The sequence below is a fragment of the Echeneis naucrates genome, chromosome 15 (assembly GCF_900963305.1).
Source record: "Echeneis naucrates chromosome 15, fEcheNa1.1, whole genome shotgun sequence".
Taxonomy (NCBI): domain Eukaryota; kingdom Metazoa; phylum Chordata; class Actinopteri; order Carangiformes; family Echeneidae; genus Echeneis; species Echeneis naucrates.
In genome coordinates, this window is record NC_042525.1 from 711,364 (window position 1) to 853,849 (window position 142,486).

A 142,486-nucleotide genomic window follows, 5' to 3' on the forward strand; every position below is an offset into this window, starting at 1 on the left:
ATAACAAACAGTGAAAACAGCTCTGTCCGGGCTAAATGGGATGAAACTGGTGTCAGTAATCGCGCTGTATTGTTGTTGTCATGGGCGGATTGAAGCATCTTCCCATTCTCTCTCCTGCCAGAAGAGTCTCTCAGCGTCACTGGGGCTCCCTTAGGTGTTCGGGGTGGGGGCGCGGTGTCGCTAAGAGAGAGAGAGAATTGCATTGTGGTACTCTGAGTGTGACGCTTCGCCTTCACAGACAAATCGATTAGAGACAGTTCAGCAGCGTGGATGCTCAAGGCGTTCCACATAAAGAAAGAAAGAGATGGGGCGAGGAGGAGGAGGGGAGGGAGGAAGCTGCCCCCTCCCCCAGCTCTTTTTTAAGGGACAGGGACTGAATGTGGCAGTGATGCGTGGCTCGTTGTGCTGATGTGATGAAGCGCCGGCTTCTCTGGGAAAAGTTTTAGGACTTTCAGAAAACGTTTACACTAAATTACTCTCAGCCTTCACATTCATATCGTGTTCATTTCCAACATCTCAAGTATCCTAAGACAGAAAAGTGAACTTGACTTCAGGAAAATGTTTATTTCCCATAGACTTCAACACAACCTGGAAGAAGGTTGAGGTTCAGAATATGTTTCCTCAGACAATGAGGGCAGTCTGACTTCTTCAGCTGATACAGACAAGAATTGTCCAAATGTCTGTTTTTGGACGGTAACTCCTGAAGAAGATCATGAGATCTGACTGAAAGCTCTCTGAGGATTAATTATCTTTTGGTCTGGTCATTTTGTCCATCAGACGAACTGTGGCAGTAAACATGAAGCCGTTTCCTTTTGCTAATGAGGCTCATCTGCAGTGCATTGTGGTCTTTGGAGGCTGCTGGCTGCTGTAGTCCACCGTGATTTATGAAGCGTCTGACTGCATGATGGGATCAGAACGGGAACGTGAAACGTGACACGGACGGCTCGGATGTTACGTGAAGTGATGATCGTCTTAATAAACACTGTGCTTGTTGTGTTTCTGTGAAAATCAAAGATGATGTCTCACAACAAATTTAATAACCTGTTTCTCCATCCCAACCAAACACACACAGACACACACAGACACACACAGACACCCCCCCCACTTTGCCCCGTCTGGGCTGAAAGGTCACTGTGTGTCTGGGAAAGCCATACTGGGACCCCTGATCCCCTCAACTAATTAAATGTCACTTGTATTCGCAGCACACACACACACACACACACACCTCTGTATACACACAGGTACGCAGCAGATTTCAGGACACACAGTGAAGTAATAATACGGTTTAGTGATGAAGCAGCAATAATATGATGAACAGCTCTTCCTCTTAATCAATTATAATCTCCTGCTGTTAATGTAGAGAGGCGGCATCAGCATCATTCCCTCTCCCTCCGCCGAACGCCGGTCATAATGCGAAATGATTTCAAAAACAAGAATATGTAGTCATAAAAACTAAGTGTAGGCCTGCGTGGTAATGTATGCACGCCGCAGCCTCCCTCCTGTAAAGAGTCCTTGATTTAGCTGATTGCAGACCAGAGGCCAGAGCTGTGCTAGTTGATTACGATAATGGCCGACTGTGTTAACAAGAGGCCAGATCTGGAGTCAGAGAAGGAACCGCCGTTATCCAAAACCTGACCCCCGTTTAGCATAACAATGGAATCAAGGTCTTCTCTTGTTGGACTTTTTCTCTTCCTGTCTTTTCATCCTCTGCTCCTCATTTGTCTGCAGCTGGAAGCGAAGCAGGAAAACAATTAAAGTCATATATTATGTATCTGTTGGACAGCTTCACTTTGAGAAGTGAAGAGAGCGTTGATCACAGTCATCTTCTCCTCATTAGCTGTTTCATGATGCTTTCCAGCAGCTTTGTGTTGTTTGGTGTTACTTCTGCCGGCCGACCTTTGATACCGCCATCACACACCCGTCTGTGAGTCTGGGTTCTTAAACCGGCAGAAAAATAAGTAGGGAAGGTGGATGTGACCTGCTCTGTTCTCTCTCCTGATTGGTTGCTTCAGCATCATCTAAAAACATAACAGACTGAGACCATAAACTCATCATGAAAACATTTACTTTCCCATAGACTTCAACACAGTGTGACTGCTCTGAGGGCTCTTCAGCGTTGGTGGAACTATTTAACAGCAGTTTTGTAAAAGAGAATAAAAGCAAAGCAATAACTTTTGTGCTGCTCAGTTTAGACTTCCTGAGTTAAATCTGGTGACAGAAAAAAAATAAAATAAATACATTTGAATTATGTCCAAAGTTTTTATAAAGATTTTGGACATAATTCAAAATGGTGCTTGGGCCTCTAAATACTGTGAGTTTTATCTGCTCTATAAAACACACATATGGGATGCTGTGACAGCGAACGCCCCGAAGCCGCGATAATAATCCATCTTTTACAAATTTATTTATATTTTCTTTACCTTAAATCACCGTCGCACACATACATGAGCACTAACACAGACCATAACACTCCACTGTCTGGAGATTATTCGAATAATTATGAATAATACATGAGTGTCTCCCCTCCCTCTGGCTCCCACCGCTGCCTCTTATTGGCTTTGGCACACCGCCACTCATTCACCGCTGCCTGCCAGTCTGTCTGTCTGAGTAGCTGTAGGACCTCAACACAAGACGCACCCCCAACAATCAGAGCTCATTTTCCCTCATAAAGAGGAGATCAGCGCGGGCCCATGACCACAGCAATCACATTAGCCGAGCCCTTTCTTATGGAAACAGGCCAGCTTTAAGGAGAAGGGGGACATTTTTGGGGGGAGCGGACGAAAACAGAAACACAAAGTTTTTGTTCTGAGGCTTTGGGCCGAGTTAAAATAGATTTTTTCGTTTTGGAACTTGTCATTTGTGTTTTATTTACAACTTATGGTCGGATTGGTGACGGAAAGTCATCATTCAAGTTTGATCCTCGTGTGATTTGCTCATGTTGTGATTCTGAATATATTTTTGATTAAAGTAGTCTTTTGAGCAGCCAGAGTTGAAGGGAAACGAAAATACGACGCTGCTGCATCTGTCGTCTGCGACTGTCACATCTGGAGAACGGGAGGAACCTGAAAACGTCTCCAGACCAAATACTGACGTTTTAGAAACTCAGTAGAGCTCCATATCAGAGCCTGCAATACATTCCATACTTAAAAAAAAGGGGTGGATTGTATTGAAATCTATGGGAAAATTAACTCACACGTTGTGACTTTTCTGTTTTATATGTGAATTTACTTGTGTCATTGAGTTTCATCATAAACTCACAACTTCAGACCGGTGGATGTTTTCATGTTATTTCGAGCCACGAATCAAAAAGCACATTTGAAATTATATTTACATTAAAATAAGAGGAAGGAGTGTGTCGGCACATAAATAACAAATCGGTGTCTCTCATGATTCTTTGCCTGATTTCTTAATTCAAATGCCATTTCTGTGCGAAGAGTGAAGCTTTTATTTAGTTTTTTCTTTCATTGAACAGTTTTACTCTTTTGTTGTCTAAAATTTCATACTTTCTTAAATGGACTTGAATTGAGGATGACGACATGGCATTCAGACAGAACAGCACTTTTCAGATGGGTTGTAAAAGATTATCATTATTTTTGTCAGGAAAAATATGTGATGTGTGTGTGATCTACTGTCCATGTTCCAAACAGGCAGGAAGGATGAGAGGTTGGAGGGGAAATCAATATCTCCTCTGAGCTCGCTGCCTGACACAACCTTGTCAGACCAAGGCAAGGATACTGGGACAATGAAGAGGGAGGGGACCGGCTGGAAAATGGGAATTAAAATACATTATATCCATTTCTGATTCGGTCAGCTGATTCTGTCTGATCAGTTCAGACTCAGAATGTTTCCGAAGTTCCTCTCATGTGTTTGGGTTGTCTACAGCTGATCTGAAGCTTGTATCTTTCATCAGAAATGCATTTGAGCATTCGATGAAGGGGATTTATCTGACTTATCTATTCGGAGTCTCCTTTATAAAGACTACATTACCCATAATCCCTGCCGTGTTCCCATGAAGAACGTGAACGCCCTCCTGGTTGACTGTGGAACACGCTAGCACAATCTTGGCTACACAAAAGTGTGTGTCCTTTGTCCCGGTGTGTATCTGAGCTCCCAGAGCTGACCGATAATCTACAGGACGTCACACAAACACGCACAAACACACAATGACCACAGTGGTCAAGGAGCTGCTGCCACTCAGCGGCCGTTCGTGCCACGAAGGGGATTTGGACCAAAATCTCCATCAGGGTGGAAGGTGAGTCGGGGTCATCACACCGTCTTTGCGTGTCATGTGTTTGTTGTGTGTCTGTTGCTGCATTGACAGAACAAGCTTGAATCCGGGTGTGCGCTCTCTGGGAAGGTTAACTCAAAGGCTTTAGAAGGCAAATCGGGTCGACCGTGTGACCGGAGGACAAGCTGCAGTCTGGTGTCTGAAACACGCACACACACACACGTCTGTGTTTGTGAGGACACGCCCTGTAATCTCCACCTTAACTCGAGTCTTAACTCTGAACCGTCTCCTTTAAAGTTGTCGGACTGGCCAAAAAGATCTAACCCTCTGTGGCACACACAGCAGCTCATTTCTTCTTTATACCTACTCTACCTTCTACGAGGACATCATTACGCTGCAGGATCAATCTTCTGCGTCGACAGGACCATGCAAAATACATGGCGCTTGTCTTGGCTTAACATATTGCTATGGAAGCAGAGGAGACCAGCCTAATGACCACACGGCTTCGTTACTTCAAATATTAATGCAGTTTCACTCCCTTTGTGTCTCCTTCGCACTGTACAGCAGACCGCCATCATGGCCGACATTAAAGCAGCAGAGTTTGCTCAGAAAGCAGGAACCAACTCCAAACACAATCTTTCCTTCTTTTCCTGATAAAAACTGTGGAAAGCAGAATAACCAAAGAAACGTTGAACACAAAAGAGTCCAGAGACTTTGACAGCTCAGCCTCTGATTGGCTGTGACATCACCCACCGGAGCCAATAGGAGAGTCCGACGTAGAGACACTTGGACTGGAACCTGCAGCTGAGGTGAGTCCAGGTCCAGGATCCAAAGATGGCGGCCAGGCCAATCACTGAATTCATTCTTTTCTTTTGTTTGTTTCTTTACTGTGTCATTTATGTTTAGTTTTATGTTGAAATGTGCCAAAATAAACATTCATTCATTCATTCATTCATTCATTCATCCACTGCAGACACTATTGTGACTTTTCCTCTCCTTCCCGGTTCCTTTCTCTGTTCGTCTGGTCAGTTTCACCCAATGAACTCCTCGTTTCTGTTCTTCCTCCCCATCCTGTCGTATCTCCCCTCCTCCTCCTCCTCCTCCTCCTCCTCCTCCTCCTCCTCCTGTCCTTCCTCACCTCGTGACCTTCTGCCATTTTTCTTTTTCTCCTCATTTCCTTTTCCTCGCCGGAGAATCAATTTTTGCCCCAGGCACAGGCCGACGCCCCCTTCACTGCCTCACACACACACACACACACTTTTCCACACTTGAACGCAAATAAGCATATGAAACACACAAACACACACAGTCATATGCACTCAGACACACACGCGCTCATGCAAACACAAGCACACACACACACCATCCCCTGGTCGTGGTCAGGCGACTGGGGCTGACCTTTTCACTGATTCCCGTTATTAGAGAAACTGACATTCAAACCTCCCCAGCCCTCAGGACACTGAGACCACTCCTACACACTCCTACACACAGACACACAAACACACAGCACTTTTTCTGGTCCTTCAAAATTCATCCCTCTGCTGCCTACCTGGACAGGAAGTCAGGTGAGCAGAGCCAATCTGTGCTGCGTTCGCTGCCACAAGGGAAGTCTTGGAAAAAGTTTATCTTGGAACGGTTGATGTGAAGCGAATGTTTTATAGACGGTTTCTCTCTTTTCTTGTCATTTTATTCCTTTGTCTTTTTGACAGTTTAGAGTGACTGGAAATGTCACAGCTTTTCCATAAAGTACAGTTTCTGTCGGTTAAAAAACAAAACAAGATGGCCGATGGGCAAATTCCAAACTGGATGTTTTAAAATGGCAGCTGACCTTCTGGAAGAAGGCTGCAGGACTAATTATGGTTTCATTTATGAACTCAGACATGGAGTTATGTTTACGTACTAAAATTTAAAAGGTGCAAATGTAGAGAGACCAGCAGAGTAAATAAGTGAACAGTAGAAGGCATTTGGATTTTCCAAAGCTTAGTTGGTTTTTAAACTGTTAAAACCTCTCAGCTGATAAACCTTTAATAAATTCTGCCCCATCAGACGCTGGTACAGACCTTTCTGACTGATCAGCACTTTTGATGGTTGAGCCACTTTTAATTCGGAAAGAACATGTTTTTTTCTTCCATTGTGATTTTTGCAAAATGCCATCAGTGTGAAAAAATAAACACCATCGAGATTTATGAACGTGAATTGTTTCAGATTTGCTGCTAAAGGGAAAAAACTCAACACTTTCAACTTGAAATGACTGCTGCTGAAATATCAACACATGTGAACAGTGGAAAATGTGCTGCGTGCTTGACTCTCGCACTGATTACAACCATGTTTGGTTTTTTCACGCTGGATCGGCCAAAACTGCTTTTATTTCATTTATTTACTTTTATTTGATTCTGTTAAAAATCCAAACACGAGACAAACACAGGAAAGTGCAGCAACAGCACATGTAAAGTTTTATCTGTTCTTTGTATTTAAATTATTGCCTGAGCATAACTCATTTAGTTATTTCATTTCTTTCAAAGGGAAACTCCCTCAATTTAACACATAAGGTTCAAGGTCAAGTTTCTACTCATCAGGAGTTTTAGTTCTCCTCAGCCAGTAAAAACAGTCCTGTAATGACTTATGAGGGGAAGAAGGGAAACTTTGTCAGTTCTGAGAACGCAGCAGGGTTATCTCAGTTCAGAGTCCGTGAATCAGCTGAATATATGCAGTTTGAGCAGATTAACACAATTAATATGCTGCTTTGATTGTGACTGAGTTTTTTCTCTTATTTTTAATTGACCTTTATTAAAATAAGAAAGCCAGTTTGAGAGATTAAGGCATCTGCCACTGAAGGACCTTCAAACTGCATCAAGATGAGAAACCTGAGTGAAGTTTGGGCGTCCTGTTATAAAGTGCAGAGGACAAACAGAAATCATCTCTAAAAATATCATTCATCCAAACATGTGACACAAACCAGCTCCAAACATACAAATACAGGAGCTGCTGTCTTCGTTTGTGAAGAAATCCAGATTCAACTCAACACATCTGGGATTTTATCTGAGCAGGATCTGACCAACAACAGTAATCAGGCAACATCAACACGCAAATGAGTGTAACTGCTTTGTGTTATTTCAGTCAAATGGTCCTTAGTATGGCGGCGCAGCCACACACACACACACACACACACACAGATGAGAATAAACACAATCAGTCTATCATTTCTTTGTTACTGTGTTTTAATGGCTGATGGATGGAAAGAGTGTGTGTCTGTGTGTGTGTAGACAAAGAGCCCTCCACTGTCCCTGTTGTGTTACTCAACACGTTGCTCACCTGTGGGTGTGGTTGATAACAGGTGTGTGTGTGTGTGTGTGGATGGGCCAGTAGAACAGGTGAATCATATGACCGCTGCTCGGGGGCACAGCGTGTGTACATGTGTGTCTTTGTGTCTTTGTGTCAGTTTTCCAGGAACACACAAACATGAGCAGTTATGAAAGTGACCATCAGGGGGCGGTCCCTGGCTGTAGAAGAAGTCAGGTTGTATTGAAGTCTATGGGAAAATGTCCCTCCTCCTCCCTGATTTATGTGGTGTGCAGCTGTTAGCCAATCTGCTGTGTTTGTGTTTTCTGAACTGCTGACTGAGAGTCGACCAGTTTTGAGATCTTATTTGGGGTCAACATTGTGTACGTGTATGTGAGGTGTTCTAATGTGTGTGTGTTGTTGGTGTCCACTGTGAGTCTGAACTAGACACAACATACCAAACACACCCCCCACCCCACGGAGGTTTAGTCTTCTCCCTGCGGCGAGCAACAAAGGTGTTCACTCATGTGAAACTCAACACTCAAATCCACAGGTTGACCTTTGACCTTTCACACACACAGATATGAACTGTGAAGGAAAAGGAGTAGAGATTAAAAGAGAGCAGTGTGTGTGTAGTGACAGCCCTGCAGACATGCAGGAGGGTCACAGAAACACGTATACACAGCGGCCCCAGACATAACAATCTGACTCACAATGCGCCCCTACCTACTCACACACCAGGACATCTTTCCAGCGAAGGTGACCCCCCACCCCCTCCACTTTAACCTGCATAGCCACTGTGTGTGTATTTATCCTGAACTCAGTTACACAAGTTCAGGCAGGAGTCTCCAGGGCATGTCATCACTCACACTCACACACACACACACACACACACACACACATGCACACTGATAATCCATGCCTTTCCTGGTCATCCTTTTATCCAGCTCAGGCCTCAGGGATTTTCCATTGGCCCAGCCAGAGAGGCCTCTATCTGGGGTCAGAGATCAGAGAGAGGCCCTCCATGACCCCGAGGAGCCGCCTGCCACAGCGGAGAGCGTCAGAGCTGATCCAGAGCTGGAGACGCCGCTCCAAACATCATCCATCAGCTGATGAGCTGCTTTGTTCAGAGTAAAGAGGCCGTTAATAATTCAGCACATCGCAGCTTCATGTCGTGTTCCTGAAGTCCTACAGTTCCCTGATCGTTGTTGGAATTTATGTACAAACGTAAATGAAGCTTCAATTATTTTCATGTTGAAAAAATCCAATAAACATTTGGGTTTTCAATCTGAACTTGAAATCAAAATGTAATTTTCCTTCATGAAAACAACAAACACAGACCTCGCCTATTTGACACGTGTTGCTCCATTCCCTCCTTGACCCCCCCGCCCCGTCCCAGCCCCCTCTTCCATTCACATTCACCCTGACAGTGTATTTGAACTTCAGGCCGAGTCCAGAGCAGAGCCAAAGGATGAAAGGAGAAGAAAAGGAGGGGAGGGGGGGGCGCTTTCTTTCTTCCTCTTACCCTCCACCCTGACCTTTGACCCCTCACAGGCCCAGATGGGCCCCTCCCTACTTCGCTGTCTCCTCTCCTGGTTTCCTCTGCTCTTCACTTCCTCAGTTACCAAACTGCCAGTTTCCAGTTTTAAATACGGATTGGGAGGTGAATGGCGGATAAATCAGCTCCAACAAACAGACTCTGACCTCTGACCTCTGATGCCTCAGCTGAAAGGCCAAAGGCTGCATAACTGCGTCTCCTTCATATTGGTTCAAACAGCTCTGATATTATCGTAATGGATTCTGTATGAATTTAAAAGTTTCTCAGTGGAGTTACTGATAAAAGTTTTCCAATACATTTTCATGTCAGAAGAGTCAGAGAGTCTCAACAACAGGTTAAATAACTTCATTGGCTTTTTTGAATAGTCTAAACAGATCATGTGGCTGCAACATGACATAACATCAGCAAGGTCAGATAAAACAGAAAAGACGGAGACTCTGACCTTTTACCTCCTGACAGCTCAGTCAGCAGCTCTGACTGCGACGATAACACACAGCAACCTCCCCGAGTGCTTCTGCAGCATTTAACCTGTTTTCAAGCTTACCAAACATAAAAATCCTCCAGTTAAATCAATACTCATCAGAACAAAGCCTGCAGTCTGAGCCTGACTTGAAGGAACCGGCACCGCCGGGGGCCGTGAATTTGGCCATTGTTGTCTGCCGGGGCGGTGTGATGTAAGCTGCTCTTCATACCGCCGGCCTGGTTTCGTTTGTCAGTCACCTGATGACAAACAGCTCTGGAATTTGGTGATTTGTCACACGAAGCAGTTTATACTTACACACTTCAGTTTTATCTGAGATTATCACTCTATATCAACTGTGTCTGTGTCTTCGGCATTAAAGGTCCAAAGGTTTAAAGGTAGAACTCCACGTGGTCTCTGATTCTAAATCAGGTCCAGGTTCTATATTAGTCCTCACTCTGGATTCAGAGGCTGAACCTTAAAACCAGCGTCGGGACTTCTGGAACTTTATGATGTCACAACTGAGCAGACCCCGCCCACCATCATCCAGCTGGAGTCTGCCGTATTTTATCGGCTTCGTCTGTGTTTTGGTGCCTGATTGGTTCAAACTCGTGGGTCTTTTCCAAAATACCAAAATGTCCGACCGCTCAGTTAGCCAAACTCATCTCACCTCACTAAGCTGTCCTTTTGTTTACCGCCGGTGTGACTGTGCAGTCCGGCGCTGCTTTTGTCACCGTGTTCCTGGATGTCAGCAGTTACTGTGACGAGAACAAGGTCATCGTGCCCGACAAACACGGCGCCCAGCGGCACAAAAAGAAGAGAGGAAACATCCTTGAAGGAACATGCACAGCTTCCAAAAAGAAGTTTGACTCTTTTTCCTTTGTGTGTGTGCACAGCGTTGTGGTCCTTGTGTAGTAAACAACACAAAGCCCGTTCAGGTCCAGTGATGTCACCACAGTGAATCGGGTCAAGGTCACGGGTCCGCTTTGTTTCTTTCTGCAGTTTTCAAGTCTGCGTCTAAACTGTGAACTCTCACGCAGTCTGAAAACGTTTCAGCTGCGTCTTTTTACATCATACGAGTTCAATAACTGTCCATTACATTAAGAGGCATTTACTCTGCAGGCCCTTCCTGCAGACCACAGCGGTCAGTGTCTATGAAACCATTCAGCTGCTGTCCTAAACAAAATTCTGCACACACCAAAATACGCTCAGCGGGAAGATCGACAGACAAAACACCAACTCTCCCAACACACACACCGATATATTATTCTGCTTTATCTGGATTCTATTGGAACAGTGTTGTGCCAAGGCCGCACAGTGACAAAAGCAATGTGAAAACATGGAGAATGTCTTATTGGTGGAGCCCTGCAGGCCGGAGACAAATCCGGGCCGTTTATGGGGGACTGCAGGTCATGGTTGTATAGATTTTATAATGGTGACAAATGCATTATGCTTTTCACATAAAGCAACACAGCAGAGCCCCCAGTAAAGCAGAAAGGCCTGAATGCTTCGTGAGTTTATAACACAATGAATTTATCGCAGAGAGAGAAAGAGGGAAGAGAGACACAAAAAATATGGTGCTGATTTGTTTTACTTGCCTGGGCAGCGCTGCCGGTGGCTGCTCGCTGTGTTTAACAGGGAGTAAAAAGGAAGCTGCCGCCACTTGTGGGTCCTGAGGTGGGAAATAAAGTCTTACAGGGGGCGGGGCATCACGGTGGACTTCGTAACCTTCTCCAGCCTTTATTCGACAGGCCCGCTCTTTCTCTCTCAGCACGCAGCTTCAGTAAACCAAACCGTCCAGCGGCTCCGGTTCGATTCCCTGGTCAGCATCAGGAAATCAGCAAACCAAAGGAAACTCTAAGCAGACAAACTGCAACCGGTTGATGAGAATTTGGGTTTGTTCTGTTATTCCAAAGCTGTGGACCCATTTTCACTCCTGGCTCACCTGGTTGGGCCGGAGAGCCAACCTTCACTCTAACGTGGAGCCAAACGGGCCAGGGCCCCTTAACCCCAGATCAGATTTCTGGATCAGACTAATGAGGCCTGGATAAATAAGTGACTGAATGCTAACTGTCGGTCATGAAGAAGATGACTGAGCGTGAGCCGAACTGATGCTGCTGATTGATCCTGACAGCTTTATGAGGCTTTGTGAAAACCGAGCACACAGAAGGACCCAATGATGTTTACTTAAGTCCACTCTGTGAGAGCGGAGGAACAGTTATTATCAGCAGCAGATATGGTTCTTCAGCACAGCGTGTGAAATGACATGAATACTACACACACGTGCCCTGCAGATAACAAACTGAAGGGAATGACACACACACACACACACACACACACACAGGCTCCAATTTACAGGTGAGGCGATAATTGCAAACACAAAGGAGCGGTGACTTCTTTGAAGTTCATGCATATGAACCTCCTCAGCACTCTGACCCTCCCTGGGCACGACAGCTCACACACACAGACACACACAGACACACACAGACACACACAGTCAGAAATAAAGTACAAAACATTACAAGGCCCAAGGCTTGGGTGAGGTCGGGTTCAGTGAGTTCAAGAGACAGCAAGAAAAAGTATGTTACCTGTACAGGTCACCACCAACACACACACACACACATTTATGAGGGAAAGGCTTTGGACATGTTATCTACATGCCTGTAAATTCTGATGCTTCCATTTGTTATAAAAGTTTGAAGCTGAAAAGGCAAGCAGTAAAGCTGCAAGTAACATACAAACACGCACGCACGCACACACACACACACACACACACACACAGTGGAGATAAGCGACAAGTTGCTGTTATACTTTCATTTTTTTTTATTAATCGTTTTTCGATAAAGGGACAAAATGGGTGTGTGAACAGGATTATGCAGACATCTGCCAGAAAACACAGACAGTGGTTTTCCCAGAACAACTGAACAGAGACCCCTAACGAGTACATCAGAAATCAAAGACCTAGGATTATCAAATGACCGTCGGCCATCATTACAAAAGAAAACAAAAATTAAAAATTATATTATAGCCAAAAATAAAAAACAAAAAGAAAACAAAAAATAAGGATCCATCCCATGTCTCTGTTTTGAACAGAGCATGGAGGTAATAATAAATAGTAACTCCCATAGTAAAAGATAAAGTTCAAGTTCAAGTTACAACAAACAGCTCTCGGAACAGGAATAGAAAAGGCTGATAACAAAATATTCCGCATTGCCATTTACAAAAAAGTCTCAACTCAAGCAGGCTTCTCCACGTCCCCCAGGTCATTTTTAAATATGCTTTGCATATGAAAGTATACCCAATCTAAATATAAAGCACCATTTAGTATTTGGCAATGAAAAAAAACAAACAAACAAACAAACAAACTGCAAAACGTTTAATTTCTTTTTTAAATGTATTTATTTTGACGCTTTTTTGTAATCCATGTACTGCATATGAAGTTTTTTTTTGTTTTATTTTTTAAATCTTCTTTCTCTCTTCTGGATGTTGGAATGTAGTCAGGTGGGAGGGGTGAGGGAGAGACAGAAGCACACAACAGAACAGGCTGACGTCAGCTTGCATTACTGCATACAAGAATGGCAGCAGGTCGGGGGGCGGGGGACGGGGGCAGGGGGGGTCCAAACCCAAAAAAAAAAAAAAAAAACCCAAAGAAGATATGTACAACCACCTCTGTGGACAGGAAACAGAGCAGCAGCCATCTGATGGCCCGACCACATACTTTTAGCTGCTTTTTTATGGGCTTTTTTTTTTTTTTTTTTGTTCTTTTATGTCTTTAAACATACAAATAATTCGCACTATATTATCCTGCCAAATTAAAAAAATATACTGTGGCAGCCTGGGATTTTTTTTTCCACTACCAAAAGAAGGTATGGTAAATACCTTTAGAGAGCACAAGCAACAGTTAAAAATACGAGCCTCAATATAAATACTATAGTGCCTATTCTAAGTGAACATTGAATTCAAATACAGTTCTAGAAATACAGAAAAAGTAGACCATAAATGTGTTTAAGCATAGGAATTGACATGAATGTGCATTTTCCTATATTTTAAGTTCTTTATTATATATTCATATATAATCTTAATCCTTTCCCCAATGCAAATTGTATTTCAACCTGAAGAGTTGTGAAGAGCCAAGGCAAAATAAAATACAAAACCATCACAGATTTTTTTTTAGTTTGTTTGTTTTTTTCATCTTTTTTTTTTCCCATCATTTCATATATACTGTGATCGGAGTCTTGAACACCACCAAGACGCTGAGGAAAAAGAGAAACGACAACAAAACTTAAATACAGTTTCCCCTAAACGATAGTGAAGTGTTATTCACAAAAAGCTTTTATTTTCATAACTAGAATTTAAAGGAAGATTTATACAACTAAAAAAAAAAAAAAATGAAACAAAACAAACATAAACAAACAAACAAAAAAAAAAGATCCTCGCACTTGGAGCAATAGGATTTGAGTGTTTTGCTGTCCGGCCGTCAGAAAGGTCTGTAGATTCTTCAGGTGGCGTCACAGCAAACCGTTTTAATCTACAGAGCTTTGCTGATCGGGGGAATCCTCAGCCCGGGCGGCACACCGGGGGCTTTTTAGGGGCTGACAAATTGACTAAATGGTCAAAGGTGAAACGGCAAGGGCACAAAGGTCAAGGGTCATGAGGCTTGAGCTGCTTTTTCACAAACGGGACCCTCGTTATCTGACAGCATTTCAACATTTTGTTAATTTAATTTTCTTTCCCCTTCAGCATAAAGTTGTAAACTGGGAAAATTGAAACAGTGCACTTCATGTCCTATAAATGATAATCTGTCTTCTGGACCTAAACCATGTACCGACATCGCATCAGTGTGGGACAATGACAGAGAGACGTCCGTTCTGACAGGTGCTTCAAACAGCATGTGTGAAACTCAACAAGGAAAAAACGAAAAACTCTCCTTTGTGGGTTCGAAAGCAACAGCAAACAAAAACATTGTGCCCTGCATTAGCCTATGCATACTGATTAAAATCTTCACTTCTTTCAAGAGCCCTGGAGAACAGATATATTATTATTTTTCTTATTTTTTTTTTTTTTTTGCAATTCTTTCTAGAAATGTAAGTGAAAGAGTGAAAGAGATTGCCGCTGATCCCTGTAATATGTACGTAGCTTCCAGTTCTGTGTAGCTTTCTGTCCTCGATGCGCTCAGTGTGAAGTCGGCCTCACGCTGAGCTCATGTTCGAGCGTATGCATTGTTCCACACACTGACGTTTCAGAGCAGCGTCGTAGGTTTGTGCTAACGCAGATACATGACGTGTCTCAGCCATGCGCTGTATCCCTCAAGTTCAGGATTGTACATTACAGATTACCTTTATCTCAAAAAGTACCTCCTTACCAGAAACAAAACTACAAATAATTCAGATATACACAATACTGCTTGTACCATGCTGTTCCATGAAATCCACAGAATAAAAGAGCCTACTGAACATGTAATAGGTAGCTAAATGATGATTGACGAGAACTCTCTGATCTTCATCGTGAGTTGTCACAGTCCGTTCGAGCAGTCAGGTGCTTGATGCAAGGACCTTCCCTGGGTGGCTTCGACCTTTTAGCTTTTTCTAGTGTGACCCCAAACTTATACCAGATAAGATTTCGGCCAATGCAGTCTCCAGATATCAAAGGCACTCTTTCTTATTCAACCAAATGATAGTACAAATTGAATTCCTTGCACACCCTTTTTGTCTTTTTGAAAGAAATTTGAAGGCTGTCATTACTTTAGATTTAATCATCAAGCAGATGCATGATTCATCCGTTTGTTTGTGTTTTTTTAACCCTGTGTGTCTTTTAGAAAGATCAGGATAAGTGCATTTCCAGGGTTGTAAAGAGGAGGGTAAAGACTGTTCACTTTCCATGTTACAAAACAAAGCTGTACATGATATGTGTTACAGAATGTATGCAGCATGGACGTATCTTTCTTGTCTTTTCTCTTTTTGAAGAATAAAAAGAAAAACAGAACAAGAGGAAAAAACAGCAACACATTTACTCAACAATTAACCAACCAGGGACAAGTTCTGTTCTTTTTTCTTTTTTTTTTTGATTAGCAAAAACATACTATGCATGCTGACTAATTCTTAAAAATGGAAAAGGAAAACTCAAAAAAAGAAAAAAATTGTACACAACATGTAAATTATTGCACAAGAGAAAGGCTCGAAGTTTTGCGTCAATGCAAGAGTATTGCCCCGATACAGATCATGCATTCAATGGGTAATGGAGACGGGGTGTGCTGGTGCAGAGCACATGGTCTTAGGCTTCCACCAGACTGGCGAAAGTGGAGTGTTGGGGTTGGGGCAAATCTACAAGGAGCTGGGAATAAACAGGGGACTAATGGCGGACATAGCTGTTGGGGGGAGGTGGGGGGGGGTCCCATAGTTCGGCCTTCTACTCTGACTTTATTTCGGTACTCAACGGACGGTCACTGTGCCATTTTTTCATGTGTTTCTCCAAGGTGCTGTAGACGCTGAAGGGCATCTGACAAATTTCACACTTGTACACGTCTTTGCCCACCTGACCGTGGGTCTTCATATGGCGCGTAAGTTTGGAACTCTGGGCACAAGCGTAATTGCACAGCTCACATTTGTACGGTCTCTCTCCTGTGTGGCTGCGCCGGTGCACTGTCAGATTACTGCAGTTCTTGAACACCTTGCCACAAAACTCACAGGTATCACTCCTGCGGCCGTCCTTGGAGCTGGGCCGCCCAGGACCCCCCAGGTGCGGCGTGCTGCCCCCGCTGCCTGTACCGCTGCGGCCCGACATCCCACCATCCAGTTCCCCCGGAGGAGTCGAGAAACGCAGACTGCCATTCTCTGAAGAGTGCTCGGACGAAGAGGCGAACGGCGATTGTCTGGAATCCCCAAAGTTCAGAAAAGGGTCCTTGAGTTGTCGGGACGCAGCGTAGCCGGCCAGCCACTGGGAGTAGACGTTCTCCGTGTTAGGGATTGTGGGGGTGGGCAGGTCGAATTCCTTCTCCAGCTTGATGCGTTTGGAGAAAGGGCTGAGCGGACTGGGGCTGCCCAGAAGCAGTTTCTTAGAGAGGCCGACCGAGGCGTTTTCATTGGGGGAGGCTCCGCGCCCGTTCACCGCCGACACAGAGCCTTCCTCCACACGATCCGTTTCCAGCACTGAGTCGCCATCGCACATCTCTCGATTGCGGTGGTGGTGGTCTCGGTTGAGGTGGTGGTGCAGATGGTTCTCCTGGGCCATGGCGTTCCGTTTGTGTGCGTTCAGGGCTTCGCTGAAGTGCTGCATGCTGGCGGCGAGGCCCATCCCCTGCATCACCTCGGGCAGCGACCGCGGGATGGAGCCCTCGTCAGCCAGACCGCCCAGTCGGCCTCCGATGCCTCCGTTGTTTTCATGCTGATGCGCCGTTTCGAGGTTCAGACCAAAGTGATAGCTGTTGTTGTTCCTTCTGGCTGCCCTGTCTGGGTTTTGGTCTTCTTCCTCCTCTCCCTCCTCCTCTTCCTCCTCCTCCTCCTCTTCTTCCTCCTCTTCCTCTTCCTCTTCCTCCTCTTCTTCCTCCTCCTCCTCACCATTCTCACGTGGCATGCGGTCATTCTCACTTTTCAGCTTGGCCACCACTGACTTCAGAGCGTTGCTCGCGCTGCCCAAGTGCTCGCTGGTCCCGGGCTCCGGAGAGGAAGCTGTCGAGAGCCCGTCTTCTGATTTTCCTGTGTTTGGCGAGGAGGATTTGTGCATGTGCGTCTTCATGTGACGCTTCAGTTTGCTCGCCTGCGTGCAAGCGTGATCACACAGGTGACATTTGTACGGTTTCTCACCCGTGTGGCTACGCCGGTGGACTATTAGGTTACTCTGAAACTTGAAGGCCTTGCCACAAAACTCACAACACTTTGATTTCATCGGGGTGGTGGAGGAGGGCGGTGCCCCAGCAGAGGGCAGAGGGGTAGTGGGCGTGGTCTGAGAGCCCACAGGTGACTGCATGGAGCCCGGGAGAGGGGGAGGGGTAGCAAGATATGGAGGTTTGCTGCCCCCTGTGCCCCCCGTCCCTGCACCTCCTCCTCCTGGCTGGAATGGCTGGAGCAAGCGCTGCATGGGGCTGGGCCGGCTGGGGGAGAGCGGGGGAGTGGACCCTGAGGTGTTGCCCGCCAGCTCCCGTAGCCGCCGTGAGAAGTCCATTGTCGGAGGGGGGTCCAGGGGCAGAGGAGGATTGAGGCGCAGCACCCTGTCAAAGGCACTCGGGTGGTGGGCTGCCAGCGCCAGCTCCTCTGGGCTAAGGTGATGGGGGTCCAAGTGGTTCCTCGCTGGGGGGCTAAACAGGGGTGGCGTGGGAGGGAAACGCTGATGATGGCCTGCAACGACGGGGCCGGCGTGGCCAACCCCACCCCCTGCTCCCACACTGTCCCGTCCACCTGAGCCCGAGCTGGGGATACGGAGGAGGTTGAAGGGGCTGGCATCGGGAGGCAAATGGAGGCCATGGAGGGGAGGCTGAGAGGGGCAGTCTGCCCCCCCACCCAGTGAGGAAGGTCCACCCATGCGTGGCGTGAGAGGGCTGCCATGTTCACTCTCTAGGTAGATGCGGAAGCCGTGGGTGTTCTGAGCATGCTGCAGCAGGAACCAAGCGCTCCCGTACGACTGTTTACATGTAGTGCAGGTGTAGGTTGTCGGCTCCTCCTTACCTGCAGTGACAGAAAAGAAAGAGTCGGGTCAGGAGGAGTCGGAACGACCTTTAACATCCCACAGAATTCATACTACACGCTGCTGAATGAATATCAGCGTCTGTTCATCCGCAAAGACTGAATTTCTGATTTTCTATTCATCTGGAAGCAACACAATTGCACATAAACAGCTCTGTGTACACACTGAAGCCCATGAAGGACAACTCTGTTTAACTCCACTGAACCAGTCTTTTATTTGAACCTCAGGTCGGAGTCTTGCAGCTTTAAGAAGTGGTCGGCACATGGTGTTGAGGGCTTTGCAAATAAAACGGTAGCTCTTATTGAGGTCATGCCCCACGTGAGCAGCATGTGAGGACGAGTGCGTGTGTGGATGCATTTGTTCTTCTCCCAGACTGCTCTGGGACATAATTTCTCCCTTTAGACTGACTGTGAGTCCTCCATTGTCAGCAGGAGAACAAAGAAACAGGGCCGTCCCAGCGGACCGCTGCTTCCCACTGATCTACCAAAACAAGAGGTTTGCTGACAAACACACACACACACACAGTGGTAGCATGGAAGAATCCTTCAGACCTTCAAATTACATCTTCCTCATTTCTGTAGCTGAAGCATAAATACACAAAAATATCAGGAAACGTGTTCCTAAAATACCTGCTGACGATTTAACCCAATCAGTGAATCCCCGTCAGGAGATCCTTCAGGTTTCGACAACAAATAAATACAAATCAAATATATGCAAGTTTATTCATGCACACTGTATCCTGGAGTCAAATCCTCTTATGCTCCACACACACTGATCACGCCACACACACACACACACACACACACACACACACTCGTTTTCTCATACACACCAAACAGAAGCAGCACAGCCGCCTGAGGAAACTAAAACAGTGGGAGTGTAAAAACATTTAGGCTCCAACAGGAGAGGAAAAATAACCCCTTCTTCTTCCCTCAGTCAAGCATGCAGAGTCACTTTGAGATGGCGACAAGAGGAACATTTAAAACAATAATTGCCTTTGAATGGGCTCGGCGATGATGACCCGTGGTGGGACCTGGAATGCATGTGTAATCTCATTAGAGGGACCGAACGGACGGCCATCGGCTCGTTTACAAGATTAGATGACAACCGAAGCCCCGTTGCTGCCGTTCAGTCCTCCACTATTAAGCACAGTGCAGCATGGACGCATTTGACACGGACAAGCTGAGATTCACTCATCGACTCACAAACAAACACACAAACGACACGCAAAACCGGAGTTTAGACGTTTTCTGTCACCATCACCGGGAACACAGAATGTTGTAAAAAACATTTTATTCAACAGCAAATAAAATGATGTTCACGTGCTTGGGACACATTTTCCAGCATGTGAAGATTAATATGTGAAAATTATTGTTAAAAAAAAAAAAAAAACAACAACCCAAATAGCAGGAAGTAAAAAGACTTTATATGTTTAAATAAACCTGAAGATATGAATGAAATATACAGTTAATATTTATAATGTGGGAAACACATTATTCCAATTTAAAACTGATGCTAAAGAGTCTTTTAATATATGAAAATACTCAAATCTTACATGTGGGGTCACTTGACATATATATGAATTTAACCTACCAATATTCTATTCCCATTTTTCCATTCAACACAAAGAAATGTTGTGTTGGTTTGTTGCCAAAATAAAACATTTGAAAAAGTTTTATTTTTTTAAATTCGGGATCAAAATGCAAAGAGACTTTTTAGGCTCAGAAATAGAGCTATTTATGTAAGAACAACCGCAGTGATTATATCAACCTCCGACAAGTGTCGTGAGTTGGAGTCTATAATAAATTGAAAAATGCTGTAATATTATTGCAAAAGCAAATAAACAGGTGTCATTCTGGGGGTCATGGTATTGATGATAATTATCCCGGTTGATTTTTCTTTGGTTCTTTTTTTTTTTTTTGGTTAAAAGCTATTTTTCCGTAACGTGTCATGAACAATAAATTAGAAAAACATCTCATTAATATGCAAACAGTTGAGGTGGTTTGTAAAAAAAATACACAAAATTGGGACATATCACCTGCTAATTACTGACAGAATGACTGCGACAAATTAGCAGCGATACTGAAAGAATGTCACGGTTTAGCTTGGAAGCTTTTATACGTCGCACTCTGCAATTTACCTCTAATAGCCAGAAAGAGAGAGTCAGAGAGGTTGTGGGGGAAAAATGACATCAAAACATATTTGCAAAGGCAACATTTGTGTGTGCGTTTGTGTGTGTACATGAGAGTATATGTGTGTTTCTATAAAAGATGTAATTTTCCTCACACTATGGGGCTTCAGTTCACAACGTACATAAACACAAACAATAATTTGAATTGACAAAAGATACATTTTTATTCACAAAGCTGATACTAAAGTGTGCCTTCCAAACCTCGGCACGTAGCTGCTTCATTGTGTGTCTGTGTCTTCATTTTACTGCTTGGTGGGAGATTCTCCTGCTTTCTTTTTTTTGTCTTGGCTGCCGCTCCCTCTCTCTCTCCTACTGTACACACAAACACACTTATTTTATGTGACCAGTAGTTTGGAAAGCCAGCTAAATTATGGATCATTAAAATCGGCACAAATTACCACTAATTGTGGCCACCTGCATCGGATCTAACCTGTGAATATCATTTGCATTATCAGGAACGTGGATGCTTTAATTATTTATTCATCCTTTTTTCCCTCCGGTTGACACGCTCTAATCCTCAACACCGACAATACACGTGCACTTTTCTCCACTTCAGTCCGAATCAGGGGAGATGTTGTATATTTTCCTCTTTGAACAGATCGAAACTCCTTTTTGCTTTGGTCACATCTCCAGATAGTAAAATGTCTTTTCAGCACGGAGGCAGCCTGAGACAAAGTCAAGTATAGACTGGAGGGTTTAACCTCAACGCATGAACAGTACAAGTAAGAGTCTATTTTTACTGCGCAGTAATTGCACAATTTTACCTTCTAAACTTATTCTTGTAATTTAATTCTGTAGAGGAACAGAACGTGGCTGTTGAACCGTTGGAGAAGAACTGGTAGGTGGAATAATCAGATAAATGACAACAGAAGACGAAAGCGAGGATATTATAGCTGTTGTTGTATGAATAATTAGTTGAACGCCTCTCAGGAGCCCCCCCCTTTTCAAACAAAGGCCAACAAAGGCCTCAGTCCTCGGAACAGACTGACTGACAGCTAGGTCTGAATTTGGGTCACAGAACCGAGCCCAAAAAATCCCAGATTTATTTTATAGGTGAAATCAAAGTGGAGTCTCAAGATTATTAACCGGACGTGTTAATGAGAAATTATCTTTTTTCACTCCAGCTCGCCTCTGATCCTTGATCATTCATTCAATTTTAAAATGTTTCCAAAGTGATATAGTGTTGATGCTGATGTTGAACTATAGCTGCTGGGAAATAAGCCCCCCCCCAAAAAAAACAAAAAACAACAACAACAACAACAACGCAGGCCTCAACACAACAAGCTGGATGTGGTAAGCGGTACACAGTTAGCGGCCTCCGACCTCGTCCACTGTACCAGAGCTGAAATAAGGCCGGTCCGGTTGTGTTTGAATGCAACACTGCGACAGAACGGTGACAACAGTGAAAGAAGGACGGCTGTTTTAAGCGAAAGGCGGGCAAAACAAGCACGAGGCACAATAGTGTACTCTTAAGCTAATACGCTCCTCTTTGACTCGCAGCTCAGACTTGTCTGCACGCTGATTGAAACTGTAAGGTTAATGGATTTTAGAGTCGGCGACCGCTCCACTCTGTCTCTCTGTAATATACTCCCATCAGCCACTTCATTAGGCAAACTCTCCACCACTCTGAGGTAGAAAAATTAAGTGAGAAAGCCGAATGGAGAACGGGCAGATGAAGACAGATAAGAGCCGGAGAAAGAGAGCTAAAGAGAAAGGAGACGTAATCCCTCCTAGTTAGCCCACAAACCCAGGCTGCAACTGTGAGCTTTGGACGAGGCAGGTAGGACGGATGAGGGTAAATAATCACATCCAGGTCTTTACCTGGGGTAAATGTCAAAGCCACACGGCCACTAGTGAGACTCCAGAGAACACACACACACTCAGCAGCAGCCATGCTGCACTGACAAGCACAGACATTAGGTCCTATTAAGCCAAGGGCAATGCCCGGACACTGATGGGGGTGCTAGATGGAAGAGAGAGGCAGTAAGGCAGCTTGACTCATGTTTCATGACTCCTTTGTGTATGTGGGGCAGTGTGACGCTCGATCAGCCCTCTTTAAAGGATGTGTGGCCTCCTGCTGTTTCACCAGTGGCCGTTTAATAAAGCCAAACTAGTCACACTGCACCTGAAGTGTTCAACATTTATTTTCTTTCTGGAATTTTGGATTTAATTAATCAACACCTTGATGTCTCGTGGTCTGAAAGTTACAGGCAGGGCAGATATTTGTCTGCGTGGGTCCTCAAACGTCACATCTACAGTGCATTTAAGATGACAGCACAGAAATCCAATTTGCATTTGAAAATTCTTGAATCCACCTCAGAAAGTGTCAGCCTGTGAAACCTAGTCCTCCGCCAGTCATGCTGTCCTGTAAATGAGCTGGATTGCCACCATTATATCCGTCTCCGACCAGCTGGGAAACAAAAATGGATGCCAGGTCTTGGCTACCGGCTCAAACAGACCAACCAGTGTTTTACAGGAATCTCTACACACATCGGCAGTTTGACTCCTTTAATTATGTGAGCGTTTCTCTCTGCAGTACAACTTCTCTTTATCCTCCTCCTCATTTCCATCCCGTCTCGTTCCCAGACCGGACTCTCTCCTGCTCGTCCTCCATCCTCTCCTCTCTCTTTCCACCCATCAGCGGCTCTCCGGTGGTGTCCTTGGCAGAGCCCACCTCTGGGTGAGATGATAGTAATTGAGGTAATGGAACATCGCCGAAACAGGATTAGGTACGCATACAGGGAGTCAGAGACAATGTCCCTTAATACAATTTGGGATTTCTATCTGAGCCTCAGGCTTTCAGGATCTGCTGCTGATATTTACATCTGGGCATCAGCGCTCACCCCCGAACACCTCCTGCTTTACCTGAAAGGGAAACCTCAACACTTTCACTTTACTTTCATTAGTATTGCTCTTCACCAGGCGTTTGTTGTAATATCTGGAGGAATATGTTAATTTATCAGTGTAAGTGAAGCTTGCAGTGATATGCTACGCAATAACGTGACCTCTGACCTCTTAAGACAGCAAATAATAACCCTTCATATGTGAAGCAACAGAACACAAATAGGAAATAAAACTATAAACAGTTTCAAGGTAATTTTTCTTTTTTATTCCAGGCAGCAGTTCTCACAGATTTTAATGAACAGGCACTTAAAGGACGGATTAAAGGACTTTTTTTTTTTGCCTGGTCGCAGATATAAACTCTAAATAAAGGTGGAAGACACTTAAAGCAACATGCCATCAAATATTGACAAGTCTTGACTAATCTCAGCAGAATTTTTGTTATATTCCTTTAAATGTCATATCTACGACGTGGAATATTTACATCATACTCATATCTGACAGTAATTATAATGGAGGAATTGGTGAAACAATCCGAATATAGTAATTGTGTGATAATGAGCACTGTCGATGTCTCTTTTAGCCCCCCCCACCCCTCCCCTCCATGTTAATCCATGACAGACAGTGTGGAACTGCATCAGGTCTCATGACTCCGACTGTACATCTGCGGTGTAACTGATCCCCCCGCCTTCGGAGTCGGAGCAAACTGTACCGGAGAAAATGACTTTCAAATGGTTTCTGCAGGACGTGGACATTATTGACTCCATCGTCAGAACCCATCCTCCCCCCAGCTCCTTCTCTCGCTCCGTCTCCCCCCACTAAAGTGCAACAGTTGTGGCTTTCTGCTTCTATTCCAACAGTCAGCTATGCTGCCCAAAAGCACTTAACCATATCATTGTTGTCATGTGAAAATTGTGTTGCCCCAATTATGGCTCTGTTTTATATTTTAATTCCAGAGCTGAGTGTTGCTCTTGTTCGAGCAGGGGAGGTTCAGTGACCCCCCCCCCCCCCTCCGGCTGATATATGAAACTGCCTGAAAACCCTGTTGGTTAAAGCGGAAAAAACATGTTGGTGGAGTTCAAATGAAGGCCGTTATGAAACTCACAAAAAGATTCTTTAGTGGCATCCTTTTAAACTGTCACAAATTGCTATTTTGGCTTCACAAACTGGGCTAAATCCTGCAGAAAGTTCCAGTGTGGTCCAGAAAAAAGATCTGCACAATCCTTCCTTTTCCACCTCCAAATTATTTCCCCCTCTGTGCAAAAGCTTTCTCACGAACTGGACGGCGAGCAATTGGAATGCAAACAGTGGCAGCTGGTGTCCTGTCTGCTCACTGACGAGAATGACGCAGTCAAATAACAACATGACTGCAATTGCTCAAAAAGGCAGTGTTCTGCTTGGAAGGAGATCAGCCCGCGTTACTGGCTGCGAGTCGGCGGCCGATCAAAGAAACTTCCTGAAGCACAGCAGTTACAAAAGTCTTGGCCCGACGTGAAGAATATCTATGTGGTCGTTAAAGGGGAGGACGGACTGCATGAAGGACCTCACAACACGTGGATGAGGAGCGGGGTCGGGCTCGCTGAGGGTCGCCCACCTTCCCACACGACACACAGACTCCACTTCTTACAAAGACCTGAGCGTTCAGGTCTAACAGGTTTAACAGCATCTATGAGCTGTTCTTCAGCAGCTCCTTCATGTGGCGCGTCCACAAAAATCGATTACCCGACAAATGTGTATATTCTGAACTGTAACTCTGAAGGTGGGCGACGGACGGGAGCAGTTATTTGAGAGAAACAATAAAAAAAAAAATAAAAACATATCAAAATCTGCAATTGCAACAAGACGACAAAGAGACTCCTGAGACACACAACCAGGCCATAAAACAAGCATCCTGTCTTTGTTTGAAACACACCGGACCACTGAGCTTCATTCATGAATGTTTTCCCACCAAAAACAAGCAGTTTTCTTCAGATTTCAGATTTCAGATTTATTCTAGTGATCCACGTCAGCTCAGATCCTGGTCCGGTTTCCTTGGACACAGTTTCATCAGTGAGTCACCTGAGCGACCGATTTCCTCTCCACCTTTTATGACTAAAATCCAACGATGCTGTTTACTGAATCTGTTTTCAAGCTGCGGCTGTGAAGATATTTTAAATTCAGCTGCAACTTAAAATAGCTCCCAACTACTTTTGCCTGATAGAATAGAAGCCAGCAGGCCTGACAGTAATGATCTGGGCTTTTATTTTTCTTTACTTTTTTTTTTAAATGGAAGAAAGAACTATGAAGGCATTTGAATTATCAAAAACAACAATGGATTATTGAGCCTGTCTGATTACATGCTGTGTGTGTGTGCGTGTGTGTGCATACATGTGTGCAAGAGTGTGTGTATCTGTGTGATCCTGCAGAACAGCCATACACTCAAGGCTGATGAGGAAAAATATCAATACCGTCTGTCCCTGTGTGTCTGTGTGTGTGTGTGTGTGTCTGTGTGTGTGTGTGAGATATATCAATACCTTCTGTCTCTGTGTGTGGAATCCCTGCTGGGCTCCAGACTGAGCTATCTGCAACTCCCTCACCAGCAATCTACTTGTGTGTGTGTGTGTGTGTGTGTGTCCATCCAACCACTCACTGTATCTGCCAAGTGACAAAGTTTCCTTTTCTTTCCCTTCTTCACACACACACACACACACAAACACAAAACACAGCCAAAGCCTCTCTTACACACTCGCACACAGTTATGTATCTCATAAAGTCAGCTCTAATGACACAGCCGGGCCCTTAAACTGTGTTTATAAATGTAATTAAATGGACTGGCCTTTGTAGAAGCATCCAAGCGCAATGTAGCAATGATCCAGTGTGTGTGCGATTGTGTGTATGGGTGAGTGTGTGTGTCCATTTGGAAGAGCAGTACTCATGATGGTAGGGACAGCCTCCACTTAACCCTAAACCACCATGGTGAAATTACAGAGCATCCAAATTACAGCACTTATGTGAGCAGAGAGAGAGAGAGGGACAGAATGTAAGGTCTGAAAGAGGAAACTTGGTGCTAACACACACACACACACACACACACACACAATACTCAGTGACTCAGCTTGCGGACTTGAAGCCCAGGAAGCAGAAACTCCTAATCTGTTGCAGATCGGTGACCTCACTCAGATTTGATGTTCGGTTGGTTTTTGACGTTTCATCAGCTCCCTCCGCTGATCATCAGACTCTCAGTTCAGCGACGGAGCAGAAGTCATTTTGGATCTGGAGCCTGAATTAAAGATCAAACTGAGCAGAAGAAAACTCCCCGATGTTCAGAGAGCTCTGGCCATAAAACTGCTGTCGGAGTCGGCCGATCCCATCGAGTCACAGGTGTTCCAACTCACGACTCTCTGCAGCTCATCAGACATGGATGGAAATGTCTCTTTAACCATAAAGGATCCGTCTAAAGTTCCCGTGTACATGTCGTCTGTTTATAATAATAATAATAATAATAATTTGATTAAAAAGCTTAATCGATGCAAACGAAGGTTTCGTACAAAACAATCTGAGTTATCAGTCAGCTGGAAACACTTCAGCATCCACTCCAGAACCTAAACGCACAAAATCATGAAGATTTAAAAAAGAAATAATCAGTGAAGGAAAAAAGGTTCAAGCTTCATAATGAGCTTCAGTCCAGATCAGATTCTCACTCACTCACACACACACACACACACACACCTTATATGAGCAAACTGATTTTCTTTAGTGCCCTAAGTACGAGGTCAGTGGTCACTGAAGACACACACAGACACACAAAGCCAGTCTGGTATTGAGTGATCTGCAGGGATCTGCAACAGCTGCCAAGCAGGACAATTCAGTTATCAGTGTGTGTGTGTTTTTGTGTGTGTTTGTGTGTGCGTGTGTGTGTTTGTCTTGCAGTGACCACAGTGGGAAATCACTCTGAGCCGAGCAAACACCTCAGCTGGCCGGAGGCCCACTCACTCACACAGACACACACACACACACACACACACACACACACACTGGGTGCTTTGCTTCCTCTCCTCATCTAATCCCTCCTCCGTTCAGCTGGTTTCATCCCTCCATCTGTCCATCAGTGTTGCATACAGGTGGCTGTCCTCTCTCTGCCCGTCCCTCTCTTTCTCTTCCACACCTTCTACCTCCCACACATTTCACTGCCTCTTTTCTTCTTGATTATTTGGCACAATCACAACACCAACAGCGAAGGGGGCGGGAGTGATGGAAGTCAGACGAGGGGGGTTAAAAAGAAACTTGTACTTTTACAGCAACATGTGGACAAGTCCACCAAAGACACAACACAGCTGCTGAAATAATAATAATGATAATAAAAAAACCTTTCCCTCGTTCATCCATCTCTCCCTCCCACTTTTCCTCATTGTTTTCCTCCCTCTATTCTTCTCTCCATCCACCCACCCCCTCCCTCTTTTAATCCTTCCATCATCCCCTCCCAGGTGGGAAGCACTCAGCGCCGTCTCTTTAATTGTATTCATCCGACAAGGCCAATCGATAGAGGACATATTTAATACAAATTTATGACTATTAGCCATCAGCGATAAAAAGCCTTTTTTTCCTAGATAGCTCTTGCTTGCGGTGAGATAGAGAACGAGGAGGAGGACTGAGAGGAAACACAAGCCGTCCTGCTTTTAACACAAACAGCCTCCCACCGTCTCACAGTCCAGCCTCGGAGAGATCCAGTTTAAGCTGCAGCACAAACACACACATTTGGGTTTTTTTGTTGTTTTGTTTCTTTCTTTCTTTCCATCTTTGCAGGGAAGGCTTCAGCTTCAAATGGATCTCAAGTGCATTTGGGAATATTTTTTTCCAGGTGTTTGGTTTTAGTGCACAGTTCACAAAAGGATTTCAGGACTGACTCGCAAATAGCAGCAGGTTTTTGGCAAACATAATAAATAATAATATCAACTGGTTATTTTCAAACTTGACTGATGGACTGGTGAGAACAAGAAAAACTGAGGCTGACAGTGCCAGAAGCTACACAAACACACACACACACACACACAAACACACTCGGGGTTGAATCGTTTCCATTTTAAAAGACAAGCTTGGACTCCGTTTTATGCCACTTCTAGTCGTCTCCTGCAAATCATTTTCCTGCCAAAAGGCAGAAGGTGAAATATGTGAGAGGGTTAATATTAAATTTCCTATCAAAGATCCCAGATTCGGTCACCGTTCTGTTTCTCAGAGAGGAGGATAAAAAAAAAGAAGAAAAAGACACAGCAAAGGGAGTGCTGCGATGAGATAAAGCATGAAGACAAACTCCCCTCCAGCAGTCCTTCACAAGCATGTCTGCTTAACAAACACTGTAGGCTTGATTCATTAGAGCTGCAGTCACTACACCCTGAGAGCCCGTATCGATCCCCAAGACGTTTTCTGCAGGCCGCGGACAGAAAAAAAGAAAATGCAGAGGAAGAGGAGGGAGAGACGGGGCTAAATATATGGCTCCGTTAATACGAAGCGAGCAGCAGTTTACCTGCCTCTTTAAATTCATTCTAGTGTGGAAGGCAGCTGTGACGGCGCCCGGTGAGAAAAGCCCCCCCCACCACCAGCCGCTCGTCGCCAAAGGAAATCATTCGCCCTCCAAGAGAAACATAGTGTGCATCGGCTGGAACCAAAGTCAGATGATGGAGAGACCCCCCCGCCCTTTTTTTTTTTTTCTTAGGAGTGAAACCTCCAGATCCATTTACTGAAACAGTGAGAGCTCACATCTGGAGTCTTCCTCCGTGTGACGAAGATTCAACCGACTCATCTGTTTTATCACAGCTAACGCTCCGGCTCCCTTCTGTATAAACAGATTCCTCCCTGGCAACAAATACGTTTGTGCTGTTAAGTTCTTTATTCTCTATATGCTAATCGGCCTTGGCTTTTATTTCCTGGTTTCTCGATCATTGCTTTTGGTCTTAGCTTCATATTTTTTGCACCTTTTGGCCTTTATAAACAAACCAACAGAGTGCGACAGCGACGTGGCTGCTCCTCCTGTATTTAAGAGTCCATTCACTCAGGTTTACTACTGTCACTGTAACACAACACTGACACACTGAAGGTCGAAAGCACAACCCACGACACACATCACAACACTAAATGGACTGCAGTAAGACCTAAAAAAGACACACAAAAGGGTTAACGCAACATCTACACAGTGTTTCCTCTGTGGTTTCAGCTCAGAGGTAACTCTCTGCACCGAGAGTGGTACGGAGGTGGTATTCATTTCCCCACACACACACACACACACACACACACACACACACAGACTGTAGACTGACATATGCCTGAGGCCCGGCCACCAGCAGCGGACAAAAAGGCCCGTAAATAATTGAGAAGTGTGAAAAGCAACAGAGAGAGAGAGGGAGAGAGAGGGATGTGGTTGGTGGGACCACATTGCATGCAGTTTTTTTTTTTTTTTTGTGGAGGAGTGTGTGGTTGTGTGTCTGCCTGCATGTGACAACATTGTGTGTGTGTGTGTGTGTGTGTGTGTGTGTGTGTGAGCCTAAAGATGCTCCATTAGTGATTTGGAAAGTGGTGTGGGGGGGCCTGGCATTCCCATCAGGCCCAGTATGGCCTAAGTGCTGCACCACACACCATCCCAAACCCAAACCATCCCCACCCTCGTGGGCACAGCTCTGGATGCCCCACCCCTTCACCACCCTCGGACGACCTAGTAGCGCCTGTCAGCCTGGTCCAAAAACACCACACACACACACACACACACACGGTCCACTAATGACCAAACCCAAACAGCTCCCAAACAACTCAGAGAAGCTATTAGGAGAGGGCCTTTTGTTGGGGAAGTGATTTTTTTATATGCCATTAAAAGCCATGGATAAAATGGGCATTCGCGTAAACACAGCCACAGGTCGGAAGGGGGTAGCCAAACAGGGATAATTGAGAAACCATACGTCCCCCCTGAGATGAAGGTAGAGGAGTGTCCACATGTTGCTCTCTGTCAAAGTGAAGAGTGTCTGCAGAGAGACTCCTCACTTTCCCGCTCTCTTTTCCAAAGTCTGACTCACGTTTTGGGTCATTGTCCTGTTTTTTTTTTTTTTTTTTTTTAATGCCAGGGGGCATGTGGGTAATAACCTTTGACCTTTTCTTCGCTGCACTCCTTCCATGTCTCATATTTAAGGTTTTCATCGTCACTTCAAATGTAAAAATGTACCACAAGCGTCACCTTTTTATAGTTCTACTCAGGTTTTACTTCACTGATTACTCCTGCGCAGTAAGTTTGTGTTTGCAGTCGAGTTGTGTAAAGGAGTGAGTTTCAGAACACAGATCCACCTTCACTTTGGGAGAACGTCCAATACACATACACATTATATATTATATATTTTAGAAATATATACATGACCATTTTTGGATAAATCTTTGCTTTGGGAAGTTCTCAGCAGCTTTCAGGTGCAAAACCTCAAACGTATACTTTCAAAATAAGTGTCTCTCTGTCAGATGTAAATAATGTGAGCTCAGTAATCACCGCTCTAATTAGAGGGTGAAAAATCCAACACTCGCACTCTGGATAGGATCAAAATTACTGTCCAGCACATGAAACCTGAGACTCGCACCACCTCCCCAGGAGGATTAGATCCTGTGAACACACACACACACCTGTGCTTCTACACGCCACCCGTGTCTCTGAGCCGTTTTTTGGACGTATGGTGCTTTCTTTCAAATAGACCTTCAACATCTGCTGGCGATTTCTGCTGGTTTGCACACACAGCTTTTCGGTTTTGGGCCGTCTTGTGTCGGAGTAATAACTCCTGGCATGCGAAACGTTGAATCCTGCAGCGGCTCCTTCAGGGGGGAAAGTGACACGGTTCATGCTTAACGTGTCCTCTGCGGTGATCAGCAGCTCAGGTCCAGACACGACTTCCAGCAGAAGACACACTGATGCAACTTTTTCCTAGAGGGTGATGGCAGGCTTGGCATACCTGTTTGTTTCCAGGCCTCCGCCTCTTTCTCGCTCTCCGCCCTTTTTTTTTCACTATTCAGTCTTTTTTTGGTCACCCTTGTCTCCATGACAGAAAGACGAGGAAGACAAAACATCACTCATCATTGAGCAAACACACCTACACACAGACACACACACGGCTCAGTCTTATTCAGCATCAGCAGGTCTTTCAGCAGCTCTGCACTTTTTCAAAGGCCTCACCATAAAAGAACGTGAAGGTGCACAAGTGAGAACAAGGAAAACACACACACACAGTTCACAGAGCAGTCTGGTCTCTGTTGAATCCAGGAGGCTCCCATCAGCTCGTTCTTACTACAGGACGGTGTCTGAATTCAGAGAAGCAGAAATAAATAAATGAGTATAATAAAATTGGCGATGGAGTTTCCTCAAGGTGGTTCAGGTGGATTGTGTGTCCAGAGAGAGTCCAGGAAGGTGTTGAGACTATTTTAGTATTTACAAACGTCCTGCTGTCCCTCATCGTAGGACACAGAACTGACATCCTGTCTCTGTGAAACAGTCATCAAACACAAATCTGCTGGTGTGCTGCACAGGTTCTTTGGTCAGGAAGTCATGAGGTGATGAGTGATGAAGCTGTGCGTTACTGGAACTCATGAAACAGCTGATTGAACTGAACGAGAAAATGTCCTCTATGTAGTTTTTAAATATCTTTCCGTCTCATCTATAACATCAGATCTGAGTGAGACTGAGATAAATAGATTTCCGTATATCCAGAATATTTCTGCGAGTTCTCTGGTTCGAATAAATATAAACCCAAACCTGTCTGTGTGGCTGGGGGGGGGGGGGTGTAGACATATAGATGTTCAGCAGGGTGTCACGTACATGCTTCCTGCTTCCAGACTGTAAAGTTCTGCACCACTTCTGTTTAAAACAGTTATATAATCACTATATTTCTCCTTTTCATACCTGTAAACTATATTTCTTCTCCACCCCCTCCCCATTCCTCACAGCTCAGCCCTGTAAATCAAGTTGAAACATAGCTCTGCCTGTGTGTGTGTGTGTGTGTGTGTGTATGTGTGTGTGTGTACTGTATGTTGCCGACTAGCTGCTGCCAAAAAATGTCAGCCCCCCCCCCAAAAAAAAAAAAAAACCTTCCTATAGGTCTGTCTATAGGAGGAGGAAGAGTCAGAGCGGACGGAGGCGTCGACATCCGAGTGTGAGTGGGATTAAGTCAGCACTATCAGTCAGGATCACATGAGCTGAGAGAGCATACGCTCATCTGAGGAGGAGGGAGGAACACCAGGAGGCAAGGAAGGAAGCAGGAAAGGAAAGACGGGAGGACAGAGGCGTTTCCTCATGACGTTCACAGTGAAGTTAAATCGAATTCTCACCTTGTCGAGTGTTTGTGGATTAACTGACAGGTTTAGAAACACAAATCCGCCTGAATCTACCGAAACATCATCAGTTCCATCAAAGTTTCATAGATAAAAACATCAGGCCTGGAGCTGAGGAGGTCCAGATTGTCTCTTTGATTTGTTCTTGGTGTCAGCTGTTTCCCAATAATTCTGTAAATAAGTTTGGGTTTAAGCTGGTGACGCCTCCACGCCACAGGCTCCTCCTCCTCCACCGGAGCCCTTTGAATCTGAGGTCATGTAACCAGAACCAGGTTGTGTTGAGCTTTTATTACACAACTGGACAATGTTGTGACCAAAAATGGTCCTCCACATATTGTGCTTTGGTTATTAGAGTTGCATTAATCATAGGTTGGTAATAACACTGTCACGGGTCTCATTTTATGTCTCAGGCAACAGGAGGGAGTGAGAGGCTCCATAAATGTTCCTGTTACTGTAATTCAACATTAATTTATGGTTCGGAGCTAAAGACGACGTGAGCTTGTTATTCGAGCTCTGCTGTCACAGCTTTTATGTTAAAACCCGTTAAAAACAACCAGAGACCAATTTAACCCAACACTTGTGTTAGTGACTCCATGTAGGCCATTCAGAGGGAGTGTGTGTGTGTGTGTGTGTGGAGAAAGTGTCAAAAGCATGCCATATTTAGGCAAGACTGGCACACAGCGAAGATACAGGCTGACTGTTGCTTTTCACACGTTGCTCCGGCTCGTCTTACCATCTGCCCTCCGTCTTTGTCTCAGTGTGTGTCTCTCTTTTCCTCTCCATCCTTCTGATTCAGACTCGACTACAACCTCCCACTACCGTCTTTATTCCTCTCCTTTCTATCTGAACACCTCAAGATCTCAACGAGCAGCGGTGCATTTCAACCAAAAAAAGGAAAGGAAAAGAAAAAGCCCCTGACGGCCATCACAGATCTGTACGTGCAGATCAAGGCCTTAAAATGGCTCCGGTTCGTGTCTTTTCCCCCCACAAGAGGCGTAATATCAGAAGTGAAAGGCGGCGACCGAGTGGTGAGATGTGTCAGAGGCCTGGTGGTCACAAACAGGGAATCTTTCTCATGGTCCACTGGTATATTTAGACGAGACGACCAGAGCGCTCAACACAAACCACCGTGACTCACACATACAGAGCAGATTAGAGACACACACACTCATTCATGCACAAATCATACTAAAATCGATCCCATCGCAGGCGGACACGTTTCACCACAACAGCCCTTCACTTTTTTTTCACTGCTGGTTTCAGTCAGGCCTGCAGCCAGATGCAGTGTGAACGTGAAAGAGGAAGTGACCCACATGCGTGATGATAGCAGGCAGGTGTCGGCAGTCTGGGCCGGCCGGACTGTCTGCTGATCTGTAACTCCGGCCTGATGGGTTCAACTGACTCAGAAAAAAACAGCCTCAATTTGGGATAAAAAAAACAACAACAACATTTTATGGTAGAGAGAGTTCAGACTGTGACGCCATGCACTGCTGACTGCTGAGGAGTGTATTTATAATATGTAAATCTGCTGCTGGTATAAATAGTTCACACAGCAGAGAGTCAAGACTTAGTTAAAAAGTGCTGGACTGCCTTAATAGGAATTACACAATATATTTTGGTTGGTAAGACATTTGAAAAAACATTTTAAAAAAATGAAACGATAATCCCTCATATTGGGTGACCAAAAGTGGTAGAAATGCAGCAGTAGATACAAATCTCCTGTTGCAGTAAATTAAACCTGTCAATGAACTGTATCATCAATTCTCTGAAATAGTTGTCCTGTTATTATCAGACAAAATGTCCATTTAAATATAAATGTTGTCCCTTTAACAAGACAAAACAAAAACAAAACTAAAACTAAAAAAACAACAACAGTGAGTCCCCTGTTTTCAGGAAACTCCATCTGTTGTTGCTGACCATGCTAATAATGCTAATATTGCTAATGATGCTAATGAGCAAAAGAGATTATTTATTTATTTTTTTCAAACTACAGTTTCTACGGTAAAGAATAAGGTGAGATTAGAAAAATAACTCTGTTGTGATAAAAGTTAATAGCTGTAGTAAACGTTAAATTAACTATGCCAGTCTAAATTATGAATGTGACATTATTTTTATGGTTCCTGTAGCATGTCACCAATTACTGATTAATGGTTATGGATTAATTATTATTGGGGCCTTTGTGTTATTATAGCGTGAGAGTCGGCCGACTCATCACCTGTAAACTGTGCACTTCAAAGTTTAGATGTAGCTCATTAGCACTAGCAGGTCAAACCTGCTAGTGCTAAAAACATTAGCATTCGTCACATAAACGTGTAGCGCTCCTCTGACCCACCGCTGGAGACCGCCGCCCCGCCGCTGTGGCCGGGGTCGGGGGCCATGTTGAGCTAATTAACCCTGTTACTCTAAATGGGTGGGGGGTCAGTGTGTGTGTGTACACGTGTGTGGCTATAACTGGCTAGCCCCAGCAGATGAGCATTCACCCCAGTCACAGCCCCCTTTTTTGCTGGCAGCCTGCCGTCTGACTTGGCAGACACACAATCGCGAGAGGTCTGGTGTGCATGTGTGTGTGTTGTGTGTGTGTGCCTGTGCATGCATGCTTCCATGTGTGTTTTGCGCCTGTGTGTGATTGCACAGGGGAGGGAGGATTATAGATGTTGAACATACTCACGCAAATGAGCACAGGGCCCAACTGGTCTGCATGGTTTGTGCGTCTGTGTTGTAATAAAGCCAGCAATGTTTTACTGGCCCGCTGACACAGTGCATAAAAAGATCAGTGGGCCAAATCCATTAGTGCTATAATTGCATTACATGGTAAATATTCCTAAAAGGTCAATATCTCCATTTGAAACATCACCATCATCACAGAGTGCTGCAATAGAATCAGGAATTCTGTTTTGGTTTTTTTTAAATGGAGGCAGAAAACATCATTTCCAGGCATCTGATTATAAGATCTGTCCTGCTGCACGGATTTTCTATCTCAGGATGAGTCGGCGCTGGCGTTTGGAGTCACGTGTGAGTTTGAGCTGTTTCTTTGACCGTGACGGTCAGTCGTGCCGAGTCCTGTCCTGATGGCAACACATCGGTTCACAGTAAAAGAAGAAGAAAAAACATCATAGTTAAATTCCCTCTTTCAGATCAGCAGGAGCGTCCGGCACGCAGGTCAAACTCTGAGCAGCCCCCTCGAGCATTACGGGCAGAGAGGGCGGTTTAAACAGTGTGATGGTTGTACAGAACCAAAAGGGAGATAAAGAGATGCAGCAGAACAGACAGTGAGAGGGCAGTGAGTGGGCGAGCACGAGTCAGCCAGCGTGTGAGCACAACTTCATTTGGTGCTTATGTAAAGTAATCCAGCTGTGTAGCATCGACGTATCAGACAGACTTCAGTCTGACCCGACTCACAATGAGGAAGTGTGGCTGGAAATGACATCTGTGACACGTGGAGGAAAAAAGCCTCACTCTTTAACGGCAATGCACTTAGTGTGTGATGAGGACAGACACTATGACACTTTTTGAATTTAAAACAATCGATGAGCAATACAGATGTCAGTGAAAGTATCAAAGGTCTCCTAAAAGACTTCAGTCACCCTCCAACCTTGTCCCATAGCCCCGCCCACCCGGCCCTCCATCCAGGCAGGATTTGGTTTCTCTCGCCGTTTTACCTGAAATCTATTTTTACAGGCTCACTGAGTAAAACCGTCAGCCAATCAGGAGAGAGGATCACATTCTGCGGTGATTCTTTGACCCGCTGTTACTTACTGAAGTGTAAAATACAGCAGCGTTAGAGAAAAAGGTGGAGGCTGAGAGTGTGGAGGCAGACGGGGAAGAACAACACAACACGGGAACACAACAAACATACAAAGGCAGCAAAGGAGTCAACATGTACTGTACAGCATGTACGCACAAAAGCACACTCACACAGCCTCCAGGCTATTGTCCTCCACATTTAGGTCAGGCCGAAACCAATGGCGCCACACACACACACACACACAGACAGACACACAAACACACACACAAACGCAAGAGAATCTCCTCACCTGTAAAGAGGCCAGTATGGACACTGTGTCAAAGAGTATACCTGTGTTTTATCTCAGAGAGGGGGACAGTGTGTGTCTGTGTGTGTTCACCAGATCCTTTAAACCAGAGGGCAGAGGGTCACTGGAGAATACCCTTTATACACACACACACACACACACACACACACACACACACACACACACACACACACACACACACACACACACACACACACACACACACTTGCCCTTCCCTGTGTGCGCGGTCAACTAGAAAGGTGGATCTGTGTCAGGTGGCAAGGGTATTTACTGTTACTGAGACAAGGAGGCCAACACACACACAGACACACACAGAGTAACACACATATGGGGACACGCACACAGAAATAGAGAGACTGAAAGAAAAGAAGCTGGGACAAAAACCAAGAGGTGGAGGAGGAAAAGGACGAGGAGCGATGCTATGACGGCCTCAGTGGTCAACAAGACGCAGCCATGTGCAACGTCAGACACACACAGACACACACAGACACACACAGACAGAGAGAGAGAACTGGGCATGTGTTAAAAGGGCAGAAACAGAGCTGACAAGTTATTTTTGCAAACCACAAATCAGACATCAGGCCTCTGTACACTGCAGATACGTCATACACACAGACACACAAACACACACTGGCCTGCGTCTTAGCGGGGATACGATGGGAAAAATAGGTCAGAGTTGGTTCAGATTCAAAAGACACAAATGTAAAACGTCTTGTGTCCAAGTGCAAGTGTGTGAGTCTCCACCAGAGATGAACTGAAGTGTGACCCAAAAAGTCCTGATCTGCTCACAGTCCTGACAGCTCCACTATAATAACAGCCACCGCACACACTCATCCATCATCCCACACCAGCTCATCACATCCAAACCAGTAAAAAATGCTTTTTCCACCAGTTTGGATCCTGGAGGGAACCCGAGTCCACGTCCAACACACACAACAGAGATCAAACTGGTTAGAAATGTTTTGTGTCTACGAGCGAGTCCATTATCTCAACCTGTATCTGATCATCTTCATTTAGCGGCTAAACGATAACCCCTCTAATCGTTTCTTTTTTCTGCAGACACACAACTTCATGAGCCGTTGACAAACACATTTAAGAAGGAGCTGCTTTGTCTCTTTTTCTTCTATTTAGATTATTTTAAAGTGAAGATCTTTAGGTGTCAGCCAATATGAGCAATTTAGGACCAATCAATAATGTAAACTAATATCTGCACTGAAGGCTGGCTTCACTTTAAATGTGTTGAGTGTAAAAGGAAAAGCTCGGCGGGTCAGAGGTGGAAACAGCTGCCGGATAACAAAACAAAAAAATGAAAAACCAGAAAGAGAGGTAGCACTTCCTGAATGAGCCCTGGAGACAAATAAAGAAGCCCCGCCCCTAAGAGGTCGTTTTGTTTATCTCTCACTTGTTTATTTATTTCTTTCTGCTGCTCTCCTTCCGCACGGCCGGGGGAGCGAGGGACCACAGGTGCTCGGGTGAATCCGATGGACATCCGCAATTTATCATTCATACACCGGTGACGGCAGGCCGGGCCAAAATATGGCAAGGTAAACACAAACCATAGATCATTCACAGACAAAGATACACACAGACAGCCGGGGCGGGCTGATAAACACACACACAGACACAATATCTTTGAAGACAGATGCTTTTATGTGCACACGGAGCTGGTCATGGGTCACATCACAACATGCCTCTTTCAGTGTGCTGTAGATATCTCTTTCTCTTCTTTATTCCACTTTGTCTTTGTCTCTCTTTGGGACACTTAAAACTGGAGTGATGCCCCCCCCCGCCACACTTCTCCCCTCATTCATGAAAAAATGAAAAAAAGTAGATGTGGTTTCTTCAGTCCTGTGAAGTGCAAACATTTATTTCTCCTTTTTCTTCAGACTTGGATTCAAACCAACTTATGAACTTACTTCAATCTGTCTGCTCTTTCTTCACAGGTATAAATACAGATGGAGATGACAGCCCCCCCCCATTCCCTTTCCCTTCCCAAACACCCCATCCCTCCAAACTTTTTTAATCCGGGTTTAGAGCGGTATATCACAGTGGGACATCACTGCTGGCCTGCATCTGCCAGAGTAAGCTGGGAACTGATTTCTGTGTTTACATAAGATTAGAGCGAGGCAGCAAAGAAGGTGGCCGATGTGGTAGCTCCGAGCCAAGCAGCCCTCATTTTTAATGCAGCAAAACTGCCACAAACAGCCTGCGGAGGGGGAGGGGGGGGAAGGGGGGTTTAGCCAAAGGTGTGAACAGTAAGTTACTCCATTTAATAGCCTTCAGGGTGTAGGTTTGTGTTTGTGTGTATGTGTGTGTGTGTGTGTGCGCGTCAGAGATCTTAACCACCAACATGAACACAAAGCTCATCAGTTGCAGGTTTCACATGTTTGATTTAAAAGCTGAAACACGTCGACAGATCAGAACCTCAGCCGCAGTTTTTAGGACGTTTCTTTGGTGACGCGATCGACTCGGACTCACCAAAGTCAGAACCAACAGCTGCCATTTCCTTTGCTAGAAAAATCTGACGTGAGCAAAACTGCGGCAGCAAATAATGACAAATACCAGATGTAAAAACAAAGGTGGACCAACAACAAGCCTCCCGTCTGCTGGTTAGTTAGCTGGTCAGCCTGCAGACACACTCAGCAGCACAATGAATCAATAAAATACTGACATGAGTAAAGAGAAGACGGACAGATGTTGACAGAGAATCTGAGTTTTAGCATCTTTTCGCTCCGACCTGCTCTAAATATCCTCCAGTCGAAAATTCAAATTATATCTTGGTCTCATTCTACTCATCTAGGTTATATCACAACAGTTTCCATTGACCTTAAACCTTCTCTGGGTGTGAAATCTGAGGACCATCGTGGCCACACAGACGGCGTCACTTCCGCTGGATGGATCATTAGATGTGTGTGTAAGGAGGAGACGTTACATAAGCTGAGCGTGCAGCATGTGTTCCAGTCTGAACTTAAAGGTGTCCAGTTCACAGTTCGTGTTGCATGTATAATATGTGCCGACTCTGCAAACACAAACTGCACATACCACCCTGATCATGTGGCGCACACACACACACACACACACACACACTGACCCTTGATAAATGACATAACCAAAGTGCCAAGTGACTGTGTCCGCACTTTTCCACGTTACACCTGCCTACCGCACAAATAATGCTAACGGCCATCTCTGTCTGTCGTCCAGCTTTTATTGTGAAAGTCTAATGAAGCTCTGAACTGACCACAATGTCCGACACAAAGGCACAAATATATACAAAGACACACAACGGCCCTGAGGTGTCCTGTGGAGCATCAGGCCAGTTTCAAACTGTCACACAACCACAGCACAACGCATCTATACAACTCCCAACAAAAGATATCTGTGTGTTTTCTGTCTGATAATATTTTTCTATATTGTTCACTTTATTTAATAATTTCTCAGTTTATAGAGAAATTATTGTTAATGTTAATGCATTCAGCGCTTCCTTTGTCTTCCTCCTCTCTGACACCACAGCTGTATGTTCACAGTCACACAACTCACAAAGCAACCTTCGACACCAGGTTCACAGACATGAAGAGCACAGGCTTCATCGTGCAGGTGGAAAGATCACACAGAGCTGAAAGAGCTCCAAGTTTGAGTCAGCAGAAAATCCCAACATCAGTCATCTAATTATTATCTCAACAAACCAGTTCGACGCCAACAAAAACATGTTTAAATGATAGAGCCAACGAATAACACACAGAAGACAAACAAATTGCAGCAACACCTCAACTAAAAAAAAACCCAAGTGTAGATGGTGTCACGGGAGCAGGAGCTGCATCTTCCAAGTTAGGGCAGAACTCAAATGCACTTTCCCACCAGGCTGCAACCAGCTACCACTGACACGCAGTGCCCTTAAGCAAGGCATCAAACCCACTGAACCTGCTAGGCAGCAGCAGCTTGGCAGTGAGAATTTACAGTGTGTGTTCCCCTCCTTCCTTCTTGCTGCACCTCCTGACCCCGGCTGCTGCTGTAAATATAAATGCGCTCCTGCTCTGTCACCTCACTCAGTTACACAAGCAACAGTTCCACGAAGGTTAAGAATATGTATATTTCACTTCCTCCTGGTCGATCCGTCTTTCTCCATGTGTGTGTGTGTTTTTCCTTCCCTTCGTTCTATCTCTCCACCTCTTGAAGCGGGGGGCTCGGCGGGTCAGCGGCATTAGTGGAAATCTGCTGCAATTTTTTTTTTCTTTTTCTTTTTCAGAGAAGGTTTGAACTTCTTTTTCTTTTCTGTTTTTTTTTGCTGCTTCTCATTTTTCTACTTTCCTTCTCGAGCCCTGCGTGGCACACGTTCCATGCCAGCAAACCAGTCTGAACTGGTCCTGTTGAACTGTGTGTGCGACAGAGGGCGTGTGTGCAGGTAGACAAAAACGGGAATGAGTGTGTACAGTGTATGTGTTAATATGCAGAGCCAGAGGAAAGGTAGTGTGTGTGTGTGTGTGTGTGTGTGTGTAGATGGATGGGTGGGGCCTACACACACACACACACACACACACACACACACAGCCTACGACATCCATGCCATCAAACAGTTGGATATTGGCCAAGTTCATCCGTTAATGGACGACTACCACCATGTCCCAGTCTTTCCTGCCTCGCTCTACCCTCTCCCTCTCTCGCCCATACCCCGAGGGGGATCTGCCCCATAACCCCCCCGAATCATTTCTTTCACCACATCTCTCAGATCGGGGCCTGCATTTCCCTTGAACACCGAAGATAAACAGTGTGTATACACGCATGTGAGTGTGTGTTACTATTGTTTGTCCGTCGGTGCTCGGGGTGTGTAACATGCACACACGCCAACACAAACATACACACACACACACACACATATATTTGTTTTAGGAGGCTTTTGAACTTCTTCCATCCGCTCCAAAGTCAAATATCTTTAAAGATGTGTTCCAATAAATGAAATAAAGGAGTGAGTGTGTGTCTGTGAAAGTGTTTGTGTGTGTGTTTAATACAGTCAGAGCGTGTTGAGACACATCTATCTAACAGCAGCAAACTGCAGCAGCAGCACAGGAGAAAGAAAGTGAAGGAAAAAAGGAGCTTGGTGAGCAGAGGAAGAATGAAAGTGATTCATAAAGAGCAGGTGGAGGCGCTTTTTTTAATCTACACTTTAAAAACACAATCGCACAAAAGGCCTTCCTGGTTTGTTTGCCACAGAACAAGAGTTCAAGGAAGAACGCTCTCTTTCACCATGAGATACTTATTTAACAAGATGAGGTGATGTCTTTATTTTTACCTGAATGGGTTTTTTTCCTCAGGTTGAGGTGTAATTTTGAAGGCAATTTCTGTTTGTCCATTTATCTTCAGTTAAATAATCACATGGTTCCTCTCACACGTTGGAAAAATTTGAATATTGCCGAACCCTCAAACGCTCTTGAATCCTTTTAAACTTGGTTTTCTGATGCAGGAATTAAACTTCGACCTCAGCGTTAAATACAAGGCTGTTCCTGGAGAGCACACATTTCTATTTCCTTCAGAACATTTCTGCTCAGATTAGAAATCGTGTTGAATTTACCTGAAAAAAATCTCATGTGAATTGTGGCTTTTCTGACCAAACACACCTGTATCATTATCATACTGCCACATGTGCGCACACACACACACACACACACACACACACACACACACACAGAAACACAAAAAGTACATTTTAGCCATTCTTGATCCATTTTGCGTAGATAAATTATCCATTAGATTTCATCATATCTTACTGGGGCAATTACATCAAGAAAATGATAGCGGGCACAGGATCAATTATGTATGCCCTTGGCCAAAGACCAAGCATTGGGCAGAAGGAGAGGGCATGTACACACACACACACACACACACACAGGTGGATGAGGATCTCATACATGTGGCCCATCAGTTCATCTTACTGCCTAAAAAGTTCATACACTTAATAATTTAGCTGTGCTCTGGATACAGTTTCCCAGTTGAATATTAACAACTTTGAAGTGAGTAACAGCAGCCAGAGGTATATAGAGTGTGTGTGTGTTTGTGTGTTTGTAGGGGGGCTAAAAGAGACCTCAGGAAACAGGCCTGTGAGTCCCACCGGAGACAACCCCTCAAAACACACACACACACACACACACACACACACACACACACACACACACACACACACACCCTCCTTCCACTCGGCTGCGTCCATTACTCCGCCATTTTTAACATTGCTCATTTCTGGGCAATTAAGAATTCCTTTTCATCGCTATGTAGGTTCACATATCACCCTCACAGCGCTTGTACACAAACCGGGAAGATGTGAGGAGTAAGAGTGTGTGTGTGTCTGTGTGTGTCTGTGTGTGTGGCTTTGGGGGGTAGAAAGGGAGGGTGAAGAGGAAAAAAAAAGCAACAAAGGGAAGTGAAGAAGAAAACATGAAGATTGGTGCTTGTGCACCAGTTGTTCCTGTTTGTTGTTGCCGTCTTTGTACTCACTTCCTTAATTGTCCGTCCTCATTATTAGATGAAAATTTATTTATTTTATTGCCTCTCTTCTTCTTCTGCCTCTTGCTCTCAGACGGCGGTGTCGGAGCCCTCCTTCTGAGCACAAAAGAGGCGGAAGGTGTGCGTTTGTGTTGCGTTGTTTACGCACAGGTGCCTATTTTTCTTGTGTGTATGCAACACACACAGAGAGCGCCGCATTTTTCTGCAGAGGACAGAACAATGGAATTCATTTTCTCTCTCTCTCTTTTGTTTTCTGAGTTTTCGTCCATGTTTACAGACAAACTCACTTAGGAAGACGAATCACTGTCTTCAAAATGGCAGCCTTAGATAGAGTTAGGGAGGGACAGGGAGAGAGAAAAGAGAGGTATCTGACATCTGTTTGTTCAAGGAGAAAGAGAAAATGGAGGGGGGGGCAGTAAAAAATGAATAGGCTGACAGGGAGAGAGAGAGGGAGAGAGATGGGCATTGAGAAATCATTCTACATGTCAAAACCGACACGTACAGGAGAGAGCCAGATGGTTTGCATTTGGTATATTCTTTCTATGTGTGTGTGTGTGTGTGTGTGTTTTGTGTGAGAGACAAGCAGTGTAATGAGGGAACAGACAAGACATCATGTAAATTAAATATGTCCAATCTCTGCCTCAGCTCTCAGTCTTCACACAATTAAAAAAAAAAGATGCAACTTTCATTTATATTAGCCTAAAAAACAAAAAACAAAAAACAAAAAAAAAAAAAACACACACACACACACACACATTTCTTACCCAAAGCACAAATTAGAAAACACACACACACACACACCCCTTGACATGCCGGCTCTGACAAGCGTAGCTGATGTGCGCCGCGAATGTGCATGGTAATAGGCCAATCAAAAATGCAAAACAATTGGCAATTACTGTGAGGGCCTAATGGTCATTAGAATTTACAACTAGGTAATGAACTAAAGTCTGCCCACTGCATGAATATTCATAAAGCTGTTTGAGCTTTGAAGATTAAAGTAGCGCTTAAAATTCAAATGAGACTCCGCAAATTATCAGGAAAAGTCAGTCAGAGCTGCTGCTGCTCGGGGGGGTGGATGTTTGGGTGAGTGATGGGGGGGTTCTGTTTATTCGCATGATTTTTCCTGAAGATTTCTTAAACGGTGTGTTCATCAACATCAGAGTGATGTCATCAGAGGCAGCAAATTCTTTTTATTTCATCAGAAAATCTGTTTTTTAAGTGTTTGCAGGAAGTGAAGTCATCAGAATGGAGATGATAATAAAAATAATGGTTTATGAATATTATGGGTTTTTGTAGAGTGGTGGACCCAAATTCTCTGAGCTTTTCTCCATCATCATCATCATCATGTGTCACGTGTGTTCATTAGCTGGGAGACCCTTTTTTTTTTTTTTTTTTTTTTTTTTTTTTTTTTTTTTAAATCGGTCTCAAAATGAAAACTTTTCCACCAAAAAAAATTGGTGGAAAAGAAAAACTGATTTTTTTTTTCTGTCATCTGTGGCTCAAAGAATTTGTCATGTGGGTGAATTTTTGTACACTTTGTGTTTTGTGACCGATGGGACGGGATATATTGACAGTGTCACAAACGAAAAAATTACTGCACTTAAATTAAAAAAAATTAAGTTAGTTAGATTTCACTTTCAATCAGCTATGAGAAAAAAAGAGATTTAGATTTTTAGAGATGACCCGGATGGTTGTAAATTGACTGATTTAATGTTTTGGTCTGTTTGATCTCAGAAAAAGAAAACCAACAAATATTCACATTAGATCAGCTGGAAATGTGAATTTTTGGCTTTTTAGTTAACGAGCCTCGTCTGTCAATCACTTCAGCCTTCGTTTTTCTAAAATGCAGAACCCTATTTTTAATAATCCCGTTAGAACTGGTTGTGTTTGGAGGATTTCCTGGTTTCCCTTAAAGAACCATCGGGATCTGCGGATGTCTCATGTCGACAAAAAAGGAAAGAGTGCGCCTGAGATAACAGGAATTACATATGTTTTTCCTGCTATGAAAATGAATTCTACTTTATTTGGCACCGAAGGAGCTTTTAATTTGGTGAGGAGAAGGAAGCGGTGGGAGTGAGAGGAGGATTCAGACTCACAATGCCAGAACCAAAGATTTAGACCCACTCGTCCTCATAGAGCTGTACACACACACACACACACACAACGTGCTCTACTTAACAACACGTACAGTCACAGAGCGGCAGCGTGTGTGAGTGCTGCTCTGCTGCAGTTGTAGTAGTAGTTCAGCCAAATGGGAAACATGAAACCAGAGTGAGAAGCCAGGCCCTTCCACACACACACACAGACACACACAGACTCACACACACACTGCCAGCTCAGAGCCTGGCACACTTAACCAGGGGATGTCCTGCATCAACAGTGCCAGCTCACACACACACACACACACACGTAAGGATGCTGGATATGAAATGGCAGGTAGATACTAAGAGAAGGACTGAATGTGCACATATCTGGTGTGTGTTAGTGCGTGTGTAGTTGTGTGTGTTTGTGTGTAGCCAGTCTGTAATCCAATGGCCTATATAAATAAGCTTTGTAGTGTATAAACAGTTTTATGAACAGGCCTTCAACATAATAAGAGAGTTGAGTTACATGTGTGCAGCCCCTGAGCAGACCAAGAGGAGTGTGTGTGTGTGTGTGTGTGCGCAGGAACAAACACACACTGGAGGCAGCGTGTGAGCCAAAAACAGCAGCTTTCCCTCTCACCACGGAGGAATAAATGTACCATGGATGTCGAATCACTCACATAAACACAAAGAGCCAGATCAATAAACAATCCTCCATCACTGAGTGCGTACAGTAGTCCGCCCGACGTCACGCACGTCGCTGACGCGCTGTCACCGCCAGAAATAGTGCACGCTGGGAAATAACGTTGGTCTCTTTAATGTCCCATTGCTCTCAGCTGTTGTCATTGTTTTGGGACGGTTTTTCTTACTGACCACGTTGATCTGGGAGATCTGTCTGCATCTTCAGTCATCGCTGCGGCCGCGGTGAGACTTCGCTGTGCTTCCCAGGGACCAACTGTCAAAGTGTGTGGGCAGTGTGATGTCTCTCCCCTTGGATTTTTTCCTACCCTTTGATGATGATGATGATGTTGTTGTTGTTGTTGTCTGTTCGTCTGTGGTGATTACCGATCCTGCCTTTCTCTTCTATTTATTCTGAAACCTGCCAAACATGTGAAACGCATCACTTCCTGCAGAAGGCTCATCTCATCGGACGCTCCTGGAGAAGAATCATTCACCCCAAGCTGAATCTCCACAACTTGCTATTGACGTCAGACGACTGATCCCCAAAACTACTGAGGTCAGGTGACCATATGATGACATCACAGGGGGAAGTCAGGTGACGCAGCACATGAAGGGCAAAAGTGTGTTCCAGTTTAACCCGAGTACCGTGCATGCACCCTAAACTATTTTTTTATCGTTACTTTGACGACAAAGGTGTGGCACACCAAAATGCTGGTAACGCACACAGGGGTTGTATTCTTGTTACCATGACAACGAGCGCTCAGTACCACCTGCTGGCGTTTCCCTCCAAACGACACACGTGATCATTTACGGTTTTCGGAATCTTTCCTGTATACGCCACAGAGAGGTCAAAGGTCACATTCTCCAAAGCACTTCAGCAAGTCGTTTACATTAATTGACGGCACAGTAATTGGCATGAGGAGGCAGTTGCATTGTGGGAAATGTAGGCTCAAGTGTTTCTGTAGGAAACGGCAGTTTCTGCTGCTTCAATTCTTTTTTATCCTTCTTGCCACTCAAAGTGTGGGTTTAAAATTCTGCAGGACCAGACCAGATTCAGCTCTGCGGCCCTAATGCCTTCTTATGTAATAAACGAGGGGCGTGTGTCTGTGAGCATTACATTACCAAACAGGACGGAGGATTAAATCGGTTCACGGTCTGGACTTCCTCAGCTACCGTTGGAGGCCAAGCCAGTTACAGTTGTTTTCTTTTACAAGCAATACAAACATATTTTTTTGTATCGTTGTTCAGTTCCTGTTCTGTCGGGGGGGTCGGCTCCCTGCATCTGGACTGCAGGCACACACAGTGACAGAAAGCAGTTTAAGGAGGAGTTGTTTCTTGTGTTAGTTTGTTTGTGAGAACACAATATTACACACAACAACAAAATCCAGTAGTCTTGGAGGTGGATCATTAACGGCTCCGGTGCTGCGTGTGTCTGCACCGTGTTTACATTCACTATAGACCGTCAGCGGACTGTGCATGGGAGTTTAAACGCTGCACTTGAGTCCACTAAACAAAATCTTATGTTGAAAAGAAAGACAGCGAGAGAGAGACAGACACACAGAGTGAGAGAGAGAGAGGGAGGGAGGGAGGGAACACCAACAGATTAGTAATGGCAGGCAGCGTGTGAAATCTCTTTGTAGGCTGGTCGGGATGTGCTGCAGCATGAAACACACACATACCAAACATACTGTAATTGACCCGGTATCAATTGGCTGTTCCAGATTTGCATTGACTGAACGTTTGCAAAAAGAGAGACAGAGAAAGAGAGAGAGAGACAGATGCATGAGCCAAAAGAGAAAATACAAAAAAAAGAGGAGGAGGAGGAGGGAGAGAATAGAGACGAGATACAGAGCGAGATTTGACACCGAGCCAGACAATGAATGGGTGTTAAAATCGCTCTAATGTGTATTGAGGTGCGCAGCATTAGCTGGTGATGATAAGCTAATTGCTAATCACCAGATCATACAGTAACGACTCCCACGTTACCAAGCCACAAACCAGAGCTGATGTGACCACAGCGAGGGGCTGAAGGACACCGCCAAAAAGTCTAACTGATAAAAGAAGAAATTTTCTGAATTTATCGTCATCCTGTACAAGTTTGGATAAAATCTCCTCTAACGAGCTAATATTGATAGGCTAATAGATTTTATCTCAAATCAGTGGTCAGCATGATGAAGAATTCTCTGCAATGGTCACGTATCAATTCCGGCTCATTAACACACATATTAACACAGATTTTCCATAGAGGACAGGATTAAATTCTCGATGCTAATTATGAGAAATCAACTGGCAAATAACCGGACAGAAGGAAAATTGTATTTACTCCAGAAATAATCCACGAGAGAATTCGTCCTACATTTCAATTTTTTCAGGCCAGGAATTTTTGAGCAAATCACAACCACATTTCATTTAAAAGGGGAGGAAAGAAAAAAAAGAAAGGGAAAGGAAAGACATGGCCATTCACACACACACACACACACACACACACACACACCCCTCTCTTTTGAGACATACATTAGTGATGCTGTTTCTGAATGAGGGGCGCCTCGGGGATTATAATCAGAATTTTCATCTCAGTCAGGGATTAATAGAATAAATGGGCAAGAGAGAGAGAGCACTAACTGTTAGTGTGTGTGTGCATGTGTGTGCGTGCGGGTATACTGCCTTTTTGCATGGCCGATCGGCATTTTGCCTGCATGATCCTCTTTCTCTCTCTCTCTCTCTCTCTCTCACACACACACACACACACACACACACACTCTCAGGTAATGTCTCGGCTCTCCTTGATCGGAGCTGTTTGATATGTAAATAGCAGCGTTCCGGCACAAGTCCGACGCTTTGTGCTCCCTCTGAGCTTCGCAGCAGCCACAGCAGCTCTGACCATAAACGCTGATACAAGCTGTCGTCACAATATATAGGCAGGAAAAAAAAACAGGCTGCATTTGTAGTAATAAAAGAAAAGATGTCCTGACATCCTGCAACAAGGGAGGAAAATTATTCCCGAGAAGTCAGATGGAATTATTATCACTATCATTACTATAATTATATGAGTGAATCCCTGAAAAATACAAAAAGAAATTTTTACTTATAGAAATCACTGCAGGTTAACTAAAAGCTGATCCCAACAGAAAATAAAATTAGTGAGGTCAATCACAATTATTAAACTGCCACAGCTCATGAGGTAGAAAAAAAATAAGGTGGTGTTTTATTATTGTTATTTTTTTGGGAGATGCTTGTGTCTTCCTGGCTGAACGGAGGCCTCACGCTGTAATGAAAAACTACGAGACACAGTGGAAGTCCAAAGCCAAGCCAAACACACACACCTCCTTTTTCTGACAGTAAAAAAAGCTCCTGGACAGTTTAAATCACAGCAGAAATTCCAGTAGATAGTTTGTTGTTTTTTTTTGTATCTGTCTTTCACATATTTACTTCCTGGTGACAGTTTGGGGTCAATTAGGATGAAAGCTGGGGTCGGGGGAGGAAAAGTGCTGGCTCTAATTATCAGCTCTCAGGATGACTGTGGTGTGTAAATTCAGCGAGGTGCTGGTGTGCGTCCAGTGGCTGCGACATCATCGATTCGAGAGGACAGGCATTAAATAAAATGATGAAATCCTCGTGCAGATGGACGAGTTTTAAAATCTTTTTAAACCCCCAAACAGAGGAGGTTTAATAACGGCAGGCCTGTCTGCTGCTCAGCCTGACACCAACATCAGAGAAGATATATAACGCTGCTGTCCTGTTTTCTTCTCCTGTCTGAGTGTACAGCTGTTCCTACCAGGACGTTCCCACACACAACGCTATTGAAGCGGCCAGACGCCTGTATTATGATGTAAATCGCTCTAATAACCCAGTTTAGCTGGTGAGTGTGTGTGTGTGTTTAAACATACAGTCGTTGCAAACACACAAGGTTTGACTTAAAGCGCAGACACACACGCTCTCATGTTGCATGAAGTCCTTACAGCTGACGTACGGTAGGTAGATCGGCAGCCCAAGAGACAGAGGTCAAAGGTCAAAAACTTATTTTATTGCTGAGCAATTTTCTTCATTTTAACTTCCTGTAACAGTAAATTATGAGACCAGACATGATCAGCGATGTCTCCAGCAGCTTATTTCTTCACACACACAAAAACACAGAGAGAGAGACACAACACTTCAGATTCCTGAGCTGCGTTCAACGAGCAAAGTGATAAATAGTGCATTTTGCTTCTGTGTGCTTCTGCTACTCCATTTCATATTCACCCCCTTTTCCTCTCTCTGTAACAGCTAATTTAGAACAGGCAGCCCGCCACTAAAAACTACTGCTAATTAAAATTCACAAGGAAGAAAAAAAGAATGGCGCAGCAACAAATAATTAGTGGTGTTAAGAAGCTTTAAATAAATGACTTTCCCTCCACGAGCAAGACTAAAACTTGCTTCTCCCATTTGATTGCTGCGCTGGGGAGACGGCGACGGAGGAATGGAACTGGAGGTGAACGTCCAGCTCTCCTGTGAAGTTCAGTATGAAGGTGAACGACTCAGAGAGCTGAGCTGCTTTTAGTCGGGAGAAACCACACCGAGAGCAGCACACATCACATCTGCCAGGGCCACAGGAGAGTCTCACAAACGCACACCTACTCCCAGAACGAGGCTGAAAATCACACTACAACCAGTTCAACCAATGATATCCCATGGCACGCACAAACACACACAAACAACACAATGCGCTGACCAGTGGTACCACAAAGTCAAAGTCAGCCATGTGTCTTTGCCTGTGGGGTTTGGTCACCATGGCCAGAATGGGCAAACTGAAAACACACACACACACACACACACAAATACAATTCTGCAGTGAACTCAGTGGATCAGTGGAAGGACAGCTGGTCAGACTTGGTATGATAAGATCCATTTCATTGTCTTACACTCCTTCTCACACACAGACACACACTGCTCTCTTCTACACTACGAACAAAAGAGAAGACACACACACACACACATGTACAGAAACCATCTTAAATCAAACCAGTGTGTGCGCTTTTGTGTCATGTGTTCCAGAGAACAGAGGCTCTTTCTGGTGGGCTTCCTCCCCACCTGTGACGTCCCTCTGTTGTTGTTTTCTGACAGCACCCCCCCCAGACACACACGCACAGATCTTAGCACAGATCAGATTACTTGCCATAACCACTACTGGCATAACTGCCACCCCCCAAAAAAAGAAAAATAAAGAACCTCATGCTCAGACCGCGACAGCCCCCGTGAGGTTTGGCGTTATGGTGGAAAATTCAGACGAAACGTGCAGGTTTCACTGCACACTACAACTACACAATCAGGAAGACACAACCTACAGCCATCCAGCATTACACATAAATATACACAACTGAGATCACAATGGGCCAATCACAGGAAAGGAGCAGGGACCCTGAAAGCTGCCGACCTTCTACCTTCACAGGTGAGGCTTCAGAAAACATTTTTTTTGTTGTGTCTAATCTGACCCCCCCCCCTTCAGATACACATCTTAGACAGATGATCTGGCTGCTGCCTCTTTGTTTCACTCCAGAGCTCTGCAGCAGCTGAGTTGGAGGTGACGTGTGTGTTGGTCAGCTGCTGTGAACGGCGTGCGGTTACCTGGGAGGGGCTCCTGTTTGGGGCAGATCCCCCGGGGCGACGAGAGCCGGTCATCGTCGTCATCTGCCAGCGTGGCCTGGACGCCCACTTCCACAGGCCTTCGACTGCGCAGGGCCCCCATGGCGGGGGACGGGGTGAGAGCCAGGCCCGGGGAGGGCGAGGGTGGCTTGTCCAGCCCCCGGCCCACAGCCAGGCATGGGGGCCCGTGGCATCGCTTCCTCTTGTGCTCGATGAAGAGCAGGATGTCCGCCAGGGGGAAGGTGGCCTGGCACTGGCCGCAGGTCAGGAGGTCCTGCTCCAGGGAGGGGTGTACATCGTGACCCAGCCGGGACAGCCGACCCACGGCGGAGCCCGGGTGGTGCCCGTTGAGGCTGCCACTCTCCTCCGAGTGCTCCGAGCAGCGCTCCGACAGCTCCTCCGACGAGACAACGGCCGTGGAGAGGGGCTCAGCTGCTGGCGAGGAAAAGGGGGGGAACACGCAGAGAGAAAGAGGGGAGAAGAAGATGGGAGGGTGGGAGGAAAGAGGGAGAATGAGCAGAAAGGAGTAAATTAGAAGGTGACACTTTCAGCAAAAAAAAAAAAAAAAAAAAACTGAAACAGAAACAGCCACATTTATATTTTTCTCTCTTGTAATTTGATCCTATTGATACAAATATTTGTGGGAATTGATGACAAAGAGGAGTCGACACAATCTCTCTGGTCCTGTCACAGAGAAGATCAGAGTCACACAAGCTAAGCTAAATAAAAGTCTGCCATGTGGTGCACACAATAAGGGGGTGAGAAAATGTGCCTTGTAATGATAGAAATGCATGTAATGCAGGAAAAATGATTACAATGCAAGTTGATCTGGATCACACATCACAAGAATAAATGGTGGGAAATAATATCCTGAGATCTCAAATCAGATTCCTCAAAGACAACAATTCCATAGCCAATGACAGGGGAAACTTAGAAAATGATGGTTACACGCAGCATTCACCAAAAACTAAATATATGGATGAGTTTCACTTCGCTGACCTTGTTTGTACAGGGTTTGATCCTGTAATCAGCAGCAGAGAAAACTGTCACAAACACGTCCAACGCACCGAGCGAGCCGAGGCAGAGGCAGAGGGAAGGCAGGCGGCGTTCAGAGAGCGAGTGTCAGCGAGAAGAAAAACTCTCCCCTCGCTCTCCGTTACAGCCGCCTGACTCACAGTTCTTAGATACCGGCTGCTCGTACGGCAGGAAATCACCCCCAAAAATGAGCTGTTCAGCCCGATTCCTCACCCCTCCGAGGCCGGATTAACTCCTGACTAGTTTTTTTAAGAAGCCTTTTGTTGAGCTCAGTGGAGGGAGATGAGTGTGAACAGAGTGGCCCGCTGAATTAGAGGAGTGAAACGGGAGAACATAATTCACTGTCCCTCTTTTAAAAGGAAATCTTCCAGTCCAAGGTGAAGAGTCTGACTCTGTGCTAGCCGCCTAATGCATGTTGACCTTCTTTACTCAGCAGCCAATTTCACATTTTAATGAACTTAAAACCACTGAGAATCAAAAAATAGATTTTAATTTTCACTGTCTGGGTGATTGGTACAGATTTTGTCTGATAAAAAGGGATGGGGTTCCTGTGCATGCATGAGTAACAAAGTGTGTATGGGAATGTACAAGTGTGTGTGTGTGTGTGTGTGTGTGTGTGTGTAAATGAGAGTGGGGAGAGGGGGAGAGAGAGGGAGAGAGGGAGAGAGAGAGACACAGGGTCTGAATTTGGACGGCACCCCCTAAAGGAAATATCATTTGAACACTGCAATCCTCTGCAACATCTGTGCACGAACTGGGACATCAAGATAACGTGATAAATTCCTGGCTTGGACCAACACACACACACACACACACACAAAAACACCCCCACTCGAGCCTTCTCCTCTCTGATTTAACTTCAGGTTAACACAACGCCACAAATGAGGCATTACATTCACAGGATAAAATAAAAAAAATAAATAAATAAATAAAAAATCAAGAAAGAAATTAATGAAAGCTGCATAAGCCCCTCACTTCTAAAGCTGACCTCCGGAGTGGAGATCCAGTGGCTTGAAAAAACATTTAGTTGGATTTAATGGAGCGTGAGTTGGACGGGTGACAAAAAGTTTTCATAAAAAAAAAAAAAGCAGGTTCAAATAAAAAAAATTAACTAAACAAAAACAAGAGCTCACAAATTCCCTCATTTGAATCTAATCGCAGAGCAGCGACTTTAAAGATTCACATGTCAGAGCAATCATATCAAATTTCCTGAAGGAGCAAAAAACGGCAGTAAATAAGCTGTACATTAAAAACCACTGGACCAAAATGTTATTTAAAGGTTCCACCTATAAAATAAATACATCCAAAAAATTGAAACTAAAAAGGTTTTCTTCCAAAGACACTAAAATAAGACATTATTTTAAATCTTTGGAAAAAATATGAGTGGAAATTACAGATGATAAAATTTAATCTGAAGCAGAAGGAAGTGTGTAGTTTAACACTTTACTATTTTACTATTCATATCCATTCCACATCACGCTGTTAAAAAGCAAACACTGCACGTGTGGAATATGAGAAATAATTTCATACAACTGTAAGAAACGTGGAGCTCAAAACAAAATGTTGGTGCTAAAAAAAACAGAAGCAATAATCCAAGTTGGTTGTTTGTTCAGGCCAAGATCTGAGCTGCTCTGCTAACAAATATGCAAAATGAAGTGAGTGTGTGAGAGAGAGTGTGTGTGTGTGTGTGTGTGTGTGTGTAATGTCTTGGGTGGGGGGGTTGCGGGGTAAAAGCCAACGTCTGCAGGCACATTACGGTGTAGCTGCATATGCTGATTGCAGCCTGTAAGTAAAATGTGATGAACAGGAAAAGGGAGAGAAAGTGGAGAGGTGATGAAGAGGAAGGTGCCCCCCCTCCCCAACACACACAACCCCCTCCCTCACGTCTTGTATACTCTCCCTTTATTCTAAAAGATCGTCAAATAGTAGCCCGTCAAGGTGGGGGGGGGGGGTGTTGCGGTGAAACTGATCAGGTTCAAGTTCAGCTCTGGATTTTCTGATCGCGCTCTGCCTCCTAGCGACGGCGCATGGCCATGGTGACTGCGCTGTCACCCCCCCCCCCCCCCCCCCCACACACACACACACACACACACACACACACACTACAAACCAACTGAACGACGGGATATCGACACACACAAACACACACTAACGCAGCGGCGCGTAAACATGCCCAAACGTCTTCCTGTTTTCAGCTCGCAGGTCTCCGGCGAAACCGCGCTGTGGCACATGGTGTGGTGAGCAACGGGACTTTAGAAACGAGCCTCCCCCACCCCCGGCCCAGTCTCCCCAAAACAGTCCTCTGCCCCCCCCCACCATGAATCCACCTGGTGAAGTTAAAAACACAAACTGAAGCTCTGATCTTTGTGCGTAAAGACGGACTCAAACCGGCTGGACTCCGGGTCCTGCCCCCCCCCGTATCTGTCCCTCTGTATCTGAACATGAATTTTAAGTTGTTGGGTTTTTTATTTTATTTTATCTCTCCAAATGTGTGTGCATTAGCAGAGAGCAGTCCGTCCTGTTGCTGTGTCTAACTCTGTTTCAGGAAGAAATCATCTAAACATCAGTGAACTCTCAACCTGAGAGCCAGCGGAGCTTTTCCTCCACCAAAGTGTGTGAAATAAATCGATCAGTGCTGTCTGAGAGCTGCTGATGGACGGAGGCAGTTGTAAACACTCGGGCACGAGATTTCTCCCCTTCGATCCAAACATCCACCTCCAAGTTCTTTTTTTTTTTTTTTTGTTGTTGTTTTTGTTTTTTTTGTTTTGTTTTTTTTCTGAAATAATCCAAAAATAGAAGCAGAGAACAGATGAAACCCGCCTGCAGAACTATCACACAGCCGTATTCCGGGTGCTGCTTTCTCCACGAAGCTCCGGAGAGGACGCGCTCTGCTACCGAGAGCCCTGCGCGTTTCCACTGACCGGAGCGAGCGGTGAAGGGGCAGGAGGGGTGGGGGGGCATCGGAGCCACGGCGTGTGCATTTAACAGCCCCGTGAATGTACACTGTGGCCGTGAAACGGAGAGGACAGCGGCCGGTAGACACCGACACACAAAAGTTTTTGCTGTCTCTTTCGGGCTTCGGGAGAAAATCCGAGCGGCTTTTACGCACGAAGGCTGCGAAGTCCAGCTGACCGAAGGTCCGAGCGCTGCGTCCGGTGTCCACAAGCTCCTGCTCCGCTGCCCCCCTCCTCCACACCCCTCCCTCCCTCCTTCCCCGTTTGCTGAATGAATTGAAAGGGAGCCAGAAATGACATTTTTTTCTTTCTGTCTGTTTCATCTCTACTTACGCGAAAAATCCCGTTTGCTTAAGTGCTGGGGTTTGCCCTGCTTGCGGCGAGACATGGTGGCTGGCGGCGGCGGCGTTCAGCGCGGATCACATCGGGGAGAGCCGGGGTTAGAGAGGAGACTCCGGTGGGGCAAAAAATATCTTCATCCAACGCCTTTGACATCCACAAGGAAGGGGGGGTAAAAAATAAAAATTAATTAGAAATAACACAAAGATGGCGCGGAGGCGAAGATGGATCGCGGGATCGCCGTCATGGCTTTTTTGAGAAAGGAGAGCTGAGAAAAAAGAGAGAGAGTGAGAGAGAGGTGGATGGAGAGAGAGAGAGAGAAGGGGAGAGGGATGGAAAAAATGGCAAAAGCCCCCCCCCCCCACCACCACCACCATCACCACCCCTCCCCTCACCCCCCACCCCACCCCCCCCCCCCTCCGAGCTGTGCAAGTTCAAGTGCACGGACGTGACGTTCCGGGCGAACTTGAACGTCAGGCGGTGGACGAACACCCGACATACAAAAACATGGGCAGGGCCGAGGAACCCGAGTGGGAGTGGGAGTGGGAGGGGGGACGGACGGGACGAGCAATAACAACACCAATGGACGGTCATTAGAGAGGAGGGGGGGCCTGGACATGAGAAATAGACACGGTGGAAGCCAATGGACACAGAGATCAGGGGGGCCGGACAAGAGGCACTTTGGAGGGGGGAGGAGTGTGTGTGAGGGGGGTGGGGGGGTGGGGGGGTGAGAGAGAGCGAGAGAGAGAGGCATGGTTGGCTAATGAAAGCAATATGCAGAGAGAGGGAGAGAGAGAGGGAGAGAGAGGTGGACGTAAAACAGGGCAGGAGAAGCCGCGGACAGGAGCTCACTGGAGGGGGGCGGATATACCGCTGCATGTGTGCGTGTGTGCGTGCGTGCGTGCGTGCGTGTGTGTGTGTGTGTGTGTGTGTTCCTTTCAGACTGAGAGAAGCGCATAAAGCTGAACACAAGCTCACCTGGAGGCGCGCGTGTGTGTGTGTGTGTGCGCGCGCGAACATCCCGTGTCTTTCTGCCCTTAATGCGCGTGCACGTAAAGGAAAGAGAGAGATGCACTTGTTTAGGTGTGAGGGAGCGAACAGGACGGACAGGTTGGACCAGAAACAGAGACAGAGACTAAAACTGGGAGGTTACACACATGAATCACACACAGACACACACAGACACACAAAGAGACTCCGTACGCTCTTTACATGATAACACAATCACTCATTTTAAAAAATCTAAATAATACTAATGAGACTGCTGATGCAGCTTTCTTTCACATGAATGTTTCTGCTCGGTCGGATCAGGAGGAGCTGAACTTTGACGTGCCGAGAACAAACTTCAGGGTCAGGAGTGTTTCCTGCGGGCTGACGGGAACTGACCGGAACTGACCGGAACTGACCGGAAGGAGAAATCTGGCAGTTGGTATGGGGCATTAAAGCCCCCCCCCCCCCCCCCCCCCCACCCGGCTGTATCTGGCTGTGTCAAACCCAAGGTGCAGACTGCGGGAACGCGCACCGGTCCATACGCGCTCCGTGTAATAACTTTCAGATGCGCCTCAGGTTCGAGCTCCATACAGTAAGGGGGGGGGCACAGGAGCGATGGGGGGGGGTGGAGAGGAAGAGAAGGAGGAGGGAGAAGAAGAGGAGGAGGAGGAGGAGGGGGAAGAGAGTGTAAATACTCTTGTAATAAAGGGGGTTTGGTAATCTAAGAAGCGAGGCTTAAAACCGCGAAGGCGCAGCGGAGCTGACACGATCCGGGTCTGAGAACACGGAACCGGGACGACCAGACCACCGGGGCTGGAGGACCAGGTGAGGGGGCGGGGAGGGAGGACAGGACCGGGAGACTAGCCCGAACAGGCAGGAGGAGGAGGAGGAGGAGGCGGCAGCTCCGCAGCCGGAGCCCGGAGAAGGAGCGGCGACTCCGGCGGTGCTTCGGAGACTGACCGGAGAGGACGAGCACTAAATACCGGGGGGGGGTAGGAGCGTTTGTGTGTGTGTGTGTGTGTGTTTGGGGGGGGGGGGATAGGAGCGTTTGTGTGTCTGTGTGTGTGTGTGTGGGGGGGGGGGGGGGGTAGCGGCTAAGACAAGGAGAGAGCGAGAGGAGGAGGAGGTTCAACGTCAAGGAGGAAAAATGCGAGAGAGAAATATTTTACAGGTTCAAACTCGCTGCATGTTTTATTAGACAGAGCGAGTGTGAGTGTGTGTGTGTGTGTGTGTGTGTGTGTGTGTGTGTGTGTGTGTGTGTGTGTGAGAGAGAGAGAGAGATGTCAAAGTTCAGGCAGCTTTTAAAGCTCGATGCGTTTGATGTGATAACAATAATAAAATAACTGCCTGGGGGTTATTTTTAATCATAAAGCTGATTCTGACTCAAATCGCGGATTGTTCCGACCTAAAGATTTGATCTCTTCTGGACTTCGGGTCCAGCAGCCTGAAGAGGAAAAAGGAGCAGCTGAACTTTCAGCGCTGATCTTCAGATCCACAGCTGGATATAAACTGAAGTGAAGGAGGCCGAGCTGAGCTCATCCGACAGGAGAAGGTTTCGGGTGTCCGGGCGGCTTGTCGCTGTCTGGATGGCAGCAGCCGGCCACCGTAGCTGTTAAACCTGATCCAGTAACAGTAGAAGCCGACCTGCCCCCCCCCCTCCCCCGTTCAGTAGACTGATAGAAAATATGTTTCTGACCCTGATCCGGTTCAGAACCTCAGATAGAACCAGGGCCCCTTCTGGGGTCCAGACCAGAGAGGGCCCCCTCAGTTCAAGGGGCCTCCGTTTACACACCCCACTCACACTAACGTTGACCTCCAAACACAAACACAAACACAAACACAAACACACTGCTCCATCTGCTGACAACAAACAATGTCTTCCCCTTTCTCCTCCTGCAACACACACACACAAATGAAGGCAGGACATTGATCAGAGCGCGTGGTGCAGATCGGAATCGGGAGCGCGCACGGGAGGGGGGGGGGAGTTCGTCCCCGGTTCCATCATGAGGAGCAGGAGCACTGCGCGTGCACATGTATCACTGACGGACTCACGCACGTGATCTTTCACTTCATGTCAAGAATGAAGAGCAGAAACGTCCAGAATTGAATGTAGAGGCCTCTCAGGTTCAGCTGCAGGTGGACACGGAGCGGGGCAGTGTGTGTGTGTGTGTGTGTGTGGGGGGGGGGGGGTAATAATGCTTCAGAAAAGCTTTCGAAGGAGCGTGAAAAGAGCGGGAGGGACCAGGAGGCATCATGGTCACACGCGCGCCTTCCCTGCACGCACGAGAGCTCCGGGGAAATTGAGTGACTGGCGGCGCATTTCAATATATGGAAATAACCCGGGGGGGGGGGCTCCTGAGATAAATCAGCTCCACAGCCGCAGAATCCCCCATCGTCATCGGAAACACACACACACACACACACACACACACACACACACACACACACATTAACCCCCCCCCCCCCCCACACCTTTGGTTCCTTTTGTCCCCGTTCTCCAAACTCGTGCGTAAAGACGCGCAGCGTCTCCGGATGTTTCTGTTTCAGGATCAGAATTATTTCTGGCTCTTGACATTTGAAAGGATCAGATTTAAAATCACACCAGCTGCTGAAATTCACACACAAAGAATGACGTTTTCATTTGTTTATTTGTTCATTTGTTTTGCGCCACTTCACACCGAAAGCGGAACCAAAACTTTATTTTTACCTCCATTTAATTTCACCGACTCAAAAAGATCCGGCTGCTGCCGAAAGACTTCCTGTTCAGAGTTTGGCCTGTAAAATACACCGACCCGCACCAGTTTCTATCATTTATACTGTACAAGCAGACTGTGGAATAATAATGACAATAAAATAATAACGATAATAAAATAATAATCTAAAAATTAACTGAACAAAATGACCGGTGCTTCGGAAATAAATTCATTTTTCTATGTTTGTGGTTTTCATATGCACACACACACGTACGCACACACACACACACACACACACACACACACACACACACACACACACACACACACACACACACACACACACACACACACACACACACACACACACACACACACACACACACACACACACACACACCACCCCAATCCTTCCATCCCAAAAGCTTTGGGAAAACTGGAGCTGTCTGGATTTCACATCGCACTATTATCACACCGGGGGATGTGCGCGCACGATGCGTCGGACCGGTGGATCAAACGGGATTACACGGCTATAGAGCAAATTATCAACCCCCCCCCCCGCCCCCGCCCCCCCCAACACACACCCACCTCATCACCACCACACACACTTCTATACACAGTGTCCATAAATGATAAAATACATCTCATCTTACACCCATGACCCCACAGGCAGGATCCTGTAATCCGTAGCTACAGTGACCAATAGACAGGACATGGGGGGGTCGTTTTGGGTCTGGGGGGCCTGCATTAGCTGCAGCTGTTGAGATTCGCTTGAACACAGTTTGGATTTAAAATTCTGTTGATTTCAGGGATTTAAATCCAGAGCAGTTGAGGAGCAGAACTGGGATTATTTTGCTGCACCGGACTCACCTCAGATCTGGAGGCCTCTGGAACAGCTGAAGCCTCCCGGATGTAGCTCCTGTGGGCCCGGTCCCGGCTGCACACACGGACTCCAGCTCCACCTAGTGGCCAAAAACGGGAAGTGAGCGAGAGCCGGAAGAGCAGAGGCCTCAAAAACACTCCAAAATAATTTAAAGGAAAATAAAATCAGATTTTAGATTTCAATTTGATCTGAAATCTTCTTTTAAATTAGTAAAGAAACAGATGAGGAGGAAGAGGAGTTCATTTATCTGGAGAGAAGGATGAAGATGAGACGGGGCAAATGCAGGTTTAAGGACGAGCTGCCGACCTGCCTATCAGCTTTAATACCTTCAAAATAAAAGTCAAAGAGGCTTCAAAACAAAAAAATTCAGGCATTGCATCCTTTAAAAAAATAAAAAAATAAAAAAATAATCTGACTTTTGATTCTCTTCGCTGGAGATGTAAAAACAGTAAAACACAAACATCGCTGAGTGTTGTGATATTGAGAATAAAATAAAAGGAACTGTGAATTGTAACTAAACCAGGAAGAAGGTGGATCTGACCAGCTCTGGACTCATTCCTGATTGGATGGTACAGGCTGCCAGTCAAACAGTAGCCCCGCCCCTACCCCCTCCCCTTTCCCTCTAAAATGGAGCTTCATCTAAAAAATTAACATTATGTTTTATTTCAGACTGAGACCAGAAACTCATCAGGGAAAAGTTTACTGAGGAGGAGGGACATTCCCCCATAGACTTCAAAACTATCTGACACCTTTTAAGTCCAGTGAAGTCGCCCCCCCCCCCCATCTCAGCAGTGGGTGATAAAACTTAGATTTTAGGGATCGTTTAGTTTCTTTAAAAATTTCTTTGAAAATATTGTGCAATGACGTCAATTTTTACTTTCCAGATAATAAATTTCCAAACTGACACTTCATTGTCATTAAAAGTGACAATTTTCTTGCCAAGAAAGTCGACATGTCCCCACAACTGTTCACCGGAGACAACAATCACTCCGAGAGGACATTAAACCTCCTGACTGGAACAGAGAGCCGTCCAATTCATTCTCCTGCCAGGATTCCCAGATTGATGAGGAGGAATCTTCCTCGTTTCAGAGGCGGGAGACGCTGATCGGCTGATAAAAAGCCAATACGGGCCTGAGCTCGGATCAATACGACTTTAGATAATAAATGAAGACACTTCAACTCATCTGCTGAGCACCAGAACAACATGATTCCAAGTGAATTTAATAAAAACCAGTTTCAGTTCACTGAGATGAACCTGAAGGTTCTTTTCAGGAAAATATACTACCAATACCACTAATACTACTAAGACCACTAATACTAATAATACCAATAATACTACTAATACCACTAATACTAATAATACCAATAATACTACCAATACCACTAATACTACTAATACTACTAATACTACTAATACCACTAATACCACTAATACTAATAATACCAATAATACTAATAATACCACTAATACTACTAATACCACTAATACTAATAATACTACTAATACCACTAATACTAATAATACCACTAATACTACTAATACCACTAATACTAATAATACCAATAATACTACTAATACCACTAATACTAATAATACTACTAATACCACTAATACTAATAATACCACTAATACTACTAATACCACTAATACTAATAATACCAATAATACTACTAATACCACTAATACTAATAATACCAATAATACTACCAATACCACTTATACTAATAATACCACTAATACCACTAATACTAATAATACTACCAATACCACTTATACTAATAATACCACTAATACTAATAATACTAACAATACTACCAATACCACTAATACCACTAATACTAATAATACTACCAATACTACTAATACCACTAATACTAGTAACACTAATAATTGTATTTATGTAACAAGTTGCATCAACGTCAGAAAAACCTCATAATCTTTTTGTTTTTCCGTCTCCAGATTTTTTCTCAGTAAATTCATATCGATGACTTTCACACTTGAACAAAGACACACTAATACACATCCCAATTTATACACATGGGAAGTAAATAAAGTACAACAACAGGAAGTGGGGAAATGCTAAAGATAAAAAGTGTGATAGAGAAAGAAAATTCGAGCAAATATTAAAGTTGATTCATATCCGAATTCAAATGAAGTTAAATGGACATTTCCATCGAACTGTGAGACGATCGGAGCAGAATAAACTGAAATAAAAGTGAATTATAAATAAGCAGATAAAGGTCCAGACCGGAGCTAAAGGATTTTAACTGATGTGACGACGACGACGACAACAACAACAACAACAGCAGCAGCAAACAAACAAACACTTGACGGACCGTGACGCACCTTTGATGACGTCAGGAGCAGCAGTGTGCGGACTTCCTGTCTGGAGGTTGGAGGATTCTTCTTCTTCGCTGACATGAAATTTATCAAAAGACGAATTCTTTCGCGCCATCACAACTGTTTACCGGGAACAAAATAATTCGCGCCACTTCCGCCCCGAAGGAAATGGCTTACCTGACGCACGCGCAGAACAAGCTTCCGGGAGTAAGTCCCGGATGTGAAGTCTTTTCCCGCTTCGGATAAAAATAATAAAATAATAATAATATAAATATAATAAAAATATCTAATATACGATTTAATTTTTTGTGTAACGTTACACACATTAAACTCAATTTAAATTATTTTCCGTTAATTTGGGATTGTAAACAGTTTGTTTTGTTCTTTGTTCAAAGAACATATAAACAGTTAAAATGGGCGGACTGTGAACTTTAACCCCCCGTGACGTCACATTTCGGTTTGTGAGCCGAAGTTTTACATCTTTTTCTGAAACCAGAAGAAACTTTCACTTTTCAGACTAAACCGGTGTTACCTATGTTACCTACCTGAAGAGGAGGACTGTGAGAGAGCCGATTTATCTCTGGATTTAAATATTATATTAAATATAATTATTCTGTGAAGTATCTGTGGTCTTATCCTGCTTCATCAGCTGGTGGCTAAATAAGAAATTACACAGTAAAACCAAACAGGCTTCATGTCCTTCATGCTTCACTTCAGTAAATACAATATGAAATATTTAATATTTACATGAATAATTTAAATATGAGGGAATGAAACTTGTAAACAAACCAATAAAACGTTGTTCTAAAATACCACCACAGGGGGGCAGTAGCAGCCTGGGAGGGGGCAAAAAGCCAGTGAATTAAAACGTGTTAATTTTTTTGCACTCTTGAGTTTTTACAACATTAAATTATCAGCAGTTAAGACTTCCAGAGGAGTTTCTGACCAACATCATGTTATTCTCCATGATGAAACATTTTTAAAGTGTTTCCATCCTGAAAAAACAGAACAGACAGACAACTATTGTTCCTCAAAATAACTTTATTATCCGACATCCTGTGGAACTGACTTCTGGACACTTTCTCCAAAGGATTTTAACCATTTTGTTTCTGTCGTATAAAGGCAGACATTCATGTGTTAAATGGGGTCGTTTCAGTTTCAATATAATTTTGAAAACTCTCCATTGAATGGACAGACTCAAACAGAACAAGACCTGCAGATTCACAATGACCCTGAAAATCAAAGTCTAATAGAGTCGTTTCTCTAATTAAAGGTGATCACTCAGCAAATGAGCTAAAGTCTCCTGTTGGATGTTTGTCAGACTGTCAAAGTTTAGGGAAATGTTTTCTTTTATATATTAAATGAACTCATGCTGTCAGTTAAAGGTCCATTTGCTCTAAATGTAGACGTTAAAGTCTTAGCACCTTCATATTCTTCGTCTGAGGAAGCACCATTCTTACCTTTGGTCGTAATGTGAGGATCCAAGGAAAATCTGGAAAAATCTTAATCTATATATATACCGTGGTAAAGTGATCGTGTGTGTTATTTTATGCATCGGTGACAAAAGGCCCCGCCCACATTCAGCAGGTTAAATAAGGCTCCACAAGAACTGGAGATGAGTCAGTTTGAAAAAGCCATGATCTTCTTCCACACAGTCTTTTATTTGTAAATAATAAAAATGAACTCTTGAATATAAAACATACACATCAGTAGAGCCACATCTGTTATACAAACAAGAACTGTTGCAGTGAATACTTTGTCTTTTGTCTGGAATCGTGGTTTGGGAGTGGGGAGCCACGGGCTGTAAACAATCAGTATCCCTGGAGTAATACTGACAAAGGAAAGGGCAGTCGGCCACACCGCCAAGGGCTTCAACGGAAACATCTGCAAAATATGTCTGCTCGGCTTCAGAAGTCCAGTCCAAACCAACGGTAATAAAACGGGGACGGGGGGATTCGAGGAGAAGAAAGTAAACTTTGTTCTAATTGCTTCTTGCTAATTTTCTTCAGCTGGGACAAAAATAAAGGCCTTTTGGCGCCCACTTGTGGCTCAGAGCCGCTCAGCAGCCCGAACGCAGCAACAGGACGCAAAATCCCATCAACAAGACCAGGAATGTTTGTGTGTCAGCGATGTGTTATCTTTTTTCTTCGTTAGTTCGCATCTTAAGTTTAAGCCGCTCATCCTGATTTGTATGTACAAGGTGTGCATGTGTGTGTTGGTGATGGGTGTGCAGTCAAATACACTCTTTTATATTCATATATCTATATCTTTATCATTTCCGTCAAACTCATAATGATACTTCATATGCATTTAGCTGTTATACACACATTCTCTATCTCTGTCTCTAGCCCCGACTGTCGTAAACTACAGTTTAGACTCCTAATCCTCAGAAACACCGGGGGGAGGGTGGGGGGGTGGGGGGAGGCTGGGGGTGGGGGGCTCCAGTTTGCTCAGAACTACAGAACAGCACTGTTGTTCAAAATGTTCAAAGAAAAACAGAAACAAAACAACTTCTTTTTCCGGAGACTTCCTAGAATGGATATTTAAACCCAGAGTGGAAGGCGTGGCCTGGGTGGAGTCGACCCCTCCCCCATTGGTCCACTCCTCGTTAGGGGGCGGGGATGGCTTGGCTTTTCTCGGTTTGTATTCATATTCAGTACGAGCAAACTGTACAAGAACATGCAACATACAAGCTGGCCTAAAAGTATGTGGAACTAACACACACAGTCTACTCTTTTTTTCTGTTGTTTTTTGAGAATTGTTTGTTAATTTGTCTCGTCTTCGATTTTACAAAAAAGTAGAGAACAAAACGAAAAAACAAAACAAACAGAACAAAAGAAACGTGCATGCAGCTTGGGGCCGGGGCGGGGCATCCCCGAGTCATGCTGCTCCCTCCTGCAGGGGGCGTTAGAGGGTCTGGGAACGGGGAGAGGCGGGGGGGAGGGGGTGAGGATCTGGTGAGGCGTTCGTGCGAATGTGACCCAACTGTTATCGTCGGCACCGTCGTTCGAAAACCAAACGTACATGTACACAGAGGGAGTCTGCACCTGAAGGTACCGCCCGGAACTCTAAACGAAGACGGAAAAAAGGATCCCAAAGAACAATTCAAAAAAGCAAATCATTAATTTTGGCCTCATGTTCGTCCCACCAAAGGGACCGAGCTCTTCTTGTGCTTTCGTGTCTCACGACAATGTGCACGTACGAACCGCTGCTCCTCGTGCTCATCTACGACCTCACTGTCACCATGGCAACAGCAAGCCTTTACCCGACAGTACAGCTAACGCCCACTCATTGATTAGACCACTCCTCCGCGTGACCTTGCAGTGAGCTCTACTCTGATTGGCTGGGGGGAGGGGGGCGGGGCTTGGATCAAGTGCTCTGATTGGGGCTGAACAAAACAAACAGACAGAAGGGAGAGGCAGCAGAGAGAAGAGAAGGATGCTGGACAGAAAGCTCTACTGCCGAAAAACAAAGAAAGCAAAGCTCTGAAAACAGAAAATGGATAGGAGGAGGAAGAGGGAAGGCGTGAGACGTGATTGTCAGACTCCAGCTAAGCTTTGATTGGCTAGTTCTGTCTCTCCCTCTCTCTCTTTCTCTCTCTCATTCCCTGTCCCTCCATCTGGCTTTTCATTGGTTGACCGAGGGGTTGTTGGTGTCGATCCCGGGGCAGGCCTTTCTCCTTCCCTCTGCTCAGCTGAGGTCCAGTAGCTGTGGTCCATTACTTTGTCATTTAAGGAATTTTAGGGAGGGGGGAGGGGTTTGCGGTCGCCATCCGGTCACTAGGACCGAACGCCTGGCGGCGGTCCTGAGCTGTCCAATGACGTCTGAGATGCCAGTCGCGTGAGTGGAGCTAATGTAGGGTCCACCAATGAGGATGGTGGGAACAGTTTGTACCAGCCAATCACTGTACTTGAGAGGTCCAGGTCTTCCAATAGGATCTGTGCTACACCCATAAAACATTTGTGGTCCAGTCGTCCGTAGTCGCCCCACACGATCACCTGGAGGAGGAAACGGGACAGTCAGCCGACGGTGACGATGGAGAAACAGAAACCTTTAACGGTCTTTATGGAGACCAACTCTGACAACTCTTCAGTCCATTTATATCAAGTCACAAAGAGACTGTGGTCCTCCGCACAATCTCTGTTTGAGATTAGAGTGTCAGGTATGCACACTTCACATCCACAGACACACACAGTGTTACCTGAAGCACCTTGCCCTGTGGACTCTCCTCAAACAGCAGGTGCTGCTGGTACAGCGGCTCCAGAGTCTTTCGTGCAATCTTGGTTTTCTTTTTGGCTTTACAAGTTCCGTTGTCCAGCAGGTACACCTTGACGTAGGGGGCTGGGGTCGGAAAGATATGAAGGGATGTGTGGGGGGGGGAGTGAACCTGAGTGAGTTCAGCTCCAATTAGGCAGAATTTTCATGTCAGTGTGTTCTACTACCTACCTGGGAGGGATTTGGAGCCTGGTTTGGGGGTAAGGCCTCGTGCCCTGATCACCTCCACCTCCAGCTGGCCTTTCTTATCCATCAAACCAATCTGGACATCACCTGTACAAAACGGAGACAACGCAAATTCACAAAAAAGATTAGAAACAGGACACAGTGACAGAGCTGTCATTTTAGTTCTTTCTGTGTACGGATAAAGAAAAAGTGAAGTCACCCATGGCAGGCGTTGCCAACGTTTGCCGGCCCACCAGCTGACCAGGTCCCAGACCATCCAGGAAGTCACTGAACTGACTGTCTGCACCCAAACGCATCCCTGAGAAGATCAGACTGAAACACAGAAACACTTATTTTTTTCCATGAAAGCCATTTTATCAAACAGGAAGGAGTTAACAAAAAACACTAACTCAGTTGGATTATGGGAAATGTAGGATTCTGTGGCATTTGAAAAATATGAAACTGTGAAACTTTGAATATCTCTCACGAAGATAAGTGATTATGTGCACGATTTAATCAACTTAAAGTTTCATAAGTTTCATTCGGCTGCTCAGTTTAACAGCAGCTGATGCTGATTAAAGTCTCAGAGAAGACAACATCAATCTGTAGTTGGCGTTTTCTTTGTGTGCACATACTTCCCCTCAGAGCTGTAACTGTTCATGCTGCCATCCGTGGACTCTCTGCTGGCCTGTCGGTTCATGGCCGACCCTCCCCGCGGATACTCCACCGCCATGCCCGTCTCCACGCTCCTCTGGATGCTGCTGCTGCCGCCTTTACCCGCCTTCTTACCCGCCAACGTCTCTGTGGACACAGAAATCAGCCGTTTGGTCTGGGACATCCAAAGCTGGACTGTCATCAGTTATCAGGCGGAATTTGAAATCAAAGACTAGGTTACAGCTTTTAAGAAGACTCGAGGCCGTCCCATGCAGACTAATCTCAGAATGACCTCACCAGCCTCTTCAAACATCTGAGCAAACACCCGCAACTTCAGGTTTCTAGGAACTTAAATCACTTTGAGGTGGTAATTAGTGATTTCAGGAGGTGAGGAAGAACATCGATTAGTCGAACTGTCAGAAATTTAACGTGCGGAGAAAACAAAGGCGTAGCTCAGCTCTGCAGAAGAGCCGGCTGTTTTCAGTCTGTGCAGAAGATACAGCCGAGCTTCCTCTAGAACTGAACCCGCCGTTAAACATGGAGGTGATGGAAGGGGGCGGAGTCAGGAAGATGCTGCTCTACTCTGTCTGAATCTGTCTGAAGAGTGTTGATTAAATAACTTATTCTATATAAATGTACTATAGAATAAGTTATTTCATAAAACCCTTCTGAGAATTCACATCTAACATATGACATTGTGTACATCATGTACGACATCATCATATTTGACGCTGTTTATGATTATTGTGCATCTCTTTTCTTCTGACAATCAGCTCATTAATTAATGTTTCCTAAAATTTACTTTTTGTTCAAACTGTCTGTCTGACTATCGGTTTACCTTTCTGTCTGTCCACCGCCTTACCCGCCGCTTCTGAAATAACACACAACAACAATAAAGCCCATAAACAACAACATCAGAGGTACAACAGTAACACTGTGAGTGTGTAGCTGTGTTTGTAACTTTATTATCTGAGCTGAAGTGTCTCTGTACAGTATGTGTGTGGATGAGTGACGTCTAATATTGAAGATTTCTGCTGAGCTTTGTGGAAAGGAGACACTGCACCACCAAACAATACAACATACACGACAGTAAGACAAGAACCAAAGTCAGTAAAGTGGCGTCACAGGCAGCTGGGTTTGGCTCTGAGAACAGATAACAGATCATTTATACTGGTCTGGACGTTTGTGTGTCTGCCTAATAGTTTGTGTTGTGTGTTTCTGTGGCGATGGCGCTCAGTCGGCTCTCTGACCTGTCTGGCTGAGTTGTGAGGTGCTCCGGCTGCGTCTGGATGGTAGTATGGCGACAACACGTTGGCTGAAGCTCGAGCGCCGCTTCTTGATGCCACTTCCGAGGCTCCCGAGCGCCGTGTCTGATTGGCTGCCGTCAGCGTGCTCCATGCCGTAGATCTCACCGCTCACGCTGGTACTCATCATCATGTGACGGCCGGTTGCACGTATGGCCCGGCTGATCAGAGGCGGTTTAGAAAATCAGTCTCATGATGTGCGGGCCGCACACGAGCGTGAAATAGGTGCATGTGCGTTTGTACCTGAAGCGTCCTCGGGGTCTCTCTGACTGGATGGACATGTAGCTGGTGCTACTGATGCGAGAGGCACTGCTGGTTCGAGAGATGGCTGACACATCGCTGACATCACTGTCTGAGGACTTGTGGGAAACATTTTCACTGCTCCTCCTCTGATCCTTGTAGAGCTGCAAGAAAAAACAAACACCAAGTAGATGAATCAATTAATCATCAAACAAAAGTGTTTTAGTCCTGTTAAGAAAATCTGAACTTTAGAGCATTATTGCTCCTCAATGTTTTTTTCTACTTAAACTAGAGAAGAAGAAGTTGGTGTGAGTTTATTGTGTTGACAGAATAAAGACAGTCCGATATTTGGAGCTGATTTTTCTTCATTAATGAGCAGAATTCCTGATCAGATAAAGACAGAAACGACCCAAACACATGAGAGGAACATTTCTTTGGAAGAGAAGGAGACATTCAGAGTCAGAGATATGTGGAGTGTTCCTGAGAGGAAGCATGTTGATCCTTTCTGGCTGAAACTCTTTATTTTCCTGATGACTTTGTTTTTAAAGGAACAGTTAATATAAACTAAAAAAATTAAATAATAAATCACGTCCTACCTCCCGTTTGTTCTTCAGCACCCGGTCCAGGTCCTGTTGGCTGGAGGTGGTGGCAGCTGACACCCGGTTGGAGTGAACCCTCATCTGGAGCTGACGGACACACTCCTCTGCTACCAGGGCTTATGATAAAAGAAAGAGTCCCCGTGGTCATGTATCTACTCAGGTTTTAACCTCATATCAGGCTCTGCAGAGTTTATCACTACTGTGGCTGAGAAGTCCAGGCTTCTGAAACTGTATCACATCAGAACACCTTGAATGATCTTTGTCACGCTGGCTCATCACGGTGGATGCTTGTTTTTATTAGCTATCTCTTTCCCAGGCTGCAGAGAGCAGAAGCACAGACACACACCGTACCTTGTTCTACAGTGCTGCTCTTGGGGGGAAGCCGCGGGAGCTGCCTCACTCTGCGCGCTGAGGAGGACGTCACTGAGGAAAGAGATGCACCACCTTGGAGGTGGTCCCTAACACAAAATAACATGAAAGTGAAGCAGACAGAGAAGAACACAAGCAGTGGGACGGAGGGTTGAAGAGGAGAGAGGGAAGGAGAACAAACAGAAAACAACGATGAAGAGAATGGGAATAGGAAGGAGAGAAAACGGCATTAAGAGTCAATATGGCTGAAGTTCAGGGGGCGCCACGCAGCGGCGCGCTCGTCCAACTCACGCCGTTTTATTTTAACATTCCAAAGTTCATCAGTTAATCTGAAGACACAAAAAGCGAGCAGTTAAGCAGCGGAACCTGCTGCTGTTTAACATTTCATCAGTGAAGACGAGTGAAGTCAAAAATAAAGCTGCAGAAAAAACAAACAGAATGTAGAAAAGTATCCAAAACAATATTTAATATCAGAGGCAACAACGTGTTGACAAAGAGCAGCTGGTTCAGGGTTTGGTAGTCAGGAACCCCGGGGCCAAAAACGAACAAGCAAACAAAAACAGCAAAATCAGATTTAGAGGAAGAAGTTTAGAGCACCAGTTAACATCCATCCACTCTGATTCTGTATCTGTAGAAACTATTCAGCCATAACATTATGACCACCTGTCTGATGTCCTGCTCACCTGAGAGACCCCACCCACTGACAGGTATCCATGGTAACCAGGTAGTGGTGATAATGTTATGGCTGATTGGCGGACGTCACGAACAGTGACAAAGCCTGAAAATATCCAATTTACAGTCAGTTAATTCCACTGAGTGCTAACAAGACGGACTAATCTACAAACTGCAACGTCTTTATCCCCTTCAACACAAAACAGGCAAAAATCTTAACACAACACTCAAATAACACTGATAAACAACAACCAACAACACGTGACCGCACAACTACAAACTACAAACACAAACACACAACGTGGTCACAGCAGCTGCCTGTGTCTGAGGGACCCGGGGGGGCATCACTCAGGGGCCCTCACTGAGGGCCTTCTTTCCTCTGGAGCCCCGTCATATGGAGGTGGGAGTGATTCTGGTTCATACACACATATCCAGTCACATCCAGTCACGTGAAGTTTCATACAAACCCGAAGCAACAAAATGTGAGCAGACGCATGCAAGAAGAAGAGAAGGAAGATGGGGGGTTGGAAAAATGGAGGAGGAAGGAAAAAGCAGAATAAACTGAATAAACAAATATCATACATGTTTTATAATTGAGTTTCTGCAGTGTCCACCAAAGGTGCTGATATTTAGTGTTGATGATAAGAACAAATAATCATCTAGATGTAGTTTTACATCCTTCCTGATACAGAACGTCGGCCACATGGAGGTCCACCTTTAAACCGTAGGAGCCTTAAACATCAACCTTTAGGCTGTATGGCCCTTTACAGCCAATGAAAAATATCTGAACATCAAACTGTTTCTTTTAAAGAATTAGATCTTACACATTTGGCAAAACAAATTTAGGAGAAAAGGTTGAATCTTTTTTCCAAACTATGACTGAATTTATTTTACTAAGAACTAAATTCTTCTGCTAATTCATACAGTTTGTGGTTTGTGTAATAGAAAAAAGAGACGGCTTCGTCCAAACTGAGGAGCTTTCCAGCTCTCCCTGTCAGCGAGCCGGTCCGCCCCCATGTGACATGAGCTACGCCTACAGAAAAACGCCTTACCTGCCACCGTCAGACAGCTTCCTGTCAAGAGTCTGACTCTCTGATGTGTCCGGGGTCCGAGGCGTTCTGGAGGATGGTGAATGGGCAAAGAGAGCAATACAAATCAGAAGAAAAAAAAAAGATTGATGGGCGGATGAGAGGATGGAAGAGAGGATGATGGGAGAATAAATCATTTAGATTTAGAAGAATCTGACTCTGTCGGGCTGTCAGGGGCCTTATAAGTTTATGATCTGGAAAACAGGGAATGGGAGGCAGGATGTGATGCATGGCATGATGGTGATATGAATAAGGGGTGTCAGATAGTCATGCTTCATCTGAGCGGGCCTGTGTGTGTGTGTCTGTGTGTGTGTGAGCACAAGTGTCTGTACCTCTTCTTTGTACTGAGGTGAATTAAGGTCTCTTGGGTGGGAAGTATCATCCATATTCTCCATTCACCGACATGAGGATGACAAAAATGACACATACACGCACACACATAGTCACACTTATGACAGGAATTTCTTGGTCGCTGCTCAGTGCGGAGCCTCGAGGTGAGCGCACACAAGCCGCAGAAACAAAGTTGCCCCCAACGAAAGGTGGACTTGGAAAAACCGCAGGAAGCAAACGCAACGGCATTTCACACCAAAACACCAAAAGAGCAAAAACTGGAGACCACAAAGGAAGGAGGAAGAAAGGCAACAAGACGAAGCTGCTACAACAACAACACCAACCAGAATCGGTCTGTGGCTGAAAGTCTTCCAAACTAAACACAAAATAAAAGCCACACAAAGAACCGGCTACACAATGAGAGTGACAAAGTGGGAAACAAAGTAGAACTTGTCCACATCGGTTCCACTTTATTCCAGCCACTCTCACTGTGTCCAGGTCCGTCAGTCAACAGCAGGGAGCTAAACTGCAGAAAGTTATGATTCTATCTTGTATTTAATGCAAAGTGAAGCGAAATGCTGCCGTGGCCAAAAGAACAGCCACGGCTTCCAGGAACAAAACAAGTTAAAGCAACATTTTGGGAAAAACTCTTTGGATGATACCAGCCAGCGAACCTGGCTCTGTGTTAACTGACAAATATGGCCTCCCATCAGATCCGATGTGTTTTCACCTCCCGCTTTAATAAGACAGGCTTTATAAATCTTTATAGACTCACAGAGCACTTTATTGGGAACACTGTACTAATACAAATGAGCAGCTCTTCCTGTAAAAGAGCTCCAGTCTGAGACTTTGTCTTTGTGACACTGAGACTGAGGGACTCCGACCAGGACTGACTGGATTTACACCATTGGGCCGCAGCAACTGGGTCCATGGACTCATGTTGTTCACACCAAATGCATTAGCCCAGACTGAGTGTTTGTGGTTTCCTGAGGAGTCGTACCAGCATCCCAGGAGATCCTGAGACCCAGAAACACTCCAACCAACCTGGCTGATCGCAGCGATCATGTCACAGTCGGTAAATAACCGGAGTGCCTTTTGAGAGCGTTTCACTGACTGATACTGAAGCCTTTTTCCCAAGTTGTTGAACATTTGCTGAGCGTGTGATGTGATACAAGATAAAGTCACAGACTACTTTTATCAGGGTAGAGCTGGAAAGGTATAGGTTGCAAGCTCACTACCAGCTACTCACAAAAAAATCAGCACTCTGGAAAAAGATCGGTGTTAGCTGCAAATACAAGGTAGAGCTTGACATCTGCCCGGACCCAATGAGACCCAACTGAAGCCATCAGGTGGGATGAGTAATGAGTGATGAGTAAAAAGGGAACTTGGGAATCTCTCTCCTCCTAATTCAGTAAAGCGACTGGAGGATTTTACAGTAATGGCAGCAGATTTTAAGGCTCCTGTCAAGCTCTAGAAGGAGAAAGCAGTTGGGGGTCTACAAAAGGATACCTGTCATCTTCAGGGGAAGCATGTTGGATAAGAATCCTGGGACTTGCCGGGCGTCTCCGGGGCAGGGAATGTGACAAAGATTGTCTATGTGTACACATACAAAATATATCACCCATATGACCAAATCAGCAAGCCATCATAAAACCTCTAAAGCCATGCTACTCCACTATTAGGCATGCAGTGAGTGAAATGCTGCCTGCCAATGGGCGGGGCTATTTTTGACCAGTGGTGGTGGGGGGGGGCAGTGAAACGAGCTGTAACACTGACATATTATCAACTGTCCAGTTCCTCATCTAACACACAAAAACTGGACTCCAACTGTGGGAGATAAATATTGGGGTTAACTGGACAAACACACGTTTGGTCCAGAATTCTTTAGTTTAAGTCTGACAATAACCAATCAGTAACTGCTTCATGAAGGACATTACATCACCAAAATACAATCTGCCGTTCGCTCCGTTTTGGTCTTCACCAAACCCTGAGGGAAACGTCTGGGTGGGAATCTTCCAAAATTTTCTTGTTCTTGGTCATAATTATAGTTTTGTTGCCAGAACACATTTCTGCACATTTGTACCTGAACTAACGTTAAATAAAATGACACACAACAAATTAAATCAGGTTCAAGATTAGAAACAGCATCCGAACGCCCTTCAGTCCCTAATTAGCGTGGTCCTTCCCGTTCTGATTTCCTTAGCGTGTTAATTTAGATAAAATCAAAAGGTTTTTTAGTTTATGGGCATTAAACTGAGGATAAAATTCTCGTGTCTTTATAGTTCACGTCTGTGACACTGAGTTGGTTCTTACATGCTGCCAGTTAGCTCAGTTATCATATTAAGACGGACTGCAGCACAGTCCCGTTGGTCTCTGACATTTTAATCAAAATAATCCCTGTAATGTTTATACTAATGGACACATTTAATATATCCATCAATACTTGAGATGTTATTACATTTTGAAATATTGAAAAATCGTTACACTTTCACATACAAATTGAGGATCGTGGCAAAGCAGAAGAACTGCGAGGTGGAGCAGCAAATTGGAGGAGTGTAAAGCGGGGGAGTGGGTGGGGTGGGGGGGTGAGGAGGGGGAAGCTTAGTTATCAGCCCGTGTAGGAACATTCAGAGAACGAAACCTACAAAGACCAGGGAAGGTAGAGAACAGGAGGACTACGGGAGGACTAGGCAGAGGCTGGTACCTTTCAGTCTCTGGTGAGGGGGCATGATTGTCTGGAGTCAGACAGTTGGCGCTAGAACTCCTAACCCTGTCCAGAGAAGGCTGGAGATCACTAGAGGCCCCACAGCACAACATGCCATCCAATGGAGGAAGAGAAGGCAGAAACAAACAACGAGAAACACAATGGAAAGACAGAAAAATACATTTTTAAAGAAAGTCTGCTTAGATCCCCAAAACTGTAACGCTAGTCTGAGACCTGATGGGCTGGAGTTACAAAGGAGATGCGTCATGGCTGTCACGGAGATGGAGCACTCTCTGCACTTGTCTCCCAACACTCACATGTTTAATCACCAGTAATTATCTGTACACACGTCTGTGTGTGTGTGTGTGTCTTACCTAACTGTCACCTCATCTGTGAACATCACAACACGGTGTGTGATGGAGCGGCATGTTGCCATGACTACTTGTGATCCCGGGACAGAGCTCGTCTTTCGACGTGCAGGTGGCATGCAGCTAGTCGCACAATTATGATGAAAAGAAAACAACAACAACAAGCACAACAGCATGCGTTTGTATATAAAACCAAAATGAAATAAAGCTGCAGCAGGAAATACTCACATCAGTCTCCATCTATACTAAGGTGTGCTACTCTGCAGATATTCTAGCTCTAATAATAAAACTTTCCATACATTCCTCAATACATCTCAAACAAAGATTGGTCCAACTTGGACAGAGACTTTTACTATCTGAAGACCTTAAATTAAATTAAATTAAATTAAATGAACTTTTTAGTCTCAGCTAGCTTCTTCTTGACTTGCTCATGTTGAGCTTTAGCATTTTGTTGGTAAATCCTGTCCAGTTAAAACATTAAATTAGAAGAAATGATCAGAGATTGTTTTTCTTCATGTTGGTAAAAAAAAAAAAAGTCCCAGCTTTAAAGCTGAACCTTTCATTGTTAGAATATTTCCACACTTCATTTCAAATGACTGAACCTTCATGTGTGGACTTACCCATTCATGTGTGTGTTACTGTTGAACAAAAGTGGCATCTTAGGTGGCAGAGTGTTACTGTGCCTCCTGATGTTAGCATGCACGCAGCAAACAGAAGCAGGGAAATGGGTGGAATTAAAATAAATTAAATTAAATAAAAAAAGGTCTTTGGGGGTGTGGGAGCATTTGGATGGAACAAAAGAAGAAGGGGCCACTTACCCAGTAATTCAATTTTATACTGTGTAGTTATTATTTGGCTTAAACGTCCTTTTTTTGTGAAGTGCTCGTTTCCATTAGAAGATATATGTGTGGTTTAAGGAACCAAAAACCATCTCCGTGTAGTTTTACATCTCCGCTTTTCATGGAGCGCGATTTAGTTTGGGTCATCACATGATTTAATTTCTCTTTGTATTTATTGTCCCACCAAAATGGAACAAGTTTCATGTTTCGGTTATTCCTCCAAAACAGCTGTACTGTCGTTCCTAAATATCAATAACTATATTTTCTTTCAAAATTGCTGGGTAAGCTTCAGGTTTTTGCAGCGTGAGCAGAAATGCCGCACCACATGACAGGTATACAAGCATCTCAGCTGATGCTTAAATACACCGTCGTCCTTTTAAAAAACGTCTGTGTGTGGGTGTTTCTCCCACAGAGCTGCGGCTGAATGAGGAGAAGGTTTTATCTGCCTCTAATGACACACACAGATGTGCTCTCAGGAGTGTCGTTTACCTGTCAGCCAAAGGACCAAGTGGAGACCACTACAGTCCATGTAATAAACAAATGTGAATTCTGTCAGGATACGGGAGCAGAGTGCAGAGAGAAGACGTCTCAGCCAGTTTAATTAGGAGACAACTTTGGGTTTTTTCTATCTTGCCCTCTTGTTTGTAGAATAACAGACTGGTGAGCACGGTCCTGTACTGTCCTCTGGTGGACAAGAGGGAGTAGTACAACGGGCGTTTACAATATTCAGAATGCAGGAAGTGTGTTTCAATTTACCTGAAATCATTGCTGGAATTGCTTGACTTTGAGTGAACTATCTCTGAAGAACAAATATAAACCAAAACATACACAAGGACTGACTGTGTAATCTTTCATGGCTGAAAATTTCCCCTGACAATGAGTCATTTTCTCTTCAGCTGTTTAAAGATTACCAAGTCGTCCAAGTTCAGTCAAATAATCAGTCAAAATGAGCCGGAGCTCAACCGTTAAAGTTAAACAGAAAACTACAGCTGATCTAGAAACCAAAATCCAGAACGAAAATGCAAAGAAGACGTGATGATTGGCTGCTTTACCTGGTGTGGAGGCACTCAGCACTTTTGCCTCGCATTGACTGGTGGATCATGATGATCTCACTGTCGTTACCATGGGGATGGATGACACATGAGGAAATTAACAACAGCCAAAAAACCAGAAGAGCAGAGGGAGAAGAGGGTGAATAGGAAAGAGGTTGTCGCTGATCGTTATACACACACACACGCGCACAAACAAACTAAACGCCGCTAAAGATTTTTGCAACCAAAGCCTTTTTTTTCTAAACGTGGCCCTAAAAATCACTTTCACGATCAATGCACCAAAATCTAGGCCCAAAGAAAACTGAAATCTGGAGAAAGCAATGGAAAACAACCTGTTTGATATAATAAAGTTTAGTTAGCGTCACAGCCATCATTCACACTAAATGACATTGATTCTAATTACACATCACATCGGAGACACACACCTGTCATCCAGGTACTCTTCCTCATGGTGGCGACCTCGGGCAGCGTCGTAGTAGCGGGTTGGAGAACGAGAACGACGAGAATGAGGAAGCTCATCATCCAAACTCCTGAAAGGAAGGAAGGAAGAGGTGAGGTTTGTCTTGGCGAGGCTCCTTTGGCTCAGCCGGTAAAAGCAGAGCTGGCAGGACTGAGCGTTCTGCATCACACCGTTCCACCAGCCATGATGCCTGAACCTCTTCAAAGTGACCAATACTTTCTCCTCAGGTCGTCATCAAAGATCAAAACCAGCAGGTATACCCGTTACAAAAGCCAGGTGAGTTTTCCTTTCTTGGACACACACACAGATTCATCGGTCGACAGTTTAATATCAGAAATGATCAGCTGACGTTAATTATCTCGTATTATCTCGTAAATATGACTATGAAAAGTCAAATTATGGTCACCCCTGTATGGGATCAGCAGGTCACATTTACATATTCACATTATGGAATGTCTCATTTGGACCTCCCACCTCTGAGCGGGAACGTTGGGTGGCCGTGACCGGATGCGCTCTTCGCGGTGTGGGGAGACAGAGCGGGATCGTCCGTGATGGGCAGGCGTCCTCTGCTGGTCTGGCACCTCCAGCGTAGACGTGGACTCCCGTTGCCTCTCCCTGCCACGTCCATCTGCTGCTTGGTGGGAGGGGCCATGCACACACAGACTCGTTAGAAAAGGTGAATGAGTGCAGATAAAAAGACAGTCTAAGGTGGTTCAGAAAAGTATCCTTAAATCTGAACAACACAGATCTAAACTTTTCCCTGTCAGGCTCCAGGCTTTTATTCCAGTTAGTTTAAGTGGCATCAGGAAAATGTGCAGTCAGCCATCAGGCGGCAAAGACTCAATCCATGTGTCTGAAGACAGACCTGGGTGGCATCTGATTTTTGTACACACAAATAAAAACTTATTTTAAATTGCAAATCAACACAACAAACCCCATTCATTGTAAATCATTGTTGTTGTTGTATATAGTATGTTGTTTTTTATAATCTGTCAAGGATCAAAAACAGCCAGCAAAAGTAATAAACATTGTGTGAAGACTCATATTTCAATTCAACATTAATTAATTAATTAGGGCAGAAAATGTATTCTGCACAGTTAATAAACTTTGCATGTGTCATCAGAAAGTTTAGCACTCTGCATGCTAACATGTTAGCTACCTGTCTTTGATACCACGAGAAAAAAAACTATTTAACTACAACGGAACAATCTGTTAATCGTTGGTGCTGCATTTTTAAAAACAGAAAAATCTCTAAAGATTCAAAAATATAAAAATAGAGGCTACTCAGCCTTGAAGGGGTCTGTGTGAGCCTTTATTGTGATACCAAGGACGTTGGCTTCATTTCCCGCTCAGTGTGGACCTTTAACTTCACTTTAGAAAGTCACAGTCAGGTTTCTATTTTATTCACACGTGTAAACTATCATCTTCTCATCCCTCCTGTCTCACTTTTAAACTGCTGAGATTTTTGATGAATACAGATTCAGAATATTCCGTATGCTTGATTTCCACTAAGTGAATGCCATAAAAGAAATTTGTTTTCATGCCAGCGTACAAAGTGTTCATAATATCCAGTACAAAGCATTCTGTCACTTATATTTTAACATATATACATATTATATTTTTCACTTTAATATTGTTGGAATAAAAGATATTCAATGTGAAACTGCATTTAAACCATGAAAACTGATACTTAACCACTGACATGAGTAATAATTTTTTGTCCCATATTTGAACGTAAGATAATTAAGTCAGATTAAAGTTTCTCATTGGAGGAATGTATAATCCGATTCTTGTACTAGCCCAGATATGTTGATAAATCTACACTTACCACAGTCAAACCTTGACATACAAGCACAAAGACACACAAATAACAGACTTTCAGTTTCTAGATTTAAACGGATGAGCACAGAAAGAACAAACTGAATGTTTCACACAAGCCGGCCCTTTACCTCTGACTCGTATTAATATCTTTCACAAAATTTAAATGTCTGGCTGAAGCACGGAGCTGTCGGGGCTTCAACCTCAACGCCCCCCGACTTTGATTCATTTGCTGTCCGTTTCTGTTTCAGCTCACATGAAAGAACATGCAGGTTCTGTTGCAAATGTTGGTCATATGTTAATACAATAGCAGTAGTCATTAATAAAAGTTTTCACATCATCATCATGGTCAGAATAATTTTAACTAAAAGATAAATGTTTAAACATGTATAGAAATGTTGATGTTTGTTGACAGTTTTTTCTGTTTCAGTGATTAGTTTAGTGTTTAATTAATTACACTTAATGGATAATGTAATGGTGACCAGATGAACTGATCCAGAGATCGAAAATCTGCCATGTCACAAGTGTATTAACAACATTTTAAAAAGCAATAACTCAAAACTCAAATCAAACACATTCACTTCATAATTTTGCTGCTAATTAAGGCAGAAACTCGTTCCAGCGAAGCACCACAAACAAAAACACAAGCTCTGGGACACACTCCCCACCCACCTTTAGACACTACTGCTGTGCCCTCATCAAACTCAGGCTCTGTTACACGCTGAGAACCTAAACAGTCACAGACACACACAGATACACACGTGTATGTATGACGCACACACATGTATTTGCATGTATGCATCCAGGCACAAAGACAGAGTTAAAAAGAGACGTTTACATACGTGCTGCACATTTGTACTCGTACAGTGGAGCATGCAAGAGCGTTTACAGAAATAAAACACTCTGACACTTACGCTGCAGCTTCTTGCCGGGGGTGTCTGTGGTCCGACGGGGCAAGTATGGGGAGGGACGGGGCAGCGGGATGGATGAGACATCGTGGGTTTGGAGTGGATACCAGTGAGGCTTTTCGTCCAGTAAGGCAGTCTCCAGCTCGATCAGGATCTGTTCACACAGTAAAGGGACATTTACAGCATTAGAACGGTGTTCCTAATAAAGGTCTTGGCCAACGTACAGGATGTGTGTGTCTGTGTGCGGTACCTCCCCCATGAAGGTGCTGTCCTCCTCTGGTGACCTGGGCTGGTCCCACACCGTCAGCTCCAGCATGTGGTTGCGGAAATCCCTGCGATGGACGTGAGTGTAGACGAAGGTCTGGTTCCACTTGGGCTCGCAGGTCTTCTTCACTGCTTTTGTCCTTCGTTTACTCTTGTCGCTGCATAAAACAACAGAAAGCACTCAGTCAGCCAAGTGCCACTTTTACTGTCTGTCCCGTGGTTAAAATAAAGAAGCACAACTTTGTAGGAGCTGGATCAGAAGCCTGTGGGAGCCCGAGTCATCTAAATGTGCCCTGTGAGAGCAGGGCTGTATTTACAGGAGACCTGAAGTTACAGCTTTTATATTTAGAGATGCTGCGACCTGCAGTTCCTCAAACGGCCATAAGATGCTGCTTCTCACTAAACTAAATTCAACAATATGCAGATGCTGCTGCAAATGTTGGTAATTTATCAATATAAAAAGCAGTAAATATAATAAGGAATATAGCAGTGATTGTGGTGAGATTCATTTGAATGAAATTACTTTGTCACTGCATTACTGTGGCCAAAAGAATTCACAATTAAGTAGGAAGATTTACAAATATGCTGAGGAAAGTTTAATGTTGTTTTTTGTGTTTTGTTGTCTGTTCTCTGGTAAATAAATTAAGACTCAAATAGGTGGAGAGAGTAATCTTACTTTACTTACAACAGAGCAGAAAAAGAACAATTACACTTAACGGACAGTGAAAAGTGACTGGATGAACAGGTGAAGGATCCAGAGGTCTCACACCTGCCACCATGATTTTATCATCTATGGAGTCCCAGTGAAGTACCTGCGGTCGGGGAGGAAGTACATTTTGACGTAGGGGCTCCTGGGTCGCCCGTCAGACCGGAGCGGGAGCTCCACAGCCTGCAGCACGTTGACTATGAGCTGGTGACCCACTTTGTCGTACCACAGCTTCACCTGAAAGGGAAATACACACATAACAGCTGTGACGCTGCATCTTCTCTTTAACACGCAAACACCGTCAACGGAGTGAAAACTCACGGAGAGCTGGCCCGGCATTAACTGAGGAGCATCTTGGAGCATCCCGGGACTGGAGGGAGATAGGACATTTAGGGACGGTCTCTCCATCTTCTGTGACTCAAAAGAACTGGAACCTGCTATGAAGAATAAAGAAACAAAAAAACATACATACACAGTTTACAAAGAAGAACGTCACTATTATTTCAGCAGTGACAAAAAAAGTCAAGTCAGGAGACGAGTCAAAGAAAAAAGAGCAACGTTTGTAATCTGGTCCAACTCTAATGAGAAAAGTGAGTTCATAGTTACACGTCATGTCACATCACATAAAATGAGCACAAACTATTCCGCAGCTAAACTGTCAGGATGATAAATTACCAAGTTTCTGTCCTACTTTGTGTCCAGTAGGCTTTTTGTTTAGAAACACTGAGGCCAAACAGACTACATGTCTCTGCTGATGTTTTTTCCCAACAGACTCTGGTGAGCTGTGTCCTTAATAAAGGATAAAATATTTTCATGCATCACGTGTGTTAAATTTCTGCATTTGACTGGTATAAAGCCCCACAAATATGAATGCAAATAAACCACACACAAAGAGCCAGAGGGAAATACAGACAGACAGACGTACAGATGTCCAGCATCCTGTAGGAGATACCTACTAGATTCTAACGGAGGGTGGGACGTGTCGGGGATTCTTGGGATATCACTGAAAAAGAAGCAGTAAGGACAGATGTCAGCGCTTCTCTTACCAACATCTCGCTGGATTAAATAATAAAATTAGTGGTGTTCTGGATGCACAGGCCAACATGCATATTAACGTCGCAGCAGTTTGCGAGAAGAAAGAAGCACCATAATTCAAGTTTGTGAGACTGAAATGTTACGTTGTCAAAAAGAAGCAAAAGGGAGGATGTGAATAGAGCCAAGCTTGTTTCAGTTTGTCCCAGACCCTTTTAGGGACCTCACTTAAGCCAATAATCATCTGAAATGGATGAGCACCAATCGTGCCGCTTAGGTCTGTCCACACCACGTGTAAGGATCCCACAGAAAACACCAGAATCCATTTGTACCAGCTTCATGTGATATAAAGAAAGCATGTGAATCTATGTAACTCTTATCAGTGTACTTTCTTAATTTAAAGTTGGATTTTAAAAAGTGGAAAAATTCAGTATTTTAACTTAGCAGCCCCCCCACAGAGATTTTGGAGGGTGTTGGTTTGTTAGCACGTGAGGAGAAATTCATCAGTCGCTCGCATCAATAGTTCAACATCTATAATCAACACTAACACACTTTCTCTCTGAGAGTTGGATGTGTTAAGCACAAAGCTGTAGCCGGGACGTGGCTAGCCTAGCTTAGCATAAACACCAAATAACTGACTGTTCTCAGAAAAAAAGCAAAATGTTGAACTATTTCAACTTTTGCTTTAAACTCCTGATTTTGCAGTGAAGCATTAAACTGATAAGTGTTTCATGGACCCTCGGCTGCCTTGGAGCGCATTCCAAAATAAAAGTGAAATAAAAGAAATTGAGCTCGTTCCATGAATCCCAATGTCCCAAGTTTCAAACCAAGAGATTACAAAAAGAAGAGCAATTTTTATTTCACACTGCTGGATTTCACTTTGGGATCCTCAGACTTTACCAGGAGGAAAAAAGAGGAATCTCAGCCGCAGCTTAAAAGTTTTGCAAAAGCTCGATGGACGTTTCCCGTTGGCCATTTTGCATCTGCTCAAGTCAACTTTCTGTTGAATCTAATTGGAGGAAGACAAATTTCAGCTGCATTCACAAATGTAACATGTGAATCAATTGGCATCCCGACTGAACAGGATTCAGTTGGGCTCTATTATGGAGATGCGAAATGGCACCAGGAAAACCAAAACTGGATTAACGGGTCCTCATAAAATGTTTGGATTACTTACTGATATTTTATACACACCCTTCGCGAGTGTTTGGAGAGAAATTAATACATTCAATGTCTTTTCATCAAAGAGCAAATGAGATTAAAAGCTGCAATACCTTCAGGTCAAAGTGAGTGTTCTATTTTATATATTATAGTAAATGCATCTCTGATGATCTTATCTTTTCAACAAATTAACTCATAACCTGACCAGCATTAATTTGAGTCACAGAACTTTCAGCCGGTGCAGCGCTGCTCAGATAAACAGGAAACTAAAAGACCTCATAATGGATTAATATTTACTTTTTAATGACCTTGTCCGTGTTTGCATTTCATTTTTACCAAACCACAATAAAAATAACAATATCTGCTCTTGAAGCAAGGTAAGATTAATGTAAGTACACTGATAGTACTTATAGTACTTAGAAGTCCTAATAAATAAGAAATAAAAATTATAAACAAACAAACAAACCCACATCACAATTCAGTAAATTCAGTAAATAAAGTCCTAAAATATGACTGTGACCGTAAATACAAATATGAACTCTGAGTTCAGGGAACTCAGTGACGGCCAGCTAAACTAAAAAAACAAAACAAAACAATCAATAAATTACGAGGCAGTAAATCTGCATGAACTGAAGTTCTCTGTTTGGACTGAATGATGAATATCTTCCTTCAACAGCCACACTGAAATATCTGCAGCTTACAGAACACATCCATGGTGTCACTCTATAATCAGGCGTGATGTGGAATTTTCCTTTAAAAATCAGAACAACTGTAGGGAAAGAAATTTAAAAGTATTCTTTAAAAATAGCAGTGTCACTCCACTTTCTACTGCTAACAAATATATTGTATGTGTGACACAACGGCGTTCTGCCTTTTACAGCTGATTTTATTTGGTCAATAATAATTCACCTTAAAGCATCCTACAATAAAACTGTAGTGTTCAGGGCAGCCTCCAGCAGCAGGTAATGTCTGGAGCTTGTTAATATTTTGGAGTCACAATCTTCTGACTTATTTGAGCTCAGCTGATTCATTGCGATGCTCAGCCTGTTTAAATAAGGAGCGAAATCCGCTCCTACATGCGGACTGATTCAAAAGACATATTATCACCGGGCGCACTCTGTGGTGTCGTGAGTGTGTTTCATTCCTGCCTTACCCAATAGGCCTGGATACCACCAGCTCCACTTGAGGCTCGGCTTGAGACTCGAGGATGATGTTGTAAACTTCCTTCATGGTCGCTCCTGGCAGCAGCTTCCCATTCCATTGCAAAACCTCATCCCCTAAAAGCAGACACACATTTGCAGGGCAGTTGTCAGAGGTAATGCTTTTATATCCAGGAGTGGGAGGGTTGGACACGTGTCCAGGTCTTCAGCCAGTGTTCAAAGGATAAATTAAAGTGAGCTGCTGCCATTACTCTACACATTTATGATGAAATATTTCATGTCCAGACAAGAACCAACCGTTATAAAATTATTACAATGCATATATGTGTGATTTCATGGATGCAGACAATATTTATATTAAATCATGAGTGTACACACACTCATTTCCAACAATCATAAAAGTATGTAACGTAGTCAGCTTTACGCTTAAAAGACCTTTTATTGAGCACCATTGTGAAAAAAGATCAATTAGGGTAAACTATAGGAAGCCAATTATAGATGCGACATTAGAAAGCCTCTAAGATTAAAGGCCTCTGTTACCTGCTCTCAGGTGTCCCACCACGTCAGCCAGACTGCCCTTCTTGACTTTAGTGATGAAGGCACCTAATCTCCCTGACTCAGTTACTCTGCCTCCCACCACCTACAGAAAGAGACGTTAGCATCCCGTCCGTCGTTCCACAGGTAGACACAAGTGACTGAAAACTGTAAAATCAGCCCCTCTCTGACCTTTAACCCCAAAAGAGCCCCGGCCTCTTTAGGCATTGCAGCGCTCCTCTTGCTGAGAGTGATTCGTCCAATCAGGTGGTCTCCCTCCTTGGACGGCTGCCAGGTTAGGGGATGCTACGACAGGAGAAGGTGAGAGGTGAGTGATGCTCAGCCTGACATTCAGGACACCTGCACAAATACGGATGGAAATTTAAATAATGGGAAGAATTTTAAAATGTTGGACCAGAAAATCCACAAAAGCCCCAAACCTACTCCAGTTGTTCTCAAAGAATCAGTTTGTGTTGAAGTCTATGGGAAAATGCCCAATCAGGAGAGAGTCCAGAGCACTGCACTGCATTGCAATGCACGTCTGAGTCGCAAGTTAATGCATCATCGGTGCATTTACATCTGAATTCAGTCTCATTAAAACAGGATTACACAGGGTGCAAGGTTGCAACAGCCTGCAGCATTTTCAGAGGGATAAATTAGCTAAAGGTTGATCCCCAACTGATTTAACACAACAGCCACCTAACATTCATTTTATAAACGCCTTTTCACTTGATGCCTTAAACAACTTTTCCCAAGGAAAGTTTTCTAGCACACAAGAAGTCGAATGTTTAATATTTATAGACTATTTTGATTAAATTAAAGAGAACTCTCAAATCCACAAAAGATGCAAGAGGGATACAGGACGTAACGCAAACAGCACTAAAGGCAGTCACACACATTTAAACGCTTCATACGCACAAAAATGTTGACAAACAGACTATTTCCTGTTAGACTTTAAATAGTGACTTACGTGCCACACAGCGGGGTCATGGGGATAGCACTCCCAGTCACCTGCAAGAGAGGAGAGACCGGCTCAGAAACTGGCAAAAACGATGACTTCCTTCATGGTCCCGTCATCCACACACACACTCAAAGTGCATACAGCAGAAAGTGTATACACAGCACATACCAGCCTGAGTCCTCCTATACACAGCTCAGCCAAATTTGGGGACTCTTCAGAAGGTATTTGTTTACAGTGAAGAGGGTTAAGTTTATTGAATATTCAGGCCTGGGCTAGAATTAGAAATTTATCACCGCCGCAGCAGCACTCAGGCTCAGAATAGTCCACCGAGGCAGCCATGATACCAAAGGACAGTTAAGCCTTTAGAAATGCTATAAATCCCTCTCAGATATTTTACAGATTAGATGTTGTGGAATTACTCCAGGGGTAATGCAGTGATGTACGGCTACACAGGGAAACTAAATGATGACCTCATACTGGTGATTATTGTGGAGCAAAAACCAAAAATCTATTAGAGAAGCAGCGAAGCTATAGAACTGTATACATTTTCTTTGATCCCTTATCTATCTGTGTATTTTTTTATACGCACATCAGTACAGAGGGTGGAGTGACAAGATCAATAGAACCATTTATAAACCTGGATGTAGATACAGTGAAGGACGTTAAACCTTCATTCTATCCAAGAAATGTCCCTCCTCTTCTCTGATGAGTTTATGGTCTCATGATGCTCATTTTTTAAATGAAGCTCCATTTAGAGGGAAACAGACCAGGCAGGAGGGGAGGGGTTGGAGGCGGGGCTACTGTGTGACTGACAGACAGAACCAACCAATTAGGTAAACAGCTGGCAAGTGGATTTTGAGTAGAAATATTTTTCCGAATATTCGTAGCTAAGCTGCAAAATGGAACAGATTCTTTTTGCATTGAATCAGCAGGAGCTTGTAGTAAAGACGGTATCAACTGTCCAGAGATTTTTCTCACGTCCTGCTGAATCTTTAAAACATTTGGATTATTATCAATGGTTCAGGCCTATTTATTACTTCAGTCCAAAACAGTCCGCAGGGCAGCATTGAAATGTGTGCAGGACTTCAACGACACTGTTATGACACAGAGTAAAACAGAGCCAAGCGTTCCTAGGAGCCAGGAGGCAATGAGGTTAATGAATTGTGACAACTTATAGTGACATTATGTAATCTTAAAGCAAACGCTCTGACGATAGACAACCGACTTCTCAGTTTCATAACTCAAGCGTGAACATGATTCTGTGTGGTGGGTGGGCCACACGGGTGAGTGTGTGTTCTTGTGTTGTCTGCACATACAAAAACCTGAAATAAAAAATACAGAGGAGAAAAAGTTAAGCAGCAAATGGAAAACTTTACATTTAAAACCAAAAGAGAAGCTGTGGCAGCTTAGACCAGTTTTCCATTAATAAACACATAATGGAAGTAAGTATGTAAGTTATAAAAAGAAATAAAAAGGGTTAAATGTTCAGACAAAAAAGGGGGAGTTGTTGCTCAAAGTCCATACGTGTGTGCTAATTGTGTTTTTTCTTACTGTCCTGCCCTCAGAGGATGCCTTTGTTGTGTGTTTGTGTGTAGTAGGACACTTGTACTGATCATAATAGGATCTACTATACTGTAACTGACTGCATATTTGTGTGTGTGTGTTTTGCTGCGCTGATCGTACGATGATTTACATGCCTGGATGCGTCTCGGCTGCCAGAAACCAAATCTCTGAGCTAACCTGGCTTCAGTCTCAAGCTAAAAAAGGAAGCAGTGTCTCGCTGCCACAGCAGCGTGTTTAAAACCTGGCTCAACAGGACACTCTCATACTAAACCTCCGCTTGATTGATGTCTCAGTGTCTGGTGCTGCCTGAAGCCTCCTCCACGCCGAGTGCTCCATCAGCTCCGTCAGTGACAGTGACGCTGCATTGTGTTTGTTAAGTACCATCAACTTTAAAATGACAGGAAGTGTCTAAAAAGTCAGTAAATGATAACTATTAGGGCTATTTTTACAAAAAGGATTCATCCTATTTTTAATTTGCATTGATATTAATAGAATTTAGGTAACTTTGCTGTCTTGACAAACATCACAGGCCTGTTAGCTGTGACTTTAACCCCAAACTGGATTTAGGCAGGTTCCTTTTCGATCATATTTAAGTTGTTTAGGATGAATTTAAACAGTGTGATGTCATTATTGCTCTGGACATAGATACCATGATGAGTCTTAGCTGTCCGGTTGGAGAACTCAGAAATGTTTATAGCTCACATACGGTGGAGGTCACTCACTAATATGGACCAACATTACTTTAAAACCAGTTAAATGCTGAAATCCTCATACGTTGTTATTTTAAACAGCCTCTTTAATAAATATCAAAACTAAACACTATTTTTCATGATAACCTTGTTACCAGCATTCAGGTCTATGAGGTTATGATAAATTCACACGACATATCTCGTCTCTTCAGTAACTGTAACAGGATTAGACCGGTGGTGAGAAACTGTTACCAACTGCAGAGTTGAAGAACGGCAGGATATTCCTTCAGTACATGGCAGTGAGCCGAGTGCCTGGGAACTGTTAATAGTAAAGTGACTTAACCCAGCTTGGACATGACAAGGTTAGAGTGGAAACAGCAGTGTGTTCTCAGGCTTGGGGACATAGTTGCTGATGTAAGGCCACACAAGGTCAACGCTGGGATCAGCTGGGGTCAAACTGCCCCATTACGGACACACAAACCCACACACAGCGCACGACTGTCCCCCTAAGGGGCCAAGCTGAGAACAATGCAATATGACACAAAGGCAAACATTCAGATGCACACACACTGGTTAATATGCACGCTGGTGTAGCGGCTCACTTTGACAGCCAGACTGCCGGCGATGGCCCGATGCAGCCGCTGTGCACAAAGTTAAAACATGTGGCAGGAGGGTCAGTGATCCCAGGCACCCTGCAACATGACAAATATCAAAGGCTGCATTCAGAGAGTTGGTAGGATGATCACGTGTTTGACACACGGCAGGAACATGCCGTCCAGAATCAGCAGGTCGGACGGAGCCGTCTTACCTGTTGTGATCACAGAGTTAAAGCAGCGTCTCCACCTCACATCCCATGATGCAACGTGTTCACAAACACACAATGAAAACGCAATGTCTCATATTTGGGGTCAACAAATATGCTGTTTTCAGAGCTGATACTGATCGAATAATAATAATAATAATAATAATGAGAAGGGACATGCAGAATGTCCACAAATGTCCACAAACACAAATGCATCAGACTGAAAATATGAAGTGAACTCAAAAAGTCAGTACGCAGACTAAAAAGCCTCTTGATTTATGAGTGTGCTTGTGCATTGTGGGACGCGATTGTGTTTGTGACTATTTGTGACTATTGCAACGGCTCCGTCCGACCTGCTGATTCTGGACAGCACTGCATGTTCCTGCCGTGTGTCAAACACGTCAAACACGCAGCTCATTCATTTCTTTTGTTCGATGCATTGTGGGACAATAGTGTCCAACAAAAGAAATGAATGAGCTGCGAAGTAATTCCATTTACACAGACACATGTATGTCAGAATTCATCCTTGGGCATCTCGATTGTCTCACTGCTAATTCAGAATAGAACTGCATACAGAACACACTGTATACAAACAGTATATGGAATTATTTTGGTCAATTTCATTTCTGGAAGCAAAATATCAATTTCTTTAATTAAGTTCTGTGAGAGCAAGAACAGAGTACGGGGTATGCACCTGAGTGGAATCAGAGGAATCAGTTTGAGATACAGTATGGCCTAAAGGACTTCACCACAAAGCGAGGAACTACAACTACACCAACCGATACCGAGGACTGACACTGTCTCTTACCTTTCTCGCTGACACTTTCAATCTCAGCGTCTTCACAGCTGCTGTACTCAGGCGTCGTCCCTCCTTCCTCCTCTGAACTGCTGACGCTGGTTTGTCTCTTCCCTCCGGCCCCCAGCCCTCGCTTCGACTTGTAGGGCCTCGGCGGTGGTGGACGCAGAGATTCTGATTGGTCAGAGCTTAGTGAATCGTTGCGCAGCATGCTCTCGGCCTTTTCCCGTTTGGTCCGCCTTCCTACAGGTCCCTGGCCTGGGGCCGATCCGGGTCCTGAACTGGGAGGCTCTCTGAGTTCAGGGGGAGGAACTTGCTGAGTGACGGTGTGTTCATGCGGCCCGCTAACCCCACCCACCGTCCTCTGACCGGGCCGAACACCATCCCCAAGCTCCCCTACAACGCCCATGCCACGGCCCTGTGCAGGGTGTCCTCGGCCTCCAGGAGGGCCCAGCCCCGGTTGGCATAGGGCAGCACCGTTGTGGTCCCTGTGGCGGTAGCCTCCCTCCTCTGTCCGTCTTACTCCACCACCTCCACCCACTGGATCGTGCTCCAGAGAGCGTCCCTTTGTCAGCCGCCGGCTCTCCCTTCGCTCCCTGGACTCCCCTCGGAGGTCCCGGTCCATGGAGACCTGGGTCTGCAGCTGGGGCTGGCCACGCCGCCGCTCTCCCCGGCCAGCTCCTCCACCTCCCCGCCCATTTCTCCTGGGGGACAATCAATAGAGGGTCAAAGAGGGAAAGACTTAGTGAAAAGCCAGGTATTGTATTGCAGGCACATAGATCTTTGGATACTGTGTTTACACACTTGGACAATTGTTGTGTAAGATTATGTTTCAGGGATAAAGCCACCATTGACCTTTTTAAGACATCTTCCTTACTTTTCCACAGATTATAGCAATGTGGCTGATATCCTTTTTAAAAACCAACCCGTGTTTCTAATGCTGAGGCTGAGTTTCCAGTCTTTTCTTCCAGTTTCAGACGGGCAGCAATCACACCATACACCAATGTTCTTTGGATTTATTTAAATTCACGGATGTCTATATTGATCTATCAAACCATCTCTTACATGTTTAATAAAGTTACCATTACACTCACTTTCAGTTTTATATCATACAAACTGAAGTTTGTGGTGCTTTCACTGCACCAACAAACAAAACGGATAAAGCTGCCATCAAAATATGACCATAAACAAACCAACCGTTGAGACAACCCTCACGCACCCACAACAATAGTACTGATAAAACTACTACTGATGATAATAACGGTGTTAATAAAATGAAGAGTCTGACGCCAGCTCATGTGTAAACTGTCGGCCTGCTCTCATGTTCATCAGGCAAAAAGCTGTCAAAAAATGATCTCATAAAAATCAGAAAGGAACAAACAAATAAAGCTTTTACTTGTAGTTTCTATTGCCACAATTTTTTAAAACACCACTTGTAGTATACCAAAGGGGAACTAAATAATTTAGCTAATGTGGCCCTGTGATCGATTCTGTGAGAGAACCTGCTGTATTCGACTGCTTTAAGCTTCTGCTGCTCCTTTAGCTGCAGCAAGAAACAGGTAAAGATGAGATCTGCTCCATTGTTAACATTAGTGTGCACCAATGAAAACACATTCTGCTATCCAGTAGGATGGAAATGACTGCATTGTTCCATTACACTCAGGAAACAGCAACACAGGCAGCTTTTCTGAAGAACAATAATCCACCACTGAGAGTGAGAAGCAAATGTTAACATATTTGATACGAGCTGCCGTTTCGCTGCTGGCTGAGAGGACGCAGGTCACAGTTAGTACTGCTCCTCTTAAGAGAACGGTTCCTTTAGTAAGAGTGGAAAATGTGCAACAATCAGAAATCCTTGTTCTATAACTAAAAAGGATAAATAGCAGTTATGATACTGAGAAGTCGGGAGACATTGACATACAAGTAGGTTACTTGGTATCTATCTGTGTTATTATTAGTTATTATTATTATAATTATTGATAAGAATAAGAAGACTGCAGCACCCAACCACAATATTTATAGGACCAGCTCACTATCCTTATAATTTCAGCTTCATGCCAAATGCATCAATAACGAGACAGAAAACCACCATACGGTGAAAATAATTCCAAAGGATCTCTGTTCTGTTGGACATTTGTCTAAAGATGATACAACAGAAGCATTTATTAAGGCGTTCAGTGTGAGATGAGGGAACAAACATCTCCCATTCAGGCTTCTCTGGCAAAAGAAGTTTTCAACTCGAATCAGTGGTGCTGTGACAAAATAGAAAATATGACTTCTTTGGTATCTTTACCTTTAAAACCATCCCACTTCCTGCCTAGCACACTCCACCATATCTCCCTCTTTGCTGGGATCACAGCCCAAATGCTGTATGTGCCTATAGCGTGTCGCTCCATCAGAGAAGCTTCCACAGTACTGCTCCATCTTACGTGTCTCGAGGTGGTTCACTACGTGACCGTGCGTCGGTGCCAGGGGGGGTCCCAAGCACACCGGTTCGGTTGGCGTCTTGGATCGCGGTGGTGGAGCCCGAGGGTGCTTGGGAGCGGGATCGGAGCTTATCCCTGGGCGTTTGGCACACAGACGGCTCACTGATGGCTGATCCCAGGCCAGCGGGCTTTCCAGGCGGACTGGTGAACCACTCGCCCGGCTTGGTGAGGATCTCCTGCTGCTTCCGGCAGTTATTACACACCCAGATCACCTGAGACAGAAGGAGCATGGTTACGGATTACAATAGCAGTCTGGATGTTCAACACTCAGCGTCATCGGCTGATTTGCGAGCAGGTTGTCATGATGAGGATTTCTGTAGAAACAGATCAGACAATATATTTAAATAACACTGCAGAAAAATGTGATGCCACTGACACACATAACATCACTATAATGTGTCTGAGAGGAAGCAGCTATTCATTACAGCAGTCTCTGAAATCCATCTCAGCCCAAGTACTTTGCCAGCCACTAATCTGAGGCCCGGCTTCACCCATAGTGACTGTCAAACAGGAAATGGAACAATGCACTTCCTAAAGAGCAGCACCACTGCCAACAAGTTGTCCAGAAAAAAAGCTCTTATGGAGGCTTTTAAGATCAACATCAGAGCAGTTATACCAGGGAGCAGCTTGGCTTCCACTGTGGGCTGCTTTTGGCCTCCAAATGGAGAAGGCAAAGCCAACTGAATAATGAAAGGATATTTAACTCACTGCCAACATAATATCTCCGGTCCTTGGTCTGTCTGTTTGTCCCGTCGCACATATGCACACCGACTATACATTGGCTGGCTTCTCACACTACAGAATGTCTGTATTCAGAATTTCTCCTCTCACATGACACACTTCAGGTTTGGGCACGTAATGCACACAGTATGATGTCACAGTCAAAACAACAGTGACAACCAATTCAAGTGCAAGCTGGAGCTTTGTTCATTTAGTTCCTGAAAACTCTGACTGAGTAAATAATTCAGTTTCTCAAGTTGTCCACCTTAGTTACACAAACATCTGACTAAAGGACACAGACTAAATGGACAGATTGTGTGAAACAGTCTATGGTTGATACCTGATAATAATGATGAACACATGAATGAGACTGGCTATGACTTGGTATAAATCCGGACAATGTATGTGTGTGAGAAACCTTCAACAAAAAAAACAGTCTTCGTTTCAGGACCGCGGACAGCGTCACTGAAGACGCATCACAAAATCTATAAACGCCAAAATCCAACAGGAAGTACCGTCAAAATAAGACGCAAAAACATGCTGTCAACATAAAAAATACACACTACCGCAACAGGAGGGTGAGTGCTGACAGTGAAGTCCATTTCTGATTTTGATAAAAACGAAAACACTTTAGAAATGGAGGGTTTCTTTCCAAGGAAACACTACGGGGCTTTAATTTGTGCTGAGGTTGTGCAGAATGCACATTTTAAAATTCAGAGGTGGCGCCTCAGTGAAGGGTTAGGGGTTAGCCTGATGATGTAACAGAACCCACTGCCTGAGCAGATCCATGAGGTGGATTTGAAGTCTCCAGGAAAAGATGGTGAACCCTGAGTGAAGCCTGTCGGTTCATCTGGAGGGTTATTACTGGCACCATAACATCAAGTTCTTCTCCTTTTAGTGTTTTTGGGAGATTTGTCCATGTGGTCAGGAACACTGTCACCATTTCTGAATTATTATTATTTTATTTTTTTTTTATATCAACAACACTGTCAGTTCACATCAATAAGGGATGTGGGTTAAATCCCAGAACAGACACGAAGAGGAGCGGAGCACGAATGTCCGCAGTGTGAACGTAGCCACAGTCACAGTCACAGTCATGTGTTGTGATCAGAGTCAGAATGATGACGGAGGAAATGAGGCTGAGCAGGAAACAGAAAGAAAGAGGATGGGGGAGCGATGGAGGGGGGGGTTAGAGTCAGTTCCTCTTCTCCAGCCACCAGGGTTCTCATTACTCCTGAACACTCCCCAATGACTCTTTAAAGAGAGCTAAAATAAAACACTCTGGCATTGGCCATCTCTCTCCCTTCTCTCTTCCTCACCCACCCCACTTCTCCTCTTCTTCCTCTGTCACCCCCCTTTTCCCTTCCATTTATCCCTCCTCCAGATTGCTTCTGATTAAAGCTACAAAAGCCGAAGAGAAAACAGCTTTACACCAACGCAGCTATATTTATCCTGCCAAACACCCCAGCACCACCAGGGAGAGAGGGAAAGTGTGTACTCAAACAACGCACACACACACACGGTGCAAAGAAAGCAACATACTGGCTCATGTGGGACATTATAGCTTCGGTGAGAACATCCACCAATCTGTGATTTTCTGCAGCCAGACCGACGAGGTGGACGGCTGCCAGACCGGCTCTGCAGTGCCGGTCCCCTTGTACATACGAGCACAGACAGGCAGCGAAGACCGGGTTCAGTGTTACTGTCCAAAATGACTAAATTACTCAAACATACTTTTAACACCTAACACTATTTGAAAAAGTGTCTTATCAATATTCTTAAAATGTCAAAAACAAACAAAAAAAAAAAAAGACAGTGCTGGAACTTAACTAGAGGAGGAGATAATTATTTTCAGTATTAATTAGCATTTTTAATTGATAGTTGGTTGATTGCTTAGTTTTTTAAATGGTTACAAATATTCATAATCATTGTTCCAGAGTGAGATCTTCAAATTAGTTTGTTCAAGTGTGAAACCTAAGAAATGTACAATTTGTGAATACTCAATAACCTCAGTTATAACTAGATGTCATTATAATTGTAGTAAATACATTTTATGAATCTGCCGATATTTTAAATGTGACAGATTTTGACTCACTTTGAAACACTGAAATGTAAATAATGAAGTGAGCTGTGTCTCAGTTTTGTTTTGTTGCCTGGTGTTGGTCACTTTATCTCGATGTGTGTGCTGCATTTACTGACATTACATTTTATTACACAACTGAACATCCATTCACTCTTTTCACTGGAATTTTCATCCGCTCATGTAAAGTGAGCTAAAATAAATAAAACAAAAAAACTTCATGTAAAACTTCTCTGCAATTTAACCAGAAATGAGCATCAGAAAAAGTAGAGAATAAATAAATACATATGAACCATGTTGGGATCAAACCAGGTGAAATATCTAAGAGGAAGCTAGACTTAAATTAATATTCTGCATCACAGTATTGATCCCTGTGCGTGGTAACTGTAAACTGGAAGAGCCTGAATTTCTGGAAGGCGACTTCCAGGTTCAGAGCTCAGCGTCTCCGTTTGGTTCAAAGTTAAACTGTCTCCTCTTTATTTTGCATTTTCACTTCACTGTATCCAACTCGTCTTCTTCTAAAGAATCATAAAAAGTCCATCACTGGTGTGTACACTGTCTCATTGGTCAGTCTCCTCCTTCCAGAGTTAACGTCCTGGAGCACTGTGAGATTTTGTTGGAGTTTGTTGGTGCCGCAGAACAAATGGTGAGCTGTTATTTTATAAAAGACTCACTTAATCCCATAGTAATCCCTGCATTAGATCACACTCTGATGGTGAAACAAGCGCCGAAGAGGAGGAACCGTAGGCAGCCAGAGAGCACAAAGTACATTTCACCATCTCCACATACTCCGATAAAAACCAAACATACAATCAAATATATGCACGAGCCGTGATGCTTGCTGTTATTCACACATACACACACACAAACTGCAACAACAGCAGCAGTGTGTCACATGACCACAGTAAGAGCCCCCCGAGATGAGTTTGCGAGTGAAGGAGAGGGCCAGAAGGAGAGAATAGCTTCTCCACAGATGGAAACTAGGACACCAAACCCCTGTGTGTTTGTTTTGCGTCCTACTGCATCTGCATGTGTCCATCTGTGTGTGTGTGTGTGTGTGTGTGTGTTTGCGTCTGTCTGTTGAGAAGCAGGAGTCTGTATCCGGATGTGTGCATCGCTGCTCATGTGTGTATGGTGTGTTTGGTTTGGGAGCACTTGTGTGTGTGTGAAGATGAATAATCCAGTGGTGAAATCTGTGAGTTTGTGTAGCTGCAGTAGGTGTTTGTTTCCTGGAGAGAGGGGGGCATTTGTGTAACTGCACACAGCACAGTGTGAGACAATTCCCAGTACTCACTGTTCACATTTTCACCTGCAGTGCACAGATTGACACAAATTCTCACAGATAGGTCTGACAGAGCAAATAGTTTGGAGCGTTATTTTTTTCATTTTTGTGAACCGATCCTTCAAAAGAACCAGGATGATGGAGGCCTGTGATGCATTCGAGGAACAGAAAAGCTTCGCCAAGTCCCATAACACAATAACACAACCCTCAAAATAAAACCGTTTCTTTGAAAGGAACCAACTGCCAGATAAAGAGAAACTAGACCCTCCGTAGACTTGACCTGGTCGAGGAGGTGAAGCTGAGGCACTTTGTGTTTTGACCATCAGATCTCATGAGGTGAAACTGTGACTCAGATTTGTCTCAGAGGTCACATGTTTGGTTTCTCAGAGCTCAATGAAATGAGCTGTGAACGGTTCAGGATATACAGAAGGATCCATCCAATCACTGTAAGGAAGTAGCATCAGCCAATGACAGCTTGACTTATGGGAAAGGCAGCGTGCGAGGAAGCGCAGAGACCGAGGGTGTCAATAAATCGCACTTAAATGATGAAACTCTGTCACAAAGGAAATTTGTGTCTACAGCAGCTAATGAGGTCCTACATCAGCACCGCACAACCCCCCCCCCCCCCCCCCCCCACACACACACACACACACACAGACACACACACAATGATATTAAATAGTTGATCAATATTGTTATAATTAATTATTTTGGCTCCGTGTCAGAAGGGCAGGTGAGGCCAGATGTTTTACAAAAACACACACATGTAACATCATCAGGTCAATGAGAGGGCAACACACAAATAAATCTTTAATACAAGGGTATTTAAACACACACACACACACACACACACACACACTTGTAGCAGTGGAGGGGACTCATGATGCTGCACTTCCATTTTTCCCCACTAAATGTCTCCAGTTAGCAAACACGTGGTGAGCAAGTGAGAGTCTGAGGTCTGAGGTCTGAGGTGTGTGTGTGTGTGTGTGTGTGTGTGTGTGTGTGTGTGTGTGTGTGTGTGTGTGTGTGTGTGTGTGTGTGTGTGTGTGTGTGTAAACTTTTAACACTGGACGTTTATCCAGTTGTTGACTGCTGTGCATTACAGAGTAATACAGATGGTAATTTTGTTAACGGTTTAAAGATCTTGACAGTAACTGAGACATGCAGCGAGCTTGTGAGAATTTTTGGTAAAAACTTGTCAAATACACAACTTTTTAAAAAGATTCACACATACTTATTTAACTCTCCTGAACTCGAACCCCTTCAACCCTGATTCAGTCCAAACACATCCTGTTAAAATGTTCAACTTAACAGCAGAAATAAAAAGTTTGCAGCCTCGTGCATAAACTGTTGTAATCTCTGTACTGATCTATTTATATTTTTTAAAAGGGATTAAAAATCACAATATTCAAATATTCCAGGGAAAAAGGGCCACAACATTGTTGTGCATTCATCGTACTTTAAGTGTTGTGGTGCTACAAAAAGATCATTTTTATTTTTTCTTTCCAATAAGAACAAAAAGGAAAATATATAAAAATCACCATCATTTCACCTGAAATTGTATCACAAATTTCAATAACAGCATCTCTGTTGATTTGATCGCTGATGATGCGTCTCAAACTAACATTTACCAGTCTGTGTTCGACACACACCCCACCACCTGCCTGTTGATGAATTGTGATCTGACTCTGCCTCATTGGTACCAGATACAGGCCCTGGTCCAGCTCTCGGTCCAGCAGGACGGATAGCTCACTGTAATCATGTAGACCGACAAAGGTGAATTTGTGTTCAGGTACAGGCCTTTTGTGAATGTCTGTGTGTGTCTGTGTGTGTGAGTGTGAACAACAACCAGGAGAGAGATGGACCCCTTAAGACCAGTCAATGAGAGACGGACGTGGAGAGGGACGCAGCTAGCGAGACTGGCGATCAATAGTAATCATGAGGCGCTGTGGCGTTAACAGCAGATGACACATCGCTCAGGCTTTTCTACAGCGCTGCGGCCTGACACAAAGCAGCACAAGGCCATAATTCCTCGTAGGCTCAGATCGATACATATACATTTGCAGAAGTATCAGCCACATACTTAGGATTATTCCTCTTGTATTTTTGCTTTGATTTGATGGTTTTCTCTTCTCAAGGTGCCAACTTCTGCCGCTATGTTGACCCAGTGAGAAGAAAATAACCTCACAAAACTACACAAGCGTGCCGCAGGCTTTTCTCTGAGCTCATGAACCCCCTAACATGACCACCACCATCACCCCCCCAGGGGAAAGTCTATTACATTAACATGCTGGGGAGATTCGTGAACACATGTGATGAATAAACATACTGAGTCAGCGAGAGCAGATTCCTGCAGGAGGAAGAAAATATGGGAAATGGAGATGGGAAGCAACAGGCCTCTCTTAGGGAAAGAGCTTAATCTGATTATATAGACGAGATCATGGTGGAACATGATTGGTGTAAATGCATTATTAAAGCTTTTATGTTTTACCCTTCTCTGTTTTATTTCAAATCTCTATGTCCGTTAAAGGGCATATTAAAACCCTCTCAGTGTTGTTTTATATCTCTTTTCTCAGGCCTCTCTCAGCTGTGCATTACAGCTTTAAGTTTGAAAGGGAAACAGGAAGATGTCAAAGAAAGATGTAAAGTTGTGACATATGAAAACCATTCTCAATAAAAAGAGATAAACAAAACATCTCCATCCACTGTTACAACCCGAGCAGGATCCTCTCTGTGTCATCCTGTACAGGAAAAGGCTCTGCTGTAAAATAGAGTGTATTTATAAAACCAACATCATATCAGTGGTTAACAGCATCAGTGGGCTGAAAACACCGGCAGATGAAACAGCCATGCCAGTAATTCAGAATCAGAATTGGTCTAAAAACAGCAATCTAACAGTGCCGAGCAGTCGGAGTTAGAGCCACATAAAAGACACAGAAATACAGCCCTGGACTTTACAATTAGAGTGTGTGTCTGTGTGTGTGTGAGTGGGAGAGAAGGTAACACACAACACTCTTTTCTAGTCTCCCACGAGAGCAGAAATGAAGACTTCAAAAATTGCCTTTTTGTGAGAAACACTTGGCGTCGGTACAACACACACTCGTGTCTCCACCGGAGCTCAGCCGTCACTGCAGATAATGAGCCCTGAATATCATTAACACAACACACCAGCACCACACACTATGCGTCGTTAAGCCTATTAAATTTTTATTTATCAATCTCTAACCATCTACTTCCACAACCCTTCTGTGAAAAGCATGAATACCAACTCATCATAAGCCATTAAGAGCACGATGAAGACACCACACACACCAGAACGTGTCGGCAGAGGGCACGCAGCAGCTACGGAGCCTCTAATTTTCATTCTTGGTGTTCGAAGTGAAGCCTTTGTGAAAATGAAATCCAGTGAGCGAGCGTCACCTTGAACAGTTTCTAAAAAAAACAATTAGCCACAGCCAGTTCAGACATGGCTGCAACACAACATGAGGCATGTGGCGTGTTCAAGGCGACAGGAAGTGCATCTGAGCGGATGTAAAGATGATAATGGATGGGTGAATTTAACATGATTCAGTGAGCTGTTTCTTCTCTGTTTTGGCTTGTACCTAACACTTCCGGGATATTCCTGTCTTTATTCCAATAGTGAGTCATAGTGAGGGTGGCGGGGGGGGGGTGACCTGCAGCTAAAATCCGCTTCTTAGACACACCGCTGTAAGCTTCCTCAGCATTTGTAACAGGCACAGTTTGCTCTCACCAGATAGCTCAGTGGAATAAAGGGTCATGTCACCCTAAATCCACATCAGTCCAACTGTGAGACATTTCCTGGCTGCAACAAATACATAAATACATACATTTAAAAAACAAAGATGGAGGATGACAATTGATGGATAAACACACGCAGCACGGCTCACATCAGAGAGTCAGACTGATCCAGATCTGAGCTCACTTCGTTCATCAGTTTCACACAGGACAAATTAGACTGTTAGAAAACAGGAAGAACCACCAGGAGGAATAAAAGCTCTAAAACTTCTACGCTTCTTGGGCTTAAAAGGGTTAACAGGAAGTGGCCTGAGAGAAGAGTCCAATTTAAAAAGCAGACCATAAGAACACACTGACAGACAGCCTATCACTGAAAGCCGGAATTACCATTGCCAACACTTTCACTTAACTTTGAGTGTTTAGTTTGAGTGGAGTGGAAAAAACCAGCAGAGAAACTTTGCACTTTTAAACCGCAGTGCCAGGCAAGATTAATCAATGACAGAGTAATTAAATGAATCCATGTCAAACAGTAATTCAACCCCAGTCTGCTGTCCAGCTATATAGTCAGTGCTACATAAGAACTCCATTCTGCCAAAACTTTCTTCTTTAGAGCCAGTGATTGTTGTCCCGAGTCAGACCGCTATGTACAGCACACCAAAGCACTCTTGGACGGCCGTAGCGTTCGAGCCCGGCCAAGTATCATCAAAGTGCCTGTTTGGCAGCTGCCGGTGGGAAGCTGGCCAAGGCCAAGTAAACTTCTAAACCTAACACAACTGCACAAGCAGAGGAAGGTGTTGAAGGCATGTACACCAGGGACACTTCTGCAGCAGCGTCACATCCGATGGTTCTCTAAAATATCTTTTCACCAGCTTACTTGATGATGATGAAGTCGTCTTTACGGTCAAACCCAAGAGACACAGCAGGTACGGCAACCAGTCGGGTCTGTCCACTACTGCGGCCGAGATGGTCACATCGGTGTATCTGTGCCACACTTGATGGGTCAAAAATCTAATTATTATGTAAGAAATTTGGGTTTTATGAAAAAATTAAGTCATGTTAATTTATTTATTTACTTTGCATTTTCGTGTCATTGAAATATTAGACAAGAAGCCCTGCTCTTACTGAATGTACAGTGTGATCTATTCCAAGTCGCTCATGTATCCAAATTCTGACCAGATGTTCCCAAATTCACCACAAGTCTCAGCATCACAGTAAAGCTGCTCCCTTCCTGTTATGTCAGTTTAGCCAGTCGTCAGCTTCCGTCCAGTCTGTTCTGTTGTCTAGCACTCTTTGGTCACTCAGACAGTTTGAGATTTAATTTAGTCCACACTTTGAGATGAAAATCCAACTTTCCAAACATCCATCTATGTTTAAAAAAATGTGGGTTATCCTGAGTGACAGGGATGTGCTTCTTCAAATGTTTGCTGTTGACTGTTTCAAACTGAGACAGCTTTGAATATCACAGACAAATTTACATTCAGCTCCGTGTCCTGGTTGGTTTCAGAAAATATTATCTGAGTTTTCGGCAACCTGGACACGCCAGCTGGAGTGATCCGCTCCAGGTTTCTGATCTTTCTTCAGGCAGCCGAGAGGATAAGACCTGATACTGTTATGATCATATATGGACGGATGTGAATAAACAGGTCTCAGAGCTAAGGATCGGACTATAAACAATAAGCTATCTGGTTAGTGCTAAAGACTTAGAAAAGCAAATGTTCTTATGGTTTAGTTTTGTTAAATTATGTCGCATTTGTTTTAGGACTGAGCTTAGCCAGCAGAAACAAACTGTTTCTATGATAAACTCGAAAAAAACTCATTCTTTCTACGGCTCCTTCTTGAAGAGGCAGATTGGTCATTTTACATGCCTTTGATAAGATATTAGGTGTCTCCATCAAAGGAACTCATTATGAAGTTAAGGTCAATTAAGTATTTTAAATGTTCTTTATTTCGTTCTCTATAAATTAAGATAAAATACAAGTAAAAGCATGTAGACAAAATAGCAGAATAAGATTAAATTGGGTCAAGTCAAAAGGTTTAAAAGCTCAGAGAAAATAGGAGCTTAATCACTGCAAATACAAAAAACACGAGTCTTCAGAGAATGCTATATGAAGAATACTCTGAAAGAAAAAATAAATGGTCCAAAACCATTTGACCAAACAGTCCAGACATTCAATAGAAAAGATATATAATCTGCATGACCTTAAAAATATGAATTATGCATCACACAGGAGTAACTAGGTCTGGATAATTGTTAGATATGTTGTGATTCAACAAACCAGACTGAAAAAGTTTGTCTCTCACACTCCGTGAGAGTAGATTAGAGTCTCTCATTCAGCAGAAATGTAGCATGGTGAGCTTCATAAACCTGTAAAGTTCTCAATATCATGACATGCTCCTGAATCTGCGCTTGTCCATGTGGGTTTTTACATCCTCTGCAGGTTGCCACACTACAAGCTCCAAGCAGGATTTTTTTTCTCTGAGTGTTTACCTGATATCTACAATATCTTTATTGGATCAATAATAAAACAAATCCGCCAATATGGAAACTACAATGTGGAAAAATAATAATAAAAATATATTAACACTGCAGTATACAATATGGGGTCTTTAAGGCTACAGGTGTAACCCATACCACTTACAGTAATAATGACAGAGAAAAGAGCAGAGAGACAGACATGGACCAGGTGCAGCCACACATACATACATATTTACTGTCTGAACCCATTAAGGTGGACTGTCTTAACGGTTGCAGGCTGAATTATCTGGTTCAGAAAAGAAAAAAGAAGCACAGCACTCACCACTTTGTCCTGCTGCAGCCCAGTCAGCCATCCATGTATAATGAAAAGAAAGACAGAGAGAAGTTGAGCAAAGATGATATCTGAAAGCATGGCAATGATCCTACAGCCCTGTAACAAACACACTGCAATACACATATATCATATTCTAAATATGTATATATGTATATATTTGAATTACACTGCAGTTTATGATCAGGAAGGAACACAACACAGTTCTTTTATGTCAGTTTTAATCTAAAAAGGTTCACATTCAGAAATATGAAACGTTAACTGTTGGCAGGAGACAGAATTTAAATCTTTGCTTTGTACTTGAAACCATCCAGACATTTTGTTCTGGTACAACAACAGTAGAATTTGACTGACAACATCATCCGTCTTTGCCACTGAGAGGAGTTATTATTAATGCAACTTTGTCCAGCATAGATTTCTGCCACTGTCATGTTTTACTGGGAGTCAACCTCTAAAGTCAAGAGTTACTACATATTTCACACACAGCCCATCTAAACCCATCAGTGAAGACTCCACTGAGTGTCAGAAGAAGTCAGATTGTACTGAAGTCTATGGGAAAAGATTGTCAATAGACAAATTACAAACTGGAGGCTTTAAAACAGCAGCTCAAGGACCAATGGGTGAAATAGCCAGATTTAACCATCCAGCAGCTCCAAAGTTCATCGAATCACACTTATATACACTTAAGTCATTATTCAATGTCAGATTATTTTCTAATAATCAATAACCAAAGTATCACACCAATCAACCTTTAAATAGATCATGAAAGTAGTACAATAAATACCAGACAGCTTCAAAATGAGTCCATGAACAAAATCCACCTTTCAAAGACCATTTCACTCTGAAGTCCAGCACCCCCCACTGAAGCCCACCTCCCAGGAGCCTCCAGCTGACACCCCCCAACACACACCCATAAACAAAAAAAACCACCATGTAAGCCAGGAACTAATTAGGGTGTACTTTGGGTGTGTGTGTGAGGGGGTGTCACTTATTTCTCAACACCAACACACACATACAGACACCTACACCCTGCTGTGTGTGTATAGGGCACCTCCGGACCCCTGGGAGCCCGAGACGAGGTGGGAGACCACCCCCTCTGTCCACAGCTCAGTCTAATGCCCAATTAACCTTTACCAGCTCCTGCCTGGGTCACACACACATACTTCCTGAGATCACCTACACACACATGGATGGACACATGAACACACACTGTTCTAATATACAGTACACCCATCCAGAACATCCTACACAGACATGTAAACACGCGCACACATGTACGGCTCATCACCTGAGGATTAGACACAATACCTATGCTTGTTTGTTTTGGGTTTTTTTACAGCTCTGTGCTATAAAGGTTTGCTGCACAGCAAACAGATTTTAACCATTCGATCACATCATTTAATATGTGGAAGCTAATTTATGCTGACAGAAAAACTACTTGTGTTGTTTTATGAAATTAAAGTTAGAATTAAATTTAAAAAATAGGGTTTGTACATTGCATTGTATTGTTTTGTCATTTATTTGTGTTGTAGTTTAATTGTTTCATAATTTTTACATACAGACTTTGTACTTTATAGAGGAGTTAATATGACCAACTGTAACTGATATATAGTCATGAAGTCGAATTGATTTTTATTTTTTATACAGGTTAGTATAGCTCAAAGTGCTTCAAATATTAAAGAAATGAAAAGATTAGTTTTTAATTTACTTGTTCCAACTTGTATCACATACTTCCTATTTTATGTATTAATTAAAAGGCTTATTCATTGATTTTGAAAGAATAAGCAGATGTACTGAGGGCCAGGTCACTTTACCTTTTTGTGTAACCAACACATGTATGTATTAAAAGATTCACCATAAAAGCATGTATAGGTCATTTCTGGTGTAGCATCCATTTACAATGCAAACAGGAAGAATCAGTCTGATATTGCACACGTCCTAATAAAAGCCATTACGGAGGCTGCAGTGGATGCCTGTGTTCCTGCGTGTTTTGGGGGATGCACCGTGACACAGCCCCGTCTTACCGTGTTGGACCGCAGGGACACGCGTCCCCCGCAGCGGCCGCAGAATTTGGTCCGGCAGTAGGAGCACAACTTCCCGCATCCGTCCGCGAACTTGGTCTTGTGGCAGATGCCGCAGGTCGGCGCGTCGTCCCGGTGCCCGGCAGAACCCGTCGCCGCCGTGGCCTGCCGGATGACGGTCTCCCTGTAGCTGGACAGCTGCTGCTGGATGCCTCTGGACGGACGGAAGACAAAAGTAAGAAGTGAATATTCAACGTTTTCGTGTTTTTCAGCCGAGTCGCTCAGGGCTCTTAACTTCCGGGAGCTAATGCTAATGCTAATGCTAAAACAGTATGCTAACGGACAACATGTTTACATGTTCGCCGTCTTTGTTTGGGACAACGGGGAGGTAAGGCGTTCATTTTGGGGGACATCTCGATTTTTAGACCTTAGACCTTTTAGACCTCGACCTTTCTCCTGCTGTTTAGTTTTAGATTGAAACAGACCGCTCTTCCGGTCTTGTGGCGGGCTTGTTTACATACTTCATTTCCGGTGTCCGGAAATCGCCGATGTTTTTTTTTTTCGGGTAAATTTAGTGCTGTCTCCCCACAACAAGAAGGTTCTGGGTTCGGTTCCTGGCATGGAGGTTCTGTGTTCTGGATAGAGTACGGAGCAGGTCAGATACACCTCCTTCGTAATCTCTACGGGTTTAAACAAAAAAACCCCAAGATGGCTGACAGATAAACAAACTGATGGTCGACCTCATGACAGCTAAAAATATAAATATACAGTCAAATGAACGTGAATCCAAACTGCTCTCTTGGTTCACTGGGAATATGGATTGTAAATGACTGCAGCAGATTGTACAATGCAACAAAAACTGCACAAAACAGTGAGAATTTAATCATTGTAAAATAAATAAAAGAAACAGAGAGGTGAAGTGAAAGTGAAGGAGACCGTCGTTACATCGAGTCGAGTCAGTATAATTGTTCCCTGTGTGTTTTGGTTGTGTCTGCTGTTGTTTCAGGGTGCTTTGCCGGCATAAGAAACTCTTCAGATCGATATGAGAAATAAAGGGGAAGAGTATTGGTTTTACCTAAGGCGTTACAGTATGTTGATTAATTTGATTTCACACTGTGGGGATTGAGGAGAGAGCAAATTGAGGGGAAGCAGACCAAAGAGGGGACAAACTGATGGGCTGAGAATCACAGGAGAGGAAATGCATTCAGGGTCCTCATCTTCACTTTCATTTAGGAAGGCAGATTAGTTAGAATCACAGAGCCCTCGTCTGGCAGCCTCATGCCAAAAGTCCAATGTCATATATATATATATATATATATATATATATAATGTATTTTCTACTCATATTGTGTGGTCCACTAATTGGACAGTGGTTTGATACCTGTCTTATCCAGCCTGTAAGTCGAAGTGTCCTTGAGCAAGACACTATGAATTACCCCGGTGGTATTAACGGTGTGTGGGGGCTATAAACATGCATAGAGAATGATTGTGTGAGTGAATGAGTGGATGTACTGAGGTGGTCAATAAGACCAGAGCAGCTTTATATCAGCTCAGTGACCCTCACTCACTTCACTGCCCAACCTAAAAAACAATCCATTAATCATGACGAGATTCAGGACCAAAACTCCGACTCGCCCAAACATAGAATCAAAACAAAAGTAGAGTTTGTGGACAGAAATGACCAAATGGCCGCATGATTTGGCCATGAAACACACGGGCACACTCTCCCTGTGCTTCACAGGTAAAGCTGATAAAAAAGATGACGAAAACAGTGACGGTATACAGACTCAGCTGAAACAGGTTGACACAGACAACCCTGGCTACCAACAGAAGACAGACCGTCCAGAAATGCTCCATAAATGAGATTAAACTTCTTCCGTTCTTTGGAGAAAGCAGCAACTCTTGGCTCCAAAATATGTATCTGCTGGCCTCACCTCCGCCACTCTACTTTGTTCAATCAGTTTGTGCTCGTGTTTATGTGTCCTGAAGGATGAGAGGAGAGGAGGAGAGGCCAGGAGAGAGTGACACATGGAAAATCTACATGTATATTGTGAAAATCTAAATAAATTTCATTTCTAACATAAAACAGTACATCCATCTTCAACCGCTACGAAGCCAGGTCGGGAGCCCCAGACTTCCTCTAGCCCCGGCACCCTGGGCTAACTCTGACTGGGGGATGCCGTGGTGCTCCCAGGCCAGTGAGGAGATATAATCTCTCCACCCGGTCCTGGGTCTGCCCCGAGGTCTCCTCCCAGTTGGACGTGCCAGGAGCACTCCCCTAGGGAGACGCCTTGGTGGCATCCTTATCGGATGCCTGAACCACCTCAGCTGGCTCCTTTCCAAAGGTGCAGCTCTACCCTGAATCTCTCCTGGATGACTGAGCTTCTCACCCTCTCTCTAAGGGAGACCACAGCCATTTTGGTTGCTTGTGTCTGCGATCTTGTTCTTTCGGTCATGACTGCTCAGGACCATAGGTGAGGGGAGGAATGAAGATTGACAGGTAGATTGAGAGCTTTGCCTTCTGGAAACACAGCACCGTACCAGCTACCCCGATTCTCCGGTCAATCTCACACTCCAGAGTTCCCTCATTCTGATAATAAAAGTTTTTTAAGTTCACATGCAGGTCAATATAGAAACAGTATATAACTCTTCCCAATATCCACTAACGACTCGTATGAACCAATAAGGTAATTAACAGACATATATCCCAAATATTAAACACTCTCTAAAGAGCCCGGTCTGGTATTTCCAAAACTGGGTACAATTTTCTGTTGTAGTATAATACTTACAGACTGAGAGTTAGTGGCAAAGCCTCTTCCCCCATCAGCTCAACCCCTCAAGACTACAAATCCCAGCAGCAGTGAAGGCCGGAGAAGAAAAGGATGTCCAAGATCCAGCAGTTTGATCTGGATCTCAGCATCATTCCTCTGAGTGTACGGGACAATGTGTTCCTCCAAAGACATGAAGAAGAAAACCCTCCAAAGACCCCATGGGTGAAACACAACCTGCCCCTAGAAATGTTAACACCTGCCCTTGCACACCCACACACACACACACACACTCACTCATTTGAATCCCTACCAAAGAATTTACAAAACAACACAAAGACACAAATACGAACCCGCTGCTGATAATGACATTAACTGCACGCACACTTCCTGGGAGCAATAGACAAAGGTTACAGAGAGGTCACCTGCTGCTGCATCACCACAGGTTTTACTTCCTGATCCTGGGCTCCGGCTGTGTTGGTCCCGACCCCCGGCTCCGTTCACAGCCTGATCCGGTCAGACCAATATTCACTATGAGCTCGATATACGGAGCCTGAGTGATTGATCACATGTTTATCATGAGGTTGATCGATGCGACAGTGGTGGTTCATTGGAAGTCTTTAAATTGAATTGAATCCACTGATTCCAGTTGAGGGTGTTGTTGTGGGTGGTCAAGTTTAGTTTTACGATGGTTATCGCAGTCCTGCGTGTTATTTCATAGGCATTATTGTTGATGATCAGTGGCTTTAATCCAAAATAGCTTCTATTGGTATTAGACTTAATAAATCCACGTTGGCTGGATGTAACAACTCGATATTAAATGCATAGAGGGGCTGAGTGCGTTCGCTCTGTCCTCGTTGTCATCATCTTATTGGGTTCGTTGAGTTCGCTGCCTCTTTCTAATTTTGGTTTTCCTGTATATTTTCTTACTGTTGTCGCTCGGCCTTTTCCTGGTTCTGTCCAATGGGGAAAAAACTTTAGCTTTAACTGCCAACATGTGCACACTACGCTGCTAACCTGACAGGCATCTGTCTGCTGGGGTGGTGTTATATAAATCAAATTAATGCTGTAGAGCCTGAAACCTGCTTTATATCTTCTGATCATCAGGGAGTGACTCCACTGGTTGAAAAAAGAGGTCAGATTGTATTGAAGCCTATGGGAAAACCACACAATTATCCCTCACTCCCTCTCAGTGCCACCTATTCCTTTTTTTGTGGTTTAAAAAAAAAAAGATTATTTTGCTGTTATTTCTACTGTTGATGAAGCTCCTTAACAATATTTCAAATTAGAAGCTTATATCATTGATCATATCCACAACATGAACCCAACAATCAGTATCAGTATCTTATACTACAGACTAACAACCAACAGTCGACTGTGTGTTGTTTCTCCTCACTCAATAGTAACTTAATTGGCAGCAAAAAGTTTAGCTTTTTCCTTGTTTTGTGGCTGAACAGGAGAAGCAAACAATAAGTACAGGAGTAGGAAAAATATCAAAGCATGTTCCCACCCATCTGCCACCAACCAGCCTCAGCTCCTATATCAGTGGTGAAAAAGAAAAATGAATATATATTTCAAGAGTCAGGAGATCTTTATGAGAACAGGACAGGAAGGAGGCAGAGAGGGAGCCAACAAGATCAGAGAGAAACGTTCAGATACCAAGCTCATTAAGAAAATGCTGCAAAATATCCATATTCAAATGTAGAAACACACAAGGTTAAAGCAAAGTGAGTGCAAAAGACTTAGACGCACAATAATAACCCACTTCTACCGTCAAAACATTCAACGCCTTTACTCTAAAACAACTAGAAAACAAACTGTGTGCCTCTGTGTGGATGCATGTATAGATATTTTAAATGAATAGTCTGTGACTCACAGCAGGAATCAGCATTATATAACGCTGGAGAGAATCAAAAAATACATTCGATTAGAGACACAAAATACAAACTCCTCATTCAGTTCTGAGAAAATAGTTTTTTTGTCAGTGTTATTCCACACAAATCAATCAGGATTTTACAGATAAAAATGTAGTTATCTTTCCTTTTTGTGACATTTCATTGAAAAAATCTGCGTCAAACTGGTGAAAATTCTAATTCCTTTATTCTAAAGAAAAAATAAAATAAGAGCATAGAAAGAACTGCTGAACCCTGTTGGGATTTTTTTGTTTGTTTGTTTGTTTGTTTGTTTGTTTTATCAGGAGAAGACAACGACTCCCATGATGCCACTCTGTATCTATCAACATTAAGCTAAAGAAAGAAAGTCAACAGAGATGCTTCTTCCTTTAGAGCCCTTGTGTCCAAATGTCCACGTAGACACTTTCACTGACTCTCTGCACAAATTCACTTTTAATAAATGAGTTTGTTATCAGTCTCACCTATTATTCTCACCTCTTGAAAATGATTCCCAGTTATTTCTGCAAGCACAGTTTCCTTTCACTCCCCTAAATCGCTTCCCAAAATGGTTTTTGTGAAGCAGGAGCCTGGATTTTCAATCAAAGCTAAAAGTTTCAGAGAAGAAACTCCTAAAAGTTTGAGGCCTCTTGCTCAATGTGTCCAAAAATAAGACAGATTAAATAGCTGAGTCTTTCAGTCCTTGAGCGTCATTCCCGCTGCTCAGCCAAACGCTGGCACTGCCCTCGCTGAGCTCCTGGGCTTTCATAAAGCGGGACGGCATCAGGTTGGGATTGGGTGCCAGCTTCGGCTCTTCCTGTAGTGACTCAGGCCTCTATGGCCGAGTATGAGTCACTCCTCCAGTTCCTGGATCGATATTCAAAAAGCAGGCAGACATGAATCAAATAACAATGAGTCAGTGTCAGAGAAAATCACCTCGCAGCCATTTGGAAATTAAGAGCTCCGGTTCGTTCGCCCTGCAACGCTTACTTTAAAGTAACTCCAGTCTCTTGTTACTCAGCACTACTGTGAAACGTTTAAAGGAAAAACTTTGGTCCAACTTTAACTTCAACAAAGTCAAAGTTTCTGTTCTGTCCAACTGTTTCTTTAACCTGTTTCCCTCCCAGCATCCTCTGCTCCTCCCCACAACTGTCTTTAATCTAGTCTACACGCACACACTGTACAGGACTCATCTACAAGATTGATTGGATCTCATTCGGTGTCTGTAATAGATGAGTATTAAAATGTTTCCTCCTCCTCATGCTATTTGTGAAATTGAATGGAAAGAAAAATGCATGCCAGAGTTAGAAATAGGTTTTGTGTGTGTGTGTTTGCATGCAAAAGAGATCCTCCTACACTCACCTCAACACCTTATTATTTGCAGAAAATAATTTATTTATAGGCTGATAGAAATCTGGAGACTCTACATTGTGTTGGTTCCTCAGTCTGTGCAGCGAAGCTTCAAAGAGGCTTCAGTCGCTCAGATCGGTCAAATCATCAGGATACAGGACGGAGTTACAGTCGCCTCCTGTGAGGAGCAGCACCTTGTTGTTTGATAAGAGCTGCACAATTAATCCAAATATAATTGAAATAGTATAATAGGGTTAGGAATGGGAACCACTATTTTCTGGTAAAGGTGAAATATAGCCTCATCGTTGGTCATTATGAGCACCAGTTTCTAGATCATAAGTTGCCAACATGAAAGAAACATTAAATCATTATTAATGCACTTAGACTGAAGTCTAAATGTGGATGTTGAAGGTCCACACAGATCCGTCATCTGACCTTGAAAGGTTTCAGTTTCTGTGCTGAGCTGAAAGTAGAAAAGCAGCTCAGAGCCTGGAGAAGTTAGAATATGGACCTTTAATGACACTATTGGCCTCTGAATGAGTTACATGTGACGGATAAAGTGCGTCCTGGCTGTTCACCATATGGCAGCAGGGACACAAGAATCTCTCACTCTGGTTTTCTCTGTCTCTGCCAAGCTCTGTTCCCCCTCCATCCAACCCCCCCCCCCCCCCCCCCCCCCCTCCTCACTTCCGTCAGAGGGCTCGCCATGCTGAGCTGCTAGGACACTCCCCCCCATCCACCCATCCTTTCCTTACCCACTCCCTCTCGTTCCCTTTCAGTTTTGAGAGGATGGCATTGAAGAAGAAAGACAAGTGAAATGTATCATTAAAGTTTGTCAGTGTGTAGGTGGTTAATAATGTAAGAGAATATGTAAATATGATCATTATAATCTTATATTTTATGGTATAGGAATAAGCGACACTGAGTTTTATTTGTCACATGCTGAGGCAGAAGTGTAGCGTTAGCCAAATCGTTTCATAACGCCCCGGCAGCCGTCTTTGGATCTTTTGCCCTAAAGTCTCTTGTTAATTCATAGTTTTATCGTCCCGGTTGTCATCAGTGCGTCTCAGTACAGTAAGATTCTCAGCACCACGAGCTCAGATCTTATAATCCCTTTATAATTGATCCCAGTGCACTTCAGGTAAATGTTAATGAGCAGATGATGTGCCACTGCATGTATGATGCTGTAGAAATCCTCTTTTCAAATGAACTACTGTATAAATAATAAGCTCTGACATTTCAGGAAAATCCATTCAGATTAAATACAATTATATACTTTTCCAGGACTGGTGGCTCAAAGCATGCTCTGATTTACCACAGGAAGTCCACGGCCCCCCTCCCCGCCTTGACCCACCACAGGGCATTTCATTGATTATTGGTTCTAGAACCCCAACATGGACTTTATATCAGAGGACCCACGACCGCTTGGACCCCACAGGGATGCTTTCACAGGCCCCATGGTGTTCACTGCTGTCCGCTGAGGGTTGACGGCATTTAGCACCAAAGAGGAAGAATGTAAGCGAGGAGACGCTCGCACCTCATTCCTCAAACGTAGACACCAAACATACAAGCGCACACAGTTGTAATCACACAAATACTTAGAGAGGAATAATTTTGGGAGCAGGAAAGTGACAGAGAGACTGAGCTGCAAGAAACCACAGAACAAAAGATAAATGTATAAGGAAAGAAGACAGAGCGAGGTTGGGATGAGGAGAGAGAGAGAGAGAGAGGAGGGACAGATGGAGAGAGCACCAGAGCCAACAGCAGAGCTAAGTGGGTAGTGTGCTCCCCAGACAGCGCTCCATATGGCCTGGCAACGCCAAACACAGCCGGGCCGCATGTATACGCACAGACACACAGCATGCACACACGCACAAACACTCCTCCACACATAGTGCATGTTCACACACTGTCATGCACCCCCCCACCACAGAAAAACACACACACACACACATATATATATCTTAAAGTGGATGTGAGAAGATTCCTTCACAGGAATCTCATTTGAGTTGCCAGTTTGTATAATTTAAATCCAGACATTTGCTGTAAAAACTACAAAATAGTTGTTGTCCATTTGTAATTTTTTGTGGTACGTGTGTGTGTGTGTGCGTCAGGAAACGGTTCAGTGTTTTTGAATCATCGCGCCCCGCTGGCATGTTGGTCGGATGCTGCAGACGTCCAAACGCTGCTCATTGGGGGAGAAAACAAGGCCACGTTTGTTTGGTGTCCGATTATAGATGATGTGAAAGATTAGTGGCTTGTGTCATCACTTTTATCTTGAAAGATGACAGGAAGTGGAGGAGGGGCGGTCATGGGAGGGCATTTAACTCACCACAGCCCCTTTACAAACATGCTGACTGCTCATGAACCATCTGCACCTCCTCTGTCACACTTGCCGGTGGATGTAGTGAGTGTTTTTTAGTGTCTAAATATTTTGGCGTGTGATCCCGCTCAGCCCCACAGGAAGTGGGCGTTTGTGCTGTGAGATAGTGGAGTACAGCTAAATTAAGGTGCATGTGTAGGTGCAGCTCTGTCCATCGTAACGGCGCTCTGATATAAAGACGCAGACTTCAGCTTCTTTTCCTGCTTTTAAATGAACCTTCTGACGGATTCCATTTTCCCCCGAGACCATCAGACACTGATGATGGAGCTGCAGCTCCAGTCCAGATTGTATTGAAGTCCATTCGTCTTCCTGGTTGCGATGACATCGTACACAATACACTATCAATCAATCAATCAATCAGACTTTATTTGTATAGCACTTTTCATACAAACGAGTGCAACACAAAGTGCTTCACACAATAAAAACAATAAGACACACAAACACACACATAAAGAAAAGAATTTGCAAACTGAGGAAACACCAGACATGACAAAAACTCAAAATAGAACACAATTTTAAATCAATCAATAAATACGTAAATAAATAAGTTAAAATAAGATAAAATAAATAAGTAACAAAATCAAAGAATACACCAGCTAGAAAAACAGATTAATAAAAGTAAATGAATAGATAAGTATACAATAATAATAAATACAAAAATAAATAAAGAGATAAAGTTCAATTAAAAGCCCGGCTAAAAAAGGGAGGTCTTAAGTTTGCTTCTCTGCGGCCCTCAGGTTTCAGGCAGGCTGTTCCACAGACGTGGACCATCGTGATGAAATGAAGCCTCACCGTGAGTTTTTGTTCTAAATTTGGGGATGATTAAAAGGCCGCTACCTGAGGGTTCTAGAGTGTTCATACAATAAAAGCAAATCTGATAAATAAGTAGGACTAAGACCATTAAGAGCTTTATAAACCAATAAAAAGATCTGAAAATCGATTCTGAAGGACACAGGTAGCCAATGCAGAGACACCAATGCTGCAGTAAAGACCAACAGGACAAAAAACTGACGCTTTCAGCCCACAGCCAAATATTTCAGACGTTAATGAACAAACCTGAAATATTGGAAATAATCTCCAACTCCACAGGAATCCCAGTGTTTTAAACCCCCTTTCTGATGGAAGTTTAATAGATTTTCGAAACAGATAATTTAGTAATCGTACAACTTTCCGCAGTAACTGCAGGTGTGTGGGGGTGTTGAAGTGAAGTTGGGTTTGAGCTTCTCTCTCAAGCTGTCCCTTTTCATTCTCAACAAAACTAAGTTGCATCAGCTTTCATGTCTGCAACCAAGTGCAACAACACAAATGCTTTCAAGGAGAGACTGCCCAAGAGTGTGAGATTCATCCCAGCAAGACAACAAAGAAACACAAAAGACCAACTGCTCTTCGTGAAAAAGCAGGGAGGCAGCAGGAGACCAGGATTTTTGACTTTGAGTGCAAACATCCAGGACAAGTTTCTTATTTTATATTTACAGTCAAAGATAAAATGTCATATTTGTTTTCTCTCCTAAATAGGATTTATCTGTCCTTAAAATGAAATGTTTGAGAAGACACTATGTGACATTAAAGGTCCATATAGTCTAAAGGTAAATCTCCATGTGGTCCTTGATCCTAAATCAGGTCTAGGTTTTATATTAAACCAGTGAAAGCATCAAAGCCCACAGAGAGATGCTCACGGTCTGGATTTTGGAAGCGTGAAATGTGACCTGTAAATCTGACCGTGGTGCTCTTTGATTGGTTCGACATTCCACGTATTTTCTTTAACGCTATAAAACCTGGTCTGGTCGTACAATGGCAGCCGTTTCCTGTGAAAAAGGAACTCTCTCTAACACAGAAATGTAACTGAGAGTGTGTTGAGTTTCCCCCCCGGCCCCACCGGAGCAGAGACTCATGGGAAGACCAGGATAACAGCCAATTCCTAAAGGAAGTGAGGACATGACTCCTCGCCAATCTCAGAGCTCACTGAGGTTACTACGTGGCTGCTGGGCCATCGCCATGGTTCCCCCGCTGTCAGGGGACACCTGGCCAATCCCGTTCAGCGATGTGGAGTGTAAACATCTACGGCAGAGCAGACCCAGGGAGGGGGGCACATCCTACATAAGTAAAAACTGGCTTTTTGCTGTTTGATAAGTTCCCACTGCAGAGAGTCTGTTATTATATTTACTCTGATTAAAACCAGCACGGCCTGAACTACAGTGGAAGGATCGCTCGTTCCCTCACAGGAAACTTCTCCACGTCCCGAGCTTCCTGAAAATGTGAAAGCGCCTGCAGATGGAGTCAGCTGTCCGATGTCGTCAAGTTTAAAGCGTTTTCTCATCCGCTGCTTTCAAACTGCCAGCAGCTCAATCAACAGTCTGTTTTGTCTCTGCTGAGCCGATCCACCTGACAAGCGTTTGGCAGGAACTGACCATCAGCAGGCAGATTCCTGCGCCCACTTCATTTCCTACAAACGTTACAATATTTCTGCGAATAAACATCATGCCTTGATACACAATGAGCAGCTGATGTCTGCCAGGGAGGGATTCCCTGAGCTACATGTGTAGCAGATAATATTTAACTACATTTCACACAGCACAGTGTGTTGGTGCTGTTGTTTTGCATACATTTTCCTGAACATCTCTGAAGTTCACTGAGAAGGATCAGAGCCCGAGGCCAGTCCTTGTTTTAAAGGCCCATGCTTTACTTTAAAGGTTCATGATTCAGCTTTTGCTGCTCAGCATTTATACCCACAAGAAGCTAAATTTGTGGTTTTAAAAACCAAAAGCTTTACATCTCCTCTATCAGGCTTCTCTCTGGAGCTCCAGTAAGAACAGAGGAGTCGGTGATCCTCCAAAGCTTCATTTAATAGCTCCATTATGAAAGAAGAAGATGCCACCAAATACATCAAGTCATAATAGGCAATAAAGTTAAAGGCCCCTCCACCACACAGTCCTCGTAGTTTGGAGCTGATATCTCTGCTCTGGTTCAGAGGGAAGTCCGACAGGAATGTGGAGAATAATGTGGGAACACTGACGGGAATGGGACACAGATTGTGTGTTATGAATGGGGGCCATGTAGTGGGATTCCCCTGAGAATAAGATGTACTCCAGCTGGCTTACTCCGTAATCCCACCTCGCTCCCTGATCCAACCTAAACACACTCCAACAGACTCATATAGAGACAGAACATTAACAGGCTCCATCCTTTGATCATTGTGTGGCAGAAAAAAAGACACAACGGCCGAGAGAAACGCACACAAACTCACGCGTCAGTACTCAAATAAGGCAGCAGGACGGAGGCGCTCGCATGACATCAAAGAGCGGGAACAACCAAGTCTGTTTCAGCTCGTGTTGGCGATTCGATGTATATGAACACGTACTAATCAAATAACTGGCTTTGACGCAGACGCAGCTGTGAAGAAAGGATGATGGCTGAGCTGAGCCATTTAAAGAATTCCCGACAAACACATCAAGCCTCCCATTCTCGATAATTGGAGCGTCCTTCCCGTGAAAGCTAACCTCTAAACCACAACGTTGGTTAGTAAAGTTATCATCGCTGAGGCTGAAAGTCAGTAAGAGCCTCTTTGACGACATCAAGACGGCATTATCTTACTGTTGTGGGTCGAACGTATCTGTTGAGATTTATTTCATTGGTAACAAAGTAAATCAATCAAATGTCTGCCGAGCTGTTGGGGACGTCTTTCCCCTGAAGACTGCACACAGTCGTGTGACTTTTTACCAATCCTGTTTTGATGTAGCTAATGATTCAACTGGAGCTCATCCAACTGCAAAATAAAGCTCCGGCAGCTCGTTCCCCAACAACTGTCAGTCCCAAACATTTATATGTGGAGCTGCAGCTAACGGTTATTTTCATTGTCGAAGACTTTCTCAGCCGATCGATTCGTTGTTTAGTCAAGAAAACAAAAAATCTTTCAAATTCACAGAGCTGATGGAGAACGCTTCAGGAGTCTTGTTTTATCAAAGACCCAAAGAGATTCACTTCACTGTGACATTTCAGAAGCCGCTTTTCATAAAATTATCAACAAGGAGCTGATTATTTCTTAAGTGTCAACAAATCAGTTGGTGCTGATTTGTAGCTCTTTTATGCTTATATCAACTGTTCACACACGTTTATACAGAACTATTTCCTGCTCTTTCCCAAAGATAAGCAGACTGGAGGAGTTGGGAATCAAACCTCCGACTGTACAATCAGTGGATCAAACCGGCTTTTTTTCCATCCTCAGTCTGAAAAAGTTTGAAAACACCCATCAGTGTATCACGAGATCTGGACGTTTCCATAAACTGCTTTATTATTAAACTGCGTTTTCTGAATTACATGAATTAACACAATAACCCCAAAAGAAGAACGGGCTTTATTTCAGGGCAGAGTCCAGATACAGGAGGAGCACACTGAGAGTCCAGGACCACAGCATCAGCAGGTCTCTACTGACTCAACAGGATGTGGACTGGACTTATCAGATTGATCCTGTCCATCTTCACAGCAGATCACAGAGGCGGAGCTTCGTTTGTGTTTCACAGGAAGTCAGTCAGAAAAAAATACAGAAATCTTTTCATCTAAATGTTGTCCCACCTACATTTTCATACCAACTGCATAATGGTGCTTTGAGTCCCTCTCAAACATAGTAACCAGAACCAGTTTTTGAGTCTTTTATGCTGTTGACTCATCCGAGGTGTAAAAGAGACTTCACAGCAAAACAAAACCGTGAGGCAACACGTTCTACAGCCTGCCAGCTCTCGGACGCTGTCACGAGCCGGCGGGGTGAAGTGGCAGCAGAGTGACGTAAAAGCAAACATTTAGCACCACCGTGGAACTAACCCCCCCCCCCTTCATCGAGCAGAGTCACCACTCACCGGACGTCGTTTTGCTGCGGAGGTTTCTTCTGCCCAACCAGGTTCACCGTTCGCGCTTGGATCGGCTTCTCTTCTCTGAAACACACAAAAGAAGAAAACTGTTGGTGCAACATCTCCCTTCAGGTTTTTGGTCTAAAAGTCCCAATTTAGAACGACAACAGACGTCTTTCTAAAGTTCAATATTGTCCCAGTAACTTGCCTGAAGTCTTCTTCTGTGACTGTGGTGCATTTTCAGGTCAGTAAACGCCACATTTCAAATCTGAGCCTCATTAAGTCCAAGTTTTGAGATTATCTACTCCAGTTATCCCAGACTGATGTTTTTCAGTCTGGGTTCAGATTTTTGTGTCACCTGATCTCAGACTGCTCCTTCAGCAGTGACGACGGGCCTCAGAATATGTCCGCTGACACATTCGCAGTGACTCAAACGCGTCTCATCCATAAACATGAAGAGTGGGCTCTGATCAGGCTGATCACAGAGGGAGCTCGAGACAGAAATCCCCGCCAACGCCCCCTCTGTCTCAAACAGAACACGTCTTTTTATTGTCAACACTGTGGGTACCCCTTTTGGCACGTTAAAAATGGCAAAAGTTCCTCAATGACACAAACCGTGTTCCGCTGTCAGGTCTCTACATCCCCGTTCAGGAATCTGTCTTTATTCTGATCTGTGCTCGATGCACGCTTTTCATTTCTGTTCACAAGTTTACATTTCAGGATGTTTTTTGTGTTTCTCTTCATTTCTACATGGTGAGAAAATGAAATTGCTAATTTGTTTGACTTGCATTAATCTGTAAACAACACATCACACTATTATTAAAGAGTCAGACAGCTAAAGTGCAAGGTGATTTGGAGAGTCAGTTATTGATGATGATGTGCACAGACAGTGTTATTTCGATGCAGATTTCATGATTTCTCTTTTTGACATCATTCTAGAAATTCAGTGTTTCCATTCATTCCTGACAGGCTGCTGCTTCAGTGTTGAGTGTTGGCTGTTCTCATGTTACATTGAAAAGGGGGAAGAAGCTCTCACTGCTGCAGAACTGTAGTAACCTTCAGCACCTTTTTCCACCTGCCAGCTGAGTTTACTTTTCTGTGTGTGAGAGCGGCGCCATCACATTTACTCTACACACTGACGCAAAAGAGGGAAAGTGGGTAAAAACACATCATGTGTCATCTCCTGATCAGAGAAGGGCCTTTAATGAACCAACGCGTAAACAGAACCTCCTGTCTGAAGAATACAAAACACCACAAACTGCATCTCGGTGAAATTAAAATCATTGACACACTTCCTTTAAGCCTCCACTGAGCTGGTCATGAGCAGGTAGGAGGATTACCTGCACTTCTTTACATGAATAAAATTTGTGTTGACGTTGTTGACATGGATGTACTTCAATGTGATGTTTATCTCTTTCTGTCTGCAGGTGGAATCCGTTCTCATCATCGGACAGTTTACTTCCTGATAATTACTGACAGCGTTTATCTCCACTTTATTTAACATCACATCAACCCAGAGGGAGCTCCGCACACACACACAGTCATCATATTCACTTTAGAGCAGCAGAACTGGGGAGTGTATTCACTCGGCATTACAACCCGCATGGACTCGCTGCTACTACACTCTTCGTGCATGTATTAGTCAGCCTGTGCAGACTCGTAAAGACTCACACGGCTCTCCGGCGACAAACTGCGTCCAAACAGTGATGGAAACGGAGCTGGAGATAATATAGGTTAAGACGTGTACGTACTGACATGCTGCCTCATCCGCAGCCGCTACAGTATCACATGACTGAATCCACTGAAAATGATGTATGGCCACTTAGAGCTGGAGTTATATATTGGACATTTCCTTCTTTAGATGCAATGAATCGATCTTCCGTTCCCGTGCCGAGCTATCAGTCCGCACAGAGGGCTTAAAATAGAACAGGGACGTAAAGCTCGAGGAGTGCCTCGCTTAGGTGGGTCGCTTCATCTTTCTAGCTGCCGACGGATGTATGCACGCAGCTCCGTGCAGAAAAACAGAAAGGCATCATTTCCACTTCATACATTTTCTGGTCCTGGAGGAAAGGGGGTGGATGTGGGTTGATTTCTGCAGCGATCGCAGTGACAAATGAATGTTTTTCCCCGCATGCATGTATGTGGTGGTGGTGGGGGGGCAGAGGTGGATGCACACAGTGAATGTCAGTTGCGCCTGATTCAGAATGACAGTACCCAGGCACCTTTCCCCCGTTACAGGCCCACTGGGTCTACGACAGCCTGTGTGATGTCTGTTGCAGGAGCTCTGGCCTACATACAGAACATGAGGCTGGGAAAGGCTCAACCGCACCCCTGAGCTGAGAACAGCAGCTGTTCCGATGGATGCTGCTGCACAGATAAAAGCCAGCAGGGACGCTTTTACTTTTACCAGGTGCAGAGTCGGGACGCTCTCCACCGGACCTGGTGGAAGACGAGTTATGTTTCAGCTGAGAGGAGTGTGATGGGGCATCTTCATCTTCACTCCTCCTGAGCAAAGTTAACCCCGACCCGCCACAAACTCGCCCAGTCCCAGAGAGGACCAGAACCTGGTCCGAGTGAGTGGCTGAGTGGAGGGACCTGCAGTAGGTACACACTGACACACACAGACACACACAGACACACACAGCGTGGTCAAACAGTGGAGTGGAGAAGAAGTCCTGAGGTGGCTGGTCTTCAGGCCCAGTCCGTCTTACACACGCTTACACACTGACCCACACACACACACACACCACCTCTCTCCCCTCTCTTACTTTAACATGGCCTCCTCCTTCGCCTCCTCCTCCCGCTGCCGAGCCAGCACAGCCATGATGATCTTCCTCTCCTCCTCCGTCAGATGGCTCAGGTCCGGCTCCGGGATGGCCGGGGCGACGGGTGGGCGCGGGCCGCCCCGAGGGCCCACCGAGGCGAACATCTTCCCCACCACCTTCCCTTCCCTGCTCTCCCTCCCTCCTCGTCCCCCTCCTCTTCCTCCCCCTCCTCCTCCTCGCCTCGGTCGGGATCACGGACAGAAAACCCGCTGGCGGAGCCCGCGGATCACGACATGGCCCGCGGACAAAGCGGCGGTTGGAGCGACTGATGCGGACTTCCCATGGCGGCGGCGGGGGGCACCTCGGGCGGCAGCGGTGTCGGCGCTAAGCGGCGGTGGAAGTGGCGGTGATGGAGGTCCCGGTTGCCGTTTTCAGCCTCTTCGCTGCTCCGCTGTCTTCTCCCCCCACCGCCCGCCCGCCCACCTCTCCCCTCCACCACCTCCGTTTCACGGGGAGCCCATTTCACCGGCGGTCGGTCGGGATGATGGAGCAGCACGGGAGGAGGTGGTGGTGGTGTTCGGGGTGAGGTGGGGGGCCGGGCGGAGAGACTCAGGAGGCTCCGTGAAGGCGGCTCCGGTCCCGGCTCGGTCCGGTGGGCTGCTCCGGGAGGATGCTGATGCTGATGCTGATGCTGCTGTCAGGGAGACGGAACCGTCAATGGGACCGCAGCCCCTCAAGCGCGCTCACTTCTCCTGCGGCGGGAGCGCGCAGCCCTCATTTCAGAATGGGGGGCTCCGCTCGCCGCTGAGATGCGCGCTCACGCCAGCCTGTAGCACACACCGGAAATAACGGGTTCCTCAAAGGTGCATTGTGGGTTTTGTAGGAGCTCAGTGAGAATCCCCTTAATAAACTCCATTTAATTTTATCCATCACTTTGTTAAGAGAAACGTTCCCCTTCTGAATAAATAATCTGAAGGAACTCTGATGGATTCATTTATTATTATTACCATTTATAATATCACTTTAAAGGGTTTTCATGGGTGATTGAAGGCACTTTAACAGTAAAAACCTCTCATCTCAGACTGCCCTTAAAGCACAAATTAGAAGTTATTTTAAAATTTCAGTGGAAATGGATAAATAAATGGGCTGCAGTGTGTTCTGGATTTTCAACGGTCCAACCTGGAATTTTGACCAAACTGATTAAGGTGAGAGTTAAGACTTATTTTCCTCCTTAAAATATTAGTAATCTTGTAATATCAACAAAAATGAAAATATTTCACTGTGTCTTTGAACCAATCAAAGACAAATATAATAAAGAATGACATGAATGTGTTTATGAAACAAAGATATTGATGTGTATGATCCTGAAGGGAGCCAAAATAATATGAAATAATGAATGATTTTAAGAACCTTTTATAGTATTAAATTAAACCCTTCACAATAAGAGTGTACGTCCTCCTCCCCCTCCCACCATTCATTGCGTGTGAGAATGACGCTCATCCCCCTGTTTTGTCCTCCCACCCTCCCTCTCTCTCTCCATCCATGTCTCCTTCTGTCCTTCCTCCTTATGCTCCCTTACACCAGCTTCCAGCTCACTCACAAACATCTTGGAGGGAATTATTGTCGAATTTGATTCATTTAGAAAATCTTCTTCAGTAAAATCTCCAAACTGTAAACCAACAGACAAAATCAGGTTCAGGAGCTTGGCATGTCAAGAGAGAGAGTCTTCATCATCATCATCATCATCACCGTCATCACCATCACCATCATCATCACCGTCATCACCATCATCATCATCATCATCATCATCATCATCACCATCACCATCATCACCATCATCATCACCATCATCACCATCACCATCAACATCACCATCATCACCATCATCATCACCATCACCATCATCACCATCATCACCATCATCATCATCATCATCATCATCATCATCATCACCATCACCATCATCACCATCATCACCATCATCATCATCATCATCATCATCATCACCATCATCACCATCATCATCATCATCATCATCACCATCATCATCACCATCATCACCATCACCATCATCATCATTCATCCTCTTGCCGCACATCCAAACAAGCCACGAACCCTGCAGAGGGACTTTTCCTGAGAACCCAGAGACGTGCTTTATTTTGAAAGAGGTCCTGTCCCGGAAGTGCTGTGGCCTTCCTGGTTCTTGTTCCCACTCGTTAATTTGGAGCGAACGCGTTAGCTGGTGCTGTTTATGTCCTGATCATTTCCGGCCGTAATCGGTGGATTGGGTCTCGTGCAGGAGTCCCATCTGAACGCTCGCGGACAGGTGAGTCTGAAAGTGGAAATAAAAGCGTCCTGAATGGTCCGTTTTAATTCAGGGACAGATGTCAGTCCACCCTGAGACATGAATGAAAGCCTCTTCTCTCCTGTATGTATATATAATGTATTTTCAGATTTATCCATTAATAAGCTCCATTTAATGTTTTTAGTATTTGGTATCAAAATAAAGTTTTCCCCGAGGTTCAATATTTTATTCTTAAAATTACCTGTGAATGGAAACATGGAAATGAACATTTCACCGGTCAGCTCAGACAGGTGGATATGGCAAAATTATTGTGAAATAAAGTTCCACTAACTCATAAATTCATATACTCTAATGCCTGCATATTTACAGATCTTTAATCCTGAACAGCTTCCATCTGAGGTATGCTGTCTGTGTTTTCTGTATTTATCACAAAAAAAGGCAGCAACAAAGAAGAGAAATGATGTTGGTCTGTTTTTACATGTAATAATTCAGGATTGATAAATCTTCACAGAAAACTGAACTGTAATGGACAGACAGGATCTGTTTACTGTTCATTGACCAAAAATCAATTTTGAGCACATAAATACACATTGAAGTGAGTCCAAAGGGGCGAGTTTTTATTTTTTGTAAGAAGATTCCCAAGTTTTCATTTGAGGTTATTTGTTTTAGAGGAGCGACCCAAAATGTTTGAGGAATGTGTGAAATTAAACTTCCAGAATCTTCCCTTCATGCCAAATGCTGCCTCTTAAAAACCACAGTGGTTTTAAAGAGGCAGTCCACGTCTTGTCTCTCTGGTCCTCAGACCTTCTCGGGGGACAGACATGTTGCCAGTGGTGGTGGTCCATGGAGGGGCCGGTCAGATCCCCAAGGAGCGCTCAGAGATGTCCACTGCAGGCGTGTGCCGGGCAGCCCGAGCGGCCTACTCCATCCTCCAGGGAGGAGGCAGCAGCATGGACGCCGTGGTCGAGGCGGTGTCCCTGCTGGAGAATGATCCCTCCTTTAATGCAGGTAATTCAGAAACACAACGTTACGGACCTGTGTGGGAGTGTGTCAGAGACCCTAGCTCTGCTAGCTCTGCTAGCTCTGCTAGCTTCACAGCACGTTGCAGCCGCAGAAGATGGCACATCCGTCTTTGGAGGAGAGCTGCACACCAGCTGCTCCTGCACCACCTGAGCTAAACCCTGCTCCTGCTCCTGTGACTCCTGCTTGGCATCACGGATGGCAGCCCTTCATCCCAGTCTTTTCCTGTTTCATGACAGAACTTTCTTAGCATCGATTTCAGTGTTTGATGTCACCATGGGATTCAGGGTGATAGTCGCTGGACATAGAGTGGGTGACTCCCAATGCACAAAGAGTTTGTTTAAAAACCCTTGAAAGGAAATTTGCTCCTTGGTCGGTCTGCACCACCTTTGGGAGACCAAATGTTGTGAAGAACCTTGTGAGAGTTTTGGTGACTGATGAAGCAGTGATTCTACAGAGTGGAAAGGCCTCAGGAAATCTGGTGTTGACTCACGTTATAGTCAGCAGGAACTGGTTTCCAGCCTTAGTTCGAGCCAGCTAACACACACTCTAAGGGTTCTCCCGTGGCAGGGAGGGGAACTGGAGGGACAGGCTGGTTTGGTTTCCTCACAATCTGACAAGTCAAAGAAGTTCTGCAGAAACGTGCTCACTGCCTGCACCATGTGATGGATCACTCACTGCCGCATCAACACACCATTCTCAACAAAAAATGGTTGCTTCTCAATGCACCTCGACTTTTCAGCAACATTGGCCCAGCACTTGGCCAGCGACGAGTCACTTCTCTGAGCTTTGATGAGGGCCTCGCGCGGCAGTGGCACAGCTGAGTCAGGCTCAGGCTCAGAGGCTAGGGACTCAGTGGATGCCCGAGGGGAAGCATCAGTTGGTCCCACCCCTTTTGGCAGTTTTTGCCTCCATGCTTCACACTCAGCAGTAAGGTGGCCGGTCATGGTCGGTCTTGTCTGTCCCGCCGAGGAGGACCTGACCGATTGTTATTCCGCACCTGGTAGTTTGATTTTTCACATATTAATTTTTTTCCCAGTTTTTAATTTTTGACTCATTTGACTCATTTTAGACTCATTGTGCACATTTCAAACAATCTACATTCACAATTTGTTACAGAAGAACAGAAAAAATAATCAAACAAAATAATGAAAAAGAACGAGTGGTTGACTTTAGCAGCAGCCAGGATTGAAACTTAAAGAGCAAGAGACTTTTTCATAGTTTCATATAAATCATTTATGGACTGAGTTTCTTCTGTGAGTGCCTTTTGAGATGTAATGTAGTTTTGGTTTTTAATCTCAAACCAAGTGTCCCTCTGAGCTCTTAAGATTCTGTCCAAATCCACGTTTCAGGCTGCGGGTCGGTGCTGAACGTCAAAGGGGAGGTGGAGATGGACGCCATAGTGATGGACGGGAAAATGCTGAGAAGCGGCGCAGTGTCCGCTGTACGCAACATCGCCAACCCTGTTCAGCTGGCCAGACTGGTGATGGACAAGGTGTGTGGACTTCAGACACTGAAGAGTTCCACCTCTTTCATTATTTTTTATTTATTTATTTATTTTTTCAGATGTGAGCTTCTGCTCTGTGTTTCAGACCAGTCATGCATGTCTGACAGCAGAAGGTGCAAACCAGTTCGCCTCAGCCATGGGTGTCCCCAGCGTCCCCCAGGAGTCCCTCATCACAGAGTACTCCCAAATGCGCTGGAAGAAGAACCTGACACCGGATGCCGACCCTGTGGAGTGCCAAATGTGAGAGCCAACGTCTTTACTTTGGTTTTCAACGTGAAAATCAGACAGCAGAGAAATTTCCTTCACGCTGTGAGTCCCAGATGTCGACAGCTGCAGACTCAAACCCTGACGGTGTTTTGGTGACACTTTAACCCAGAGTTTTTATCACTGTGGTAACAGCTGATCTGTGCAAAGTCCTCCTAAATCAAAGGTCGGTCTGCTTCAACAGAAAGTCTCAGTTTTGAGCAGCAAACAATCACATTTTTATCATCTTAAAAACATTCCTAAAATACGGCTATGATTCATTATGTCACTGCAGCAGCCTTTTTATCTCTCTGATAGACATCTATCTGTGACCAGGACCAGCAGAAGAGACACATCACTGCTGATATACTTATAGATTTTAAGATTGTATTGTTTTCTACCTGACACCTTTGGACCGTTGGATGGTTTGTTTTGGGCCGTTCACAACAATCTGTCTGAGTAAATCAGAGCTGGATCTGTGAGCGCCTTAAAAACTCTTTAATCAGGGAGCTTTTCCTGCTTTAACCTCCCCCGAAGTGTTTTCTGTCTTTAAATATGATATTTTCTTCTTGTCTTTGTTATGCTCTCTCTGGCAGATTTTAAAAAGCGCTCAGTAAAGATTTTTCTTCTGCAGGGGGAAGATGGGCACAGTTGGAGCTGTGGCCGTCGACGGTGAAGGAAATATCTCCTGTGCCACCTCAACAGGTGGAATGCTGAACAAGATGGAGGGACGGGTGGGCGACACCCCCTGCATAGGTCAGTTAGACAGTAAACTCAGTTAATCAGTGACTTCCACTGAGTTTTGTCTTTGCTGATAATGTGAGACACTTGAAGTTTTAATTGTTGCCTCTTGATTTGGAGTTAAAGGATGTTTCCTTTATAATAAGTGTTGTCATTTTTGTTGTTGTGTGTCATTTAAGAGCTCAGAGTGTGAAACGTCTCAGACTTTTGTCTGTTCAGGTTTAATAATCCGACACCATCAGCAGTCAGACTCACGAGAAGTGAAGGAAGTTTAACAGACGAGAACCTGCAGGACCTCCACAGACCACCAGAGTCAGACCCATGTTCCACTAACTGTGAGTGTGTGTCTGTGTGTGTCTGTGTGTGTCTGTGTGTTAGGGTCTGGTGGTTATGCTGACAACAACATTGGAGCCGTATCGACTACAGGCCACGGAGAAGCCATCATGAAAGTTACTCTGGCAAGACTCATCCTGTTCCACATGGAGCAAGGTAACATAACACACACACACCTGACAGTGACCGCAGGTAACACCTCCCCCTCCTCTCTTCCTGAGGCTGACTGAGGGGGTTTGACCTCTGACCTGTCACCCTCCTGTCTCCTCAGGTCAGTCAGTGGAGGCGGCCAGTGATCTGGGTCTGGCCTACATGAGGTCCAGAGTGCACGGGTTGGGGGGGGTGGTGACTGTGGACCCCCGCGGTCACTGGGCCGTCCGTTTCTCCAGCCGACAGATGTCCTGGGCCGCAGCCCAGAAGGACACGCTGCATTATGGGCTGTACACCGGGGAACACTACACACAGAGCATCAACGCACACTGACAGACACACAACGAACACAACATCTGAAGTCCAGGAGATTAACAATCATTAGAATGAATGTTTTATTGATTATTGATTGAAACCTCCGTCAAACCCGAGACTTCTACTGTGTGATAGAACCTGACTTTGAGCTGATGAGGCCGAGAACAGCAGGAGGTTCTGAGTTCACAGCATCAAACTTTGGGTTGTGAAATTCACAGTTTTAGCCAAACTATTCCTGTAAGACACATCGAAGGTTTCTTTTTTGGTTTTGTAGTAAAAATTACATAGAAATATTTACCATCAGAATTTAGAGCTAAAGAGCATTTACTTTCTCGCCTCATTGTTTTTTCTCAGTTTGATGACGAGAACGACAAAAAGAGTTGAGTATGTGTGATTCTCCTGGTTTTTGTGTTTTCTTGTTGAATGATCCTTTATCAGAAAATAGCTGCTGATCACATGATGAATCTTGTGATGGCGATGATGATGATGATGGTGAAGTCCATGAATCTCTTAACATTGAGTGTTTGATGCTTCATTTGTCCATGAGGTGTGTGTGTGTTGTTGTGTGTGTACCAGTAGATGGCGCTGTTTCAGTATAAACCAACACACCTGCTTCAAACACAGGTCTAGTGTTGTGATGCTTCAGGTTTAAACTCTCAGCTCTTCGATGATGACGAGGATGTGAGCTCGACCGAAACATGATGAAGAGTTTTCCTGATCCGGACTCCTGACCCTTTATATGGCCCCTTGACCTTCCCACCCTGGATTTCCTGCCTCTATCTCGCTGTAGCTTTCAAAATAAAGCTCTCAAGAAGCAGGTAGTTTTCGGAAGTTATTCAGCTGATGAAGCGTTCAGTGAAACATTGAGATGAAAACAGCAAATGATAATTTCAGTTTATTTATAATTTAATCCTTTTTCTGTGTTTTTCCCGACATGTGGAATCAGACTTCAGCCAATCTGTTTTCTCTGCCACAGAAAACACATCAGGGAAATGTGATCCTCCTCCTCTTCCTCCCCCTCCTGTCTCCTCTGCTGGGTTTGCATTTTCATGTATACACAACACACATTTACTTCAATGTGCAAACAGCAGCTCTCTTCACTCCGGATAATTCCTTCACTAATGTGCAAACAGGACTTTTCTTTAGAGTGTGAGACCACTTCAATGTGAAGTCTGTTTCATGCTTCATTTGTCCGCAAAGTGTGTTAAAGTCCACTGATGTTAAAGGCTGCATTAACGCTACAAACCGACTAGGGGGCGCTGTTTCTTAAATTAATCATCATTTTTAATGACAAAACAAAAGTTATTGACATCGGACCCCATACCATGAAATAACGTACAACAAAGAAACAATCACATCACAAATAATCCACACAAATGAATCAAAACTAAAATCAACCTGTTTTATCAGCACCTGCAGCATCACAAAGACGTCACCTTTTTATAAAATCGTCCAGTTTTACTGCGAGGCTCTCAGTCAGTGGTGGTTTTGAGTCTTTCCAATTCATATTATTTTTCTCATCAATCAGGTAAATAACACCAGTGAATAAAATTGGGTCCACTGTTTGATGATGTTTTGCTGAATGTGCCACCCAAACGATGTGTTCATGGTCCTCAGTTTGACACACAAGATAGGACAAAGAGACAGACAGACGGTGTGTCTGACAGGTTTCACATTAAACAAGATGGAGATGTCAGCAGGGATTGGGTCATAAATTCTGACCTTTTTCGGATTAATCCTGAGGGTGACGTACTAAATGAATTATTATGACGTTGGACTGCTGCGTCCTCAGAGACGTCTGGAACGGCAGGAAGCAGCGATGGAGTCTCCACGTGTCTGCTGAGTCCTGATCCGGTTTAGTCTGACTGAATTCAGAGTGGGATGTTCTGAAGGTGCTTTGAGTGTCAACACTCTCACCTTCCCCCGTCCTCAGCCTGCTTTGATTATAAACACTGATACTTCACCATGGAGGTATTTTATCTGCCTCCTGATCCCGATACCAGGAGGTTTCAGCCCCAGTTTGTACCTTAAACAAAGCAATAATGAGGGTAGTGGAAAAGCAAACAGCAGACATGTGTTGTGTTATTTCAGGTTGACAGCCTGAGATGTACGTGTGTGTCCTTATAACATACTACATGTCTGAGAGAAGGGCTCCGATTGGCGGTTCAGGATCCAGGACTTGGCTCCGTGTTGGTGAAGGGGGCCTGTTTAGGGGCTCACCCAGGTTACCCAGACACCACACGGTGCTCACACAAAGACAGCCCGACCATAGAGGCAGAAGTGGGGGGCAGTCATATCAGCCTACGTGGCTGACGTTAAATCAAAAGACCAACATATGTGGCTTTGTGTGAAACCACCAGGTTGTTGTGTAACTGCAGTGTTAATGGCTTTTCTGACTGGGTGGTCTGCTCCAGGACTCAACTGACAGAAGCAACACTTTTGTTTGTTTATTGTACATTTGTTGTTGTTGTTGTTACGTGTTCAGGACAAAAAGCTGTATAGCTGCTCTGGATTAACCAGCTGTGAGGAATAAAGTGCTTTAGCTTTCTAACTGTCTCAGCTCACAGGTGTCCTTACAGAGGCCATAATCAGGACCAAAGCTGTGTGTTTTTAACTATTTTAATGCACATTTCAGTTCCAAATTACGCAGTGTGCTAGGACTGGAGTGCATCTGCTTCTGTATTTTAGGTAAAATGTGTTTGAGTGTAGTAAAACCTTCATCGTCCTGAGTGCTGTGAGCCATTTGGAAGGAAAAGCTGTTAGAAGAGACCGATATAACTGTCCTTTAATTCATAAGCATTATTATTGATACCATTTGAATATGTGTAAAAGTAAGTAAAAGATTAAAATATGTGTTTGTTGGGGTTTTTTTGGGAGGGGGGGTTTTGGTGGTAGCATAAAAACAAACTGGAGAGTGTGTGCACATGAAAGGAGACATGACTCTCTCAGCTGATCTGTGCAGAATGAAAAGGATATCAGTGCACAGCTGACCTGCCAGCAGTCAGCAGAGTGGAGGTCGACGCAGCCTCTGCAAGGTGACACACACACTGTGTGTGTGTGTGTGTGTGTGTTTTGTGTTGGTCTACATCTGAACAAAATAATGTGGGTTGGTGTGATGCTGAAATGTGTTGAGAAGTGAGTTAAAACAGGGAGCCAACAGAGAGGCCTCAAGAAGGTGTGTGTGTATGTGTGTGCGCGCGTGCACCAGGCTCTGGCTCCAAGGTGAGACCCCCCCCCTCCTCCAGCTTCCTGTCTGTTGGTCAGCGTCAGTGAGGAAGATGTCAAGTTGACGCTAAAGAGATGACATCACACCGGAAGTAGTCGTTCTTGGTAAAATCCCTTCTGTTGCTCTGAAGTTGAAGGTTTGTCTTTCAGGTTTTTAAGGAGCTCTAAAAAAACACACTTTAATAAAGTCCAGTTCACACAGTCAGTTTACTCTCTGCGGTCTTTAATAGGCCTTAAGTCTGCTTTTACCTTTTATTCTGAAAACACGGACCGGATGCAGTTCGGGCCCTGTCCTGGCTGACTTGACGCCGGTCCGTTTGAAGGGGGCCGGACTCCGTCCACTTTCCTCCCTACAAAAAGCTCCGGAGGACGGAGGACCGGGTCCGGTGGACCGGACTCCGGAGGGCCGAGGATCGAGTCCGGAGGACCGAAGGACCGGGCCTACCGGGCCTACCGGGCCTACCGGGCCTGCCGGGCCTACCGGGACTCGGGGAAGTTGGTGTCTGAGAATAAAACGCTGAAATAAAAGGCATGAAAACTTCCGGGGTTCCGAACTTCCGAAAGTCCTTGTCCCGGTCCCGGTCCCGGTCCGGCGGAGGGACCTCAGACCGAAGCCCGAAGCTCTCATCCGGACCGGAAATGGACCTCCAGCTGACTGTTAAAAGTCTGAGAGGACTCAAGATTAAAATGGTCCTCCAACACAAAGAGCTGAAGACAACGACTGTCCGTGAAGGGCTCATGGTGAGTTCACGTACCTCCGCTGTCTGTCCTGTACGGTTTACAAAGAAACGTTTCTTTAGTTTCTTCAGATTTATTACCACATTTCAATTCACTGTAAAACATTCGGTGTGCATTTTTCACATCGCTTTTTAATTCGGCATCGATTAAACACCGGAAGAAGCAACGAAGAGCACAGAATAACTCATAAATTCAGTTTTGTCTGGTTTTTCTCGTAGAAGAAGCTGGAAGAGGCCGATCAGCTGTGAGAAGCAGGGAAAGTTTTTATCGCCTCTTAAATTGTAATAATTGACCGTTTTATCAGCCGAATCTGCTCAAATCAATGTTGGAATCTGTAGCTGTCGTTTCTGGAGTCGTTCTGAGCTCTAAGTCCGCTGACAACACCAAAAGTTTTTAATTTGTGGATTTTTCTACCGAGTTCGTCGAAATAAATTTTTTTTAATAAGCCCAGCTTCTCCAGTCTGCAACTAACTGAGGTGTTCGTCTCATTTGGCTTTAAGTATTCCAGAAAGTTCAAACTTCACTATTTTTCAGAATATGGGGAACAAGACAAAACTTAATGAGTTGATTCTGTCAGTAATGAAGTTGTCCTGTTTGATTGTTCCATCAGGCTGTGAATGTTGGGAATGCCATGTGATTTGGTCCGGAACAACATGGGACTAATCCTCAGGGCAAAGAAATCATCAAATCACAGCCAGCCATTTGGGGGAAAACGATCAGTTGATCTAAATTCCCAGTTGTGAATTTGTTCAGTTCAAGTAGGCCGCTCCAAAAATAATCTTATGTAATGAGGTCAAACATTAATAGAATATGTCTGTTTAATAAGAATAATCAGTGGGTTGAGAGAATAAAGGGAAGAAGAGGTGAGTAAAAATAACCCCTTTAACAGGTGAAATTTCACTGGAGGGAGTCGAAAGCCCTGAGACGGAGCTTTCAGTGTATTTCACCTCATATTGGTGGCTGTCAGTCAATTTCCAAAAGCACATTTTAACGAAGTAATGAGTAATCAGTGGTGGGTTGACCCCGTCCGTCCTGTCTATTCATCCGTCTCCTTCCTCCCGTGGGATGATGGTTGGTTTGGTTCCCAGGCTGAATGTAGACGGCTTTATATCCGTCCAGTTCATGAGAATTCATCCCAAAGAACTGCTTCCAACCATCATCACCCGCCGTCGCTGTCTGGTATAGGATTCGTTAAATGTGTGAATGCATTCAGATCAGAGTGTTCTTCTTCAGCGTAATGCAGCAGGATCAGTGATCGGATTGTTAAACCGCTAAGCGGAGCAACATTCTCCGAGAGACCTTGATGAAGGCCTTCAGTGTGAAAGTGCAGCAGGCGTCACTGAGGTCCAACGCCGCGGCTTCTCTGTCGTACGCTGGAAATATGTCATAGAAATCACACAGGAAGAGCTTCAGATAGCTGAATGCAATTTATGTTCTTGCAATCCTGCCTGCGTGCGTGCGCGTGTATGTGCGTGTGTGTGTGTATGTGTGTGTGTGTGTGTGTGTGTGTGTGCGCCAAGTTGTTTGTGTTGATCCAGGCCTCTGGGCTCTTTGTGTTTGAGGAGGGGTCTCCGGCCTAGCACGGCTGACCTCCAGGTTGCTATGGAGACGACAGGAGCCACTTCCTGAATTCTCAGCCCATCCCACAGAACATTATAGGGCAGGAATCTGGAGCCGGACTCATGACAGGAGTGGAAAAACAAATCAGAGTGAATTCTCCTCATTCTTTAAAAACAAACCCTGATGCAGACTCAGTGATATTCAGTTTATTAGTGATTCAATGACACACGACGTCCCCTCAGCCCACATTCCCACATTTTAGCAGGTTTTAAAAATATATAATACATAATATTCAGAATAAAGAAGTGTGTGTTGAGCTGAGAAGTCCAACTGGTCCGTAAATGTGAATTTAATGAAGTTAAACGTCTCTGATTGGTCTGAAGTGTTGGAATTACTTTGAACATTAAAATAATCTGCGCAGCTTTAACGGGGGCATCAGTGGAAGTTTACAGTAAAGCGAACAGATCTGATAGTCTGATAGTTCATGACCTTATTTTTCCTCCGGTTTATTTAGAGAATCCAAAATATAATGTTGCCTGTTAAGTGTTGTTGGCTAACCCTAACCAGAATCTGTTGGCGTGACGCGTTCGCTGTCAATGAGACTAAAGAGGAAGCTCCCAAATATTTCAAACGGGGTTAAAGTAAGTTTTTAAATACAAGTGTGACTAGAACCTTCAACCTGTATTCTACCTAATGACCATCATGTTGAAGTCTATGGGAAAATGTCCCATCTCCTCCTCAGTAAACGTTTTCCTGGAAGGAGGGGAGGGGTTGGGGGGGGCTACAACTGTGTGAAGGACAGTTCTCCCATCTAATGAGGATGGAGTACAGTTTTCCACAAACAAAGATGGCTGACAGCAGCATAGATAATGTTAAAGAATACGGGGCTGCATCTCTGAAGCTCCTTAAATAATATTTTGACTATCGTCTTTAGCAGTTAGCGACGCACTCTGAAACTTATCACTGCACAGAGGAAAAGGGATTAAAAACCGACCACAGAAGGTGTTAGGAAGGGGTTTATTATCAACTTTTCCAGCATCATTGCACAACATCGTTTCCTGTGAGCCCCCCTTCGCTCCACGCCGGGGGGGTGGGGGAACATTAACCCGATGTCTCCGTCCTTTAAGAGTCAGTGGTGTTAATAATCAGAGTGCTGGTTTCACAGGCCACCAGCTCTGTTAGTATTCAGGACCCGGATCAGAATATCCGCTGGTCCGTTAAACTGCTGACAGTGACTGATACACAAGGTCAGAGCGAGGGAGCTGAACCAGAGAGGGAGGGGGCGCCTTACAGGGAGGCCTGCATTTGTCAGATCAGATAAAGAATGGAAACTTGTAGGAAAACTCCAGCTACACACACACACAGTAATGTGAAGGTCGTGTTGTTAATGAAGATAAATTGTAATCTGGTAATGAAGTCAAGGGTGCAGATTATATTTGTGTAACCTACGCTGTAATTCAACCTCGGCCTGAAGTCCGGAGGGAAAGTGTTTAACTGTCTCTGACTGCTTTCCTTAAACTGGACGTTGGAGCTGCAGTCTGAAACCTGTTAATGTAAAATCTGCTGAGCAGCAACTAAAGCAGACTGGAGGTTCAAGTCGACCCTCGCTGAGTCCAGTACTGAGTCACCCATTACATATCAGCTAGGAGGAGAAGCTGTGTGTCTTTCATCGCATCCTCGTGCTCTCTGATAGTTTCCTGAGTGGTTTGGTTTTTCATGACTGAGCAGGTTTGACTCTGACATCAATGTCACCTCGAATTCGCAGAAAGGAACTTTCCAGTGTTAGCTGTAAGTTTCTGTCCTGTTCGAACAGCAGCACAACTTTAGTTTCTGCATTAGAGAGTTTCTGAGAATCCAGCAAAATTCTACAAAACCAAAACAATATGGAAACAAAAAAAGAGAGAGGCAACTTTAAGTCAAAAAGCTGCAATGAATTAGAACCAACAGTCTTCATACATTCAGCTGATGAAACACAAGAAAAGCTGCTGAAGTTCAAAGAGCCACTTTGGCTCAGACAGAGCTGGAGGTCATCGAAGGGCGCTTGATATAGTGCACCTTTTAAGGGTGTTTAATCTGGCACACACACAATGCCACACTCCCATTGTGTTGTTGTGTTTGTGGTGTAAAAGAAGTGTCTCTTGAGTGGATGAAAGGACACGGAACGAGGTGCTTGGTGCACTTTAAAGGTTTCCACTGTAGCAGTTTTAAACATCAATAAATCACCATTCAATCTCTGCCACCTCAGAATATTTACTGTACACACATCAGACCACAGTCAGACAGACCAGCAACACCAGCAGTCTGTCGGGTTTTTCCTCTCTGCACTTACTGACCTTAAAGAGGAGTTTAAGATTTGAAACGATGAATAACTCCTTCGTGTGTGCATCAGCCCAAAGTAACAGGCAGTGTTCTACGTCAGGAAATGTTTAACACTCTCAACATGAAAATCAGATTGTTATCAAAGTTCTTGTCTAAAAAATGGAAAAGAAGCCGGACGGCTCAGTGAAGTTTCCACATTAGAGCAGCATTGTGCGGTTGTGTGTTTTTAGATGAGAGCCAGTGGTCAGATTTCATCTGTGGTCCTTTTCAGCCACCTACTTTCAGGAGCAGCAGTGTCAGAAGTTTAGATTTGTCCAAAAAGTCCAAATGTGAATCTCCTTGTTTAACAGGCTGGACTTTTTTTTTTTTTTTTTTTCCTACGCTGCTTTCAGCTAAAACACAAAACCTTCAGTGTTTCCTGCAGACTGTATTCAGGCCTGTGAGCACAGTTATTCTCCACACCTGCCTTTATTTGTCTCTCTCTCTCCCCCTCCATCACTCCCTGTCTCTCTCCCTCTCTCTCTTCCCTCTGTGTGTCAGTCGGTTGCCAAGTGCTAAGAATCTGGGGAATGCAGGATTGCAATGTTCTGATAAAGTTTGCTTTGTTCCCCAAATGACCTGAGTGAGAGAGAGTGAAATGGAGTGCGAGAGGGAGGAGTAGCTATAAGTACACACATACACACAGACGCACACAGACACACACAGACATGCATACTTGCACATGAGCATCTTGTTATTCTCCAGAAAGTGTGCAGACATGGACGAAGATGCATAAACACAGTTTTGTAATTGGAGCTAAGTAACGTGTGCATTTGGATAATTAAGATTCCTGACGCTTTATCGTCGCTCTACATTGTCAAACCATCCATTAGGCTTATTTACAGCAGGCTGCCAGCAGTTAAGAGCCTTCTGACAAAAGGGGACCAGGAGTCAAGGACTCTCGGGGCTCCCCAGGATTACTTAACGAGCATGGCAGAGATTTGTAATTTTAATTAGTTTCTTCGAACTCTGTGTTTTCTTTCACTTTGTAGTGAAAGCAGAAGCTAATCGAGCGTTTGAGCCAAAGATGGGAAGTAAGTAACAAACCTCATTGACTCTTTAACCGTCTCATCATACAAAGATGTCTTCTAATGCGAGATAACCTTTAAAATCCTGTTTTCTTTCTATGTTAGTGAACAAACTGCCCAACTGTGGTCGTCTGTGAGAATAAGACTGGACCTGATAATCTGGTTCTAACGTGGGTTCAGAAGAAACCGGATTTCTCCTTCGACTCTCTGAATCTGAACCCAACACTAAAAACTCTATCCTACGTTGAGACCAAACCTCAAAACGTCACAGAATGATACCGTAGAATTAATATTTTGTTTCCTCTTTTTCTCCAAAACCCAAGGTTTCTCTCGGACAAATTAAAACAAAATGGCAGCTCACAATGTGACGGGCGGCGCGGCGGTTGGGTCGATACTTGGTGCTTGTTAATGGAATCAGATGTGGAGAAGGTGAAATGAAGCTCGCTCCCATTAAACTGATCCATCCGTCAAATGTTTCTAAATACACGCCGTGAGGCTTCGTCTTTGAGCAACAAGGATTTACGCCACGTGTTGACGAAGCTCGGCTCAAAGTGTTGAATCACATCTGAGTGTGGCAGCAAATGTCAGTTTTCTTTCTTTTTTCCGGCGGTTTGAGGCTTCAGGTCTTTGTTAGCGACGAAAGAGGGAACGGAGAGAAATGCCATTCCATGTCTTTATCTGAGCACAGGACACACATGTGATTGCATGCTCTCCTTCTCTCACTCACTCACTCTCACACACACACACACACACACACACACACACAAAGGCACATTCATGCTAATGCTAATAAAGACCCGCAAACACACAGAAATACCAGCGGAGGGGCACATGGCTCAGCTGTCACAGTTGTGAGGAAGAGAATTCGGGTTGTAAACAAAGTGTGTGTGTGTGTGTGTGCGTGTGTGTGTGTGTGTGTGTAGACAAGAAACACGCAGGAAGTGAGCGTTTGGGTTTTAGGGGTGGGGGGTCAGAAAGGGCATTATGGGAGTCTTCCACATTCATTTGCGTGTGAAGAAGTAATTAAATGTGTGTGGTTGTGTGTTGAGTCGTGGGAGTGTGCATGGTGGCTAAACAGAAAAGCTGAGTTGTGTTTACATTGTGTGTGTGTGTGTGTGTGTGTTGAGGTGCTGGAATGTCACACAGTGATAGATGCTTGCTGGACAACAAAAGCCAGGGAAAGAAAACATAGAAACCATTAACTCCACTGGTTACTGGGTGTGTAACTGTAACACACGCATGCTGCTGTAACACAACAGTGTTGTGCTGAAGAGTTGACTTCTGCAGCTGTTTGTATATCCAACGTCTCCAAAAAATGAGCAGAGCTCCTGATCAGATAAAGATAGAAACTTCAGATCAGCTGTAGATGACCCAAACATATGAGAGGAACTTTTCTTTGGGAAACAAAGAAGGAACATTCCAAGTGTTTTTAGTTAGTTCTGGTTTTCTGATTCCAGAGAACAGTCTGAACTGGTCCGACAATCAGATGATTTTAAAATGCCACATTTATAAAGAAACAGACAAAAGGCAGAAAATGGCTTTAAAATGACTAAAAGGATGCTTTAAAGGCAAAGTTTTATGTTGCTAACGTTATTTCTTCACTCAAACAAATGGCGATGCTAACTTTTGTCTCCATCACTCGTCTTCTTCCAACGAAGACAACATGCTAACCTCCAATCAGATCTGAAGATGTAGCTCTGGACCAATCAACATCCCTGAGTCACTTAAAAAAATGGCGTCTGTAAATCGAACCTTAGAAACTGCACAGTTGTTTGTGTGTCGATTCTGTAAGACGTTGCACAAAACGGAACACAACAAAACTAAAAGGATCTTGATTCTGTCAGAAGTTCCGGCGGCCTTTAAGTGTTTTCAAACGCTCTCATGAGTCTCTAAAATAGTATTTCTGGATTAATGGTCGTGGTGAGCTGCGAGCTGACAGACAGATGTGAAGTCTTACAGTGAACAGTGAACGGCTTCAGAGCACTTTGTACAGTTTTACATTCCTTCTGTGCTTTTCTGTGATGGACGATTCCCGGGACAGACGGCAGGAAGGCTGGAAGTGACATGGACAGCCTGAGCGGGGAGGGAAAGTCACCAGCTGGCAGCGCGACAATCTCCTTTTTCCAGATTTTCTGTTCTTCTTTTTTGTCTTGTGATGTTGCCTTGTGTGTGTCCATTCTGTGTTTTTGCTGTCTCTGAGGTCACTCTTTGGGGAGTTGCAGGCTCCTCTCCGGCCGGTTGGCAGTCGGGGCTACTGTAAACATCCTTGACTGGAAGCTGGTGTTTGCTTCGGGGGCTTTCAGTCGGATGTTTGCAGCAGCCAACTGCTAGTACCATCGCTACGTTTCACCAGCAGACACAACTGTGACGGGTCGATGCAATGTGGACCTGATCCATCGGACCAGACCACCTGGTTCCATTGTGGTCCAGTTCTGATGCTGGAGGAGGTTTTGGTGGACGGTCCAGTCGGACTGATTAATGACTGATAAGATGAACTTTCTAAATTTGACGGTGAGTAAAACTTTCTCCAATCATGAACTGTGACTCGGTTCACTGTAAATATGTCCTGAGAGTGTTTGTGGGAAAGATGATGGCAGTGTTTGTTGTTCAGGCCTTTGGGAGACTTTTCTGTCCCCTGAGGGGACGGAGCAGGGGACGAGACTGTTATTCCTAAATAGTTTGGTTTTCTAAAGTTAAGGGGAAGTGGGTGTAACTGCAGGGCCACGGACAGGGAAGGAAGGAAGGAAGGAAGGAAGGAAGCATTCTAATATTACCCCCCCACCCCCCACATTCATCATACCATGAATGAAGACATGCTGTGCCTTTTTGCAGTTTCTGTCTAAACAGTCTCAGCGTTCCTTCCTTGGTGCTGGAAAACTCAGGAAATAGTTTGGTTCCTAAAAGCTGGAAAGATTCAGTCGAACAGCTTCCATTTGATTCTGCTGTCGCTGTAACTGGATCCCATTTCAGCTTCTTTAAAAAAGGAGAGTCCGTCTGTGAGAAGGAAGCTCCCCCACCAACACATTTGGAATAATTTATGAATGTTTAAATGGCTGCTGATCAACAGCATCAGTAGTGTGTTTACAACAAACACACAACAACAACAACAACAACAACCAGCCAGTCCAGCTCCAGTCTCAGGCTGGTTTCAGCTCCACGTCTTCAGAGTTCGTCACATTTTAACAAAGCTCTTAACTTGCGTTGACCTCTGAGTTCTCTGCGGTGTAAACATCCTACACTCTCGGCATCGGCCCCTGGTGGCCGGGAGTGGGACTGTTTGCACTGCCTGGCTCAGGAGCTCCACAGCAGCAGGAGATGAAAACTTTTTATTCCCAGCTCTTTAATCTTTAACTCATTTTTTTTTTTTTTTTTAGTTAGCTGATCGTCCGCTCTCAAAGCCAGCTGGACTTTATGTTTATGTTTCAGGAAACTTCCTGTGAGGGAGGAAAACAGGAAATATATGAGGAGGAGAAACTACGTGTTGCTCTTTTTATATATTTTCCTTCATTTACACGGGAAGAAAAAAAAAATCTCTCTAACCAAGATGTGAGCTGAAGCGATTTCAGAATGTTTGGGAGAAATTTTGGGAATTTAAAGCAGATTTTCGTATTTCAACTTTAACCCAGAAATGGTCATCTGGATACGTATCTTCAACAGTTTTTATGTATTTTGTGTTCACTGTCTTTATGTGGTGGAGGCCGAAGACAAATTTCCATCTCATGTAAATGTGATATACAATAAAGGTTCTGTTGTCATCTGACCTGAGCACCGTGTTTCATGTTAATGTCAGCCATCTTTATTTATCGTGTAAAAGAATGAGAACATCTTCGACTTTTGCTGCTCAGTTAGATACGACCTGAAACAGCCGTCATGTCCGGCCTGCAGCAGCTGTCAGCGTCACGTCTCTGAGGAAACTGGATTCCCGCCGACATGCAGGACATGAGCACCGTTAATGTAACACGATGAACGTGACCAGAGCTTCACGCAGTCTCGGCTGAAGGAGTTTGTACGACTCTTCTGACGTCCTCGGTCAGACTGCTGGGGAATGTTTGCCATTCAGGACAGGAAACAGGGAGCGGCACGCCTCTGATTGGCTGGATTCTCTGACCCAGCGACCTCGGTCATGGTTGTCCCACTGGGGGTGGACACACACACACACACACTGTTCAGAGTGTGTGACGGAGCGAAGTGGCAAAACGCAAAAGGACAGTTAAGAAATGAGTGAATGAAAATAAGACCACCTCAAACTATTTAATGGTGTTGATATGTAATTGTTTATCTGTTCAGTGTTGTTGTGTGAGACTGTGGGTTGTTGTTTTTTTTGTGCGTTTGTGTGCTCCGTCCCGTATGGAACATTTTTCCTGATCTCGAGGGAAAAACTGGAAACTAACATGTTTTCTTCAGAAAGCTGAAAATGAATAATGAAGTGAAAACATTCATCTTTGTTTTCCTGAGTGTGATGTTCGCGCTGTGATGTGTGTGTGTGTGTGTGTGTGTGTGTGTGATTGTGTGTGAAAAGCCTTTATGGTTTAGAGGCAGTAGGAAGAATGGCACACAGAGGAAGCAGAAACAGTGGCTGTTTGTGTGTCTGCTATTCTGGGACTAAAAATACACAATCTATAATAAATACATTGGAGGGAGGATGTGGCTGTTTAAAGAGGACTGACTGAAGTCGATCTGAGCCAGATTCAGAAACCTGAACTGGACCTGGTGCCTGGTCCGAGGGTCAGAGGTCACGCTGGTGTTGACCCCCAGTGAGGGATCAATGACGTCACGTCTCCAGTCAGAACAGTAGGGGGCGTCACTTCCTCCAGAAAATAAACACCATGATTCATTACTAATGGACTTTAATGACTGTGTATTTTCCCACAGCAACACAAAGTTATAAAACACACAACATGGCGCACACATTAACACACAGTCATTGTACATTAACTATAAAAACATTGAACCACAATGGCACACAAGCTCACAACTGTGAGGGAATGAAAAGATTTTAAAAAAATTATAAATCTGTCACATGATTTAAACTGCACTTTGAAAACTTCAGGTAGTCACAACAAACGTTTCTACCCGACAAAACCTTCCAAACAACAAAGGACAAATAAAATCTTCAAACTAATGAGAATTATATTAAATGATTAACGTAAATTAACGTTAACTTCCTGATGCATTGCTGAAGTGTGTGTGAACGGACTGCAATGACTGAATTTTAGATGTCTGGATTTCTCCATCTTATGTAAAATATTTTTAACTTTTATATTTTCACTTTGCAGCAGGAAATAATGAACAAAATAAGAGCACAACATTTAAACAGACATGAGTGATTTGCAAAAGAAGACTGATGTCCACAAACACACCACAAGATGACGCCATAGAGCCACGATGGCGAACGACAGCTGAGGAGCTGTTCTGACGTTTGCCTGAATTAAAAGAGGAAAGACAGTTCATTTAAAAAGAGCAGTGATGATCAGAGTCTCAGCATCTACTGTACATTCTCTGGCCTTCAGGGTCGTCAGGTCAGTCAGCAAAACAGGCATCAGCTTCCTGTTTTCTGCAGCCCAGAAAGCAGAAGTAGATTTTCT

General features: G+C 44.3%; 3 protein-coding genes and 1 long non-coding RNA gene across 7 annotated transcripts; 2 read left to right on the forward strand and 2 right to left on the reverse strand.

Annotated features, from left to right (window-relative positions):
• Positions 1-13,253: 13,253 nt before the first annotated feature.
• bcl11aa (BCL11 transcription factor A a) lies at positions 13,254-56,157 on the reverse strand. Of its 2 annotated transcripts, none has more exons than XM_029520612.1 (3): positions 55,805-56,157; positions 51,465-51,914; positions 13,254-18,182 (listed from the first exon to the last, which is right to left on the reverse strand). In XM_029520612.1, the coding sequence occupies exons 1-3, from the start codon at positions 55,857-55,859 to the stop codon at positions 15,931-15,933; spliced, it is 2,757 nt and encodes a 918-aa protein (XP_029376472.1). In that variant the 5' UTR covers positions 55,860-56,157; the 3' UTR covers positions 13,254-15,930. The 2 variants fall into 2 exon arrangements, with proteins under 2 accessions (XP_029376472.1, XP_029376471.1); XM_029520611.1 differs by having other exon boundaries at positions 51,465-51,917.
• A 10,339-nt stretch (positions 56,158-66,496) lies between these two features.
• On the reverse strand, positions 66,497-121,542 carry LOC115055522 (regulating synaptic membrane exocytosis protein 1-like). Of its 2 annotated transcripts, XM_029521394.1 has the most exons (33): positions 121,382-121,542; positions 118,623-118,697; positions 105,386-105,596; positions 103,353-103,364; positions 92,660-92,928; positions 90,243-90,934; positions 86,390-86,430; positions 85,612-85,725; positions 85,426-85,525; positions 84,879-85,002; positions 83,742-83,759; positions 82,489-82,535; positions 81,854-81,969; positions 81,639-81,769; positions 80,813-80,984; positions 80,569-80,716; positions 80,327-80,383; positions 78,311-78,470; positions 77,802-77,906; positions 77,377-77,436; positions 75,118-75,207; positions 73,923-74,006; positions 72,048-72,113; positions 70,306-70,412; positions 69,952-70,070; positions 69,359-69,519; positions 69,062-69,276; positions 68,650-68,682; positions 67,793-67,958; positions 67,378-67,490; positions 67,164-67,265; positions 66,919-67,058; positions 66,497-66,715 (listed from the first exon to the last, which is right to left on the reverse strand). In XM_029521394.1, the coding sequence occupies exons 1-33, from the start codon at positions 121,540-121,542 to the stop codon at positions 66,497-66,499; spliced, it is 4,428 nt and encodes a 1,475-aa protein (XP_029377254.1). The 2 variants fall into 2 exon arrangements, with proteins under 2 accessions (XP_029377254.1, XP_029377255.1); XM_029521395.1 differs by lacking the exons at positions 72,048-72,113; positions 73,923-74,006; positions 75,118-75,207; positions 77,377-77,436.
• A 2,042-nt stretch (positions 121,543-123,584) lies between these two features.
• Positions 123,585-128,295, forward strand: asrgl1 (asparaginase and isoaspartyl peptidase 1). 2 transcript variants are annotated; one of them, XM_029521551.1, is made up of 7 exons: positions 123,585-123,704; positions 124,486-124,691; positions 126,056-126,198; positions 126,296-126,450; positions 127,088-127,209; positions 127,573-127,683; positions 127,799-128,295. In XM_029521551.1, the coding sequence occupies exons 2-7, from the start codon at positions 124,505-124,507 to the stop codon at positions 128,008-128,010; spliced, it is 930 nt and encodes a 309-aa protein (XP_029377411.1). In that variant the 5' UTR covers positions 123,585-123,704; positions 124,486-124,504; the 3' UTR covers positions 128,011-128,295. The 2 variants fall into 2 exon arrangements, with proteins under 2 accessions (XP_029377411.1, XP_029377412.1); XM_029521552.1 differs by having other exon boundaries at positions 123,591-123,704; positions 124,442-124,691.
• Positions 128,296-131,614: 3,319 nt separating this feature from the next.
• Positions 131,615-141,338, forward strand: LOC115055744 (uncharacterized). The gene is made up of 2 exons (XR_003841718.1): positions 131,615-131,958; positions 136,866-141,338. It is a non-coding gene; the product is annotated as an uncharacterized LOC115055744 (long non-coding RNA).
• Positions 141,339-142,486: the final 1,148 nt, after the last annotated feature.

Bases quoted from the DNA above. Each gene is read 5' to 3' on its own strand.
- LOC115055522 (XM_029521394.1), bottom strand. From the start codon at position 121,542: ATGTTCGCCTCGGTGGGCCCTCGGGGCGGCCCGCGCCCACCCGTCGCC. The intron at 86,431-90,242 runs GTAAGAGACAGT...CCTCTCTTGCAG, and splicing joins TGAAAGTGTCAGCGAGAAAG to GTGACTGGGAGTGCTATCCC. The intron at 85,526-85,611 runs GTCAGAGAGGGG...CTCTTTCTGTAG, and splicing joins GGGCTCTTTTGGGGTTAAAG to GTGGTGGGAGGCAGAGTAAC.
- asrgl1 (XM_029521551.1), top strand. From the start codon at position 124,505: ATGTTGCCAGTGGTGGTGGTCCATGGAGGGGCCGGTCAGATCCCCAAG. The intron at 126,199-126,295 runs GTGTGTGGACTT...TCTGTGTTTCAG, and splicing joins CCAGACTGGTGATGGACAAG to ACCAGTCATGCATGTCTGAC. The intron at 127,684-127,798 runs GTAACATAACAC...CTGTCTCCTCAG, and splicing joins CCTGTTCCACATGGAGCAAG to GTCAGTCAGTGGAGGCGGCC.
- bcl11aa (XM_029520611.1), bottom strand. From the start codon at position 55,859: ATGTCTCGCCGCAAGCAGGGCAAACCCCAGCACTTAAGCAAACGGGAT. The intron at 51,918-55,804 runs GTAAGTAGAGAT...TTTCCTCGCCAG, and splicing joins AAGCAAACGGGATTTTTCGC to CAGCTGAGCCCCTCTCCACG. The intron at 18,183-51,464 runs GTAACCGCACGC...CTGTCACTGCAG, and splicing joins CAAACAGGAGCCCCTCCCAG to GTAAGGAGGAGCCGACAACC.